We start from the raw sequence: 133,521 nt of genomic DNA, 5'->3' as shown, positions 1-133,521 counted from the left end.
CAGTGAGCCGCGATCACGCCACTGCACTCCAGCCTGAGCAACAGAGCAAGACTCCATCTCAAAAACAAAAAGCAAAAACAAAAGAAACCCCAAAGTGATTATTGATATACTTGGATTAATATTTAGCATATTTGTTACTACTTTCTATTTCTTGTCCATGTGCTTTGTTTTATTTTTGTCCCCCACTTTTTCCACCTTTTGTGTTTTTAACTGAGCATTTTTTTTGAGATGGAGTCTCACTCTGTTGCCCAGACTGGAGTGCAGTGGCGTGATCTCGGCTCACTGCAACCTCAGCCTCCTGGGTTCAAGTGACTTTCCTGTCTCAGCCTCTTGAATAGCTGGGATTACAGGCGCATGCCACCATGCCTGACTAATTTTTGTATTTTTAGTAGAGACGGGGTTTCACCACGTTGGTCAGGCTGGTCTCAAACTTCTGACCTCGTGATCTGCCCACCTTGGCTTCCCAAAGTGCTGGGATTACAGGCGTGAGCCACTGCACCCGGCCTTTAACTGATAATTTCTATTATTCCATTTTCTCTCCTTTCTAAGCTTATCAGTTGTATTTCTTCCTTTTTTTCTTTCTAAAATGAATAGAGATGGGGGTCTCACTATGTTGCCCAGGCTGGTCTCAAACTCCTGAGCTCAAGCGATCCTCCTTTCCAAAGTGCTAGGATTACAGGCATGAGCCACCACACCCAGCCAGTTGTACTTTTTTTAAATGAATTTTTCAATGAATTCTCATTTATTGCTATTGAGAATGCAAGATGATACAGCCACTTTGTAAGACAATTTGACAGTTTCTTACAAAACTAAACATACTCTTACCATAAAATCCAGCAATTGTTTCCCTTGGTATTTACCCAAATGAGTTAAATACTTTTGTCCACAAGAAAACCTGCACACAGATATTTATAGCAGCTTTATTCATAATTGCCAAAACTTGGAAGCAACCAAGATGTTCTTCAGTAGGGTAATGGATAAATAAACTGTCATACGTCCAGGCAATGCAGTATTATTCAATGCTAAAAAGAAATGAGCTGGGCTGGGCACAGTGGCTCATGCCTGTAATCCCAGGACTTTGGGAGGCTGAGGCGGGCGGACCAGCTGAGGTCAGGAGTTTGAGACCAGCCTGACCAACATAGAGAAACCCTGTCTCTACTAAAAATACAAAATTAGTTGGGTGTGATGGCGTATGCCTGTAATCCCAGCTGCTCAGGAGGCTGAGGCAGGAGAATCGCTTAAACCCAGGAGGCAGAGGTTGTGGTGAGCCAAGATCACGCCATTGTACTCCAGCCTGGGCAACAAGAGTGAAACTCCATCTCAAACAAACAAACAAACAAACAAAAAACGATGGCTCATGCCTGTATCATGCCTGTAATCCCAGCACTTTGGGAGGCCAAGGCGGGCGGATCACCTGAGGTCAGGAGTTCGAGACCAGCCTGACCAACATGGAGAAACCCCGTCTCTACTAAAAATGCAAAATTACCCGGGCATGGTGGCTCATGCCTGTAATCCCAGCTACTTGGGAGGCTGAGGCAGGAGAATCACTTGAACCCGGGAGGCAGAGGTTGCGGTGAACCACTGCACTCCAGCCTGCTGGGCGACAGAGCGAGACTCTGCCTCAAAAAAAAAAAAAAAAAAAAAAAAAAAAAAAAGAAATGAGCTATCCAGCCATAACACATGGAGGAACCTTAAACGCACATTACTAAATGAAAGAAGCCAGTCTGAAAAGGCTACATACTGTATGATTCCAACTATATGGCATACTGAAAAGGTAAAACTATATAGACTGTAAAAGGATTGATGATAGCCAGGGGTTAGGGGAGAGGGAGGGATGAACAGGCAGAGCACAGGGGACTCTCAGGGCCATGAAACGACTCTGTATGATGTTACAGTGGTGGATGCATGTCATTGTACATTTGTCCAAACCTATAGAATGTACAACACCAAGAGTGAACCCTAATGTAAAACTGTAGACTCTGGGAGATAATGATGTGTCAATGTAGCTTCATCAATTATAACAAATGTACCATCTGGTGGAGTTTGCTGTTAATGGGGGAGGATGTACATGTGTGTTTGCGGGGGAGGGGGTGTATGGGAACTCTCTGTATTTTCCTCTCAATTTTGCTGTGAACCTACAGCTGCCGTAAAAAAAAAAAAAGTCTTAATGGCCAAGAAACACATGAAAAAATGCTCAACATCACTCATCATCTGGGAAATGCAAATTAAAACCACAACGAGAGACCACCTTACCCCAGCCAGAATGGTCATTATTAAGAAGTCAAAAACAATAGGTGCTGGCATGGATGTGGGGAAAAGGGAATGCTAATACACTGCTGGTGGGAATGCAAATTAATACAACCTCTATGGAAATGAGTATGGAGAGTCCTTAAAGAACTAAAAGTAAGGCCAGGCATGGTGGCTCACGCCTGTAATCCCAGCACTTTGGGAGGCCTAGGCGGGCAGATCACCTGAAGTCTTGAGTTTCAGACCAGCCTGACCACCATGGAGAAACCCCATCTATACTAAAAATACAAAAAATTAGCCGGGTGTGGTGGTGCATGCCTATAATCCCAGCTACTCGGGAGGCTGAGGTAGGATAGTTACCTGAACATGGGAAGCGGAGGTTGCGGTGAGCCGAGATCATGCCATGGCACTCCAGCCTGGGCAACAAGAGCAAAACTCCGTCTCAAAAAAAAAAAAAAAAAAAAAAGAACTAAAAGTAGATCTACTATTCAATCCAGCAACCCCATTACTGGGTACCTACCCAAAGGAAAAGCAGTCATTATATCAAAAAGATACCTGGGGCTGGGCACGGTGGCTCATGTCTGTAATCCCAACACTTTGGGAGGCTGAGGTGGGCACATCATTTGAGGTCAAGAGTTCGAGACCAGCTTGGACAACATGGTGAAACCCATCTCTACTAAATATACAAAACTTAGCCAGCGTGGTGGCATGTGCCTGTAGTCCCAGCTACTCAGGAGGCTGAGGCAGGAGAATTACTTTAACCTGGGAGGAGGAGGTTGCAGTGAGCCAAAATCACACCACTACATTCCAGCCTAGGTGACAGAGCGAGACCCTATCTCCAAAAAATTAAAAAAAAAAAAAGATGCCTGCACAGGTATGTTTATCTCAGCGCAATTCACAATTGCAAAGATATGAAGCCAACCTAAGTGCTCATCGACCAATCAATGGAAAAAAGAAAATGTGGTATATATACACCATGGAATACTACTCAGCCATAAAAAAGAATGAAATAATGTCCTTTACAGCAACTTGAATGGAGCTGGAGGCCATTATTCTAAGTGAAGTAACTCCGGAATGGAAAACCAAATAACATGTGTTCTTGCTTATGAGTGGGAGCTAAGGTATAAGTGTCCAAAGGCATACGGAATGGTATAATGGCCTTTGGAGACTCAGAAGGTGGAATGGGGAGGAAGGTGAGGGATAAAAAAACTATGTATTGGGTACAATGTACACTAATGCGGTGACAGGTGCACTAAAATCCCAGACTCCACCACTATACAATCCATCCATGTAACCAAGCTATTGAAATACAAATAAATAAATAAATAATCTTTTTCTTTTCTTTTTTTTTTTTTTTTTGTTTTTTGAGATGGAGTTTCACTGTCATTGCCCAGTCTGGAGTGCAGTGGCGTGATCTTGGCTCACCGCAACCTTTACCTCCCAGGTTCAAGCGATTCTCCAGCCTCGGCCTCCTGAGTAGCTGGGATTACAGGCGCCTGCCACCATGCCCAGTTAATTTTTTGTATTTTTAGTAGAGATGGGGTTTCACCATGTTGGCCAGGCTGTTCTCAAACACCTGCCCTAAGGTGGTCCGCCTGCCTCGGCCTCCAAAAGTGCTGGGATTACAGGCATGAGCCACCACGCCCGGCCTTTTTTTCTTTTCAGAGACAGGGTCTCACTCTGTCACCCAGGCTGGAGTGTAGTGGCATGACTGTGGCTCACTGCAACCCCAAACTCCTGAGGTCAAATGATCCTCCTGCTTCAACCTCCCAAAGTGCTGGGATTCGATTACAGGTGTAATCCACCATGCCTGACCTTTTTTTTATTTTTTTATTTTTTTTTAAAGTAACTATAAGCTGGGCACAGTGGATCATGCCTGTAATCCCAACACTCTGGGAGGCCGAGGCAGGTGGGTTGCTTGAGCCCAGGAGTTTGAGACCAGCCTGGGCATGTGATGAAACCCTGTCTTTACAAAAAATGCAAAAATTCACCAGGCACGGTGGCATACACCTGTGGTCCCAGCACTTGGGAGGCTGAAGTGGGAGGATCCCTTGCACCTGGGAGGCAGAGGTTGCAGTGAGCCCAAATTACACTCCAGCCTGGGTGACAGAGCCAGGCCCTGTCTCAAGTAAATAGATAAATCAAGTAACTATAGTTCTTTAAGATCATCAAATAGCTCACTGGAGAATCACATTGTTCCAAATGGCATGTGTGTGTGTACATAATATATAGACATGTATATAATATGCAATACATATAGTTGAATTGGGATCCAGATAAGGCCCAGCACTGTAATTGATTGATATTTATATTTCTCATTTAGTCTATAGGCTCCTGGTTCCTTTCTCATTGATGCATTGCCATTTACTTGTTGAGGAAGCCAGCTGTTCTCCCTGGAGGGTCTCTGGCAGTCTGGATTTGTGCTGGTTGCACCTCTGTGGTGGTGTTTCATGTGCTCCTCTGTCTCCTGTATTTTCTGCAATTTGCTGATTGGGTCTAGTTCTTACTCAGATTCAGGTTCCATTAGCTTTGATGTGAATAGCTCAGAGGCAATACTGTGCTTGTCCACTGGGAGGCTTTTCTGTCTGTGATGTTAGTAGCTGGACACCTTAATTCAGTGTGGTCTCCATCTCTGCCTGCTCCTGGTTTGTTACAGGCAGACCTAGGCTGCTTGCCTGTGAGACGTTTCTGGACCTCTACAGGGTGGGGGTGGTGTGCAGGTTCTCAAAGGCTGTGCTTGTTCTCCCCAATGTTATGAGTTCCCAAGACTGATGAACGGGACCACAGGAGGGCTCTGCAGCCAGGACTCCATCACCCAGAAGTCAGAGATGGGGGCTTCTCTCCCAGCGCTCAAGAATGGGTGGTATGTTGACAGGTCAAGGTGAGAGACAGGGCACTCGGGGCAAGGGAAACAGTCCTCATTGGCTTTGCCTGTGGTCCTCAAGGGGACCCACTGGACTGCCTGGTGTGTATAGAACCTGTTCTCCTGCCCATTAACCCAGTGGCCTGTGCCACTTGGAGTCACGCTGACTGGTGGGTGGTTTATAGTAGTAGAGGGACCTGGCTTTGAGTCCCAGCTCTACCTTTTTTTTTTTTTTTTTTTGAGACGGAGTTTCACTCTTGTCGCCCAGACTGGAGTGCGATCTCAGCTCACTGCAACCTCAGCCTCTTGGGTTCAAGCAATTCTCCTGCCTCAGCCTCCTGAGTAGCTGGGATTACAGGCATGTGCCACCAAGCCTGGCTAATTTTTGTATTTTTAGTAGAGACGGGGTTTCACCATGTTGGCCAGGCTGGTCTCAAACTTCTGACCTCAGGTGATCCACCTGCCTTGGCCTCCCAAAGTGCTGGGATTACAGGAGTGAGCCACCGCGCCCGGCCAGCTCTACCTTTTACTGGTTTTGTGACCTTGGGCAAATGCATAGTTATCTGCAATTTTTCATTCCCTCATCTATAAAATGGGTATGATATTTGCACACATACATCCAGGGCTTATTTCGTGCCAGATCTGGTTTTGAGTACTTTACATATATGACTCATATTGAGTTTTCCCAGTGAGCCTATGAAGTAGCTACTACTATCTTACCCATTTTATAGATGAGGAAACTGAGGCCTAAACAGATTACACCTAGGGAATGACTAAACTGAGAAACAAACCCTATCTGACCAGAGCGCACATTCTGGATGCTACTCTAGGCATTACCCCTCTAAGCCTGTTTCACTCTCTGCAGAATGAGAGTGGTAACAGTACTTACCTCTTCTGGCTGACTTGAGGGACCCATAATACAATGCCTGCCAGGCACTCCATTCAGTACCTGCCACACGGTAGTCACTTGGCACATGTTGGCTACTATTATCCTGTTCCCAGGCCCCAGGCTCATCCTTTGTTGCCATGTTTGGCTAAACGTCATCTGCCCGGGGCACGTCCTTCTTCCTCTGGCTATTTTTAATTCCATTTCCTTGGAATTCTGGATTCTGTATGTGAGTATCAGTGGTTATTTTCAGATCATGTGGGAAGGCCAGGGGTTTAGGGAGATGTGGCAGCTTCTCAGATGAGAGTAACTAGGAATACTGTGTTTATTCTGCAGAACACACTGACCCTGTGCCTCTGCTGGGAGAGTGGCTCACTTTCCATCTCCTGGGGACAGAGTCCAGCTTCATCAGAGTGGCTGGGATGGTGTCTACTGGGAAAGGGCATGGGGACAAGGTGTGGTGGGTACCCCGAAGGCTTCCTGAGAAGCACCAGGACAGGGCAGCAGGCAAGGTGGGAGGGTGGGCAACAGACCCTTGGATCCTCTGCTGTTTTATCTTCACATACTCTCAGGTATGGGGAAAACCAGGTGTGGTAGCCTCGAGAAGACGGGCCTGGGCCCTCTTGGCCCTAGGAGAAAGGACTTTTGGCAGAAGCCCCAGATACAGGACTGGAAATCAAGGCAGACACTATTGGTTGCTTTCCTAATACCTATTCCCTTTGTGCTTAAAAAAAAAAAAAAGATTCATGTGGGGAAAAGCAAGAGAGATCAGATTGTTACTGTGTCTGTGTAGAAAGAAGTAGACATGGGAGACTCCATTTTGTTATGTACTAAGAAAAATTCTTCTGCCTTGAGATTCTGTGACCTTACCCCCAACCCCGTGCTCTCTGAAACATGTGCTGTGTCAAACTCAGGGTTAAATGGATTAAGGGCGGTGCAAGATGTGCTTTGTTAAACAAATGCTTGAAGGCAGCATGCTCCTTGAGAGTCATCACCACTCCCTAATCTCAAGTACCCAGGGACACAAACACTGTGGAAGGCCACAGGGACCTCTGCCTAGGAAAGCCAGGTATTGTCCAAGGTTTCTCCCCATGTGATAGTCTGAAATATGGCCTCGTGGGAAGAGAAAGACCTGACCGTCCCCCAGCCCGACACCCGTAAAGGGTCTGTGCTGAGGAGGATTAGTGTAAGAGGAAGGCATGCTGCCTCTTGCAGTTGAGACAAGAGGAAGGCATCTGTCTCCTGCCCGTCCCTGGGCAATGGAATGTCTCGGTATAAAACCCGATTGTATGCTCCATCTACTGAGATAGGGAAAAACCGCCTTAGGGCTGGAGGTGGGACATGAGGGCAGCAATACTGCTTTGTAAAGCATTGAGATGTTTATGTGTATGCATATCTAAAAGCACAGCACTTAATCCTTTACCTTGTCTATGATGCAAAGACCTTTGTTCACGTGTTTGTCTGCTGACCCTCTCCCCACTATTGTTTTGTGACCCTGACACATCCCCCTCTCGGAGAAACACCCACAAATGATCAATAAATACTAAGGGAACTCAGAGGCTGGCGGGATCCTCCACATGCTGAACACTGGTTCCCCGGGTCCCCTTATTTCTTTCTCTATACTTTGTCTCTGTGTCTTTTTCTTTCCTAAGTCTCTCGTTCCATCTTACGAGAAACACCCACAGGTGTGGACGGGCAACCCACCCCTACAGATTTATTTGTGAATCAGTGTTCTAAGCCAATCATGACTGTTTTAACTTCCTAGCCTCTTATACTAGACATTTGACCCAATTCAGGCCAATCACTCTTAAAGTGGAAGTCTGCTGGGGGTATTTCTGGAAAAGCTTTTGCTGCCCTGATGAAGAGACAGATACAGTTAGCATGGCCCTAGACATTTCTCTCACCTTTGCTTGCCTCGAGCCCCAGTGTGACGATTAGAGCTATGGCAGCCATCTTGTGCCTATGAGGCCGAAGCATCAGAATAAAAAGGTCAATATAGGGATGGCAAAGTCAAGTTCCCTCATGCTTGCAACTGCCTGCTTCGAGCTTGTGTTCCATGAAAAACAAAAAAAACAAAAAAACACACACACAACAAAACACCTATTTGTTTACGTCTCTGTTGATCGGATTTTCTGGGGGGGTTTTTTGTTATTTTTTGCAAGTGAATGTATTCGTAATCAACACAAACAAAGGAAGACAGGGCGTGGTGGCTCATGCCTGTAATTCCAGCACTTTGGGAGGTCAGATCACTTGAGCTCGGGAGTTCGAGACCAGCCTGGGCATCATAGCGAGACCCCCATCTCTATAAAAAAAAATAAGAATATTAGCTGGGCATGGTGGTGCATGCCTGTAGTCCCAGATGAGTTGGGAGAAGTGCTTGAGCCTAGGAGGTGGAGGCTATAGAGAGCTGTGACTGCACCACTGTATTCCAGCCTGGGCAACAGAGTGAGACCCGGGTCTCAAAAAAAAAAATAACCAAACCAAAAACCATAAAGGCAGAATGATCTGGCCAATCAGGGACATCACATGCTCAGAGATTTCCACAAATAGTTCCTCAAGATTGCTGCCTACCCAGCCCACTGCTGGGCCTTCGTGACATCCGCAAATCAGGCCCAGGCCTTCCCCTCAAGGGGCTCACAGTCCATCAAGAAAAAGAACACAAATTTTGTAACTGGTACAAACTATCACACAACTCTCAGGGTGGAAGAAATCCCTTTACTTTTAAGGATCAAATTAAGGCCTACTCAAGGCCCCACTTGCCAAGGTTGGCAAAAACTACAAGAGTCTAATGGAGAATGGGGTGGGCGAGGAGGGTGGAATAATTAAGGATCAGCCCTGGATCTTAGGAGTTAAACAGCCCTGAAAAACTGAAGGGGAATTTTGTCTTTCACCTTGGACGTTCCTGCTGACCCACCAGTATTAGTTAAATAAAATTAGTTGCTGTAACAAGTAAAGCTCGAAGGCCCACGGCTCTACACGATGAAGATCTATTTCACGTCTATTTCATGTCACAGTCCAACCAGACGGGATGGCAGGCCGGGGAGGCTGCATAGTCACTCAAGCACCCAGGCTCCTTCCGTCTGTGGCTCTGCTGCCCTGTAGGCCTTCAGCATCCTCTGGCTCAGCTAGGATACTACTGGGAAGGAGAGAGCCTGGGTGGTGCGAGAATTCCATGGCCAGGCCTGGAGTGGTGACATTACTTCCTATCACACTCCATTGGCTGGAAGCTGTCATGTGGCCACACCTACCTGCAAGGGGCCCTGGGAAATGGAGTCTCCACATGTGCCCAGGAAGAAGCCAAAACATGGATATCCTGGGCACCACTTGGCCCTTCAGAAGTGGAAGGCAGCGAGGTGCCCACTTACCCTCCTGGGAGGCACCACCATCTCCCAGCTTGGATTCAAGGGAGGGCAGGTCTCCTCCCCTTGAGGAGCCCACAGGCCCCATGATCCATCCAGGGATTCAGCCAGACCGAGGGCTCCCTTCTTCATCTCTGCAAGCACCTGCCTACAGCTCCTCCTCACAGCCCAGCTGGCCAATGTCCTCCATGCACCTGCACCTTCCCGGCATAAAAACCTGAGCATGGGCCATCTCCAGAGCCCACCTAGGCCCGGGAATGCCCTCTAATGCCGAAACACACACACACAACTATATTTCCACCTATAATTTGGACAGTTTCTCAGCCTTGGCACTGTTCTATTTTGGGTTGGATAATTGTTGGTTGTGAGGGCTGTCCTGCACATTGTAGAATTTTTCTTTTTTTTTTTTTTGAGATGGAGTCTTGCTCTGTCACCCAGGCTGGAGTACAGTGGTGTGATCTCAGCTCACTGCAGGCTCCACCCCCCAGGTTCATGTCATTCTCCTGCCTCAGCCTCCCGAGTAGCTGTGACTACAGGCGCCCACCACCTCACCCAGCTAATTTTTTGTATTTTCAGTAGAGACGGAGTTTCACTGTGTTAGCCAGGATGGTCTCGATCTCCTGACCTCGTGATCCACCCGCCTTGGCCACCCAAAGTGCTGGGATTACAGGCGTGAGCCACCGCGACTGGCCCCTGCACATTGTAGACTTTTAGCAGCTTCCTTGGCCTCTACCCACTAGATGTCCATAGCACCCCCACCCCCACCCAGCTGTGACAATCAAAAGTGTGTCCAGACTTTGACGAATGTCCCTAGGGGGTGTGTGTGTGTGTGTGCCAAAATCAGCCCCACGCAGTGGCTCACACCTGTAATCCCAGCACTTTGGGAGGCCGAGGCGGGCAGATCAGGGGGTCAGGAGTTCGACACCAGCCTGGTCAACATAGTGAAACCCCATCTCTACCACAGATACAAAAAATTAGCCGGGCGTGGTGGCGTGCACCTGTAACCCCAGCTACTTGGGAGGCTAAAGCAGGAGAATTGCTTAAACCCAGGAGGCGGAGGTTGCAGTGAGCCGAAATCGCGCCACTGCACTCCAGCCTGGGAGACAGGGCAAGACTCCATCTCAAAAGAAAAAAAAAAAAAAATCAGCCCTGCTTGAGAACCAGAGTTAGCACATGCCAGAAGTTTAGATGGGAAAAATTGCTTTCTCCTTGGTGGAGGTGGGAGGTGCAGGGAGTTGGGGGAGAGGCACTTGTGGTTCCCTGATGTGTCTGTACCATCAGAAAGTAAAACCAACACGGCATTTCATTTTCCATAAAGATCATCATAGTTAAAACAATAACTGAATGAGCCGGGTGTGGTGGCTCACACCTGTAATCCTAGCACTTTGGGAGGCCGAAGCAGATGGATTACTTGAGGTCAGGAGTTTGAGACCAGCCTGGCCATGGTGAAACCCCATCTCTACTAAAAATACAAAAATTAGCCAGGTGTGGTGGTGCATGCCTGTAATCCCAGCTATTTGGGAGGCTGAGGCAGGTGAATTGCTTGAACCCAGGAGACAGAGGTTGGAATGAGCCAAGATCACGCCATTGCACTCCAGCCTGAGTGACAGAGCAAGACTCTGTCTCAAACAAACAAAACCAAAAAAACAGTAACTGGATGAGATCAACATTGTAATGAGGTCTCTCCTAGGCTGTGGGGGCTCAAAGGCAGGACTGACAGAATCAACTCTGCATTGGGGGGAGGCTTTGCACAGGACAAGACAGTTCAACCAGGTTGTGAAGGCTTGAAGGAGTTTGCAAAAAGGGTGACAGGAGAAGAGTTTTCAGTGGGTTTGCAAAGTTCCCCAGACATGAAAGAGCATGGTGCATTCTGGGAACTGGAGATAATTTAAATGGCTGGAGTTGGGGTGGGTACAGGGTGACCACCTTCTCCTGGATTTGGTCCCCTCCTCTCTGTTTCCATTGTCCCCCACAGGCCCCTACTGTCCCACTGGTCACCTGCTTGGCTTGTCTCACACATGGTAGATGCTCAGTAGACGCTTGCCAGTCTCTCACACATAGTGTGATGCTCAGAAAATTGAATGAATGAGCGAATCAATAAATGAAAGAACTGATTCATGGAAGGGTCTCATACACCAGCCTGGGAAGATGGGATTTTGGTTTGGGCAGTAGGGAGTCATTGCAAGGTTTTGAGCAAGGGAGTCACCTGCTCCTGGGTGGAGGGTGCTTTGGAAAGGATGGAAGCTTGGGAAAGCCAGCTGTCTGGATTGTCCAGGTGCCAGCTGATGAAGCCTGAGCAGTGCTATTTCAGAGGAACAATTACGGGCTATTTCAGAGGAACAATTACGGGAGTCGATGACTGATTAGTTGTGACAGGGAGCAAGAGGGAGGGGTCTGAGTGGCGCCTGGATGTCTGGTTAGGGTGACTGGGACCTAGGATGGGGGAGGGCTGGGGTCAAGAAATAGGGAGTGGAGGGGAAGGAGTAGGAGGAGATGGGGTGAGGTGCCTGTAAGAGCTCCTCAGAGGAGTCCAGCGGGTGGATAGAGTTCAGAGTCTGAAGGAGAAGTCTGACTAGGAAGTGGAAAAGTAGAAGTCATTTATGTGTAGTGACTGGAAGAAAAAGCATGTAGTTCCATTTCCAAGGAACTGGCTTTAGCTATTCCCGCATACATACAAGGCAACAGCAGCAGCACAGATGTTTGGAGCAAGAGCAGATCTTTCCTAGAAAAACACTTTAAAGAGCCCTTGATTCCATAAAGGAAAGGCCTTGGGGTTGCCTGGAAGTGACTTCCTAGGGAGATGGAATGACGTTTTCCCTAGAGATGGAGTGGAGGGGGACTATAGGATGAAGGGCTGGAGGGACTCGCAGTGGGGTTGCCTCTGGGACGCGAAGACTGGGTCTCCCCCAGAGACAGAGACAACCTTGAGAAGCTGTGGTTTCCAGCATTCCATTTTAAACCCCTCCTGATGTGTAGTCCCACTTCATCTTGGAATTCAGTAATAAACAGGCAAATGACCCAATTAAAAATGGCAAAGGATCTGAGCAGACGTTTCTCCAAAGAAGATATACAGATGGCCAATAGCACGGGAAAAACTCTCAACATCATTAGCCATAAGGGAAATGCAAATCAAACCACAATAAGACTTCACATCTTTGAGGATGGCTATAATCAAAGAGCCAAAGCCAAAACCAAACAAACAAAAACAAGGGCAGGATGTGGGGCATTTGGAACCCTCGTGCATTGCTGGTGGGAATGTTAAGTGGTGTAGCCACTTTGGAAACAGTCTGAAAGTTCCTCAGAAGGTTAAGCACAGAGTAACCATGTGACTCAGCAATGTCACTCCTAGAGAATGCCCAAGAGAAATGAAAACACATGTCTATGAAAAGCTTGTACATGAAATGTTCACAGCAGCATTATTCACAATAGCACGAAAGTGGAAACAACTCACATGTCCATCAACTGATGAACGGATAAACAAAACGTGGTGTGTACCTACAGTGGAATGTTAGTGGACCTTAAAAAGGAATGAAGGACCAGGTGCAGTGGCTCACGCCTATAATCCCAGCACTTTGGGAAGCCAAGGTGGGTGGATCACCTGAGGTCAGGAGTTCATGACCAACATGGCGAAACCTGAGGTCAGGAGTTCATGTCCAACATGGCGAAACACAACTGTCCTCACACTGAAACACAGCCACACCCATTTACATACACACTGAAAAACAGACACGCATACTCACACAGATGCTGAAACACACTCATGCTGAAACAGACATACATGCTGCAATAGACACAGATCCATATGGCAACATACACAATAAAGCAGACAGACAGATATACACACAGACACTGAAAGACACACAGTTGCAAACACGCTCACACTCTCACACTCACACTAGGGGGTGGGCCCTGTTGCCGGGCTCCGGCTTGTTGCTAAAAGTGTTGGTTACGTAATAAATCCTGGGCTGAAGGAGGGTGAACCTGTCAGGAGAGGCAAGGCTGGCTTTGGGTTTCCTGTGGACTTTGAGTCACTTTGACCCATCCGGGACTCCCTGTGAGGCACTTGGCCATCTGCTGCCAAGCAGTCCATTCTAGATGCTTGTTGAGGTCGAGGGTGAGTGGGCCCTGGCAAGAGTGAGTCAGGGGCAGGGAGCACCTCTGGGACCAGGGCAAGGTGCTCTGGGGCCACCTCTGTGAAGGGCTGAGTCCTCTCCCATTCATTAACTCCAGACTGTCAGAATCCTTGAGAGTAGAGGTGACGGCTCCCTACTGGATCCCAAGGGGCACAGTTAACAATAATAGTAATAGTGGTGCTGATGGTAGCAATGAATAACTAACATTTACTAAATACTTTCTATATACCAGGTACTATACTAAAAGTGTGATCACCTTCAATCCTCATAACAGGCAGGTCAGTACTATTACTGTACCATTATACAGATGGGGAAACAAAGATCTACTGAGGCAAAACCACCTGCCCATGCTCTGGCGTTTAGTAAGTGGTCAAGCTGGTCCTGGGAGCCAGGACGGTTCTATCAGTCAGCTATTGCTGCAGTAATGCTGCATAACAAACCGTCACAAATGCAGTGGCTTATGGCAATAAATATGTAAGCTCATGCACATGAGTCTGCAGGTTGAGTGTGGATAGACTGATCTAACCCAGCTGGGCTGGGTTGGGCAGCTGCTTCAGTCCACAGTCCAGTGAGCCCAGGCAGGGCTTGGGTGTCCCCCATATGTGCTTGTTTTGGGCCCCAGGCTAAAGAGGCAGCAGTCACCCAGGGTATATGCTTCTCATGGTATGTCACTGGAGCAAAAGAAACCAAAGCAAATTGCACAAGCACATACATGTCCTGTCCATTCTCATTCTGTGAGCCGAGGCAAGCCACATGGTCCAACCTAATGTCAATGGCATAGGGCAGCATGCTTCACCCGTGGTGACAGGGGAGTGGGGGGCCATATTAACCTCTCACTCGGGCTTAACTCAGGAACCTGGGGTCACAACTCACATGTGGCATCACCTCCATGAGTGCACAGGTGAATGGGATGGGCCACAGAGTTGGGCTGACTGGGACCAGCGTCCTGGCTCCAACCCTACCTGGCTGCTGCTTAGCCTTTCTGGGCCTCACTTTTCTCATCTGTAATATGGATTGTTACAAAGTAGAAATGGGGTAATACTTGGCACAAGGCCAGCACACAAGATGTCTTCCATACACAGTAGCGGAGATTAGTAGTTATCACCTAGCTGTTCTCAGCTGGGGGCCACAACACCCTCCTTGGAGCCTTGTGGAAATGGTTGTGGGGTGTTTTGGGTTGGGGGTGAGGGCCAAGGATGCTTAACATCCTGCACTTTGCGAGACCACTTGCACACAAAGAACTGTCCCATTCAGATGCCACCTGCCCTCATCAAGACACTTGAACACCATCTAAGCCAGGCACTTCCTATTACAGATGAAGAGGCAGGGACTGGAGAGGTGTAGCTGGGAGCATATCTGCAGCAGCTCTGAGCTCCCCAGCCCTCCCCCAGAGGCTCCTTTTGGGTTATCCCCTTGGGTCTGACATGAATTCAGGGAGTCTGCTGCAGCTGGGCTGTTGACTCATTCATAGGTGATTTTAGACTTCAATCTCAGAGCACACAGAGCCTCTCTCCTGCCTGGCATCAGGAGGGAGGCAAGGATGTCAGCATTAACAAGGACGCATCGACCAAGCAGCCAGGGCTGGGATGACAGCTTGCCCCTCCGTCAGTCTCGGACACTTGCTGAGACCCAGCTGCATCTGAGCGGCCCTCCTGAGAGGGGCTTTAAATGCCTCACGAGTCTGACAAATCAATAAGAACATCACATCAGCAGTGGTCATTCAGAGCAAAGAAAATAGCAAAACCTCACATGCCTTTGCAGAGGAGACACCTGCTGTTCACCAGCAATCACAGCTCCCCGTGACATGGCACCACAGGCACCGGGGACAGAGCAGCACGCAGGTGACGTTCTTGCAGAGCCTGCAGTGAGTCAGGAGGTGGCCTTAGACAAACCCACCTGAGGGGCCGTCTACAAAATACCCTGCTCGTGCTCTCCAAAAATGTCAATGTCTCTCCTGAAGGACAAAGACAGACCAAGGAGTGTTCCAGATCACAGCCTGCTAAAGACAGCACATGATCCTGGATCTGAGGAGAAAATGCACGGTAAAGGATATTGTCAGATCAATCAGAGAAATTTGAATATGGACTGTACATTAGCTAACACCATTGTATCAATGGTATACTTCCTGATTTTGATCACAGTACTGTGGTTTCATAGGAGAATGTCTTTGTTCTTTGGAGATTTAGGGGCAAAGAGTCTGCAATTTACCCTCAAATAGTTCATTAAAAAAAAAAATCACTGTATAGAAACTGATAAAGCAAAGGCCAGAAAATGCTGAAAACAAATCTAGGTGACGCATATAGGATGTTTAATGTATAATTCTTGCAATTTTTTGTTGGGTTGGAAAATTTTCAAGGTAAAAACATTTTTCCCCCCTGAGATGGAGTCTTGCTCTGTGCCCCAAGCTGGAGGGCGGTAGTGTGATCTCAGCTCACTGCAATCTCTGCCTCCCGGGTTCAAGCAATTCTCCTGCCTCAGCATCCCAAGTAGCTGGGATTACAGGCACCCACTACCATACCTGGCTAATTTTTGTATTTTTATTTTTTTTAATTTTATTTATTTATTTATTTATTATTTTTGAGACAAACTCTCACTCTGTTGCCAGGCTGGAGTGCTGTGGCAGGATCTCAGTTCACTGCAACCTCCAACTCCCTGGTTCAAGCGATTCTCCTGTTTCAGCCTCCTGAGTAGCTGGGATTACAGGCATGCACCACCACGCCCAGCTAATTTTTGTATTTTTAGTAGAGACGGGGTTTCACTGTGTTGGCCAAGATGGTGTCAATCTCTTGACCTCATGATCCGCCTGCCTTGGCCTCCCAAAGTGCTGGGATTACAGGCGTGAGCCACCATGCCCAGCCCTAATTTTTGTATTTTTAGTACAGACAGGGTTTCACCATGTTGGCCAGGCTGGTCTCAAACTCCTGACCTCAGGTGATCCACCCGCCTCAGCCTCCCAAAGTGTTGGGATTACAGGCGTGAGCCACGGTGCGCGGCAAGGTAAAAACTTCTAAGTATCGCTTAAACATTACAACAGTCCAATTCATTTAAATTAATAAATTCAAGAGACTGCAAAGACTAAGATCCATGGGTGTTTTTGTTTTGTTTTGTTTGTTTGTTTTTTGAGATGGAGTCTCGCTCTGTCGCCCAGGCAAGAGTGCAGTGGCGTGATCTCAGCTCACTGCAAGCTCTGCCTCCTGGGTTCACACCATTCTCCTGCCTCAGCCTCCCAAGTAGCTGGGACTACATGTGCCTGCCATCACACCCGGCTAAGTTTTTGTATTTTTTAGTACAGATGGGGTTCCACCGTGTTAGCCAGGATGGTCTCGATCTTCTGACCTCGTGATCCGCATGCCTGGGCCTCCTAGAGTGCTGGGATTACAGGCGTGAGCCACCGAGCCCAGCCCTTAAGATCCATGGGTGTTTTTGAAAAAAAGGCGCAAAGAGAAGTTGTGTTGGTAAGTAGTGCAAATAAAGCACTATTCTAATTTAAATGAAAAGCACATGCGAAAACATCACTAATGATGTGGGAAAGAGGCAAATAACATTTTTCAACTAATTTTTCAACTTTGAAGTAACATAAACATTTTTGGACTAATACTCTGTGCTGGTGAGTATGCAGGGAAATGGGAACTGTACTATTCTGCAGGCACTGAGCTTTAGAAAGCAGCTTGGCTGTCCTTCTGTGCTTCCAGGGTCAACCCTGAGGGATTAATCCTAAACAAGACTTCAACATTAAGCAGATCCATGTGCCACTGGAGGGAAAGAGTTTTTGGTGAGGCCCTACCCCATCCTTAGCTCTAATCAGGGCTGCCTTCAAGTCTTTTTTTTTTTGGGACGGAGTTTCACTGCTGTTGCCCAGGCTGGAGTGCAATGGCACGATCTCTGCTCACCGCAACCTCTGCCTCCTGGGTTGTAGCAATTCTCCTGCCTCAGCCTCCCAGGCGTGTGCCATCACGCCTGGCTAATTTTGTATTTTTAGTAGAGACAGGGTTTCTCCATGTTGGTTAGGCTGGTCTCGAACTCCTGACTTCAGTGATCTGCCCGCCTTGGCCTCTCAAAGTGCTGGGATGACAGGCGTGAGCCACTGCACCCGGCCTCAGGTCTTTTTTGTTGTTTTGTTTTGTTTTTTGAGATGGAGTCTCACTCTGTCACCCAGCCTGGAGTGCAGTGGTATGATCTCGGCTGACTGCAACCTCCGCCTCCCGGGTTCAAGTGATTCTCCTGCCTTAGTCTCTCGAGTAGCTGGTGGGGGCCGCCACACCGGGCTAATTTTTGTATTTTTAGTTGAGCTGGGGTTTCACCATGTTGGCCATGTTGGTCTCGAACTCTGGACCTCAGGTGATCCGCCCGCCTCGGCCTCCCAAAGTGCTGGGATTACAGGCGTTGAGCCACCGTGCCCGGCCTATGCTCTTAAACATAGTGGGATTAAACTGGAAAACAAGATGATAACTTAAAAAAAAATCTTCCAATATTTGCAAACTAGACAATACTTTTTCTTTTTTTTGAGACAGGGTGTCTGTTGCCCAGGCTGGGGTGCAGTGGCACAATCATGGATCACCACAGCCTCGACCTCCCGAGTTCAATTGATCCTCCCACCTCAGCCTCCCAAGTAGCTGGGACTACAGGCACTTGCCACGATGCCTGGCTAAATTTTTTTGTATTTTTTGTGGAGATGGAGTTTTACCATGTTGTCCAGGCTGGTCTTGAACTCCTGGACTCAAGCAATCCATACTCCTCAGCCTCCCACAGTGTTGGGATTATAAGTGTGAGCCACCACGACGGGCCAGACAATACATTTTTTTCAACCCCAGAAACAAGGTCCAGCCTGGGTCAGGTGTCATCCATGGACCAGCAATGGGGGCCAGGGCTTGGGGTGCTATCACTGGCTCAGGGTGGGTCAGGTGACCAACTCTACTCAAGCAACAGTGGCCAGGGGAGGGGCAGGTGACCAGACTGTATGAGAAGATAGCATTTCCCATTTAATCTCACAGATAGAGGGCTGGGGTCAGGAGGAGGCATGAAGCATTGAGTGCCAACTTAGTGCTACTCGGACAGACAGAGTGCTGTGTGAATAAACAATAACAAGCAGTCCCTGCCGTGGCGGCTCAGAAGCGGCTAGGGCATAAGCAGGCCATTACCACAGAGTGGAAAACTGCTCCACAGGGGTGTGCACAGGAAGGGGGGAAAGAGCAGCATTCAAGACTTGAAGGCAGGCCGGGCGCGGTGGCTCATGCCCGTAATCCCTGCACTTTGGGAAGCTGAGGTCGGCCGATCACCTGAGGTCAGAAGATCGAGACCAACATGGCCAACATGGTGAAACCCCAGCTCACCTAAAAATACAAAAATTAGCCCGGTGTGGTGGCCCCCACCAGCTACTCGAGAGACTCTACTAAAAATACAAAATTAGCCAGGCGTGGTGGCGCATGCCTGTAGTCCCAGCAACTCCGGAGGCTGAGGCAGGAGAATGGCTTGAACCCAGGAGGCGGAGGTTGCTGTGAGCCGAGAATGCACTCCAGCCTGGGCAAAAAGAGCGAAACTCCATCTCAAAAAAAAAAAGAGCATAAACTATGATTTCAATCATTTGAAATCTGTTGAGATTGGCTTTATGCCCCAGCATAGGGTCTGTTTTGGCCAATGTTCAGTGTGAACTGGGGAAGAAGGTACATTCTACAGTTGCTAGGAGGAGAGTTCTATGAATGCCAATCATGTTCAAATCTATAGTCTTACCGATTTTTTTCTGCCTTTTCTCTCAATTACCAAGGTAAATATTTTAAACTCCACAAGATTATTTTATTTTTACAAGCACCTAATACTTATCTAGATTTACCTACACGTATGTGTCTTTTTCATTCCTTCCTGTGTTCCTGGGCTTCCAACTGGGATCATTTTCCTGCTGCCTGCAGAACCCGCCCATGGTATTTCTTTTCAGGTTGGGCCTGCTGGTGATCAATTCTCTCAGCCTTTGTTTGTCTGAAAATAGCTTTACTTTGCCTCTGCTTTTTTTTTTTTTTTTTTTTTGAGACAGAGTCTTGCTCTGCTACCCACGCTGTAGTGTAGTGGCACGATCTCGGCCTACTGCAATCTCTGCCTCCTGGGTTCAAGTGATTCTCCTGCCTCAGCCTCCCAAGTAGCTGGGATTACAGGCATGCACCATCATACCCCACTAATTTTTGTATTTTTAGTAGAGATGGGGTTTCTCCATGTTGGCCAGGCTAGTCTCGAACTCCTGACCTCAGGTGATCCGCCCGCCTCAGCCTCCCAAAGTGCTACGATTACAGGCATAAGCCACCATGCCCAGCCTTTTTGCCTCCTTTTTTTTTTTTTTTTTTTTGAGGCGGAGTCTTGATCTGTCACCAGGCTGGAGTGCAGTGGCGCAATCTCAGCTGCAACCTCTGCCTCCCAGGCTCAAGCGATTCTCCTGCCTCAGCCTCCCAAGTAGCTGGGACTACAGGTGCGTGCCACCACACCCAGCTAATTTTTTTGTATTTTTAGTAGAGATGGGGTTCATCATGTTGGCCAGGATGGTCTCGATCTCCTGACCTCGTGATTCGCCCACCTCAGCCTCCCAAAGTGCTGGGATTACAGGCGAGCCACTGCGCCCGGCCACCTTCATTTTTGAAGTATATTTTCATGGGACTTAAATTCAATTCTGACCTCCTTCATTCAGCAAATATTCACCCAGTGCCATCTGGGTGCCAGGTGTGTACTGGCTGCTGGCAGGGGATGTGGAGGTGGGCAGGGCAGACGATGAGGGGAGCATTCTTGATCTCCAAGAAGAGAAGGGAAGAGTGTGCCTGGCAGAGTGAATAGGAGGTGCAAAGGCCCTGTGGCTGGAAGGAACCTCAAAGAGGCCAGTGTGGCTGGAGTACAGAGGGCAAGAAGAGCTGGGAAGGTGGATTGGGCCCGGACCATCCAGGACCTCAGGGCCATTGTAAGGAAGAATGTTTTGCCTTCATCAGACCACAGGTTTCAACTCTGACACTCAGCTGTGTGACTGTGGGCCAGTACCTTCCACATGAGTCAATTACCTCATCTGGAAAGTCAGAATAACATTCCCTACCTCACAGGGCTCTTGTGAGGCTTAAAGAAAATGTGTTCTTCAAGTGCTGAGCTCAGGGCCTGCAGCCAGCAAGAGCTCAGACAGATTAGCTATTGTTTCCATGTTTAGGTTTTTTTTTTGTTTTTTTGTTTGTTTTGTTTTGTTTTGTTTTCCGAGACAGGGTCTCACTCTACTGCCCAGGCTGGAATGTAGTGAGCCATCATGGCTCACTGCTGCCTCAACTTCCCAGGCTCAAGTGATCCTCCCACCTCAGCCTCTTGAGTAGCTGGGACTACAGGTGCACGCCACCATGCCTGGCTAATTTTTTTTTTTTTTTCGTAGAGACAGGACTTCACCATGTTTCCCAGGCTGGTCTTGAACTACTAAGCTCAAGCAATCCACCCATCTTGGCCTCCCAAAATGTTGGGATTATAGGCGTGAGCCACCACACCCAGCCAGGAACTTTAATCTTTTTTTTTTTTTTTGAGACAGAGTTTCGCTTTTATTGCTCAGGCTGGAGTGCAATGGCATGGTCTCAGCTCACCGCAACCTTTGCCTCCCAGGTTCAAGTGATTCTCCCACCTCAGCCTCCCTTAGTAGCTGGGATTACAGGTGCCCCCCATCAAATCTGGCTAATTTTGTATTTTTAGTAGAGACGGAGTTTCACCATGTTGGCTAGGCTGGTCTCAAACTCCTGACCTTAGGTGATCCACCTGTCTTGGCCTCCCAAAGTGCTGGGATTACAGGCGTGAGCCACCACAACCGGCCGAACTTCAATCTTAATAGGTGGGTTTGGTCTCTTATTTAGGTAACAGACTTGGTCACCCTCCCCATTCCACAGACATGGTCACTGAGGCCCAGAAAAGTGGCTTTCCCAAGATCACCCAACTCAGAGTGGCAGAGCTACAGTATTCATTCACTCATTGTATATTCAATGCCTGCTTTGTGCCAGAGCTAGGTGCCCAGGACAGGGCTGTGTACAAACAGATAGAAATCCCTGCCCTCAGGACTGGGCATGGTGGCTCATGCCTGTAATCCCAGCACTTTGGGAGGCCAAGGCGGGCGGATCACCTGAGGTCAGGAGTTCGAGACCAGCCTGGCCAACATGGCAAAACCTCATTTCTACTAAAAGTACAAAAAAATTAGCAGGGCATGGTGGTGTGTACCTGTAATCCCAGCTACTTGGGAGGCTGAGGCAGGAGAATCACTTGAACCCGGGGTTGAGGGGAGGTTGCAGTGAGCTGAGATCATGCCACTGCACTCCAGCCTGGGTGACAGAGTGAGATTCCATCTCAAAAAAAAGACATCCCTGCCCTTAGCCGGGCATGGTGGCATGCACTTGTAGTCTCAGCTATTCCGGAGACTGAGTCAGGAGGATCGCTTGGGCCCAGGATTTTAAACCCAGGGGTCTCTTAAAAAAAAAAAAAAAAGCCAGGGGTGGTGGCTCATGCCTGTAATCCCAGCACTTTGGGAGGCTGAGGCAGGTGGATCACCTGAGGTCAGGAGTTCGAGACCAGCCTGGCCAATATAGCGAAACCCTGTCTCTACTAAAAAATAGAAAAATTAGCTGGGTGTGGTGGTGCACACCTGTAGTCCCAGCTACTCCAGAGGCTGAGGCAGGACAATTGCTGGAACCCGGGAGGCAGAGGTTGCAGTGAGCCGAGATCACGTCACTGCACTCTAGCCTGGGCGACAGAGCAAGACTCCGTCTCAAAAAACAAACAAACAAAAAATCTCTGCCCTGGTGAAGTTCCCCTTATAGGGGATAGGGGATGGACAGGGAATGACACTATACAAAATAAATAAGTGCACTAAATACATTTGTTAAATGATATGGCCAATGGAGAGAAATAAAGTTGGGAGAGGCCCATGGCGAGCATGGGGAAGTCAGCATGTTCAACAGGGTGGAGAGGTGGAACTTGAGCAGAACCCAGAGGAGGTGAGGAGGGTACTGGGAGGAAATGCGGGGAAGAGCAACCCAGGCGGAGGACATAGCACATGAAAATGCCCTGTGGTGGGTGTATACCTGGGGTGTTTAGGACCTCTGGAGGCCAGCAGGAAGGCAGGGGTTTGTGCTCTGTGGACACTGTGGACACTGAGGGGCAGTGAGGCCCTGCCAGCACCAACATCCTTGCTGGTGTTTCCCAGGCTGGCCTAGGCTGTGGACAACTGGGTTCAGGTAACTTCACTCCCGTGCCCTCTTCCCAGCAAGTAGTAGGTCCTTGGGGAAGGGGCTTCTTCCAAAGCTCAGGGCAGATGGGAGTGGGGAGGGAACTCGTGATCAGGGCACACATCTCCAGATGACCTCTCCCCTGCCCCAGTTCCCACCCTGGCTACCCTCTTGTTCCTGGAGCCACCAGGGGTAGAATGAGGGCAATCAGGCCTGAGTCTATGAAGTGGGTGCTGGGCATTGCGGCCACAGCCCCTCACCACCTTCCTGGTTTTAAAGCACTCCCAGTGACAATATGGTTTCTGATAACCTGCAGTACCTGCTGTCTGGGGAGCAGCTCTGGCCACCCATCCTGGCCCCTGCCCACCCATCTCCTCCCAGGAACTCTGGCAGGTCCCTGAGCTGTCAGCCAGCTCTCCTGGCCCCCAGTGGTGTCCTAAATCCCAGCAGCATGTCCATGAGTGTGACCTTAACCACCAGATCTCAACTATATAGAAATGAGAGAAACATTTTTTTCTTTCTTTTTTTTTTGGAGACAGGGTCTCACTCTCGTCACTTAGGCTGGAGTACAGTGGCACAATCACAGCTCCCTGAAGTCTCTCTCTTCTGGGCTCAAGTGATCCTGCCGCCTTAGTTTCCCGAGTAGCTGGGAGTACAGGCACGTGCACCACACCCGGCTAATTTTTTTTGGTATTTTTTTTTGTAGAGACGGGGTTTTGCCATGTTGCCCAGGCTTGTCTCGAATTCCTGGGCTCAAGCAATCTGCCTGCCTTGGCCTCCCAGAGTGCTGAGATTACAGGCATGAACCACTGCGCCTGGCCTGGACATTTTCTTAGAACCCACTGTATGCCAGGCACTTTTGTACGAGTTATTACCTTTAATCCTCACAACAGCCTCACTCAAGAGATATTATACTCAAGAGATATTCTATGATATAAATATTATTATGTTTTATGAACAGAAAATAGATTCAGAGTAGGGAAAGGTTTAGGTTTTACCCAAAGGCACCCAATAAACACATGTTAATTTTAGCACTAAAACCCCATTTTAATGATTGCTGGGAGTTTCTGCAGCCTGATTCAGAATTCAGGAGCCAGGGAGGTGGGGTTAGAGAAAAGAGAGGCCATCAGGAGGTTTGCCCTGGGAGCTGTTCCATGATAAATGGTTTCCTATATCTGAAGAGCTCAATCAAGGGGCAAAGAGAGATAACCCTGAAGGTAGAAAGGAACTTTTGTTTGTTAAAGCTTCAGGAAGGGTGACTTTGGGTTAATGGGTATCATGACTTTGGGTTAATGGACCCCTGTCCATCAGTGGAGCGGGCGACCTCAAGAGGTGGGGAACCTCTCATCACTGGGGGCACGGAAGCAGAACCAACTTTTCCATTTGCCCAAGATGCCACAGAAGGAATGTTTCAGTGAGGGAGGTTGGCCTGGATAATTTCTCTACAAGCTCTCAGACTTGGGAACTTTTGAAAGGCTCAGGCAAGTACTTGTGCCCCAAAATATCTTTGGCAGGGTTTTTTATTTTTATTTTTTTAGATGGAATCTCACTCTGTCGCCCAGGCTGGAGTGCAGTGGTGCAATCTCGGCTCACTGCAACCTCCACCTCCCAGGTTCAAGTGATTCTCCTGCCTCAGCCTCCTTAGTAGCTAGGATCACAGGTGTGCACCATCATGCCTGGCTAATTTTTGTATTTTTAGTAGAGACGGGGTTTCACCATGCTGGCCAGGCTGGTCTCGAACTCCTGACCTCGTGATCTGCCCGCCTTGGCCTCCCAAAGTGCTGGGATTCCAGGCGTGAGCCACCATGCCCAGCCTGGCCCAGGCTGGAGTGCAGTGGCGCGATCTCGGCTCACTGCAGCCTCCACCTCCTGGGTTCAAGCAATTCTCCTGACTCAGCCTCCTGAGTAGCTGGGATTACAAGTGCGCACCATCATGCCTGGCTAATTTTTGTATTTTTAGTGGAGACAGGGTTTCACTGTGTTGGTCAGGCTGGTCTTGAACTCCTGACCTCATGATCCGCCTGCCTCGGCCTCCCAAAGTGCTGGGATTCCAGGTGTGAGCCAGGCAGGAGGTTTTTATCTGACTTGTTTCAAGCTGCAAGTCTGTCTCCTGGGTGGGGTGTTTACTTTTCACAGAGGAAGGGTGGCCCAGGTTGGGTAGGCTGGAGTAGAGGATCGGACTGCATCAGTTCTGGTGTGACCTCTTACGGTTGCCTTACTTTGTTCTCAGATAAAGCAAACGCACAAAAATTTGTTTTCTGGGCTTAACAAAACAGGAGTGACCAGTTAGGTCAGAAGACTGGAACATCAGTGAAGTGGATGTGTGGTAGGCCGGGGGGAAAGACTTGCTAGAAGCCCTCCCGCTGCGGGGGGCTCCTTCAGAAATGGCTCTGCCTCTAGCAGCTCTGCCTGGACACTGAGCAGGAAAAGGGTCCCGACACTCATTAGTAACAGTGGTAAGTCAGAGAACCAGCCCTGACCCTGTGTCCCCAGCCCTGCCGGGGGCCAGTGCCTACTGAGCACTTCCCACAGGCCAGTTCCTGGGTGATGAGTTTTACCAACATGCATTTCCCTTTTACTTTTGAGGAAAATGAAGGTGGGCTCAGTCACAGAGCTAGTGCATGCTCCAAAGCCAGTGTCTTTCCTGTCTCCTCAGTTGGCCTGCCCCATCCTAGCGATGTTGTGAAGATTGGGACTACCTCTAAAGCAGCACATAGTGGCTGCTCAGTAAATGCTCAATACTGGTAGGTGCTGTGGGCCAAGGTGGAGAGAAACGGGCCATCTGGAGCAGGAAGCAGCTGACTGCAGAGGTCCTGTCTGGGCCCCCAGCAGTCTGGGTGACTGAGCAAATCTTGGAACCTCTCAGTCTATTTCCCCATATTACATAACACCTGGCTACAAAAGGGCTTTTTTCTTTTTTGAGAGGGAGTCTCGCTCTGTCGCCCAGGCTGGCATGCAATGGCACCATCTCCGCTCACTGCAACCTCCACCTCCTGGGTTCAAGCGATTCTCCTGCCTCAGCCTCCTGAGTAGCTGGGATTACAGGTGCGCGCACCACACCCGGCCATTTTTTGTATTTTTAATAGAGACGGGGTTTCACCGTGTTAGTCACGCTGGTCTCGAACTGCCGACCTCTGGTGATCCGCCCACCTCGGCCTCCCAAAATGCTGGGATTACAGGCATGAGCCACCACACCCGGCCTACAAAAGGGGTTCTTTTGGGACCCGATCGTCTAAACTCTTCTCCATTTGACCCCCTCCATCACTACTCCACAGCTCACCGGTCTTTTCTCTGTTCCTTAGGTGCCCGTCCTGTCTCCAGGCCTTTGTACATACCATTCGTCTTGCCTTGTTTGCCCTGCCCTCACACTTGGCACATCTGGCACCTCCCCTGCACATTCTAAGACAGCATCCTTCCGTACCATTTGACCCACCCCGTTTTTTCCACCACAGTACTCATCCATATTATAACCCTTTATTCACATTTTGTCTTTTATCTCAGTCAGGAGGAAGCGAGGGCGGGGGACTCTGTGTTGTTCCCTACCGTACCCTCAGCGCACAGTCTGGTTCAGAAAATACTCGAGAGTGAATGAGAGAATGAATGAAGGAAAAAATGAGTGGAGGAGGGGTCTTTGGCCGCGCTAAAGAGCCTGGGCGCCGCGGGGGCGGGAAGCTCTAGGCAGTGCTCGTCGCGCACCGCCCCCAGAGTAAAGCGAATTTCAGAAGAGGGCGTGGGGCCCTGGGCGTGTGTGACCCGGGCCAAGTCCAAGTCCGCAGGAGGCTGCGCGGGAAGCTGCTTATAGCTACGACCCGCGGCCCCCGGCCTCTAGCCCCACCGCCGCCAGGCAAGGGCAGGGACGCCAGGTCAGTTACAGGCTCGGGTGCGGCAGCCGGCGACCAAAGGCACTGGGCCGGAGGCCGGATCCAAGGGGATACTGCCACGTAGCTGCAGCGGAACCGGCAGGCTCTGCCGCGAAACACACTGGGACTTGTAGTTCTCGGCTCCTCTAGACGCTGTCGCGAGCCCCCAGATAAAGAGGCACTTCGCGGTGACGGGGAACTACATTTCCCAGAAGGCCGGAATATGTTGGGGGTCACCGGGAAAGCGCCCCGACTGGCGGCACTTACCCGGCGCTATAGGTCCGGTTCCGGGGGCGCGTGGCTGCAGCGGGGCCCGCGTGGTCCCTCCTGAGGCGGCCCCCGGATGAAGAGATCTGGGAACCCGGGAGCCGAGGCAACGAACAGCTCGGTGGCAGGGCCTGACTGCTGCGGAGGCCTCGGCAATATTGATTTTAGACAGGTACTGACCGCACCGGACCGCCGCGGAAACTGGGAGAGGGATCTGCAAGGCCCGAGGGGCGTGAAGGCTTGCGGCGCCTCAAACGCTGCGGGGCGGGGCCGCCACTTCCCAGGCAATGGGGGCGTGGCGTGGCGTGGCGGGGGTGGGGGAGCCGCGTGCGGGAGCGCCGGCTGGTGTCTGTGTGTGTGCGTGTGCGCGCGCGTGTAAACCTCAGATTGCGTGTGTCAGAGACGGGGGCGTTCCTGAGCTCGTCTGATTGTGTGCCTGTGTGTGGCCCTGAGATTGTGTGAGTCTCAGAGGTTGTGCGTGTTAGTCTTTGGGATTGTGTCTCACTGAAATTATGTGATGCTCTGAGAGTGTGCCGGAGAGTGAGTGTGAGTGTGTATGACCGAGGCTGTGTGTGACTGAGCGTGGGCGAGGGTGAAGGAGGCCGATTATATGTTTGGGAGTGTGTTGTGTGGCCCCTGCTCCCGTCCATCCCCCAGGGTCAGGAGGCCAGCTTTTGCCCAGAGGCAGGAGAGTGGTGGGGACCCTGCCTGTCTCCCAGCCGGCCCTGAGCAGGCTGCAGACCACCACCCAGCCGTTTCGGGGCCATAATGGGTGCGACCGGCCCCAGAAGCTGGGGGCCTGGCTTGCCTGCTGAGGCTGCCCTCTGCAGAGTCCTAGGCCAGAGAGTGCCTGTCCTGGCATCTCCCCAGGCTCCCAATTCCAATGGATTCCAATTTCCAACCTCTCTTGCATTCTCCCTTCTATCAAAGCTTCCTCTTAGATGCTCCATTTACCTTTTTCATCACCCACTCTTCATGAAGCCTGTAAGGCACATCTCTGCCCCAAACAGCTTCTAATCCAGTTCCTTCGCTCCCTTCATTCCCTACTCACATGTGCATTTATTCACCCACTGATCCAGCCAGTATTGATTCAGGGCCGGCCGAGGGCCTCGTGTCACTCAGAAGTTTAAGGGCACTTCTGTCACTGAGCTTTCATTCTAGGGAGGGAGATTGTAGGCCTGGAAAGCCAGAGAGTTCTCTGAAGGAGCTAACACCAGTTAGTGTTTTGAAGAGTAGCTGATGGGAAGGTGGGATTGAAATCCCAAGAGGGCCTGTTGCCCTATCTGCGAGGGAGGGACCTGGGATCTGAGAGCCGAAAGGTCAGTCAGTGGGGCAAGATTCCCCAGGGGAGGGAGGCAGTTGCGAAGCCCTCCAGGAGGCACAGGAGGAGATGGGCCGCTGGCCCTGAGGGAGCGCAGGACCGTTGGCCAGATGGGTGCTCAGCAGAGGACAGGAAGAAGACTATTACTTTAGTAAACTGTTCATTGAATTACAACATGCAGTCAGATGAGTGATGGGTCCTACCCCTACAGCTCCTGCATTTTCACCAGGTGAACCTGTATCTGTTAATCCTCAGATCAAGATGGGGGGTCATGATCACCTCCAGGGGCTGCCTTCAGAAGCCACCGTGTAGAAGGGTGGGTGGGGGAGCCGTGTAGAAGGGGGGGCAGAATGCAAGGGGGCAGTGTCCCTTTGCAGACCCAGCTAGGGGCCTGCCTCAGGGCCTGCCAGTGGGCAGGGGAGACTAACTGGGTGTGTGAGGGGTGGGCTTCTCTGCTCTTTCTCCTTTCTCCCCAGGGCTGTGCAGCTGGAGAGAGCTGGGGCTGGGGTTCGGGTCAGGGTGACCCTCGTTGACTAACATTCTGCTTTTCTTCTGCTGTCCTTGTTGGTGCAGTTAAGCTTCCTGTTGCCAAGGGATTTTTCTTAAAGAAAGAAAGAAAGAAACATACAACATTACATATTTACTTATGTGGTAGCTCTACTCCCTCCTCAATCAAAATCTCCGGTTTTAAAATATGTCAGTCCCTGGCCTGGGAGAGTTGCAAGGTTTTTGTTCACCCCATGGGCGTCTGAGCTGCAGGATCTCCGGTGCTAGCCCTGTGCTGCTGTGCTGTCCAGTAGAAACATCGTGTGCCACATGCATAATTTAAACCTTTCTAGTAGCCATGTTAAATTAGTGAGAAGAAATGGAAAATAGCAAAGAAATAGAAAAATAATTTTGACAATATATTTTATTGTTATCAAAATATATATCAGACATATTTTGTCCTGTGGCATTCCAAGCTTGTGGCACTGCCTGTGACCAGTGGCTGCCATGTCATACCAAACAGTGCTGCTCTGGGTACCATGCCCTCCACCAGCTCTTTTCTGGGCCTGCTTCAGCAGGTACAGAATCTTGCTTTTGTTTTTAAAAAAAAAAAAATCAGCTGTTGGGGCTGGGCACGGTGGCTCACGCCTGTAATCCCAGCACTTTGGGAGGCCAAAGCGGGTGGATCACCTGAGGTCGGGAGTTTGAGACCAGCCTGACCAACATGGAGAAATCCCGTCTCTACTAAAAATATAAAAAGTTAGCCAGGTGTGGCGGCACATGCCTGTAATCCCAGCTACTCGGGAGGCTGAGGCAGGAGAATCACTTGAATCCGGTAGGTGGAGGTTGCAGTGAGCCGATATCACGCCATTGCACTCCAGCCTGGGCTAGAAGAGTGAAACTCTGTCTCAAAACAAAAACAAACAACCCAAAAAATCAGCCATTGGGCTGAGGAGTTAGGGTGAGGAGTGTGCCCACTGCAGCCTCATTGACTGAGGCCCTTTTGCTCCTTGTTGCCCTCCCTGTTAGGATTCTGGAGCCTTGCTCCTCAGCTGGGCAGCTGCCTGAAGGCAGTGGGGTGGCAGATGAATGAGAGCAGGGTCTGCATCTTGCTGTCCACAGGCAGGGGCACCTCCAGGATTCAGAAGATGACTCCAGTAGGGCCTAGGGGTGTGGGCACCCAGGCTGGCCACAGCACACTGAGGTCCTCAGAGCAAGGGCACATGCCCAGGTCTCAGGTCCCTTTTCCATAGCGAATCACCTGCTCACCAGAGCGGATGAGTGATGATGTCTCCAGCTTGGTGTTGGTGTCAAGAAGAATGGGGACAGTGAGGGGGTTATGGTGAAGACCAGAATGAGATGAGGGGTGTAGAGAAGCTTTATGAAGTGTCGAGTGCAGCCCACCTGAGGGTGGTCTTCAAGAAGGCAAAGCCCTTGTATTCAGAAGGCTGAGAGACCTGGGGCAGGGGACACAGGTCCCTGTGTGTAATATGGGCACCCGAGTAAGACCCTGGAGGCAAAGCTCCGATGGCCGATGCGGGGTATCTTGACTGCCTTTCAGGGAAAAATGTTTGCCTTTATCCAAAATCGTTTCCAAAAATCTTTTGATTGTATTACTTTAGTTGAAATAAACATTAGGCCGTTATAGTAGATGAGTTACTCTGTGGTGTTTTCAAGGCCATACATTTTGTCTTCAGTAATTTTGGCATCAGCCAAGACAGAGCAGGGTTGAGGCTTTCCGTGGCTGCTCATCAAAACAATGACAGAAACTCTTGGAGCTTGTTTCCCCTGCCTCTGTTGAGATGACACTGTTTTTCCTCATTAAGCTGTAAATATGAATTCCATTGATGTTTTGAATGTTGAACTAGCTCTGGATTCCTGGGGTGATCTCTGGCTGGTCCTAACATATTATCCTTTGTATATATTGCTGGATTTGATTTGCTCTAATTTTTGGGGGGATCTTCTTTCTTTATCTGGTTTCATTTGATTTAATTAATTTATTTATTTTAAGACAGAGTCTCGCTCTGTCGCTCAGGCATGTACTCAGGAATGCAGTGGCGTGATATCAGCTCATTGCAACCTCCGCCTCCCGAGTTCAAGCAATTCCCCCACCTCAGCCTCCCGAGTAGCTGGGATTACAGGTGCACCTACCACCACACCCGGTTTTTGTTTTGTTTTGTTTTGTTTTTTGTATTTTTAGTAGCGACAGGGTTGTTGGCCAGGCTGGTCTCAAACTCCTGACCTTAAGTGATCCACCCACCTTGGCCTCCCAAAATGCTGGGATTACAGGCGGTGAGCCACTGCACCCGGCCTGGTTTTAGTGTTAGGGTAATACAGTGAATTGGGACGTATTGCCTCCCTCTTCCATATTCTGGAAGAGATTGTGTGGAATTGGAATTATTTTTTCCTTAAATGTTAGGCAGAATTCATCCAGGAAACCATCTGGGCTCAAGGCTTTCTTTTTTTAGGTTTTTAAGCCATAAATTCAAATCCTTTAAAAGATAAAGGATTATTTCTTGAATGAATTTTGACAGTTGTGTCTTGCAAGGATCGGTTCATTTCATCTAAGTTACTTAATTTGTGTTATTCATAGTATTCCCTTATTATTACTTTAATGTTTGTGAGGTCAGTAGAGAAGTCCCCCCTTTTATTTCCGATATTGATATTTTGTGTCTTTTCTCTTTTTTTCTTGGTCAGGCTGGCTGGAGGTTTCTCAATTTTATTGGGAAAATAAATTTTTCCCAAAGAACCAGCTTTGGGTGTAATTTTTTTTCTCTATTGTTTTCCTGTTTTCAATTTGATTGATTTTTGCTTATCTTTAATTTTTTGTCCTGCCTCCTTTGGGTTTAACTCATTCCTCTTTCTCTAATTTCTTTCTTTCTTTTTTTGAGACGGAGTCTTCCTCTGTTGCCCAGGCTGGAATGCAGTGGTGCAATCTCGGCTCACTGCAACCTCCGTCTCCCGGGTTCAAGCAATTCTCCTGCCTCAGCCTCCCAAGTAGCTAGGATTACAGGCGCCCTCCACCACGCCTGGTTAATTTTTGTATATTTAGTAGAGATGGGGTTTCACCATATTGGCCGGGCTGGTCTTGAACTCCTGACCTCAAGTAATCTGCCTGCTTCAGCCTCCCAAAGTACTGGGATTATAGGCATGAGCCACTGCGCCCAGCCACTCTTTCTCTAATTTCTTAAGGGCAAAGCTTATATTCCTGACCTGGGACTTTTCTTCCTTACTAATAGAAGCCCTGCCTTAGCCGCATCCCACAGGGTTTCATGTGTTCTATTCTCATTTTCATTCAGTTCAAAATGTTTCTAGATTTCCCAAGACTTCCGATTTGGCCCTCGCGTGCATTCTTTCCATGATCGCTTTCTGTGACTGATTTCGAGTTTAATTCTGTGGTGGTTTGGGAGCATACTGTGTATGCTTTCTATTCGTTTAAATTTAAGGTTTGTTTGGTGGCCCCAAGTGTGATCTGTTTTGGTGACACCAAAGAGACTGCAGGCTGTTCCCAAGGCTGCCGTGTGCTGTGGTCAGGTCCAGCCACTGGATGGCGCTGCTCAGGTCAGCTGCGTCCTCCCGATTTTCCACCTGCGTTTTTCTTTTCTTTTCTTTTCTTTTCTTTTCTTTTCTTTTTTCTTTTCTTTCTTTCTTTCTTTCTTCCTTTCTTTCTTTCTTTCTTTCTCTTTCTTTCTCTTTCTTTCTCATTAGATTTTTTTTTAATGGGTCTCAAAAATCTGTGACAATTTTTTTTTTTTTTTTGAGACGGAGTCTCGCTCTGTCGCCCAGGCTGAAGTGCAGTGGCGCCATCTCTGGTCACTGCAAGCTCCACCTCCCGGGTTCACGCCATTCTCCTGCTTCAGCCTCCCGAGTAGCTGGGACTACAGGCGCCTGCCACCACGCGCAGCTAATTTTTAAAATTTTTTAGTAGAGACGGGGTTTCACCGTGTTAGCCAGGATGATCTCGATCTCCTGACTTCGTGATATGCCCGCCTCAGCCTCTCAAAGTGCTGGGATTACAGGCATGACCCACCGCGCCCGGCCCGACAAATTTTTGGTCAAGTTGTTTCCATTCAAAAGTACTGATTTTAAAAACTAATAACTTAAAACTGCCACAGGCAAAAAAGAAAACCAAAGTGGTCCACAAAACATTTTCCTTTCCTTCTAAAGATTTTACGATGCATTGTTATCATTAACCAGTCTTTTACTACTAAATTTAAATGGTCAATTGAAACAAACAGTTCTGAGACGTTCTTCACCACTGACTAAGAGCGGGGTGGCAGGTATTAGGGATAATATTCATTTAGCCTTCTGAGCTTTCTGGGCAGACTTGGTGACCTTGCCAGCTCCAGCAGCCTTCTTGTCCACTGCTTTCTCTTAGTCACTGAGAGGACCATGGAAGGCCCTAACAAGAACTGTGGATTTGTCTTTTCCACCCTTTAGTTCTGTCAGCTTTTGCTTCATACCTCACCTCACTTCTTTTTGTTGTTGTTGTTTGTTTTTGAGATGGATTCTCGCTCTGTCGCCCAGGCTGGAGTGCAGTGGCATGACCTCAGCTCACTGCAACCTCCGCCTCCCAGGTTCATGCGATTCTCCTGCCTCAGCCTCCAGAGTAGCTGGGATTACAGGCGCCTGCCACCATGCCCGGCTAATTTTTGTATGTTTAGTGGAGACGGGGTTTCACCATATCGGCTAGGCTAGTCTTGAACTCCTGACCTCAGGTGATCCACCTGTCTTGGCCTCCCAAAGTGCTGGGATTACAGGCGTGAGCCACCGCGCCTGGCCACTCACCTCAGTTCTTAATCTGAAGAGTGGGCATGCCTCGCAGGGTTGTCACCAGGACTCGATGACACAGTTGTCACAGCCAGCGTCTGTCTAGCCATGCCCCCTGCCAGGCACTGCGCTGAGTGCTTTCCTTGCACTTTCTCATTTAATCCTCCTGGCATCCCATGGCACCTCTACCGTTCCCACCTCACAGGCTAGGAAGCGGTGCTCAGCGAGGGGAGATGGCTGCCCGCCGTGGCACGGGCGTCCTTGTCTCATCAGCACTCTGTTCTGCCTCCTGCAAGTCCCTTGCCAGAGCTTGGCAGCTGGTTCACTTCCGAGTGAAGGTTGGCTGGCTTATTGTTACTATTGTCTTCAAAATACAATGTGTATTTACACAGAGACACAGTAGCACCTAGCAGGTTCTGTCCTGGGCCCTGGAAGGTAAAGGTAAAGAAAAGGAAGATGGCTGGGCTTGGTGGCTCACAGTTGTAGTTTCAGTACTTTGGGAGGAGGCCGAGGTGGGAGAATCACTTGAGCCCAGGAGTTCCAGACCAAACTGGGCAATGTGGTGAGACTCCATGTCTACAAAATAAAAAAAAATTAGCCAGGTTTGGGCCGGGTGCGGTGGCTCATGCATGTAATCCCTCGGCACTTTGGGAGGCTGAGGCAGGCGGATCATGAGGTCAGGAGATCGAGACCATCCTGGCTAACACGGTGAAACCCTGTCTCTACTAAAAATACAAAAAAATAGCTGGGCATGGTGGCGGGCGCCTGTAGTCCCAGCTACTTAGGAGGCTGAGGCAGGAGAATGGCGTGAACCCGGGAGGTGGAGCTTGCAGTGAGCAGAGATTGCGCCACTGTACTCCAGCCTGGGTGACAGAGTGAGACTCCATCTCAAAAAAAAAAAAGGAAAGAAAAAAGAAAATGGGGTGAGGCTCACAACCAGCAGAGGAGTGAGAAGAGGCAGCCCAGCGTGGAGGCGAGCAGGGCCTTGAGAAGCACGGTCTTACCCGTGGGCCCCACACCCACCCCTGCTGGAGCACGTGAGCTGTCAGTGCCTTTTGAGTTTGGTGCAGGTCACACTTGTTAATTGAAGAATGAATGACATTTCACCCTCCTGAAAGGAGTTATGGATCTAGGGAACTGGAGCAGCTGCCGGCCATTTCGTTTTACTGTGGAATCTAGAGACCACAGTCGCATTGTGACATTCTAACTTCCACCCCTCCTGCCATGAGATGGTTTTTGCTGCCCAGGGCTTGCCTGACCTCAGATTCCAGCATCGGGGTCTTCCCAGGAGGGTCACTCCAGAGAGTGAATGGTGAGAGAGGGACCTGTATTAGTTGACATTAAGCAGACAGAGTAGAGGGGCCGCCAGCCTCGGCCCTGAGTGGGCCCTGTACTTTTACATCTGTTCTCGCTTCTGTGCAGAAGGTAACGTCAGGTGGCCTGTCTCATCACCCCCATTCCACTCAAGGGAAACCTGGGCTTAGATTGGTCATGGGAGGCTTGCCATGGTCCCTCACGGTGGGTGGTGAAGCTCCCAGCTCAGACAGTGGCTGCCAAAGGCCAGAGTCCTCTGAGCCAGGTGGCCTCTTATGTGGAAAAACAGGGTTAGGGGGCTGGCTTGATATGAAATGGCTTCTCCTCTTCTACCAGAGAATAAACTTTAAAAAAAAATTTTTATTTTATTTTATTTTTTGAGATGAATTTTCACTCTTGTTGCCCAGGCTGGAGTGCAGTGGCGTGATCTCGGCTCACTGCAATCTCCGCTTCCTGGGTTGAAGCGATTCTCCTGCTTCAGCCTCTCCAGTAGCTGGGATTACAGGTGCCTGCCACCACGTCCGGCTATTTTTGTATTTTTAGTAGAGACGGAGTGTCACCATGTTGTCCAGGCTGGTCTCGAACTCCTGACCATCAGGTGATCTGCCTGCTTTGGCCTCCCAAAATGCTGGGATTACAGGCGTGAGCCACTGGGCACGGCCAGAGAATAAACTTCTTCTTTTTTTTTTTTTTTTTGAGATGGAGTCTCGCTCTGTCATCCAGGCTGGAGTGCAGTGGCATGATCTCGGCTCACTGCAACCTCTGCCTCCCAGGTTCAAGTGATTCTTCTGCCTCAGCCTCCCCAGTTGCTGGGACTACAGTCGTGCACCACCATGTCCAGCTAATTTTTGTATTTTTAGTAGAAACGGGGTTTCACCATATTGGCCAGGCTGGTCTCTGACTCCTGGCCTTGTGATCCGCCTGCCTAGGCCTCCCAAGGTGCTGGGATTACGGGGGTGAGCCATCGCGCCCGGCCCAGAGAATAAACTTAGAGGAAAAAGACTCTGGCACACTCATCCTTATGTCTTTGTGCCAGGCACAGGGCTCTAACCCAAAGTTGCCCTAAACAAACGTTACCTGAGTCAGCTTATGGTGCCAGGGCATGAGGGTAGCTCTGGGGGCAGTAGGGGCTGCAGCGCTGCAGGCAGATTCTGCAGGGGTGATGGATCCCAGGAGGACCCGTCCCCTCTCCAGCAGCCCCCACCCATTCCCCTGCCCTTTGTTGTGTGTGGTGTGTGGCCTGGAATCGATGTGACTTTGCCTGTCCAGGCCTGCTGTTTGTCCATGTGTCACAATGTGACATGTTGACCCACTGCAGATCATTCCCTGACCACAGAGCACTGCTCCCGAGAACGCTGCACCCCTCAATGGAGTAAATTACCATAAAGCCTCTTCCTTACCCATGCTTTGGGGTGTTAACAGCTGAGGCTATTCGTCGGTGACCTGTGGGACTCGAGCTATTCCTGCAGCTCAGCAGACCTCCTGGCCGTGGTGGGTAGCTCCTTTCCTTTAGTCGGATTCCAAGGCCTCTGCAACCTGGAGCCTTGGAGGGGGGGTTCCATTAGAATTACTGGGTAGCAGAAAGCCGGGACCTCTGTTGTATGAAGGAGGTTGGGGCTGGGAGTGGATGGGAGACCGCCCTTTGGTCACAGGTGTGAAGGGGAGGCCATCAAGGGAGACTGACACCCGGAGGCAGAGCCTGGATGTGGGACCCAGGACTCTCCTACTCTGCTCACGTCTGACCTGGATTTTTGGTTCTTTTTTGCCAATCCAGTTTCAGGAGGGAGGTCCACCCTCCTGAGGGGAGTTTTGGAAGTGACAGCTATCAGAAAGGGACTATCATGTCTCTGAGTGGGGATCGGGGAGCTGGGAGGGGCTTCCCTCTGCTGCCTAGAATGCCACTCTGAACCATTAGTCATTCTTTCCAGCGAAGCAGGTGCTTCTCCGGGCAACATAAATCCTCCTCAAGGTGACTGAAGTGACCGGATGGACACCACCACCCTCCTGAGACAGGCTGACCTGAGGCCATTGGGACCTGGGCACAGGAGGGAGAGGGGGGAGGGGGTGGATACGTTCCAGCTTTGACCAGTTCAGCCCTAATTGGGAGACTCAGGTGGATGTCAGCTGCTGCTGGGTTCCCCCAGTGTTAGTTGCTTAATCTTTCAGTGCCTCAGTTTCCGTCCTTCATCTTGGCTCCCACAGAAGGTGAAAAAAGCATATTTCTTGCTCACTTTCCCAGTTTCCTTGGGTTTCAAGACCCAGAAGCACTCACTTTTATCCTTGTCCTATTTTTATGGGGCTTTCTGTCTGGTAGGGCTGGCCTTGCTCAGGCTGGCTCTGCTCCTCACTGCCTGGGGTCTGGAGGCTTTGCTCTTTTATCTGCAAAGTAGGCTAACAACAAGGCTTTACTTTTAGGGTGGTTGAGAGTATGGCCAGAGATAGGTCTGCGCTCACTGACAGGTCCTGTGTTTTCTTAGATCCCCTAGAGTGAGGGCCTCCTTAGTGGAGCTCAGCTAAGGTGACTAACATTGAGTTGAATTCCTTATGAGAGGCAGCATTTCCCCCAGGGCCCAGTGGGGATGTTGTAGAGAGATCATTTACACTCAGGAAGATGCACCTCTCTTAGCTGTAGAGTTGAAGAGGCGCCAGTGATATGGGAAGTGTTTTTCCTGGCCCTGGAAAATGCCCTCTGTCCCTTCCTGGCCCCAGGCTCAGTGTCCCTAGGCCTTTCCTGCTTTCCCCTTTCCCCTAGCTGAGCGGGGCTCTGCTCTGTGACTCACACTCTGCCCTTTCTCCTCTTTGGCCTGGCTAACAGCATGCTGGTCCATAGGTAAGGGTCCATGGGGAGGGCTCTGGGGGAAGTCCAAAGGCAGGAGGCCACTGAGGTCCTTTGCTGTGCCCTGGGGAGCAACCGGCAAAGCCAGGGTTGGAGGAGGGAGTGGATTAGGTGGTTGTGTAAGAGGCGGAATAACAGATGGGCCACGGGAGGATTGGTAATGGGAATGAGGCAAGGGAGGGGTAGGGTGAGGCCAGGTTTTGGCTGGGGGCTGAATGGGGAATGGGGAGTGGGAGGGATGGGTGAAAACTTGCCGCTGGCCCACTCATAGGGTCTGCTGTGCACATGCAGGGAGATAACTCACTCTTGGTGCACTTTGTAAGTGCCAGGCATGACCAAAGCCACGACTCTTCCCTGAGCCAGCTTTCCACCCTCCCCCCCACCAGGCTGTCAAGGGACAGGGCCTTGGAATTGGATGCGTGGTTTTTGTTTTTGTTTTTTTTTGAGACGGAGTCTTGTTCTGTCACCCAGGCTGGAGTGCAGTGGGACAATCTTGGCTCACTGCAACCTCCGCCTCCCAGGTTCAAGCCATTCTTCTGCCTCAGCCTCCCGAGTAGCTGGGCCTATAGGCGTGCGCCACCATGCCTGGCTAATTTTTGTATTTTTAGTGGAGATGGGGTTTCACCACGTTGGCCAGGCTGGTCTCAAACTCCTGACCCTGTGATCTGCCTGCCTAGCCTCCCAAAGTGCTGGGATTACAGGCCACCATGCCTAGACTGGAGGTGCTTAATAGATGTTATCATCAAGCTGAAGATAAGGCCAGGCCTCAGGTTAAGCCCCAGGTTCTAGAAGCTTTGGGGCTGCATCACAGGCCTTCCCTCCCCTCCCTTCCCCTCCCTTCAGGGCAGGACAGCCTGCTCTGAGCCTGGCCCAGTTGTCGTTCATGAGCGGCCAGTGCCTGCTGGGGAGTGTGGGCCTAGGCTCACAGCCCCAGGCGTTGGGAGGCACCTGCTGGAGCGCCAGGCCTTGTTGGCTGCAGGCGCTGGGCAGGCACTGCGCAGTTCCCAGAGGCTGTGGCCGCAGCTAGGCAAGTGGTGCTTCCCTGGGTTCCTTCTTCCCGCCATTTGCGGAGTGGCTTTTCTTAGTCATTTGTTTACTGATGCCCACACCTGCTGCCGTGGCCACTCTTTCACTCAGCGGTTCTGTCTACAGATTCCAGTAGCAGTGCACCTTTGGTCCTATGTCAGCTCATTCATCCCTCAGGAGGGGCCTGCATTGGAGCATTTTGTTTGTTTGTTTGTTTTGAGATAAAGTGTTGCTCTGTCACCCAGTGGAGTGCAGTGGCGCATCTTGGCTCACTGCAACTCCCACCTCCCGGGTTCAAGTAATTCTCCTGCCTCAGCCTCCTGAGTAGCTGGGATTATAGGCATGCACCACCACGCCCAGCTAATTTTTGTGTTTTTAGTAGAGACGGGGTTTCACTATGTTGGCCAGGCTGGTCTCAAACTCCTGACCTCAGGTGATCCGCCCACCTCGGCCTCTCAAAGTGCTGGGATTATAGGCATGAGCCACCACGCCCGGCCTAGAGCATTTAACATCTGCTTAGCTCTGCCCTTGGCCCTACAGTGAGATGATTGTTTGCACCTCAGGGATGCAGGCTGATCAGGTGGGGAGGCCACACGTGGGAAGGATGGCAGGCCATAGCAGAAGATGGCTTTATACTGATAGACGTCTGAGGGACATCCCATGGTCACACCCTGCAAGTGGCCTGGTAGCAGGCAGAGTTATGTCAGGAGACTGTCGTTTGGGGAAGCAAGGATTGGAGTGGAGGCTGCGCTTGCCCCCCAGGGCTGGCTGACCCTGGGCAGAAGCACCATCTCCTCCCCACCGCTTCCCCAAAATGTGGGAGATCAAAGCGCTCTTTGAAGGAATTTACTGTATTTCCAAATGCAATAGAACAAAACACACCATTATGGGAAAGATCACAGCTCTGATGGACTTTACACTTATTTTTTTTATTTTTTGTTTTTAATTTTTTAAAAAATTTTTTATTATTATACTTTAAGTTCTGGGGTACGTGTGCAGAACGTGGAGGTTTGTTACATAGGTATACATTTGCCATGGTGGTTTGCTGCATCCATCAACCCATCATCTACCTTAGGTATTCCTCCTAATGCTATCCTTCCCCTAGCCCCCCGCCCCCTGACAGGCCTCAGTGTGATGTTCCCCTCCTTGTGTCCAAAAATGTGGAACGCTTCATGAATTTGTGTGTGTCACCCTTGTGCAGGGGCCATACTAATCTTCTCTGTATTGTTCCAATTTTAGTATATGTGCTGCCGAAGCGAGCACAACTTTACACTTATTTTATAATTTAGTATTTTTAAAAATTTTTGAGTTGCATGTGGAGAGACACCATAATATTTTTCAGTGCATTTTAGAAACAGTTTTTTATTTTAATTTATTTTTAAATTAATTAATTGTTTATTTTTTGAGACAGGGTTGCCCAGGCTGGAGTGCAAGTGGCACGATCTCAGCTCACTGCAGCCTCGAACACCTGGGCTCAAGCGATCCTCTTGCCTTGGCCTCCCAAGTAACTGGAACTACGCCCAGCTAGTTTTTACATTTTTGTAGAGACAGGGTCTCACTATGTTGCCCAGACTGGTCTCAAACTCCTGGCCTCAAGTGATTCTCCCACCTTGGCCTCCCAAAGTGAGCCCAGGAGTTCAAGGTTGCAGTGAGCTATGAACACGCCACTGCATTCCAGCCTGGGTGGCAGAGGGAGACTCTGTCTCAAAAAAAAAAAAAAAAGTAAAATCTGAATATTTGATACTATATTTTATGTTGTTTTCTAGAAATTTCTGTCTAGGTGCTGAATCATGCAGCCTGTTCTTCTACTCAGCCGTGTGTTTCAGAACGTTTCACAGTGCTATGTGTAGACCTAGTGCTTTTTTTTTTTTTTTTTTGAGACAGAGTCTCGCTCTGTTGCCCAGGCTGGAGTGCAGTGGCGCGATCTCTGCTCACTGCAAGCTCTGCCTCCCAGGTTCATGCCATTCTCCTGCCTCAGTCTCCTGAGTAGCTGGGACTACAGGCGCCCGCCACCACGCCCGGCTAATTTTTTGTATTTTTAGTAGAGATGGGGTTTCACCGTGTTAGCCAGGATGGTCTTGATCTCCTGACCTCGTGATCCTCCCGCCTCGGCCTCCCAAAGTGCTGGGATTACAGGCATGAGCCACCGCGCCCGGCCGACCTAGTACTTTTAACTGCTGTAGTTTAGCTGCTGTAGGAATGGGCCATGGGTTTTGTTTTTTTTTTCTTCTTCATTTCTTTGGTTGCTGGACACCTAAGTTGTTTGTCATTGTTCCTGACGTTTTCATGCAAGATGATGGCGGGGCGGGGGCAGTGTCCACGTGCCCCCCGTATGCGGGTGGCGTGGCCGGGATGTGGGCACACACTTTTTCAGTTTACCCTGCCCCACTCACACCCTCGTGTGCACTCAAGATTGTCCCCTGTCGAGTGTGGGCGAGGAGAGGCACACCACTATTGTTTTAATTTGCTTTTACCTGATTCCTGGTAGGTTGAGCATCTCTTCACATTTATCTCAGCTGCTTGCGTTTCCTCTGGGGCCTCTGAGAACCCTCATCCAGGAGGGTCTCGGTCACACCAGGGTTGGTGTCACCTCCCTTCAGGGTGCCAGGCACCCCTCTTCAGAGGTGCTGATTTCCTCATCTGGCATCCAGGCACATTTCTGAGGCCGCCCTCCCAGGACATGACACAGCTCATTAGGTTTCAGCTTTTTATCTTCCCTTTTATGAGACTACACTGTAGTAACCTTTGCCGGACTTGGATGTTCCCAGGCCTCCCAGCGTGTTCCCAGAGGGTAACTTTTTCTCCGACTCCTGGGGGCTCACAGGCCCTGCTGTGTCTGGGTGGTGCTGATGATAGCTCTGTCCCTGCAGGCAGACTTCTGCGTTATGACCCGGCTGCTGGGCTACGTGGACCCCCTGGATCCCAGCTTTGTGGCTGCCGTTGTCACCATCACCTTCAATCCGCTCTACTGGAATGTGGTAAGTGATGTGCCTGACACTGTCCAGACGGGAGTATCCCACTGCTCGGTGAGCCCCACATGCAGGGGATTGCGGTGGTTGCTGCTGGCTGGCCAGACAGACAGACAGACAGCTCTGCTCTTCCCTCCCGTGTCTGTCGCTGGCTGGTGTGGAGTACTAGGTGCTTCCTGCCGTCTTGCCTTGGGGATCCAGCAGCCATTGGGCTGCCCAGGCTGGCGTCAGGATGGTCCAGGACTGTAGGGGTGGCCCTCCTACCCTCACAAGAACCTGCAGGAGAACGCTGCCATGGTGGGGCTGCCATTGGTCACATGTGCCTGGCAGTCTGGTGGCCTTCTCATGCATGAAGTGGGTTGCCCAGGAAGTAGGGGCTCTCTTCCCTCTCTGCCATGTCACACAGTAAAGCCACTTGCTTGTGAATCTCCCACCCCTCGTGTGTACCACAAACATGGTTATTTTTCCCACATGAGGCTTCCTGCAAAACGGCCTGCGCATTCCGGACCTAGGCGAGCTGGGTGGCAGGAGCAAGCTGGCATGAGTTGAAAGGAAGCCACCAGCGTGGCACCAGCTCGTGATGGGTGCCAGGGGATGTTTGGGTGCCCGGGCACCAGCACCGAGGGGTGGGTGGACTGCGTGGGAAGTGGGCTCTGGGCCCTTTGAGGAAAGTGTGGGAGGGGAGGGCCGTCGGTTCCTTCTGCAGCCTTTCTGAGATGCCCCCCACACCTCCCAGACTGTGGGGTGAAGCTCTTGGGGTTCCTGGCCCGCTCTCCCAAGGCTGTCTCTGGGGGGTGCTTCTGGGCTGCTTCCCGGGGATCCTGCTGGGGGAGTGGGTGGTCCTGGGGCTCAGTGGGGGTTGGGCTTACTGATGCAGAGCCCTGAGCATCCTGTGATCACCCCCGAGGCTAATCTGCAGAGTAAGGCCAAGATCAGCGTCAGCAGCACATTGTTCCAGACAGTTTTCATTTAAGGTGAACCCTTGATCCCAGGGCAGAACAGGACATGGTTTTCATTTAGTTTATGACTTGAGATTTTTCTCCATCTGGTGAGAGAAGTGGGTGGGGGCCAGCCTGCTCATGTCAAAGACAGTGCATTCCAAAGAATGCTCTGTTCCTGCTGTCCTGAACATGCTGGACACACTCCGAGGATGGATGCTCTGGCGGCCCACAAGGGAGGGGCTTCGAGGGGAGGTCCAGAGGTGGGAGTGAGACTGGCGAGCTTGGTGTAGCCAAACACAGGCCTCCCGGACACCCCTTTCTCCTGAGAAGCCTTGGCTGGGCTGGGGAGCACCTGTACTCTCAGCCACACCGTCCCCAGCTGGCCCCAACCTCCTGACATGGGCCTCTGGAGCCAGGGCTGCAGCCACAGTGCCTGGCCATCCTGGCGTTTCCTCCCACTGCCTGGCCTGCATGCTTCCCCTCTCCTTTCACCTTTGCACACACCCAGCATGCCAGAGATATGAGGTGGTGAAGGGTGAGGAGGGTGTTTGGAGGCTGAAAAATGGTCCTGCAAAGACGTCCACATCCTGTGAAGGTCTCTTATATGGCACACACACAAGGATCTTTGCAGACGTGATGAAGTCAAGGAGCTTGAGCTGGGGAGATGGCCCTGAGTTACCCAGGTGGGCCCTAAGTGCCATTGTGTGTGTCCTTTTAACAATGGAGTGGCACAGGGACATTGAAACACAGGAGTGTCTCTTGTCACCATGGAGGCAGAGGCTGGAGTGACCAAGCCACTAGCCAAGGAAGGCCAGGCCCACCAGAAGCTGGAAGAAGCAAAAAATGGAGTCTCCCCCAGAGCCTCTGGTGGAAGCACAGCCCAGTCGGCACCTTGATTTTGGCCCAGTGGTAACTGATTGGGGATTGCTGTTGTTTTCAGCCCCTAAGTTGGTGGTCATTTGTTACAGCAGCCACAGGAAGCGAGGCCAGGGTATTTAAAAAGCCAAAGACCCCTGCTGGAAGACGTTGTGGGCCTAACCCTTGGAGTGTTGGGTGTGCCACGCTCTTTGCTGTCCACAGTCCTTCTCTGAGGGAGATGTTGGGCTCTTACAGCCGGAGGAGGTCCCTGCCCTCTGGCTTCCTGCAGGCCTGACGTTGACCAGCAGTCATTGAGGTACATATGGGTCTCCCAGCACTGGGAGCTTGGCTGGCTGAATGCATAGCGGGTCCTGAGGACGCTTTTATTTATGCACAAGCCCCCTCAGGTCACTTCCCACTAGCCTAGCCAACAGTGTGTTTTTAAAGTGCAGTTCATTGTGAAGGTTCTCAGTGGCTCATGAATGGCAGAGTGGTTAAGATGCAGTAAGATTTGGCCGGGCGCGGTGGCCCACGCCTGTAATCCCAGCACTTTGGGAGGCTGAGCTGGGTGGATCACCTGAGGTCAGGAGTTCGAGACCAGCCTGGCCAACACAGTGAAACCTCATCTCTACTAAAAATACAAATATTTAGCCGGATGTGATGGTGTATGCCTGTAGTCCCAGCTACTCGGGAGGCTGGGGCAGGAGAATCTCTTGAACCCAGGAGGTGGAGGTTGCAGTGAGCCGAGATGGCACCACTGTACTCCAGCCTGGGTAACAGAGTGAGACTCTGTCTTAAAAAAAAAAAAAAAAAAAAAAAGATGCAGTAAGATTTGGAAGACAGCATATGTCTGTGTGTTTGGCATACGGTTTTTTTTTTTTTTTTTTTTGGTCATAAGCTTTTGATTAGTCTCATTTTGAGAAAGTTTTTCACTGGAACAGTTTGTGGTCATTAGTGGGAGAGGGAGTGAGCTCTTCAAAGTGGTTTCAAAAGGAGAAAAGTTAAGAAACATGTTGCAGTTCCGTGGGCTGCTGCCGGGGAGAGTATCCGGACAGCATCTGGAGTGGGATGACGAGGCCCAGCTCTGTGATGCCAGAAGCCCAGTGGATGGATCAGTTGAGCCAAGGAGTTGGAAACCATCCTGGGGAACATGGCAAAACCCTGCCACTAAAAAAATACAAAAATTAGTCGTGTGTGGTGGTGTGCACCTGTAGTCCCAGCTACTGGGTTGGCTGAGGTAGGAGAATCACTTGAACCCGGGAGGTCAAGGCTGCAGTGAGCTGTGATCACACTACTGCACTCCAGCCTGGGCGACAGAGCAAGACCCTGTCTTAAAAAACAAAAACAAAGACAGGCCAACAGGCGACAACCAGGGAAGCACTTAAATAACTTAATAGTTATCGATGCAGTTGTCCCTGGGTATCCATAGGAGATTGGTTCCAGTTCCCCGTGGATACCAAAATCGGCAGATGCTCAGGTCCCTGATGGGAAACAATGTTGTATTCGAGTATAACGTATGCCCACCCTCCCATATACTTTACATCATCTCTAGATTACTTATCATACCCAAGACAGTGTACATGCTGGGTAGTTACACTGTATTATTTTTTGTGTTATTACTTTTTGTTTTTATTTTTTTCCTGAATTTTCTTTTTTTTGAGACAGCATCTCACTCTGTTTCCCAGGCTGGAGTGCAGTGGCATGATCTTGGCTTACTGCAACCTCTGCCTCTCAGGTTCAAGCGATTCCCCTGCCTCAGCCTCCCAAGTAGCTGGGATTACGGGGGCCTGCCACCAAGCCCAGCTAATTTTTTTGTAGTTTTAGTAGAGATGGGGTTTCACCATCTTGGCCAGGCCTTGTGATCCACCTGACTCGGCCTCCCAAAGTGCTGGGATTATAGGCGTGAGCCACCGCGCCAGGCCTTTTTTTTTCTTTTTGAGACAGAGTCTTGCTCTGTTGCCCAGGCTGGAGTGCAGTGGCACGATCTCGACTCACTGCAACCTCCACCTCCCAGGTTCAAGTGGTTCTCCTGCCTCAGCCTCCTGAGTAGCTGGGATTACAGGCATGCACCACTGTGCCTGACTAATTTTTGTATTTTTAGTAGAGACAGGGTTTCACCATGTTGGCAAGGCTGGTGTCGAACTCCTGACCTCAGGTGATCTGCCCGCGTTGGCCTCCCAAAGTGCTGGGATTACAGGCATGAGCCACCGCGCCTGGCTCTTGAATATTTTTATCTGCAGTTGCTGCGGAGGGCTGGCTGGTGGTGGCGGGACTCATGCTCAGGTGTTGTGCCCAGTGCATGTCATGCAGTATTTCAATGAATCTTCACAGCAAATGCTGTTAATATCCCCTTTGGAGACTGAAGCTTGAAGAGGTTCATTCATACATTCTTCAAATGTTTATTGAGCATCTACTGTGTGCTGGGCACCATCCCGGCCCCTGGCCCTCACGCAGCAGCTTCAGTGGTGAATGAATGTATAGCACTGCCGGTGACACAGCAGGCAAGGGGAGGGACAGACGGGGGTGGTGGTCAGGGAAGGCCTCTCTGATGGGTGTCCTTTCACCAGAAACCTGATTCTCATGCAGGAGGGCCCTCAGGTGTCTGGGGAAGAGGATTCTGTCAGGAAAACACAAGCGCAAAAGTCCTGGGGCACTCTGAGTGTCCTTTGAGGTTTTAAGGGACAGCTGCCGCTGGAGCCAGGCAGAGGGAGAATGGAGGAGCAGGACGGAGAGGTGGCTGGGGACGGTGGTGCAGGCCTTGCGGGCCATGGGGAGAGACATTCCATGGACTCTGAGCTGGGAGCCATTGCAGAGGTGGCATGATCTGAGTCAGAGTTTCAAGGTCACTGCACCAAGGACAGAGGAGAAGAGGCAAAGGTGGAGCTGAGAGGCCAGCAGGCCCCAGATGGCAGCTTGACCACAGTGGGACTGGCGGAGGTGGGAGCAGTGGTCAGGGAGAGCTGAGAGAGGCGGCTTGGCCAGCCCATGGTTGGGCCTGAGTGACCCATGGGAGGCAAGGCCGTTGGCTGCCCTGGGGCAACCGTGGGAGGAGGGGCTTGTGGAGGAAGAGCTCGGTTTTGTCTGTGTCAGACACGGATGTCCTTGGGCTCCAGACAGTGTGAGAAGGCCAGGCATGGTGGCTCACGCCTGTAATCCCAAGCACTTTGGGAGGCCAAGGCAGGCGGATCGCTTGAGCCCAGGAGTTCGAAACCAGCCCGGGCAACGTGGTGAAATGTCATCTCTGTAAAAATACAAAATTTAGCCAGGTGTGGTGGTGAGCACCGGCTACTGGGAAGGCTGAGGTGGGTGGGTCACTTGAGCTCTGGGGGTCGAGGCTGCCATGAGTTGTGCTCAAGCCACTGAACTCCAGTTTGGGTGGCAGAGTGAGACCCTGTATCAGGAAAAAAAAAAAAAAAAACCCAAAACAAAACAGACTGTGTGTGAGTCTGGACTCCTGGGGAGCTGGGGGCACTGGAGAGGGGCCTTGGCCCCAGGCCCACTGTGTGCCTTTCTGGGCTGTGGCTCTAGGGAGTGTTTTCCCAGAATTGGGCTGGGGTGCTGCCCGCTTCTGCTCATCAGCACCCACTCCGTCCCTTCCCTCTTCCCTCCCAGGCTTCCTAGGTGAGCCACCTGCTCCCACCCCTCCCTCCACCTGGCCAGCAGGCATCTCCTCCACTCTGTTGGAACATTTCTTCCCAAGGCCTCCTCCTGCTCTTCCTTGTTCAGACCATGGGAGGCTTTCCCGGCCTTCTCTTTCTGGGTCTTTGGGGGAGTTCACACTGCGGACCCTCACTCTTCCTGGAGACCGGCCTTCCTGTGTGCCACGATGCTTTTCTGGCTCTCTTCCTGCTGTACTTGTGAATTCTGCTTCCTCCACCTGATGTTCATTTGCTCAGTGAATAGTCACCGAGAACCTGCCATGCACCAGGCACTGTGTGTGTCCTCAGAGAGTGAATGACCTCTGTCCTTCCAGAGCACAGATATGTTTGTAATGAACACTGTGATAAGGGCTCAGGAAACAAAGATCGAGGTGTCACAGAGGGACTGACAGGCTTTTCCCTCTGTCATCTGAGTCTCAGTCTGTGGCCTGGACTCCTCAGGGCTTCAGGACCTTGGGTCCAGGCACTGTGGCCCTACGTGGGAGTCTCCAGTCTCCAAAGGGAGCCCCTGCCAAGACCTCCCCAATGTTCTGTTCTTTCCCTATCGCTCCAGATGCCAGGGCAGTGGTCCAAGGACCAGCATGGACTCCCTCTTCTCACCTGCCCCCGGATCTGTACCCTCGCGGACTCCACCTGGCTTCATGCCATCACCCCCGCCAGATCACCAGCAGCAGCTGCTTGCAGCCAGTCTCCCCACTGCTCCTCTCTAGCCACCCTTGAGGGCCATGCTCAGAGGTCCCCAGGTCTTCCAGGAAGTGGAACTTTTCCCCTGTCCCGGGACACCCTTCTGGCGGGCGTCCTCCCACCTGTAACCTCAGTCATCCCAGGTCTTGGGCCTTCCTGGGTGATCTGGCTTCTCTTGTGCAAGGCTGCCCACAAACCTTTGTTACCGCAGCTTGGAGTGGTCCTTGTCAGGTGTCCCCTCCCTCATGCCTCCCCACCCTGCCCTCTCTGACTCAGGGTTGCTGACTTTTGGGGCCATCCCTGGCACTACAGGTGTCCAGCAATGTCCCCGGCCTCTGCCCACTAGATGTCAGTAGTACCCCAAGCCCAGGCCATCTGAGTGGTTTCCAGACATTGCCTGATGTCCCTTGAGGGGCATGGCTGCCTGGGCGTTCTGAGTACCTACCCCTCAGCACAGCCTGCCATACCTGCTGTCACTGTTTGTCTCTCACTGTCCTCTTCCCAGGAGCATCCTAAGAGAGTTGAAGCGGAGCCTGCTCTGCTTCTGTGTCCCCAATCCTGGCATGTGCAGTGCTCCGGGTGGCAGCTGCTGCCTGACCTTCTGTGTCAAGGAGGGTAGGGCACCTGTTGTAGCTCAGTGCCTATGCCCAGCACCATGCCTGGCAGAAATGGATGTCCAGGCAGTGTTTATTGGCTTTGTGAGCGTGGATTGCCCATTGACTGGTTTTCTGCAGTGGCACCTGGTGGACAAGGTGAGGCTCCATTGTGCCAGGTTCTATGCACACCCCGACTTTGTGAAATAAAGCACTGCATGGAGGTAAAGAGCAGCAGTCATTTGTAGCAGGCTCAGCGATTCCTGGCATCCCAGTGAAGATAAGATAGGCAGCCTGTGCCACTCCAGCTCCCGGAGCCCCCCTGCTTGCCCTGCCCTGCCATGCCCTGTGTTGTCCCGAGGGAGCCAGCATGGGAGGCACAGCAGCTGCCTTGAGCAGTTATTTACAAGAGCAAAGTGTGCACATGCTTTGGTATTTTAACTTTATTGAAGACCAGTTGCATGTAACCAACATCAAAGCTGCTGGAGACATAGCAAGTTGGAACCCTACTTCCAACCTAGAAGGATTTCTAGGCAGAGTTGCCTGTGTCTGACTTCCCTTCCTCACTGGGACCCCGTAAACCTGAAGGGGAGCTGTAAGGAATCCTGCCAAGACGGCAGATGCACACGGGGTCACGCCGGTTTCCTCCAGCCTTGGGAGGGTGCTTCCTGGTGCCTTTGTTTGTCCCCTTCCAAGCCCTGGGTGGCCACCCTGCTTTCTGCTCTCCCTGGGTGCCTGGCTCTCATGTGCAGGTCTTTGCTTGGGGACACCCAAGTCCATCCTCAAGGTCAGTGTGCAGCTCCTCCCCTCTGAGGCCCCTCTCTCCCACAGTGCACCCTGCCCAAGACCTCTCGCTCCATTGGGCCGGGGGCGGCTCCTGCACATGTGCTCCAGGGAGGAAAGGCATTTGACAGGTCAGCTGCAGACAGGCGTTCTGACACTCACTGTCAACCAGACCAAAGCCTCAGCCCTTGGCCCTGCAGAGGATACCTATAGAGGGGCAGCAGGCCTTATGTCTGTATCAGGACGCTGACCTGTCCCTCTGGCCGGGGACTTTCCTGCTTTTAGCCTGAGAGTCTCTTTCCCTGGAACCCAAGTCAGTCCTGGGCAGAACAGGACAGTTGGCCACTGTAGTCTGGAGAGTTGTTTGGGAAGAGGCAGCTTTTCCTTTCTGGGAAGTGAGAGTCCACTTGCTGCGCTGGGCCGCTGGCTGGGCCTGGGATTTCCTGGGCCTGGATATTTGACCTGCTGGCTGGTACTGGCAGCAGCTGCACCCCAGCGTGGCCAGACGGTAGGTGGCGCTGTGGGCAAGGTGAGGTGTGCTTCTCCTGGCTCCTGGGAGGAGGAAGAGGAGGAGGAGGAGAAGGAAGAAAAGGTGTGGGTGCTCCTGCCTCACCTCAGTCACCTCCTCACCTGCAGCTCCCTCACCTGCCTACCACCCTTAGTGTGAGTTTGCTGCTGCTGCCTCAGTTTCCATTTTCAGATCCCCAGCCAGTGGTCTATGGCTCGTTTCTGAGTGCCCCAAGGGATCCCTCCAGGTGCCGGGAAAGCCGACCTTGTAGGTGCTATGGGATCAGCCCAGGCCCTGTACCCTTGTCATTCACATCCCCTTCCTGGGCATCGGTTTCTCCATTTGTAAAGTGAGGACGCTCAGCTGGGGCCCCATCTAGCTCTGAAATGCTGCAATCCCCGCGCTTTACCAAGTCCTGGCTCTGGGGCAGCTCTGTGCCGGGACGGGACCCTGCCCTCCTGGGCTGGCACTGGATTAACAAGGTCAGATTGGACATTAGATGTTACATAGAAAAATCAGCATTTGGTTAATAAGAAAGCTCACAACTTATTAACCAAGGAGTTACGGAGAGAGCATAACCAGGTAATGCGTGGGGAGACAGGGTCGTGGGGGCTGGAGGAGGTGATGGTGGGCCATAGGCAGGGCAGCACTTGGCCCACGTGGGCTTTTTGGAGGAGTCGTAGGGGCAGGGTGGGCAGGAGTTGAGGCCAAGGAAAGGGATATGAGTGTAGACAGAAGGTGGACTACAGGTGGGCCTGGGGCTTGTGAGGGAGGACCCCAAGTGCATACCTGCAATCTGGACTGTCTGCTCAAGGATGGTGGCATGTGTGTGTGTGTGTATGTGTGTGAGTGTGTGCATGTGTGTGAGTGTGTGTGTGTGTCAGAAGTTAGGATGGGGGCATGAGCCAAACTGTCTGAGACCCTTGCTTCCATCTGGCTCAGAAATCTGGCTCCCAGGGCATGGCCGCATATCCAATGGGCTCCAAGCCAGTGTTTCTGGACCAGAAAGCGTCGTCCTCTGCCAGGGCCTCTTGCACTTGCGGGAAAGCTGAGCTGAGCTGGGCTTACTGGCGGAGCCTGTGGCACAAGAAGGGTTTTTCTTTGAGCAGAGCCAACTGGCTCATCAGGCCTGACTGAGACCTTGGCTCTAGGAGCACAGGGCTCTTGTCTCTTCAGACCAGTGTCACCTAAGATACTGTGGCCCTCCTAGCTCTCCCCCGCTCCTGTCTGGGCTGTGCTCACAGCTGGACTCCTGCAGAACGAATGGCAGGTCTAGCTTCAGCTCCATGGCTGGGGACAGTCAGTGCCTTGTCCCCAGTGCCCACGCTCACTCCCCTGGCCCCTTGATGTTGGGTCTCAAGTGCAAGCCGTTCCACGGCACATGAGTGTGGGATCTTTCAGAGCCAGGCAGTGGACGTGGGCTTTTAGCTGGCAACAGCCCTGCTGCCCCTGGGGCACTGCCTGCCTCTGAATGGCAGCTGAGCTGGGCAGCAGCATTGCTCTGTGTGCTGCTGGCACTGGCCTGGTGGGGAGCCTCTGCTCTCAGGCTAGGGCTAACTTTAGAATTGTGGTGTCCGAGCAACGTGGTGACAAAGTGTACAACAAGGTGTCTCGAACTGGGTCAGCTCACAGCCTGTGCCAGGATGGCTGGGAGTGACATGGACAGGAACAAAAGGGAGGGGAGAGGGAGCGCACTCCCACCTGGAGCCTGGCAGGCAGGATCCCCACTGAGCCGATCTCTTCCGCTGAACCGGCCCATCCCTCCCTGTAGGTTCCTCATACTCCAGAGATGGCTGGGTGGGACCCAAGCGTGTCTTCCCTGGATGATTTATTTTTGGTTCTGGCATTTACAGCATGATGAAGGCTATTGGACACCGCTAGTGTGAGCAGAATCACCCTAACCGAAAGGCAGCGTGCGGCCCTGGGCAGTAGGGTTTGGTGTAGACATCTCTCGGGATCCCTCCCACACTGAGGAAAGGAGGCTGGGGGACCCAGGCTGCCTTAGTTACTTTCCCTTTTCTTAGGCATTCCCAGTAGGTTGGGCCTCCTACTTCCACATTTCTGTGGACCCGGCCGGTGGCCTTCAGGCTAAGCATGGCTGGTGAGGTTCGTTCGCGACCTGCCCCCTGCGCCCAGTTGGGTGCATCTCCTGAAACTTATCTCCCAGAGCTTGGGCCACCTGAGCCACCACTGTTCTGCAGACACGTTCTTCTCCGTACTTCAGTGCCTTTGCACTTTCTGCTTCCTCCCCCTCGCCAGCTTTCCTGCCTTCACCTGGCTGCCTTGGCTCTTCCAGCCTGGCTTCCCTGAGCCCTGGCTCTGTGCAGACATGGCTGGGCCCTCCTCCCTGTGCCTTCCTGAACCCTGCGGCAGTGCTGAGCCCTAGCCCCGGGAACTGAGGTTGAAAGTGTGTGTTTTGCCTCCTGCCTAGACTGAGAGCTCTTGGAAACTAGGGGTGGGGTCTGAGGCACCTGTGGATGTCCCGGGCCTGGCCTGGTACTGTGAGGCATGGATGGTGAAGAGTGCCCTCTTTCCTGGAGGAGGAACCCTGAGGCGTCCCCAGGAAGCCATGCAACCAGGCACACTCACCCCCAACTCTACTGGGATCACGCACAACCCGCTTGGCTGTTCCCCACTTTCTCATGCCTTCTTTCTCTCCCTGTAAAACTCCCTGCCAGGCCCCAGGCCTGCACTGTCAGGAACTGAAGATGCAGCCCAGCGGGGCTGTGTTATTTGCTTTACCCCATTCCTGGGTCTTCTTTGGAGGCTGAATGAAATTCCATGGACAATTTCCAAGGCATGAGTTTTTGTGTCATTTCACTGCTAACCTACTTGGTGACCCAAAACAAAACCCTTCCCTTGAGTCTGGAGGAGCAGCCTCTGCCCCACTTTGCTCAGAAGTGCAACAAGGCCTTCAGGAGGGAATGGGTGTAAAAGGGTTTGGGCTCCAAGGAGAAGCGGGAGCTGCCTGGCTGCTCCATCTCCAGAAGAGCTCTTGCATGAGTGGAAACACCCAGGCCTGCCTCTTTCAGCCACTGCTCCCAGCTTTAGGCCAAGCACTTTCACTTAGCCCCAGAAACTCTTGCCTAGAAAATTCTCATGGCCTCTAGGGATACATCTTGGAGAGTACTTCTGTAGCTGGCGGCCCCTTTCTCTCCAGAAGTGCGGAGTCAGCCTGGGAGGGACAGCTTGAGACTCAGGAGCTGATGGATGTGCTCATTTGTGGCCAATGCCACAGGGCCACACAGTGGCAGCTGGTGTTGGGCTCTCCAGTGTCACGGATGCTGCTGCCAGGGTTCATCAGTTGCCCTAGAGGCAGCCCTGTTCCTGCCACCTGTCCTGACTCCCCGCCCTCCCCATTCCCTGCCAGGCGTGGCACAGTGAGACTTAGGTGGGCTCAGATAGGAGACGGTAAGTGCTAGGCTGCCCACTGGGCCTCCCGGTTCAGAAGATGCTGGGCTGAGAACACTGAGCTTCTGTTCCAGGGGAGTTTCCCTTGTTTGTGTTACTGCTGGACCTTGAGATGATTCCATCATTTTATTCAAAAAAGGGGACACTGGCCTGATGCAGAGGTGTGGTCTCTCTCCTTGCAGGTGTTGGTGGCTGGTGAGCCTGGGCTGGCTGTGGGGACCCTTCGCTTACAGGCAAGGTGTGCCCTGGGCAGTGGGCAGAGATCTCAAGAGAAGCTGAAATGGGGGCAGAGCAGCCTGACTCAAAGGTCCTGGGGGAAGGGGGATGGAGAATCTGGTTGCCTGATGGGAAGTAGCCAATTAGGAGGGTCCTGAGGATGGACGCAGAGGGTGGGAGGTGGAGCCTGCAAAGATTCCCCAGCCACAGTTTTCAAAACCAGCTGTTGTCTCGCAAGGCACTGGCAGGCAGGCGCAGGGCTCTGCAGGTGTGCAAGAGGTTCCAGGCAGCTGCTGGGCTCACCCTCCTGGGAAGACATTTGTCCCACCATCCCATGCTGAAAATGACCCAAGGCAGGGACCCCACCCGGTGTGTGCAGTGCAGGGGTGTGTGTTCCTGGAGGCCTTTCTCCCAAGGCCCTCCCTGGCCAGGGCACCCCTACCAGGCTGAGTCCCACCTGTCCAGCTGACGTCACAGCCTCTTGCTTGAATTGGCATGGGCAGTGGGTGTGAGCCCCTCTGGTGAGGACAGCGTTGGCAGCTGCTAGGCACTGTCCCCCTTGGGCAGCTGTGGGAGCAGAGGGAAGAGAGACTGGGGGTACCCGCCTTCCCAGATGGAGCGGGCTGCTCATGGGACTTAGCTGGAGTTTCCAAGGAGACTGAGGTTTGGGGGTTTCTGTGAGCTGGCCGGATGTTGCTGAAGTGCCTCTGCCCTCTCTGGCCTCTGTGCCCTTATCATGTGTAATTCTGTTCTGCACCGCCCTGCTGTGTAAACTTGGCAAGTTCTGGTCCCCTCTCCTGCTTGTAGTTTCCTGGGCTAAAATCAAAGGAGGTAAATTATCTCCCAAGGTCCTTTCCATTCTGAATCCTCTGTTAATCCAAGGGAGATGGGGAAGAGGGCTTGGAAACAGCTGGATTCGGGGATGAAGATTCCACTGGGGGCAGAGGGGAGGCAGCCCCCCACCCAAGCCCCATACTCCATCTCCATTCCTCACTCCCTGCCAGGAGTGGAATGTGGGCAGGTAAGAGTCCCGGAGGGGTAAGAGCCGTTGGTGGGAAGCAACTGTGGGACCAGTGCCGCCACCACTGCCCAAGGACCTGGTGTTCGATGCCGCATCCTCCGGGTGGCGTCTGTGGCTCTTCTCCTTCCCCCTGACCCACCCATGCCTCCACCCTGGGGCTGGTGGGATTGCTCTCAAAACCACCTTAGCCAAGAGGGCTCCTTCCCGAGACTCAGGAGGAAGAACATAGGGGACAGCCAGGCCTAAAGGGGCTGGGCAGGGGCTCTAGAGAATTAAAGCTGCCGAGGCCACAGCCCCGCCCTGTGAGGGCCTCACAAGCCCTGTGCAGGCCGAGTGCTAGAGACTCCCCGCTTCCAGGAGCCAGTGCCCTCCTGGGGAGGCGGGCAGACTGTGCCCCACTCCTGGGTGAGGTGGGTGGGGCTGTGCTGGAGCTGGCTGCCCTAGTGGCCTCAGACCTGGCCATGTGCATTCTTAGAAAGGCATTTGGTCTTTCCTCTAAGATGAGCATAGCGTCCCTTCCTCAGGGTTGGCTGAGGAGCTTGGTGTGGGCAGCCGGGCTCCAGGCACACAGCGGCCCCAGTACACCTGTCGCTTTGCCTGCCACCCGCTTACGGTAGCAGCATGGTTGTAATAAAGCAATAAAGCCAGCGTGGATGGGCAATGTTGCTATTGCTATTAATGATCTTTGCTCATGAAATTTTTAGTCACCTTTCTGGCCTTCCTCTATCTCAGGCCAAAACTGCCCCTTCTTCCTAAGGGGCACCCTGTGCTTCTTGCTGCAGAATCCTGGGGCTTCCCCCTTCGCATTTCCGTGGAACTCAGAGATGGCACCTCCCTGCGAGGTGGGGCCGAGAGGGGGCCCCTGCGGATGCGGTTATTGGAAGGGCTGAGGGGTCAGAGGCCAGGTTTGGCCCCACCAACGGCTGGCACCAATAACAACACCCATGTAGACCAGGTGTCTGCCCAGAAGCCCCATGTACCTGAGGTCAGGAAGCCTCCCTGGGAGGTGGAGGTGCTGTTAAGGAGCAGCTGGTGGGAACCCCCAACGTGCTTCTCTCCGAGGGCCTCAGGGGCTCTTAGTCTGCCGGCTCCTCAGGCTGGGGCTTCCTGCATCCCTAGCGCCCACCCTCCAACTCTCCCCTGCTGCTGAGACAGATCTTGGAGCCTCGGCCAGGCTGTCCTAGTTACAAGGTAAGTGTCCAAGGCAGGCGTCAGAGTCACCAGCAGCCACTTGAGGCCTCCTTCCCTTTGAATTGAGAGGCATGGAAAAGGGAGCGTCTGCGAGGAAAGGATGGCTGCATGCAGGTTCCTTGTCAGGTGGGTGGGGACGTGGGACATGCCTGACATCAGAGAAGCCACATGGGGCAGGGGGATGGGGAAACGGCCTCCTCTGGGCAGGGGTCTGGTGGGACCTGGGGGCATTTCTCTCTCTTTTTTTTCTTGAGACAGACTCTTGCTCTGTCACCCAGGCTGGAGTGCAGTGGTGCGATCTCCACTCACTGCAAGCTCTGCTTCCCAGGTTCAAGAAATTCTCCCACCTCAGCCTCCCAAGTAGCTGGGACTACCGGTGTGTGCCACCATGCCCGGCTAATTTTTGCAATTTTAGTAGAGACAAGGTTTCACCATGTTGGCCAGGCTGGTCTCAAACTCCTGATCTCAAGTGATCTGCCTGTCTCAGCCTCCCAAAGTGCTGGGATTACAGGTGAGCCACCGTGCCCGGCCAGGGGCAATTGTCTGCTCGAAGGCACATGTTCCCCAACAGCCTTTGAGCGTGGGATCAAGGGATTGCAGCTGTCTTGAGGGGCGGGACAGCCCGTGGCGAGGGACAGTACCCTCCCCATCAGGAGCTCAGTGCTAACCGTGCCTCCACTGTGACTGTCACGGTGGTCAGCCTCATAGTCATCATCAACACTCCTGCCACTGTTGTGGCTGCCGCTGCAGTGAGCTCAGTGCCTGAGACATAACACATGGATCCAGCGGATCCGATCTGCCTTAAGGGGCAGCACTGGTGTTACAGAAGCAGCAGCTGAAGGCCCGAGAAGTCACTTGACTTGTCAGGGCCTCGGCCGTGTGTGCAGAGCTGGTCCCGCCCTGTGCTTCATGCCCCCTATGTCTCTCACTGCCTGGTACACGGATGCATCATGGCAGGAAAGTGGAAAAACAGCCCCAAGCTGCAGCACGGCCGACTCCAATGGGCCGGAACGCCAGCCTCGCTGGCAGGAAGAGGCCCTCCAAGCGCCTCCCGTGGATCCGGCCCAGATCCGGTCCTGAGGCCCCTCCCACCGGAGCCTGGGGTGCCCTCACATGCCCTGCGCCAACTTCGCAACAGCCCAGCTTCCCGGCTGCTGTGTGCCCTGCCTGTGTCAATATTATGACTGGACTTCCTGTGGGTCAGGCCGCACGTGGGGCGTCCGCGTGAGGTAGCCACGTGGAAGTCGTACCCCCATGTCCTTGAGCCCACTGGAGTCTGTCCCCCTTGCCATCCTCGGGAGCCCAGTGCGGTTGTGCCCCCCTCATCTCTCTGGGCCTCTCAGCACACAGGTCTGTCCTGCCTTTGATAGCAAGACGGACCTGGGCAAGGTTCCTGGCTTCTCCGAGCCTTGGTATTCTCATCTGTGACCCAGGCACAGCTGCCTGGCTGACTGTTGCAAGGGCCGGGATGGTGCCTGGAGTGGGTGGTGCCTGGAGCCAGCTCAGCGTCAGTGACCCTCGTCTGTTCCCTCTTCCCACCTCCAGCCTTACCGTCCGCTTCCCCCTCGGGCAGCCACCCCAGGGCATCTGTTGTGGAACTGCTCTGTGGGTTTTGTCCTTGATACCTTTCCAGGCTTCTTCAGGTTGGGCTCAGGCAGGGACTCAGGGGGACTTAGCTTCCAGCTTGCAGCCTCACCGCTTGGGTTCCGGCTGTGGCTGGCCATTCACTGTGCTAAGCTTCGTGCCTTGGCGTTCTTAACCGTGAAAGAGGGTTACCTGTAGGTTCCACCTCCTGGGTCGTGTGAGGATGTGACACACTCCGTGTGCAGCACAGGGAGCCAGGCAGAGTTGAAGCCTGATAAATGTGAGCTGGGAGTGGCTGTTGTCCTCTGGGCCCTGCCCCACGGTGCCCAGTAAATGTTTGATGACTGTGGTGTGTGTGGGTCCTGCCCATCATGTGAGACTCCCTGGAACCTGAGGCAAATAGGATTTGAGTGTGGGGTCTGGAGGAAGGGAGGAGAGAGGGGAGAGGAAGGTGCGGCCGGGGTCCTTGCTATCTTCAGTCACACTACACACATTGCTGACTCCTAGACATGTGTCAGGCCAGGCCCAGGGTTCAGGGATCCCAGGGCCCAGGGGATGGTTGGTTAAAGGCAGTCTTGGGAGCGGGAAGGACAAGCGGAAGCTCAGGCAGCGTGTAGGTGAGGGTGGGGTGAGGTGGAGGTGGGGAGGAGTGTCGAGGGGAGGCTGGACACCCTGCCCCTGTGGCTAGGGCAGCAGGGAGCCTGTGTAGACATGCAGCTGGTGTGGACACGAAGGGTGGCTTGGTTGGGACCTGTCACCCGGTCACCATGCTGCTCCTTGGCTAGGCAGGGCTATTCCTCAAGGGCCAGTTTGGTTAAAAGGTGATGATGTCTGCACAGATGTGGCTCCAAATTCCACCATCCCCAGGGGCCCGCGCCCCCATTCCCAGTTCTCTAACCCCTCCCCGGGGCCGGTGTGGTGAAGACAGCACAGTTTCTGGGCCCCAGGCAGCCCCTGTTGCTCCTTAGCTATGTGGCTTTGGATAGGTTACCTGCCTACCCTTTTTTGGATAGGTACCTCTGTCTCCTTTTCCGATAACCTCTGCCACAGCCTCTGCTGTGGCATTTGGTGATGAAATGAGACCATGTGTGCCAAGAGCTGGTCCAGGACCTGGCCCCGGCTGGCGAGTGGTGAGGATGGGGCGGCCCCTTGGTGTCTGCTCCTGCCTCCCAGGCAGGCAGCTCGGCCTGGCCCAGGGCACATTTCTCCTGCACCCAGGCATGTTCTTGCCTCTGGTGTCCCCGAGGCTGGGGCCTACAGCCTTTCCGTCATACTTGGCACACTGGAGGCCTCCCTGTCTGCCTTCACCCAATGCCTGCCTTGACCATGTGATGGTCAAGGAGTGCACAGTGTACAGCACATGGGGTGCTGTGCAAAGGACATGCCCCAGCCAGGTCACCGGGGATCTTTCTGGCCAGGTCAGGCCGTGGCTTCGCTGTGACTGTCTTGGAGACTGGGTCTTGGCGGGCCTGGTGGAGGCCTTAGGTGGGGTAGAGTAGCCAGTAGGCCTCAGAGGCTTTGTCCACCTCTGACTTCCCAGCACTCAGGTGGGGTCCACTCAGGCCAGGAAGAGCACCGGGCCACTCGCAGCCATGCAGCGGGGCTCCAGCCCCAGTCACACCACTGATTGGCCTGGGGTTGCCGTTTCACTGCTCTGAACCATAGGTTCCCCACTCAGAAACTGGGAGGGGGTGGGGCTGCATGGTGGGCCTTTTCTGCCCCCACACTTCTGTTGCCATCCTGTTCTCGGTCTCCCCTCTGTGCCTAGGGTTTCCTGGGAATCCTGGCCCAGACTCACTGATAACCACAAATGCCCACCCAATCCAGAGGCCACAATTCCTCCACCCCTACTTGGACGTCCCTTACCAGCCAGAACTGGCCTTCATCTGGCCCCACCAGCCTTTGGCACCTCTGAGGATTCACAGGCCCGTTTCAAGGAGCTCAGTGCTGGACTGCCTCTGACCCCTGTCCCTCTCCACAGGTGCCCAGGCTCTGGCTGGCCCCCTTCACAGCGGGTTCCCTTCCCCGACAGGCCTCTGAGGGGCAGGCACCCGCTTTAAACAGGCTGCCTGGCTTCCAGTCCTGTTCTGCCTGCCTCGAGCAGGTCAGTTAGCCTCTGTGAGCCTCAGTTTCCTCTTCTGTGAAATGGGTACAGTGGTGTTGATCTCATTGGCAAGGCTTGCATGGGAAGTCCTAACGTAGTGTTCCTTCAGACCCCACTGCCTCCAGCCCTCCCCAGGGTCCCCTTTTCTGAAGTCCTATGTCTTGGAGCCAGGCATGGAGAAGGGGCTGGGACCAGCCTCGCCGGCATACTTGCTAGCTGTGCAGCCCCGGCGGGTCATACTGGGCCTCTGGGACTCAGTTTCCTTGTCTGTAAAAATGGGGAGCGTAAGAAGCTGCGACGGGGTGAAGTGAGCAGAGACGAGGTCTGATTTGGATTTTGTGAAGGTTTCTGCAACCATGGCAGGGATGCAGAGAGAACAGGGTTGGGATGGGATGCATTTTGGAAATGGTGAAGGACTTGCTGATGGAAACCTTTCCAATCAGACTTGCTAAGAATTCTTTCGTGCTTCTCTTAGGACCCTGGTTGGGTGGGCTGACCTTGGAGTGGTGCTTCCAGCTAGGTGGTGGGGGCAGGCTCTGGGAGGGGTGTCGGCTGGAAGGGACCTTGTTATAGTGTACATGGAGCACCTGAGGCCTAGAAGGGCTCAGAAATCACTACAAACCCATTTTCAAGCCAGGCTCCGGTCCACTCTGCTGCCCTTTCTTTTTGTTGTTTTTTTTTTTTCGTGAGACTGGTTCTCACTCTGCCTGGGCAGGAGTGCAGTAGCGCCATCTCTGCTCACTGCAACCTCTGCCTCCTGGGCTCAGGCGATCCTCCCATTTCAGCCCAAGTAGCTGGGAATACAGCCACACGTCACCATGCCTGGCTAATTTTTTTTGTTTTTTGTTTTTTTTTTGAGATAGAGTTTCACTCTTGTTGCCCAGGTTGGAGTACAATGGCACGATCTCAGCTCACTGCAACCCCTGCCTCCCAGGTTCAAGCAATTCTCCTGCCTCAGCCTCCCAAGTAGCTGGGATTACAGGCGTGTGCCACCACACCCAGCTAATTTTTTGTATTTGTAGTAGAGACAGTGTTTCACCATGTTGGCCAGGCTGGTTTCGAACTCTTGACCTCAGGTGTTCCACCTGCCTCAGCCTCCCAAAGCCCTGGGATTGCAGGCATGAGCCACCACGCCCAGCCCTAATTTTTTAATTTGTGCGTGTGTGTGTGTGTTTGTATGTGTGTGGAGACGGGAGTCTCGCCATGTTGCCCAGGCTGGTCTCAAACTCCTGGGCTCCAGCGATTCTGCCGCCTCACCCTCCCAAAGTGCTGGGACTATAAGCATGCGCTCCTGTGCTCAGCCTCCACTGCCCTTTCTTTCCGTGCCTCCAGCTGGCTCCTCTGACTGTCCTGCAGCAGGAAGCTACTGCAGGTGCCAAGCTCTTGGGGTTCTGGTGTTTAGCCCAGCCAGCCAAGCATGGTTCTGTCCCTAGCTAGTCCCTGGCCCTCCCTGGCCATTCGCTTAGAGATGCCATTTCCTCCTAGTAAACCCTGGGGAGGGTGAGGCTGGCTTGAAGCTCAGCTTGGCAGCCATGGGCTCCAGGAGCCAGTATTTTCCCTCGGGAACACCTGACAGTCCCGGACGCCTGGCTGTACATGGAACTGGGAGAGTGGCCTGTCATTGTCACCAGCCCCTGCAATGTCCCCCTCTACTCCTTGGTGCTGGCTTGGGCCCACCCCATTTCAGTCCTGCTGAGCTTTGCCTTGGTTCTTTATTCATTCAGCAAACATCTCCTGGGCATTTGCCCCAGTGGAAAGTACTGTTCTGGGCGCTGTGGGCTTTTGGCCATGAGCAGGAAGTTGACTCCGGAGGCTGCAGGGACCTGCTTAGGCATCCTCATTACCGCCTGGGTCCCAGAGCGAGCCAGGAGCCTCTGAGGCAGCAGGGGCTTCTCAACCACATACCTGGCTCTCCTCCTCCAAGACTTTCTGCGTGCACCAGCATCTTCCATTTTGTGTTTCCTGTCTGTTTACCATGTGTAATTTTGTCAGCATGTCACGTCCCTTTCATAATGAAGCAAGGGACAAAGAAACAAGGGCCAGTGGAGCCCAGTACAGGGTGGCCAGAGGTGTCGGCTCTATGTAGGTCTGCTGCTCTGGTGTGTCCCTGCGTGAGGGTCAGGCTGGGGAGGTGGCGGCAAGAATCAGCCAGGCAGGAAAGACTAACAGGCTGCCCAGAGGCCGGGAGCCGGTGCATGGGTGGTAGTGGTTGGGGGCATTGCTGAGTGCAGAGGCTCCGGGGGAAAAGCCAGGGGTTAAGGGATGCCAGGCGGGCATCTGACCTGGGACTGAATCCTCTGGCAGGAACCTAGAAGCAGCTCAGCAAGGTGAGGGAGATTTGAGGCATCAGAGGCAAGTTATGTCCTCTTAGAGCCCCTGCGGATCTGCCAAGACTGAGGGCTTCTCTGTCTCTTTTCTGCATCCTGTGCTTGGCTGAAGATGAGAACCTTGCTTTCCCACTGAGAGGCAGTGGGCCGCAGCACTGCGGGAGCCACGGCATCTGCAGACGCATTTGATTTCCCCATTAATAGCAAAGCTCCCACTCCAAGGATCTTCCAGCAGACAAAGGGCATTTTAACCTTCCTCTCAGTCCCAGTTGCTTGGAGTGGCTCATGTGGCCTCTCTGAAGGAGGGAGGAGGCTTCAGACAGCCCCATGCATGTTCAGAGGCAACAGAAATTTGCAGGAAGGGCCAGGCGCAGCGGCTCACACCTGTAATCCCAGCACTTTGGGAGGCTGAGGCAGGTGGATCATCTGAGGTCAGGAGTTTGAGACCAGCCTGGCCAACATGGTGAAACCCCCTCTCTACTAAAAATACAAAAAACAGCCAGGTGTGGTGGCACGTGCCTGTAATCCCAGCTACTCGGGAGGCTGAGGCAGGGGAACCTCTTGAACCCAGGAAGCGGGAGTTGCAGTGAGCCAAGATCATCCCATTGCATTCTGGCTTGGGCGACAGAGCGAGACTCCGTCTAAAAAAAAAAAAGTGAGAGAGAGAGAGCAGGAAGGAAGGCTCTCATGCAGAAGGCTCCGGCCTTGGCTGAGCATCCAGTTTGCTGGGTACCTGGGCCAGGCCCTTCTCTCTTGGGCAATGAGACTCCCAATGACGGCTGCCTCGCAGGGCTGCTCTGAGAGTCAGAAGACCTGTTCCTGAGTTTTAGGGATGCTCAGTTGAGCAGGACCTGGCCCTGTTCTCTGGAGCTCATGGTCTGGGGGATACCCCCTCACCTGCCTCTGGACTCTCTGGTGTCCATCCAGCCGCTTCAGTGCGACGTGTGACTGCTGCGTGTGCCCTTCCCCAGGAGTGGCTGTGTTCTGCTCATCATGGAGGCCTGGTGCCCAGCACAGTACGCAGCACTTCAAGGCCTCAGAGCATGTTTCCTTAAAGCCACATCATCTGTGAAAGGAGCGGAGCATTCAAGCCTGCTGGCTCTTCCCAGGCAGAAGGAGACCTGGAGGAGAAGCCCAGGGACCCACGCATCCCCCTCCTTCTATGGGAGCCACTCTGCCTGCCCCACCCAGATGCCATATTCAGAGGATGGGAGGCAGAAAAACACAGGTGGCTTCCGCCCCAGAGGGCGAGCATTTGCTTCTGTGTGATCGGAGGGCAGCACAGGGGCTGGCTGGGCCCTGGGATCATCGTGACAGGCTTTAGTGGTCTGGGTGGATGGGCCGTGGTCAGAGCCGATGTGACCAAATTGGCTTTCAGGGGAGCCCAGGCCACCTTCTGAGTGGAACCCAAGCACCAGCATAGGTCCTGGAGGGGCCAAAGGAAAGGGGAGGTTCAGACTCACTCAGGTGTGAATGCTGCCCCTGCCCAGGCAGGGACATGGCACCCCCACCCTCTTCTGTGATGCAGGCCTAGAGGTGGCAGTTCTGGAAAGTTCCTCCTCACCTTGCAGGGGAAACTGTTGAGGTGGAGGGCACTTGTCCAGGGCAGCACACTGTGACAGGTGGGAGCCGAGGCTCGGGAGGTGGGCCGGGCTGAGCCGTGACAGGTGCTGGTGAGCATCTCCTCCGCTTCCCCGTGCTCTGGCTGTAGCAGAAAGTGTCCCACTGCTGTCTCCAGGCAGCTCTGGCTCTTCCCTAATTCGGCCCCATCCCTCCGTGTCGCCCTTCTTCTTGGGGGTGGGTACAGTGCTCTGCAGAGCTCCATGGCTTCCCAGCTGGGTGACATGGACAAGCCACGTCCTCACTCTGGGCTCCAGTTTCCTCCTCTGTTAAATGGGCATAGTGGGAGTACCTGCTTGTAGGATCATCGTGAGAATCCAGTGAGTTGGTCCCTCTGCAGGGTTTAGAGCTGTGCCCATTAGTGCTCATGCATGTGTGTGTGGTCACTCTGGTGCCCATCCGCATCCCCAGTGGAGGCCGTGCATGGCCTTGAATGAGTAGCTATGTGCTCCCTTTCACTTCTGTGCTGTGGGACCTTTAAAAAAATCTGCTGGCCGGGCACGATGGCTCATGCCTGTAATCCTAGCACTTTGGGAGGCCGAGGTGGGTGGATCACCTGAAGTCAGGAGTTTGAGATCAGCCTGACCAACATGGTGAAACCCTGTCTCTACTAAAAATACAAAAATTAGCCAGGAGTGGTGGCGGGCACCTGTAATCCCAGCTACTCGGGAGGCTGAGGCAGGAGAACTGCTTGAAGCCGGGAGGCAGAGGTTGTAGTGAGCCAAGATCCTGTCACTACACTCCAGCCTGGGAGACAGAGCGAGACACTCTGTCTCAAAAAATTAAAAATAAAAATAATAAAAATTTTAAAAATCTGCTGAATTCACTCTGGCCGTCACTGATGAAACCTTGCAGGGAAGCGGCTCCGTTGCCTCAGCCTGTGCCGCTCGCAGCTCACGTTTGCTGGCTTAAAAGCAGCCAGAGTAGGGAGGCAAGCTGCCCACGCTGTTGGCCGCGCACTCTGCCTTCCGAACACGTTCCTGTACTGCTTGCCCTGCACGGAGGGCCACGTTCATGCCTTTGGGGCCACGACAGCTCTCTCTAGAGTAGGACATGGGAGGGGGGCTGTGAACATCTGGGGCAGCATCTTCTCTTCATGGATTGTCAGGAACTGCACCCTTGTTTACCGAGGGACAGAGGCCAGCCTCCCACAGCCTTGTGGCTGAGGGGAGGGGGCCGGGTCTCTAACGCTGTCTTCTTTGTACTGAAAACCAAACACCTTCTCTGCACAAGGTATGTCTGTGAGAGAAACAGACAAGAGGACAGAACGGAGCAGGTGCTGAAAGGGTTGCTGTTGGCTGCAGGATCCTGGCTACCAGGCCCCGAGCCTGGCCTCTGCTGGCCTTCACAGCCAGTTCCTGCTCACGGGCCAGGTCTCAGGTCCAGTGCCTCCTCCCACAGAAGCCTCCAGACCCTCCTGCCCAGAGGAGCCCCCACCCCACCCCTGGCTGGGTGTGCTCTGGGTGGGAGGGCTGTGACTGCCGGGCAGCGGGGAGGGAGGGCGAGTGGTTCCCCCAAGTGCGGCTCCTCTCCTGTCGTGGCAGGGACATGGCAGCTTTCAGGACAGGCAGAGGACATAGTAGGGAACTGAGGAGAGTTGTCCAGAGAAGTTTCTAGATTTGGCTCAGCTTTCCACGTAGGGTACAGAGCTGGAAGGGACCGTCTGGCCACATCTGACTGCCAAGTGCTGCCGGGGAGAACCTGCTGAAGGTGCTGGACGTGGCTCTCCTGTGAGGAGGCCACGCGTGGGAGCTGAACTGAGCAGGGGGTGCTGGGTCAGGTTAGTGCTGGCCATTGGGTGGACACGGGCCCATCGTGGGCTTGCGAGCCACTGTGGGCTTAAAAAGTGCAGAGTTGGGGGGATCCAGAGTGAGGGGCTGGAGCACAATTTCATGTGAGGGGTCATTCTGGGACAGTGGCACCACAAGCAGACCCGGGTGGCCACTGGTAAGGGCCTGTGTGTGTGGTTGCCTACGCTCTTTCCATCTCTTGTCGGCTTCTCACAGCCTCCACAGAAGACACGGATAGTTAGTTACAGGGAGGACACGGAAAGTCCGAAGTGTGCAGGCGCCCTGCATCCCCGCAGCCAAGTTCTGGGCGGACACTGCCCTGAGCCAGGACGGTGATGTGGGACACCTTCCCCACCCAGCTGCCAGATCACCCCTCCTGGAGGGTGGGATGGGGCCCTGACACCTTGTTCTTTGTCCCTGCCCCAAACTTTGGGGCCTGAATAGAGGAAGGCAGTGACATTAACTTCTTCCTGGCCATGGATACAGGTCCCTGAGGACACCGTGTGTGGGGACAGCAAAGCCTTCCTAATCCCCCAGCCGGCCAGGCACCTTCACACCTAAATGGAAACCTGCATGCTGGTTTCCATGAAGAAAAGGTTGTGATTGGGGTTTCTGGGAGGCCAGTGAGGGGTTGGGACTCTACAGAGGAGAGTGGACTCACGGGGCGCTGGGCCGCCCTCCAGCCAAGGCTCCTGGCCTGGGGGAAAGGGGGCAAGGGATGAGGGATGCAGGGAGCAGTGTGTTCAGAAAAGGTTGTTCCCTGAGCACAGATTTGACACCTCTTCACTGTCAGCGCTGAGACACGCCCCTGCCCTGGGGAGCTCAGAAAGTCAGGTGCGGGATCCAGTGGCCTAATTTTAGATCTTGGGTCTCCATGTCAAAACGACAGCAGAGTGATTAAAAAAGAAAATGACAGCATGGCCTTGCCCCCTTGTTAATTATGGATCAAGCACATTTCCATGAGAGGGGCATCTCCACGCAGGGCCACCGTGGCCGCATTTCTGCAGCCTGCGGGTCTCCGTGGCACCCACACCCCCCAACCGGGAATGGGGGTGGACTCCCCACCGCCCTGATGGGGCTTGGGTGCGCCGCGGGTGAGGAGCAGCGTCTCACCCACAGAGGTGTCTCCTCACGGGGATCAGTACCGGGTCAGGGATGGGAGGGACGGTGGTGGCCGTTTCAGGCAAGGCCCTTATTAGACATGAGAATCCCAAATGGCAGATGAAATACCCATTTACCCAGGACCCTCGGGAGGAACCCATTTTGCATCAGAGAATTCTCCAGTATTCAGTGAAACTTTTTTTTTTTTTGAGTCAGAGTCTCCCTCTGTCGCCCAGGCTGGAGTGCAGTGGTGAGATCTCGGCTCACTGCCACCTCCGCCTCCTGGGTTCAAGCAATTCTCCTGCCTCAGCCTCCCTAGTAGCTGGGATTACAGGTATGCGCTACCATGCCCGGCTAATTTTTGTATTTTTTGTAGAGACAACCTCCACCTCCCAGGTTCAAGTGATTCTCCTGCCTCAGCCTACCAAGTAGCTGGGATTACAGGCACGCACCACCGTGCCTGACTAATTTTTGTATTTTTAGTAGAGACGGGGTTTTGCCATGTTGGACAGGCTGGTCTCAAACCCCTGACCTAGGTGATCTGCCCGCCTTGGCCTCCCAAAGTGCTAGGATTACAGGCATGAGCCACTGCGCCCAGCCTTTAGTGGAACTTTAAATGCCTGAAGTTTTTTTGTATCGTCTTTTTAAAAAATTAACCGTCCGTCTCAGTCTCAGGTAGGTTCCCTGCCCTCCTCCATCCAACCGTGTCATGGTGACGAGGGGTCGCTGGCCAGCAGCTCACCAGAGCTGGGACACACGGCCCTCATGCCCTGCACTGGTGGCTGAGGGTGCTACACTTTTTCAGGACTCTCCTTGTTCAGTGTTTCTGGCCCCTCTTTCCAGTGTCACATTGCTGCTTATGGTGCCTGGTGCCTGTCCCGTGCCCCTCCTGTTTTGCTGCTGCTTATCTGCTGTTTGGGGCGTCCTGTGACAGGCCAGTTGGAATCCTACGTAGAGTGAAAGCATCTCAGCCCCAGACAGGCCCGACCACTCCCACGCCAGCTTGTCTTCTCATCGGGGACTGGGCTGGGCTGCTGTGGAGGCCTGCAAGCCCACGCCAGCTTCTCCACCCTGCTGGGCCTCAGAGGCGCCTGTCAGCTCCAGTTCACCACCGTGTGTGGCCCTCTGCCCCTTGCCTCTGGGACAGGTTTAGTCTGCAGTTATTATGTTCAAAATTTTAAAATTTTAAGCAGTTAACACTGATGCGTGATGAAAATTCCAACAGCACAAAAAGGCAGATAGTGACAATGTGCCCCTTGAATCCCTTTCCCCTGAACCCCTTTCCGGTGTCTTGGGTCCCTTCCTGAGATGTTCTCTGCAGCCTTCTGCATGGCGTTCAACATCATTTCCTTCATCAACAGTCGAGGATTACGGTCCCATAATAACAACAGTAATTAACGTTTATTAGCATTTCCCAGGTGCTGACCTTTGCACCCGTTCTCCCACTGATGGTCATTTGGTTTATTTCCAACTTTTCCTACTATGCACAGTGCTAAATTAAACCACCTGATACCACCAATCTGCACACGTGGGCAGGTACATGCAAGATCTGCAGCAGGGTCTGGAATAACGTCCTTTAGTTACAACGTTGATGATAAAAAGTTGATTCCCTTCTGCGGCCACTGTCTGCATGGAGTTTGTGTGCTCTCACGACTCCGTGGGCTTTCTCTGTACTCTGCTTTCTTTCACATCTCCGAGATGTGCACATTCAGTGAACTGGACATCTAAGTGGTCCCAGTCTGACCAGGTGTGGGTGCGAGTGTGTCCTGTGATGGAACGGCGTCCTGTCCAGGCTTTGTGCCCTGGGAGAGGCTCTAGCCACCTGCGACCTTGAACTAGAATAAGCGGGCTGGAAAATGAATGAATACAAGTAATTGTCAACTAAAAACTGTTGAAGTCTACAACAATCACACAAATGCACGACAATAAATGATGGGATCCGAATGCAGCCTGAGCCCGACACTTCTGTTCTTGTTTGGTTTTGAACTGTGTGGTGGTAGGAGGTGCTGTGGCATACCCTCGATAGCTGTGGGGAGTCGGGGGAAGGGGGGTCCTGAAGCAGACCGTTCAGGTGTGGCTTGTGCACACACCCCTTGACCCCCAAGTGCCACAGGGGACCCCAAATTCCATCCCAGCTGTGCATCTGCAAAGCTCAAATGGACTCTTGTTTCAAATTCGACCTGATCGGTGGCACAGAAAAGCTGTGAAGATCGTCCCCAGAGAAACCGAGCGGCAGCAGGCCCTGGAACAGGCAGAGATTGTGCTGTTCTGTCCTGTCCCTCCCTTTGGGTGACAGAGAACCACGAACATCTGTGTCCTCAGAGGGTCACGGGACACGTTCCAGAGGGGGGTGGTGGGGAGCACAGTGAGCACAGAACATGGTATTTTCAATCCAGGCTGTACCGGCGAGGAGAGAGAGTCCCTGTGCCCAGCCCTGCTGATCCCCCCCGCTGTCAGGGAGGAACTGTTTTCAGGGACAGTCTCACCACCCTGTGAAGAAGGATCCATTTCCGTCAGCACCCTGCCTTTCATGCTCCTCCCTGCTGTTGAGCAGCGTGTGCTCCCTCCCTGCGCCCACGCTGCCCACCCCCTGTTGGCATGGCCTCTGGAAGCTGCGGACTTGCAGGGCCTGAGTGTGTGTGCAGGTACAGAGTGGCCCAGACGAGGACGTGCCTCCCGTCTGCTGGGCTGAAAAGCTGTGGCAGCCCCAGACCCGCCTGAAAAGCACTGCTTTTGCCCAAGAGGATGGACAGATTGTCACAGCTATGGTTATCATAAGTGGCCTGTGGCTTTGTGAGGTATTAGCCTCAGGGAGCTGAGTGGAGACACACAGGCCTGCCCTGTGCTGTTTTTGCAACTTTCCTGAAAATCTAAAAGTGTTCTAAAATAAAAGGTAAAAAATGCCACGGTTGGCTGGGCACAGTGGCCCATGCCTGTAATCCCAGCATTTTGTGAGGCTGAGTGAGGCAGGTGGATTGCTTGGGCGCAGGAGTTTGGAAGCAGCCTGGGCAACATAGCAAGACCCCATCTCTACAAAAAAATATAAAAGTCACACCTGTGATCCCAGCACTTTGGGAGGCTGAGGCGGGTGGATCACGAGGTCAGGAGTTTGAGACCAGTCTGGCCAATATGGTGAAACCCCATCTCTACTAAAAATACAAAAATTAGCCAGGTGTGGTGGCATGTGCCTGTAGTCCCAGCTACTCAGGAGGCTGAGGCAGAAGAATCACTTGAACCCGGGAGGCGGAGGTTGCAGTGAGCCAAGATTGTGCCACTGCACTCCAGCCTGGGCGACAGAGTGAGACTCCGTCTCAAAAATAAATAAATAAATAAATAAAAATTTTGTTAAAAAGGGCATGGTGGCACTTGCCTGTAGTCCCAGCTATTTGGGAGTCTGAGGTGGGAGGATCATCTGAGCCCAGGGAGGTCAAGGCTGCAGTGAGCTGTGATTGTGCCACTGTACTCCAATCTGGGTGACCTTGTCTCAAAAAAAAAAAAAAAATTCCATGGCTGCTTGTCACTGCAGAGGGTTGGTCTCACAGCCTGGTCAGGGTCCTGCTGAGGAGATGTGGCCTGGTCACTGTGCCTTCTGGACACACACCACATAGTGTGGACACTTGCCACCCTCCACACACTGCCCAGACAGGCTCTACCTCCTGTCCTTCAAGACCTGTACTCGGCCGGACGCGGCGGCTCACGCCTGTAATCCCAGCACTTTGGGAGGCCGAGGCGGGCGGATCACCTGAGGTCAGGAGTTCAAGACCAGCCTCAACATGGAGAAACCCCATCTCTACTAAAAATACAAAATTAGCCAGGCGTGGTGGTGCATGCCTGTAATCCCAGCTACTCGGGAGGCTGAGGCAGGAGAATTGCTTGAACCTGGGAGGCAGAGGTTGCAGTGAGCCGAGATCGCGCCATTGCACTCCAGCCTGGGCAATAAGAGCAAAACTGTATCTCAAAAAAAAAAAAAAAAAAAAAAAAAAGACCTGCGCTCACCGTGAAGCCGTCACAGACTCTGGTATGAATTTAGCCACAGACTTGATGTTCTGACGCCTCGAGGAGCTTCTGGGTCCCTCAAGGGCCCAGGTGACATGATCTCCAGTGCAGCCTAGAGCTTTGGAATCCCTCTTCCTCCCCCAGACCCCTGGTCTCCAGAAGACCCCTAGGAGCCCAGGGACCATTCTACAATGGCATGTTGTATACACACTGTCCCTCCCCACTGGATGGTCAGCCCTCAGGGGCAGCACGGCTTGGCCCAGCCTACCCAGCCCAGGGCATTCAAGCTTTGGCCTCACCTAGAGCCAGGCTGGACGCCAGCAGGGCTGTGTGCAGCTTGGCCAGCTTTGGAGCTCCCATCTGTGGACTGCCGCCATGACAATAGCTACTCAAAGTGTTCTTGAGGACCAAAGGAAGTCATTCCTTCCCCTCGAGGGAGGCTGGAACCTAATGGGTATCCCGGGAAGTAGGGGGAGGTTCGGATAGAACATCCCGCTGCTGTGCGTGCAGGAGAGTGGCTGCCGTCAGATTTCTTTGGGGTGGCGTGCGCACTGGCTCTGATTTTATGACGTTCTCTGTGTTTTCCAATTTTCTTCTTGCTCTTTAGCTCCTTCCTTCTGGCTTCTCCATCTTCACATTTCCCACAGAATTCAGTTGTGATTTAGATTTTCCATGCCCCTCACTAGCGTGTTCTGGCTCCTGTCATGCAGACACCTTACACTTAAATACCAAGTCCGAGATAAACCTGCTTTCAGTTCACGGGCGCTTGGAGGTCCTGGGAGTTCTGTCCTTGAGCATGAGGAAGGAGATGCACAGGGTAGGGCCCTGTGGCTGTGCCCCAGACAGGAGGAGGAGGACAAGGAGGACGAGGAGGATGAGGAGGAGGAGGAGGAGGAGGAAGAGGAGGAGGAGGAGGAGGAGGAGGAAGAGGAGGGAGGCTTTCCAGACACACAGGCAGGGCTGGGGGAGCCATGCAGGAGATAAGCCAGGCTGAACTTGGGACTTTTGCACACAATGCTTCTCTGCCTGGAAGGCCCTTCTTTCTGTGTTCTGTGTGGTATCTGCTTTTCATCCTGCATGCCACAGTGTGAAGGTCACCTCCCTGACTGCCCTCGCTCCAGGTTATTCTCTCTCCCAGCACCCTGTTCTTTGGCGAGCGCATCTCTGGCATCATCAGACAGAGTCCATGCGGCACAGACAGGAGGCCCCCTTGGGCAGAGGCCCTGAACGCCTCGCCTGCTTGCCCTAGTGCCCCAGGGCCTGGCACTTGGCAGCCCTCCATAGCTACCTGAAGAACAGATCTGTGTGTGGAGAGGGGTCGGGAGCTCTGCACTTTGGGAGGACTATGGCTGGCATTTGCTTGCAGTTGGGGCTGGTTTGCAAATATTTCTCTCTGCCTCAGCAGGTGAGAAATAGTACCTCGGAGCTCCTTGCCTGTTCAATTATTTCCAATTGAATTAATTATCCTGCAGTAACAGCGGAGCTGCTAATAGGGAACATTGGGTGCCCCCCAGGAGGAGCATGTGGCTTGAGAGCACGCCTAGAGCTGGAGACCAGTGGGCAGCCCAGCTCTTCGGGGGCGCAGGCCCCCTGGAGCTCTTCTGCAGATGGGCAGCTTCATCCTGCAGTCACCAGTGCATGCAGAGGTCCAGCCACGGCCACCTCTTTCTTTTCTGTCCTTTAAATGGAGAGGGTCAGCACGTAGCAAATGAACCAACTTTGCTTTGACTGCAGCTGTGAAGATAATGAGGCAGCCTTGGTTGTCATCTAAACTCAGCAATGGTCGAGAGCTAATTGGGATTTCCTGGCCTGCTTCCAAATTGCAAGCCCTGTTGGGCTACTAATGCCCCATCTTGTCCCAGCCTCTCTTTGGCCATAGGCTAGGCCAGCCCCAGGGTGGACAGGGAGGCTCCCCAGGGTCGGACGAAGGCAGGCACCTGTGAGCAGAGGCCTGGGGGCTGGATGGGTGGCAGGTGGCCAGGCCACTCTTCCTAGCCCAGCTGATGCCATCCCGTTATCTTGTAATTTTCTTCCTGGGGCCTTATCAGCCTTATTAGCAAATGTCAGAAACAATGAGAGTCACTTAAACCTGATCATGCCCACTGCACCCCCCACCAGCCTGGCACCAGTTTGAACCAAGCCTGCTTCTGAAAATGTGGTGGAGAAAGCCCTGCTGCTCCTGGGAGGGGCTCAGGCCATTTGATTCTGCCTGGTGGGTTCAGGGCTGCCTGGCTAGCCACCAAGACACGGGAGAGCAAAGCCCGGCCAAACCCAGGGGCAGTGGTGTCCAGCAGGCATCGGGACACGCCGTGGCCCACACATGCCCTTCTCCACAGGTGCCATCATCTCCTTTCTTCTCCCGTTAGTGATGGCTTCATTGGCCTCAGGTGACACCGCCTTCTAGCCCAGGCCACTGGATCCAGCCAGAGCGTCTGTGCATCGCCCCAGGGAGGTGTGGGGAGGCTCGGCCCCACCTGGCAAGTTTATAGGCTGCTTGAGGACATAAGATGGGTACAGAAGAGGCTTCAGGGCTCAGCAGATGCTGTGCTGGGAGTGAGCCCAGGCAAGGTGGCCCAGGGACAGAAGATGGAAGGAGATCAGTCGTGGCCTCCTTCCAGAAGGAAAGAGATTTTAGCAGGAAGAGACAGGCAAGGAAAGGAATTGGTTTTTCAGGCAGAGGGGTTCTTTTTTAAATTGACAAATTTTAAGCATACAGAAAAGTAGAGAGGACGAACCTCCAAACATCAGCACTTAGATTCCAGTACATCCTGCCTTGGTAGCTGACGTCACGAACGCCGTGACCTGTCCCTCTGCACTCCATCATAGCATCTCTAAAACGGAGGACATTTCCTACCTCAGCACAACTTCATTATCACAAAAGAGAACATTTTGAGCAAAAGTTTGGAAGCAGGCAAAAGTAGGGTTTGTTCTGGAATGGAATGAATGAATGAGTCATGGGCTGGACCCGGCCCCGCAGAAAGAGCAGAGGAGGCCGTCTCTGGTGTAAGAGTTGAAGCCAAGACTCAGCATGCAGGACAAGGAGCCCAGCCTGGTGGCATGGGCTGTGGCTTCTCCAGTGGGCCCATGGGAATGGCCCTGGGGCTGGGACTTGTGGGGACGGCGGCCACAAGAGGAGGATCTTCAGCATGGCCTGACAGCACCTGTAATGTAGGCAGGCAATGGGCTCCTCCAGGTGGCAGGAACAGTGTGAGGAGCATGCAACATGCTGGAGACCACGGGGCATGTGCCCTCCGGGCGCACCCTGGACAGACCTGGGTGAGAGGTGGGCTGGGACGCCAGTACAGTGAGGGGCTTCAAGGTGTGTTTGTCCTTTGTCCTTATACAGGTGACCTGCATGGGTGGGTGAGGTCCATCAGAATGCTCTAGAACAGGACAACTGAGGTCCCGGCTGCCCCGTTCAACACGCCATGATTCCTAGACTGCCCTGAGAGGTCAGGTTTTAAATAGGGTGTGGCCCGGCAAGGACCCTGAGGGATGTGAGGCCAGACAGCTCCTTGGTGGCCGCCTGCACGGGAAGCTGAGTGGCCCTTTGGAACAGGAAGTGCCTTGTCCAAGTTAACCTGGGCCTGGGCCCACCTTGGACTCCCTCTGGAGAGAACGGCTGGCCTGTTCGCCTCCTTTCTCCTTCCTTCCAAAATAACATGTCCAGGTCCCTTGGTAAGAATGCTGCAGCTGGGGTCAGTCTCCAAACTGGAGTTTGGTGGCTAAAATGCCCGCCTTTCTGCCCCCAATTTCACACATGGATGATGGTCCTGGTTCAGCAGGGAAGATTCTCTTGGACCCGTGTCTGCTGGTTGGGAAGTGGAGAAAGCCGTCCTGTTCTGCCTCCATTTTGAAATGTCTTTTCTGTTCGGAGGACTAAAGGAAGCCAGAGCTGGTTCAGATGTTCATGAGCACCTGTGCCAGCCCCTGCCCGTCACACTTGAGGACACCAAGGCTGTGGTCTGTGCAGTGAATCGGGGCAGTGGGGGGACTTCATGGTTAGAAACACAAGCTGGAAGCCGGATGCGGTGGCTCACGCCTGTAATCCCTGCACTTTGGGATGCCTGAGGTCAGGAGTTCAAGACCAGCCTGGCCAACATGGTGAAACCCTGTCTCTACTACAAATACAAAAATTAGCTGGGCGTGGTGGTGGGCACCTGTAATCCCAGCAACTCGGGAGGCTGAGGCAGGAGAATCGCTTGAACCCGGGAGGTGGAGGTTGCAGTGAGCCGAGATCACACCATTGCACTACAGCCTGGGCGACAAGAGCAAAACTCCATCTAAAAAAAAAAAAAGAAAAGAAAAAGAAACACAAGCTGGGCTTCCTGCTTCCCAGCTGTGTGGCTTTGGGCCAGTTACTCACTGTCTGGGTGCCTCCATGTTCTTGTTTCCTTATATAAAATAAAGTTCTTTCCTCGTGGATTGTCAGGAGGATTCTGTAATAATCCACAGGACGTGTTCTGCATGCACTAGGTGCTCAACTTTCCTGACCCCCGTCCAGTGCCCCCCTCACCGACCACGTCTGCCCTCTAAGCTGCCAGTCCTATAGGAGGCATTAAGACGTCTAGCAAGGCTGTGTTCTCAGATGCCTCGAAATGGGACCTCAGCCTTGGAGTTCTCTCCTCCCACATGGAGGCAAGTCACTGACAGTCATCTAGCAAATTGTATGCATGGTCAAGCTCAGAGGTTCTATTTTGGGTCAAAAAAGGCATGAGCTGGCTGGGCGCCGTGGCTCACGCCCGTAATCCCAACACTTTGGGAGGCTGAGGCAAGCAGGTCACCTGAGGTCAGCAGTTCAAGACCAGCCTGGCCAACATGGTGAAACCCTGTCCCTGCTGAAAATACAAAAATTAGCTGGATGTGATGGTGCATGCCTATAATCCTAGCTACTCAGGAGGCTGAGGCAGGAGAATCACTTGAACCTGGGAGGCGAAGTTTGCAGTGAGCCGAGATCGTGCCCCTGCCCTCCACCTGGGGTAACAAGAGCAAAACTCCATCTTAAAAAAAAAAAAGCACAAGCTGGATTTTGCCCTTTGTCGTGAGAGCATTTCATGCCTTCATGAAAGTCACTGCAGCTGTGCTTCAGGCAGAGGGCCCGGGATCCAGGTGGCGTGTGCTGCCTTCCATGGCCCCTTCAAAGGGCAGCCACCTTCCCAGTGCCGCAGGAGCTCCTGGTCTGGGGCCACATGCTTGGAAGGGCCACTGAATGTGGTGAAGGGCTGGGTCCTGGTACTGAGACTGTTGAGACTTCTGCAGGATTCACTGCCGTATGCCTGAGGAAGGCGGACGAGGGAAAGGACAGTGTGGAGTGCTCAGCAGAGTCCCCATGGTCGCACTTGGGAAGAACGCCCTGGCAGTGGACGGTCAGTGATCACATGCACATGCGAGGCCCTCAGGACTCTGTAGGACACGACGTGGCTTCTCCACAGTCCTGGAGATCGGAAGCAGATGCAGAATGTGGCCGAGTGGCCCGGGCCAGGGCCTGAGTCTGCATTCTGACATGCTTCCCCGGTGGTGCTGCTGGTCTGGGAACCAACCACACTGGGTTTAAGTAACTGATGGGAGGAGGCCATGCTCTGGGGGAAGGCAGCTGGAGAGGAGAAGAATGATGTCCCCATGCCCCTTCCAGCCTCAGAGTCCTCTAGACCCGGCAGTGTGCAGGAACGGCAGCTTCACTGCCCATCCCCTGGGGTACTCCCTGCAGCCTTGGGCCCTGCTCCTGCAACGGTGGCCGAACGGTGCAAAGGAGGGGGCGGCCCGGTCCCTGCAGGCTGCCCTCAGCCTGGGTTTGCTCATCTGTGAGATGGGATCACATGTATAATCCTGGCTACTTCACAGAGCCCAGGCGAGGATTTCATGGACTTGTGCATGTGGAAAAGCCCTGAAACTGAAAGATTCTAGAAACACCAGGATTGTGGTCACTGTCATTACTGGAGGGCATAACCCATTCCCCTGTTTTTCCTCCATGAAAGACAATCCCACCAAAACACAAAGGCCCTGCCCTCAATCTGTTTGTGTCCTTGGCATGGTTCAGCCTGCTCTCCCCATGGCCTGAGAGGAAAGCGTTAGCCAGGAGGGTAGTTGGAGGTGGCGGGAGGTAATCCCGGGAGCCGGTGGTGAGCTGAGGATATGGAGAAGGCTCATCTGGGGTGACCTGAGCAAGCACCCTCTATCCCAAGCCAGTCCCCAGAGGCCACGTAAGCCCCTGTTTCTGGATTAACTGAGCGGGAGCTCAATCAGGCAAACCAGGTTGCTTGGCACGGTGTTTGCCTTAAAGAAGAACAAGGTGGGCCAGGCGTAGTGGCTCGCGCCTGTAATCCCAGCTCTTTGGGAGGCTGAGGCGGGTAGATCACCTGAGGTCAGGAGTTTGAGACCAGCCTGGCCAACATGGTGAAATCCCGTCTCTACTAAAAATACAAAAATTAGCTGGGTGTGGTGGCGAGCACCTGTAATCCCAGCTACTTGGGAGGCTGAGGCAGGAGAATTGCTTGAACCTGGTAGGTGGAGGTTTCAGTGAGCAGAGATCATGCTGCTGCACTCCAGCCTGAGCAACAGAGCAAGACTGCATCTCAAAAAAAGAAAAAGAAAAAAGAAAAAAGAGGAAGGTGGGCTGTGCCCTTCTGGCTCAGGCACTGATATTCAGGGGCCAGCACCAGGCAGATGAGCCCTGGGTGTTGGGCTCACATGTCTGTGGCCTGTCATTTTAGCCTTGGGGCCAGGGGTAGCAGCCGTTTCTCTCTGGGCAAGGGGCTCATGAGGAAACGTTTCTGCCTTGGTAGCCCAGGCCACAGCTGTGCTGGCTGCAGACACCCTGGGCAGGTCCCGGTCGCTGAGGAGCCTTCTTGGGCAGGTTGCTTCATCTCTGAAGCTCAGAATCCTTTCCTGGAGCACAGATATCAAAATATTTATCCCCAGAAGCCTCAACAAACCTGTGCTCACTGCTGCTTTAGGCCCTGCAGCAGTCCCAGGTCTGGGCAGATGTTTCAAGTTCAGTGTGTGGGCTCTGGCTCGCTGGAGCTGGGCCCAGGGAACTGGCGCCTTGGGATGAGGCCCGCCATGTCCGAGCCTGCCCACGCCCCGCTGCTGCTGCGGCCGGTGGTCTTGGGGCTGCCTGCCAGCCTTCTCTCCTGGGAGCTAAGTGGAGACAGGTGCTGCGGGCCACGGTCCACGATGCTCCCTGCTTCCTGTTTGGTGGGCAGCCTGGGTTTTAGGAATGTGTAGAGCTGGAGGAGCTGAAAGAGCTGGGGCTCGGGATCAGGTGGTTCAGCTGACTTGGGAAAATTTGAGGCGCCACCACACCTGCCCGTGCGTGAGGGAGACATCTTCCTTGCAGGGCTCTGGGAGGATGGGGTGCTTCTGTAATGCCCAGTCTTGGGCCTGGCGCCTACGTCATATGGGTGCTCTATATAGCAGCAGGCGGAGCACAATTCTGCTAACGTCAGCAACAATCCTGTCGGTTGGAATAAACATGCAGATGCATCTGTGACCCCAGAATCCCAGTGGTGGCTCTGTCCCCATCTCAGCCGAGCACTCAGCAGCCAGGGTGCCTGGACTCAGCACGGGGCTGGCACTGAAACTGGCAGTCACTGCTGTCAGTGCCCACAGAAAGCAAGATGAGAATAGACAAATACCAGGCAGTGGAGACACTCCCTGCCCACTGCAGATTTATAATCAGCGAACATTTACTGAGTACCTGTTGTATGCCTTGAGGTGCTCACAGGGGAGCACTCGGGAGCCCATTCACTCGCCGGTGATGAGTGGGCACTGTGCCAGGTGCTGTCCAAGGTGGGGGAGCGAGGGGGTCACTGCAGGAGAGGGTGAGAAGGAGGCTGCATGCTGCACGACCCTCTGAACCCTGAGCCTGCCTGGAGAAGTGGGCTGTGCTGCGGGGACCCTGTTGGAGAGGGGCAGCATGGGGAGGGGCGGAGCCTGCCTGGGGCCTCTCATCCTGCAGCTGCCTGGAAGTTGGGCTCCTTCTGACAGTGTCGTCAAGTAGACGCGGGTTCTGGGGGTCTGGCTGGTGGAGACCAGCTGGTGCTCCTGACTCACTGGCTCCTCTCCTTGCACAGTGGCTGCTGCCACCTGCCTAGGGAGTCTTCCTGGGGCTCAGTTCCCCTGACCCCCTGGGACATAATGCCAGAACTCATGCTGGCTGGCCACCCTCCCTCACGTGTGCTGTGCTCAGCCCGAAGTTGGTGCTTTCACCTGTGTGCTCTGGGCAAAGCAGGCGCAGAGGAGGCACTGGGATAGAGCGCAGAGTCCACCTGGGGCAGCCCCCTCCTCGTCCCGGCCATTGCCCCATGTTGGGGGTCTTCTGTCGGGGGAGGGAGGGTTGGAGCTGGGATTGGAAGGCTCCTCTGAGGCTCTTCTTCCTTCCTCCATGAGCCCTCCAGGCCCCACCCTCCATCCTGCGCCCCTGCCCCATCCCCACCCACGGCCAGGGCTGGCTGCTGCCCATTTTGGCCCCTTCCCTTGGGGCATTGCTTCCAGGTTCAACTCAGATTCTGTCTTTTCCAGAAGGTGTCTCTGTCCTTCCATGCCCCCAGCCTTTGTTCCTTGTCCTCCCCTGTCCCTGCACTCCTGGGGTGGGCCCTCCTGCTCCCGAGCCTCCTGCCTGGAGGCTGTGAGCTCCCTGCCACCTGCGTGGTCAGTCTTTCCTGCACCAGCCTCCCAGGACCCCTCCTGCCCACGCTCCTGAGAGATTCAGGCGCCAGTGCATGGGTGGGGCACAGGGGCTGCGGCAGACAGAGGGTGGTGATACAGGGGTGGAGTCCCACAGGCCGGATGCCTTGACATTTCTCAGCTGCAGGGCTGTGCCCAGGGCTCTGTGCCCCTGAATGAGGGCAATGGTTCCCCTGCACAGTGACCTTGTGAGCTGATTCAGGCCCCATGATCGTGATTAGCTGACAGCACATTGGCCCTCAGAGAAATGAAAATACACAGTTACACAGTAGCAAAATCCCACGAGCAGTCCCTCAGCTGGGGCAGGGACACACGGACTGTGGCATGTCCACACCAAAGAATCCTGCGTAGCCACAAAAAGGAGCAAGCTGGGGATACATGTGACACCCTGGGCGTGTCGCAGAGGCATCATACCAAGTGCAGGATGCCACAGCCTGCGCGATTCCATTTCTGTGACACTTGAGGAGGGAAACGGGATGGAACACAGGACAGGAGTGTCTGGGGTGGGACAGGGAAAGGCCCAGCTCTGGGTTGGAGCCTGGAGCTGGCTGGAAGTGCTGTGTCCTGATGTGGTGGTGGTATGCATTTGTCAAGACTCATAGACCTGGTTGGGGCACAGTGGCTTACAGCTGTAACCCCAACATTTTGGGAGGCCAAGGCAGGAGGATTGCTTAAGACCAACAGTTGGAGACCAGCCTGGGCAACATAGCGAGACCCCATCTTTACTAAAATCAAACAACAACAACAAAACTCATAGACCTGTGCGTTAAAAAGGGTACATTTTACTTTATGTGTTACCTTCATAAATCTGACCTAAAAATGATTTTTAAAGTCCCCCCTTCTAAAATATACTAATCTTTAAGAAACAAAAACAAAACAAAAAGCTGGCTGACAGTGGGTGCTACTACTAGCACATGGGCGTTGATGATGGTGATAATGTCTCTCGCCCATAAAAGGCCAGCTTGGAAACCTGAGCCCCAGCTGCTTATCGGCCTGTGTAGCCAGACAACCATTCTGCCACTCGCCAAATATTTTCAAATTTCCTTTCCGAGGTAGGCTGAAGTCCAGGTAAATATTGACCCAAGAAGGCGGATCACGCTTTGTGCTATATTTGGTTAATAGTTGGAGTCACTCCTAAGCTACTTTTTCAGTTGCTTTGTACAGGTGGGTTTGTTTTATGTAAAAAGAAAAGACACTTTAAAAAGCTGTGCATAAATCAGACATCATAAATGCAGTAGAAAGCCTCCCTATTTAAATGACTCAGCGAATCTTCTGATGAAACAACTGCCTCTTCCCCTTTAATGTATTTGTTAATTTTTTTTTTCTTTTTTTCGAGACAGAGTCTTGTTCTGCCACCCAGGCTGGAATGCAATGGTGTAATCCAAGCTCACTGCAGCCTCAAATTCCTGGGCTCAAGTGATCCTCCTGCCTCAGCCTCTCAAGTAGCTGGGACTACAGGCATGTGCCACCATGCCCAGAGAATTTTTCAATTGTTTGTAGAGATAGGGTCTCAATTTGTTGCCCAGCCTGAGGTAAATTTTTAAATATATATTTTATTTAAGTGAGAGCTGTGACAGCAATGACACAATACTGCCTCTGTCCTGGCCTGAGGCTCTCTTTGCCACTGGTGGCCATCGTCTTTGGAGAAGCCGCTCAGCGTGTATTGATGGAGTGACCTCCCTGCCTCCCTGTCCAGCTGGGCTCAGGTACCCAGCTCTTTAGCACCCTCCCTCTACCATCGTGGGGCCTGCAGGTCACTGAGGGCTGGGAGGGCTGGGACCCAGGCCCCTGACTGGCCCCCTGTTGCAGCGTTGGAGAGACCACCTCAGACAGCAAGGACGGGCGTGCCATGGGTCCCAGCAGCAGCTGTCCCTTCCTGAGGAGGGCGTTTGCCAGCTGACCACTCCCTGGTGATTTCTGCCCTGATCTTCCCTGGAGGTGGCAGGTTGGACGTGAGGATGAGGTCCCACCCAAGTCACAACTGTGTGACTGTCTTCCAAGTCAACAAACATCCTCCTGGAAGGCTGAGTGGCGGGAAGGAAAGACACCTGCCTTCTACGCCATGCTGGGCCCTGCAGCAGGCACTGTCCATGTCTCAAATCTCCCTCCCCGGGATATCCAGGCACAGGTCATACTGCTGGAAGGCTTGTCTGTCTCTCCCAGTCTCAGGGCCAGAGCTTCCAGGAGCAAAGAGTGGTCCGGGCCTTTCCTTCTCTTTCTCCCACTCTATCTTATCTCTCCTCCTGCTTTCTCCCAGAAGACAAGTATCAGGGATGGAAGAGGTGGCCACGTGCAGAGCATGACTAATCGGCAGCTGAGTGGCACACACACAGGGGATCTCACCTGAGGCCTGGGCCAGCGTGGGGAAGGCCCCTGCAGGCTGCTGGGCACGGGGATGGCTCAGGGTCCTGGGCTGGGCTGGGCTAGGCTTGGGGGAGCCCGGTGTGTTGGGCTGGAGCTGGCCTCTGCTGTCGCTGGACCACAGTCACCCATGGAGGGCAGGGGTTGGGAACCTGCAGGGACAGCATCTGCCCTCTGGCCGGTGGGGGGTTCTTAGTAGCAGGGCAAGGGGAAGGCAAAGGGGCCCAGGCCCAGGAGCAGGTGGGGCCTCCTCACAGGAGCAGGGCAGGATTCGAGGAGCTCTGGGCTCCCACCTCCGAGCTGGACTCTGAGCATGCTGGCTCCCTCCTTCTTTCCAGGGCAGCAGCAGCCCCACATTCAGGACAGAGCCATCTGTGTAAGCAGGGCTCAGAGACCCTCAGACAGACAGGGAAAAGGAGCAAAATGTATTGTCATCGTCCAGACTGAAATCTCCACTGGGACCCGTCAGTGGAGCACGTAGCAGACACCCTGTCCCTCCTGTGCCCCCTGGCCTGTAAGGGCAGCTGAGGCCGTCTTACCTGCTGAGGGAGACCCCGCACTCCCTGACTTCCCGGGCTGGGTGCTGGCACTGGTGAAGGGTTTCGGGCTGTGAGCCTCTTGCCTTCCACTCAGACTGGGCCAGACCCAACAGCACCATGAACCAGAGCTGCCCTGAGTAGGGGCTGACACTGCCAGGCAAGCCTCGTCCTGCTCCCGGCCATACCAGGTCCCACGGGGCCAATGGACCATTTCAGTGGATGCAGGGAGCACAGAGCATGAGTCGCACCTGGTGGACGGGCAGGTGTAGCAGGCCCTCATGAGAGGAACACCATTGACTTTCCCACTGGGTGAGGAAGGGACAGCTCTGTACCATTTCCCTCTGCTCAAACCCACAGGAGCCAGCCAGGGCATGGACACTCCCATGAGGTCACCTTTGCTGGTCTGTTCCTTGCGGGGCTGCTGAGTTCTTGATAGAGGTAACAAGCAACCCTGGGGCTCCCGTGTGCAGGAGGAAGGTTGGGGACTGCCTGGTTGTGCTTCGGACCCGGAGGCAGACAGAGGAGGCCTTTGAACTTGGCCTGAGCTTGTTGGGTGAAGCCAAGGACAGAGGCTGGGGTCTGAGTGAGGGGAGATGGTCCCGTGAAGTCAGATTGGCACAGATTCCCCCATCAGAGTTGGGAGGCCCCAGAATGTTCAGGAACAGCATGTGGCAGGGGTCATAACTGAAGCCAGACCTGAGTTACAATCCATTTACTCACTGTGTGTCCTTGGCAAGTCCTGCAAGGGAGGCACACTATCGGACATCCCCCGTGGGGCTGGCATGCAGATTGAATAGGATACATGGCTGCACTCACCCCAGCGCCTGGTGTGCAGCAAGCCCTGTGCCAGTGTCGGCTGACGTCACTGTGCTGTGGGTGTCATCAGAGCCTGCATGCCACAGTCAGTGCAGTGGCACAGGGCCTGCATGCCACAGTTAAGGAGATTGTAGGCCCTTGGGGAGACAGTGGCAGAATAAGGGAGTCGTTGCCAGACACTGGACCAAGGCCCTCACAGAACCCAAGGGAGGGCAGGGGCATCCCCTGCTCACCGATGGGGACTCTCACCCTTAGGGAAGTTGGGGACCTGCCTGAGCTCACACAGCTGGGAAACAGTGAAGCCTGGATTTGCCTTCTAACTTTTTATTTTCAAAAATATGCAACATACACTAAACTAGAACCGTTTAATGACCCCTGCACCACCGTACCCAATGCCCAGCTTCAAGAATTCTCTCACAATATGTCATTCTTGTTCCATCTGTCTTCTGCCCCCTCTCCGCCTCTTCCCCTTCACTCCTGTCTGCTTCCTTTCACTAGAGTGTTTTAAAGCAAATCCAGACATCAAATTTCATCAGTAAATATCTCACATACATATGAAATGCAGAATGTATCTCTAACAAGTAAGGATTTTTTTTTTTTTCTTGAGACAGAATCTCAGTCTGTCGCCCAGGCTGGAGTGCAGTGGCGCGATCTCAGCTCACTGTAACCTCGTCTCCTGGGTTCAAGCCATTCTCCTGCCTCAGCCTCCTGAGTAGCTAGGATTACAGGCACATGCCACCATGCTTGGCCAATTTTTGTATTTTTAGTAGAGACGGGGTTTCGCCACGTTGGCCAGGATGGTCTTGATCTCCCAACCTTGTGATCCACCCGCCTCGGCCTCCCAAAGTGCTGGAATTACAGATGTGAGCCACTATGCCTGGCCATAAGTAAGGACTTTTAATAATATAATACATTAAACATTCAGCAAAATTAATAATTTCATTTTAAAATAGCCTTACAGGCCAGACGTGGTGGTTCAGCCTGTAATCCCAGCACTTTGAGAAGCCAAGGCTAGTGAATCACCTGAGGTCAGAAGTTTGAGACCAGCCTGGCCAACATGGTGAAACCCCTCTCTACTAAAAATACAAAAATTAGCCAGGCATAGGGGCGCACACCTGTAATCGCAGCTACTCTGGAGGCTGAGGCAGGAGAATTGCTTGAATCCGGGAGGCAGAGGTTGTAGTGAGCTGAGACTGTGCCATACACTCCAGCCTGGGTGACAGAGCGAGACTCCATCTCAAAAAATAAAATAAAATAAAATAAAATAGCCTTATAGAGGAATAACCAACTTACAACAAAGTGCACCTATATGAAGCATACAATTTGAGTTGTCTTTTTTAGAGATGGGGTCTTGCTCTGTCGCCCAGGCTGGAGTGCATTCGTGCTGCAGCGTTGAACTCCTGGGCTCAAGTGATCCTCCCACCTCAGCTTCCAGAGTAGCTGGGACTACAGGCATGTGCCACTGCACTGGCTAATGTTTTTATTTTTGTAGAGATGGGGGTCTCACCATCTGGCCCAATCTTGTCTCAAACTCCTGGGTTCAAGTAATCCTCCTGCCTTGGCCTCCCAAAGTCCCAGAGTGCTGGGATTACAGGCGAGAGCTGCTGTGCCCTGCCTACAATTTGAGTTTTGATGTGTTTCTACAGCCAGGAGGCACGTACTCAGGTTAAGACTGTGAACATATCCATTCCCACCTTTGAGATCCCCCCAGCCCCTCTTGCCCTTTCTAACCCAGGCTGCTGCTGATCTGCTTTCTGTCACTGGACATTAGTTTGCATTTTCAGGAATTTTATGAAAATGGAATCATACAGTATACCCTATGTTTGTCTGGCTTCTTTCACTCAGCATAGTTATTTTGTGGGTGATGGATGCTCTTGCATGGACTGGTAGTTCCTTTTTAGTGCTGAGTAGTATTCCATTGTATCCATTCACTGTAGTTTGTTTACTTATTCACTGGTTGATGGACATTTGGATTGTCTCCAGGTTTTGACTATTACAAGTAAAGCTACTGTAAACATCCATGTTCAAGTCTGCCTGGATAGCTGCTTTCATCTTTCTTAAGTAAATACTAGGAGTGGAATGGCTGGGTCATGTGGTGGTAGGTGTGTGCATAACACTTCAAGAGACTGCCAAACTGGGCTGGATGCAGTGGCTCATGTCTGTAATCCCTTGCGAGGCCGAGGTGAGTGGATCACCTGAGGTCAGGAGTTCAAGACCAGCCTAGCCAACATGTTGAAACCCCTATCTCTACTAAAAATACAAAAATTAGCCGGGTGTCGTGGCATGCACCTGTAATCCCAGCTACTTGGGAGGCTGAGGCAGGAGAATTGCTAGAACTTGGGAGACGGAGGTTGCAGTGAGCCGAGATCGCACCACTGCACTCCAGCCTGGGCAACAGAGCAAGACTCTGTCTCAAAAAAAAAAAAAGAGAGACACTGCCGAACTGCCTTCAGAAGTGATTGTGCCATTCTGCATTCTAGCAAGGAGTGAGCATTCTAATTGCTCTGCTTCTCTCCAACCCTCTTTACTTTTAGCCATTTTGTAAGAATTCTTTATGTATTCTAGATTCAATCCTTTATCAGATAAATAATTTACAAATATGTTCACCCATTCTGTGGGTTGTCTTTGTATTTTCATGATAGAATCATTTGAAGTATAAAAGTCTAAATATTTGATAAAGCCAGTTTATTTTTCTTTCATTGCTTGTGCTTTTGGTGTTGCATCTGAGAAACCATTGCTAAATCCAGGGTCATGAAGATTTATACCTATGTTTTCTTCTAAGAGTTTTATAGTTTTAGCTCTTACATTTAGGTCTTTGATCCCTTTCGAGTTAGTTTTTGTATATGATGTGAGGCTGAGAGTCCACCTTCATTCTTTTGCATGTGAATATCCTGTTGTCCTTGTGCTATTTGTTGAAAAGGCTATTCTTTCCACATTCATTTGTTTTGGCAGCCTTGTTGGAAATCACTTGCCATGTATGTGGAAGTTTATTTCTGGGCTCTGTATGCTATTCCATTGGTCTATGTCTATCCCTATGTCAGTGCCACACTGTCTTGATTACTGTTGCATTGTGGTAAGTTTGAAATCAGGAAGTGAGTCCTCCAACTTTGGTTTTTTGTTTTTTTGTGTTTTTTTGAGACAGAGCCTCACTCTGTCACCCAGGCTGGAGTGCGATAGCACGATCTCGGCTCACTGCAACCTCTGCCTCCCGAGTTCAAGCGATTCTCCTGCCTCAGCCTTACGAGTAGCTGGGATTACGTATGCCCACCACCACTCCCAGCTAATTTTCGTATTTTCAGTAGAGACAGGTTTTGCCATGTTGGCCAGGCTGGTCTTGAACTCCTGATCTCAGGTGATATGCCCGCCTTGGCCTCCCAAAGTGCTGGGATTATAGGCATGAGCCACTGAGCCTGGCCTTTTTGTTTTTTGTTTTTTGTCTTTTTTTTAAAAAAAGATTGTTTTGGATATTTTGTGACCCTTAAATATCCATATGGATGTTAGAATCAGCTTGTCAGTTTTACAAAGAAGCCAGCTGAGATTCTGATTGTGACTGCATTGAATCTCTAGATCAGTTTGGAGAGTATTGCCATCTTATCCAGTCTGTAATCCATGAACATGGGATGTCTGTCCATTTATTTAGATCTTTTGTTTCTTTGAACATGTTTCATTTTCAGAGAGTAAGTTTTGTACTTTTGTTATATTTATTCTTAAGTATTTTACTCCTTTAATTGCTATAGTAAATGGAATTGTTTTTTTGATTCCTGCTTTCAGACTTTTTATTGCAAATGTGTAGAAATACAATCGTATCTTGTGGCCTTGCTAAACTCATTTATTAGCTTGAATTTTTTTTAGTGGATTCCTTAGGATTTTTAATGTATGAGATTATGTCATCTGTGGATAGAGTTAGTTTTACATATTTCTTTTCAATCTGAATGCCTTTATTTCATTTTCTTGTCCAATTGCCCTGGCTAAAACCTCTAGTACAAAGTTGAATTGCAGTGGTAAGAGTGAACGTCCTTTCATTGTCTTGTTGCTGAGTTTAGGGGGAAGGCATCCAGTCTTTCACCATTAAGTATGATGTTAGCTTTGGGTTTTTCTGCCCATTGAAAAAAATTGAGTTTTTTGTTTTCTTATTATCAAGTTCTAAGAGTTCTGTATATATTTTTGATATAAGTCCCTCAAGAAGTATGTGCTTTGCCAATATTTTCTGCCAGTCTATGGCTGATCCTTTCATTCTATCAAGAATGTCTTTTGAAGAGTAGAAGCTTTAAAAGTTTGGTGAATTTCAAGTTATCACGTTTTCTTTTATGAATCATGCTTTTCATATTGTGCCTAAGAAATCATCATATAATCCAAGATCATAAAGATTCTCTCTAGTCTATTTTCTTCTAAAAGTTTTAGAAGGCTTTATATATTTAGATTGATATATTTATATATAGATTTAGGTTTATATTTCTATTTATAGTGCATCTTGAATTCATTTTTATATTTTTTCTGAGTTATGGATTGAAGTTCTTTTTTTTTTTTTTTTTTTTTTGCATATGATAGCCAATTGTTCAGTGGCATCTGTGGAAAGGCTGTCCTTTCTCCACTGAATTGCCTTAGCACTTTGTCAGACATCTCAAAATCTGGTTGTGTTAGTTCCACTTTGTCCTTTTATTTCAGAGTTGTCTTGAGTATTCTAAGTTTTTTGTATTTTCATATCCATCTATTTGTGGTTTCCATCTGATTTTTGACATAGATGATTATTGTTGTCTGTGAATAAAGACAAATCCTACTGAGACAGACTGAGACCATGTCTCATTAAAAAGAAAAAAAAACCATTTCAGAATAATGCATTAGTGTCCTAGCAACCTCAGCATGTCCGCCTTTAGCCAGCTGGGGACCCTTCAAGTGTTTCTTAGTGTTCTTCTGGCGTTTCTACCTCGTCTTTCATAGCTTTCAGTCTCAGGTTCAACATCTTCTGTTCCCAGAGTGGACTGGAATCGGCCTTTTAACCAAGGAGCTCTGGTTATTTTTAGTGGAAAATGATATTTGGAGACCACAGTTTGAATGCTAGGGTGCTCACTGTTCCAGGCCTCTCTAGGAAAAATGATTTTTTTTTTTTTTTTTTTTTTTAAGACGGAGTCTCACTCTGTCGCCCAGGCTGGAATGCAGTGGCACCATCTCGGCTCACTGCAACCTCCGCCTCCTAGGTTCAAGCAATTCTCCTGCCTCAGCCTCCCGAGTAGCTGGGATTGCAGTCACCTGCCGTTACGCCCGGCCAATTTTTTGTAATGGAAAAACGAATTTTTTAGAAATAGAAATAAATCATGAATTCATACCAATATTTCTACTTCAGAAGTTTTTGTTCAACCTTTCAATTTCATTTTTGTACCACTTTTCTCTTATAGGAAGCTTGGATCCTAAATACAGTAACATAATTAATGTGTATATAGTCAAAATAATAATAATATCTGTATTATTAAATATTTTATCACCAACAATAGATTTACTCGATGCAGTCTAGAATCTTTCTGGTTCTTTTGTCCTCAGGCTGTGCGGCAGGAGGGAGGATTAGTCAAAATACTGTATTTCAAAATCACTTCAAACTTCTTATCTGTGTTTTTACCAGGTTTATTGATTGAGTTTTTGGATTTCTAGTAGTTCCTTTGTTCTCTCTTTTTTTTCTTTTTTTTTTTTTTTGGAGACGGAGTCTCTCTGTCACCCAGGCTGGAGTGCAATGGTGCCATCTCAGCTCACTGCAACCTCCACCTCTGGGGTTCAAGGGATTCTCCCACCTCAGCTTCCCAAGTAGCTGGGATTAAAGGCACCCGCCATCATGCCCGGCTAATTTTTGTATTTTCGTAGAGATGGGGTTTCACCATGTTGGTCAAGCTGGTCTTGAACTCCTGACCTCAGGTGATCCGCCCGCCTCGGCCACCTAAAGTGCTGGGATTACAGGTGTGAGCCACTGTGCCTGCCCTGTTCTTACTCTTAATTATGCAAAACATTTACATGGTTCCATAGTCAACAAAGGACATTTGTAAATGTCTGGCATGTCTCCTCCCTCACCTGTAGGTAATAATTTTGATCAGTTTTGGGTTTGTCCTTCCCCTGTTTCTTTTTGAAAATGTAAGCAAGTCTGTGTGTGTATCTTCCCCCAGCCCCTCTTCATGTCCTTATACAACAGGATGGGTGCACCTTCTGCACTTGCTTTTTTACTTAATGAATATATCCTGGAGCTTACACCATAGCAATAGATAGAAATCTTCCTCCTTTCTACAAGGAGCCCTTCTCCAGGGTGGGGCTGTAGCGCAGTTCATTCAGCCCCTCCCCCTGCCAGTGGACACTGGGGTGGGTTCCATCTTTATACGATGCTATAGGTAGTGCTGGAGCTAGAATTTGAACTCAGAGCCCATGTTCCTATTGCTCTTTCTCCTGTGCTCTGCGGGCCGTCATAATGGAGGAGGCGGGGAGCAAAGCGGAGTGAAGAGGTTGAGCATGAGCACTGAGGCTGGGGGAGGCGAGTGTCCCCCGCTGTGCCATGGCCCCTCGGGTGTGAAGCTGGGTCATGTTGCTTTGCTGGGGCCTTGGATGCAGGTTGTCTGGAAGTGGGCAGCTGGTGCTGGGACCTGCTCTCTGGCACTAGTGTGCTCACTGCAGGGCGAGAGCTTGGGTGCACCTTGGACAGGGATTGATTCACTGGACTAGCTGGTGGAGTGGGCAGGTCTGTTGATCTGTTGGAGACAATGACTGTTGGAGCCCTCGAGCAGGCTGTGTCACGTGGAAGGGCAGTTGAGCCATGTGCTGTGGGACGCTTTGGATGCTGCCCTGAGCTGCCACTGGTCCTATGTCCTGGAGAGGCCCTGGCCCAGGTTCAGCAGCACTGGCCAGATTGGGGCAGATCTGAAAGGAGCCAGGGCTGTGCACACCTGGCAGGACAGGTGGAACTGGGTGTTGGGAAGGGCAGGTGTGATCCAGGTCACTGGGCCGGCTGGGCCTAGCGTGTGCAGAGCAGAGGGGGCTGACACGGTGCGACCTCAGAGAGCTGCCTGTTCATATATGCACTTGCTTGCTGGCCCAGGGCCTGCCTAGCTGGCAGTGACTGGGTCCTGTGCTGGGCTCTGCTGAGCTCCCACAAACACACCCCATCCACTATGAGCCCTGGTGAGAAGGGAGAGGGGTCCAGGCCCCGCTGGGATGCGCGGTGTGGACAGCACTTGGCGTGCACATGAGGCCTATGTGACGGTATCACAGTGACCTTGATCTGGGGCTGGGGAGGAAACGCCTCGATGGGCTGTCCTCATGCTGCTGGGCCTGGGCCATCGGGGCCAGCCTAGGGGATGCCCAGTAGCCTTGGCAGCCTCAGCCATCCTTGTCAACTCCAGTGGGACTGGGGGATCCTGAATCCCGCCTCCTGATGCCAGTGGAGCCCTGAGTTTCTGTTCAGAAGGCCAATGGAGGGCTGGGCTCCACCGCCTCTGAGGTCCCTGACCTCTCATAGGTTCTGGGGGGCCAGGGTGGGATGAGGGAGAGACAGGAGTCATGGGCAGACTCCCTGCTGCCCCAGGGACGTCTCACTCAGACATTTGTATGTCACCTACAGGTACCCTGGGGGCCTTAGGGCCCCTCCTCTCTTCATGGAGCCCAGCTAGTGGCCCCCTCCCTTCCTGGCTCCCTGCAAGGCGAGGGAAAGAGGAGAGGAGAGAAGGCCTCGGAGCACTGATGTATCCATCATTCCACACAGACCTGTGCTTGTTGAGTGCCTCCTCGGGTGGTAGCCCCACGTGGGATTCAGCATAGTGCAGGCAGAGGTGGACACAGTGTGAACTGTTAGGCCACAGCCACATCTTGCCGGAGCCGCAAGGCAGGAGTTCAGGAGTGAGAAGGCACTGGCTGCGGCTCCTGGGGCTGGAAAGGGGGCCAGTCAGGCAGGCAGAGGGGTGGGTCCAGCTGTAGAAGCGAGATGGGGGCGGTTCGGGAGGCAAAAGCAGGAAAGCAGAGGAAGCTTGGAGCTCATGAGCCCCTCTGTGCTGGCGCACGGCCCACGTCCTCTAAACAAAAGGGATGGGCTCCTTCAGTGGTTCCGTGGGCCCTTGGCAAAGCTCGTGGAAACACCAGCTCCTCCCCAGCATTCATTACCAATGGGAAGCACTAGCCCTTTGCTTGGGGCATTCTAGACCCCCAGGTGCCTAGGCTGGGAGCCCTGGGCCAGGTGGTGGGGGGGTCCTGGCTGTGGAATCCAGATGGGACCTACCACTGCAGCTGGGTATTAGGCAGATTTAGCCAGGGAAGGACAAGGTGAGAGAGGAGGAGCTTCTGAGAGTCCATCAAGGGCTGGCCGCAGAGGGGAGAGGCCTGGCAGCCGGCGAGCCCAGTGTGGCATAGGTCTGTCTGCCTGTCCTCTCCCTGGGGACACTGCTTCACAACAGACTTTCTTCATCAGCTTTGCCGGGGCCTGTCAGGCCAATAGCTTGGACTTAGCCTCTTGACTCTCACCCTTTTGCCCATTCCAAAACAAAACAAACAGCAGCACCGCCATGCGCCCATGTGCCTGGTGTAGACATCGCTCCAGGCATTTCATGGGCAGGAATTCGCTTAATCCGCACAGCAGCTCTGTGACGCAGTCGAGAGTATTATTAGCTCCATTTTACAGATCAGGAAACAAGCAGAGAGAAAGGAAATAACCTGCCCAAGCTCCAAGCTGCAAGTAGAGGAGCCAGTGTTTGAGCCCAGAACCTGGCGCTGGGAGCCACGAGCTGCCCTGCTGGGCACTGGGGTGGACACTTGCCCATCAGTCCTTCAGTGAGTGTGAAGGAGCCGTGTCTCACTTCAAAGAGGGATTTAAAAACTCTACCCTCGCCGGGCACAGTGGCTCACTCCTGTAATCCCAGCACTTTGAGAGGCCGAGGCGGGCGGATCACCTGAGGTCGGGAGTTTGAGACCAGCCTAACCAACATGGAGAAATCCCGTCTCTACTAAAAATACAAAATTAGCCGGGCATGGTGGCGCATGCGTGTAATCCCAGCTACTCGGGAGGCTGAGGCAGGAGAATCGCCTGAACCCAGGAGGCGGAGGTTGTGGTGAGCCGAGATTGCGCCATTGCACTCCAGGCTGGGCAACAAGAGCGAAACTCCGTCTAAAAACAAAAATAAAAAACTCGACTTTCTGCGGCCTCACTTCAAGGACGCGTAGGAAATTTGAGAGACCAATAGGAAGTCTCTAGGAAAGGGTCTTGTTCCCAGAAGGGTGTCGTGCTTCTTGGGCCCTTACTGCATAGCTGGGCTGGTGTAGGCCTTGTGGGGTGGGAGGCTGTGTTCATTGCCAAGATTTGAGAAGCCTTGGCTTTTATGTGAAAAACACTGAGTGTTTAATTGTTGATCCAAATATTTTAAACATGCTATGAGTTTGACCAGAACACATCTTGGGCTGCCAGTTACAACCTCTGAGTCCAAGGACACCAAGAATAGCACCCTGGAAAGGGCAGGGAAGAAGCATGGGTCCTGGCGTGGAGACAGAGGCCGGAGCTGCCACCTCAGGCCAGACGGGCACCACGGGCATGTGCATGGGCAGAGGCTGTTCCCATCTGAGTGGGACCCAGAAGGAAATCAGACACAGTCCCTGCTCTGAGCCACGGATAGGGGGAGAGACGGGCGCTCTCACATGTCCTGGGTCACATGCCAGGGCTGGGAGCCTTTCATCCCTCACCTGCTCTACCCCTCCTACCATGCTGGCTCGGGGATCGGGGTGGGGGGTACTGTCCGTCCTGTTTTTCGTACTTTGCAGCTGACTCAGATTAGGTAGCGGGCAGCTGAGTGATTTGCCTATGAAGTGCTGTCGGCTTTTGGCGAATGTCAAGGCCAGGATGGTGTCCCTGGGTCTCGACCCCATTCCTGTTTTCCTCCCACTCCACTTGCCTTGGGCCTGTCTCTTCTGCCCTAGGGTAGAGGCTGTGGGTGAGATTTGCAAAAAAAGAAAAGGAGCCGGCATTTGGGGAGGAGACCTGTGTGTTCCAGAGCTCAGCTGGGGACTCCTTGCCAGGGTGTGGGAGAGGCTGGGCTACTGAATGGAGCAAACACACACCCAGGGCCTGGTTGCATTAGGGTTCCAGGTCAACAGCACAGACTGTTTTAGGATTAAAAGCAGTCCCATGGGACAGCTTGCACCAAAACATTGTTTGTTTGTTGTTTGATACAGAGTTTCGCTCTGTCACCCAGGCTGGAGTGCAGTGGCACGATCTCAGCTCACTGCAACCTCTGCCTCCCGGGTTCAAGCGGTTCCCCTGCCTCAGCCTCCTGAGTAGCTGGGACTACAGGTGCACACCACTGTGCCCAGCTAAATTTTTGTATTTTTAATAGAGATGAGGTTTCACCATGTTGGCCTGGCTGGTCTCGAACTCCTGACCTCATGATCCTCCCACCTCGGCCTCCCAAAGTGCTGGGATTACAGACGTGAGCCACTGTGCCTGGCCAGGTTGTTGTTTATCTGAAGCTTACATTTACCTGGAGGGTCCTGGCAGTGCTGGGGAGAGGAAATTTGAGCCAGGGTCACGGAGTGTTGGGCAAATGAATCCCCACTCTAGGATTCTGGAAATCTAGAAGACAGGCAAAAACCAGGAGCAGTGAGAGCAGAGTGCTGGGCCACGCCGCTGCCCACTAAGGGCTCACATGCATGGCCCTGGGAGGCGACTGCGTCCGGCACCCGCTCATTGTTGGATGAAACGAGCAGCTGGGCTCCCAGTGAGGACATGGTGGTGCTGCCAGGCAGGGAAGGAAGTTCTGGGAGTCCTGCTGGCTGCTGGTTTATCGATTGCCTCGGAATAACAGCCCCATCGAATACCAGTTTGCTGGGAGGCAAGGCGTGGTTTCCTCTTTTTCTTTCCCACATGGGTTAGTCTTGCTTGATGCTTTTCTGTTGTCGTTAGATTGTTCTGAAAGCTCATTTAGCATCAGCCCTTTCCGAGGCTAAGGGACAGATGTGGCCTGGGTCTGTTGGGGTAGGGGGGCTGTATGGGAGGCTGAGGATGGCAGAGAGAGCCCTTGAAGGAAAGGTTTTTGTTGTTTTTGTTTTTGTTTTTTGAGATGGACTCTTGCTCTGTTGCCAGGCTGGAGTGCAGTGGCGCGATCTCGGCTCACTGCAACCTCCGCCTCCTAGGTTCAAGCAATTCTTCTGCCTCGGCCTCCCGAGTAGCTGAACTACAGATGCACACCACCACTCCCGGCTAATTTTTGTATTTTTAATAGAGACAGGGTTTCACCGTGTTAGCCAGGATGGTCTGGATCTCTTGACCTCATGATCCACCTGCCTCGGCCTCCCAAAGTGCTGGGATTACAGGCGTGAGCCACCACGCCCAGCTGGAAAGGTATTTCTTTATCATTAGGGAAATGCAGACCAAAGCCACCTGACACTAGGATGTAGCCACCCCACTAGGATGGCTACAGAATTTTTTTTCTTTTCTTTTCTTTGTTTTTGAGACAGGGTCTTGCTCTGTCTTCAGGCTGGGGTACAGTGGTGTGCCATCTTGGCTCACTGCATCCTCAACCTTCTAGGCTCAGGCAATCTTCTGGCTAATTTAATTTTTTTTATTTTTATTTTTTTGGAGAGACAGGGTCTCACTATGTCTCCCAGGCTGGTCTTGAGCTCCTGAGCTCAAGCAATTCTCCCACCTCAGCCTCCCGAAGTGCTGGGATTAGAGGTGTAAGCCACCACGCCCAGTGCACCCCACCCCTGAAGGCTATAATTTTTGAAAAGGGAAAATAACTGGTGTTGGGGAGGATGTGGAGAAACTAGAATCTTCATGCATTGCTGGTGGGGCTGGAAAATGGGGCAGCCACTGTGGCAAACAGTTTCACAGCTCTTCAATAAATAGATTTACCATGTGACCCAGCAATTCCACTCCTAGGTGTATACCTGAGAGCACTGAAAACACACATCCACAAAACACTTGGGCACGATTGTTCCTAGCAAGCGCCCGAATGTTGCTTGGCTTTGGCCTTGGTCACCGTGGACAGTGCTGCTAACGCAACCGAAGTGTCCATCAGCTGCTGAACCGGTGGACAAAATCTTTATACACTGGAGTCGTATTCAGCTGTAAGAGGGAATGAAGTGCATTTACGCACTGTGGCACAGACGAACCTTGAGAACGTTACATAAAGTCAAAGCAGCCAGACACAAAAGACCATGTAGTGTGTGATTCAGTTTATATGAAACGTCCAGAATAGGTGAATCCATAGCAACAGAAAGCGATGAGTGGTTGCCAGGGGCCGGCAGATGGGGGATGGGGAGGACGGGGTTTCTACTTGGGGTGAAGAAATGTTCTGGACTTAGACCGTGGTGATGGTTGCATAGCTAAAAACTACTTTGAATTTTATCTCAGAATTGGAACAAAACAAAACAAAGCAGGCTGTGGTCCTGGGCCCCCGCGGTGCTCTCTGCAGGCTGCTTCTCTTCTGCCCCCACCCCACCCCACACATTCCCATCCAGGTCACCGCAGCCCCCTCCTCACCCCTGCAGTGCTTATTCCTTCCGCCTTTTGAGCTTCCCACAGAGTCAGCAGCGGCCACCTGCTGAGACCTGGACTAGGGCCTGCTTACCTTCTGGGAGAATTGGCTGCAGTGCCAACAGCTGGTTGAGGGGAAGGCCCGGGAGCTACCTCCTTCACCTCTCCTTCCTGTAAACTTTGGTGTGCCCCGCCCCCCCCCATCTGCTGCCCCCTAGCCTGCCACTGCCAAGGAGCTCTGAGGACAGGGGCCAGAGGACTCACTAGGGAGCTACCTTCTGGGAGTCAGTGGCCTTGAGGAAATCATTGCTAATCACTCTCCTGCCGCAACTGCTGGGAAAGGCAGGTCCAGTTGGGAAGTGGAGCAGGCAGCAGTCATCGCTGGGGCTGGGGTGGAGGTAGGTGGCTGGGAGCAGGCCTCTGAGGCTCTTCCTGTGCACACACAGGCGCGTACTCTGGGCCCACAGGCAACTTGCTCACGTACCTAGAGCCCAGCCCCTGACCCCAGGCTGCATGCTTGTCTTTTTGCATCCTCCTTGCACCCTCCCCTCCTCTCCGTTCCTTCCTCAGTGTGCTGGGCCAGGCCCGGGCGATAACCAGCTCAGGACTGTGGAAACAGCAGGCAGGCAGGAAGAGCTCCCTTCTCTCCACCATTGGTGGCCAGATGTTGAGATTCCAGATGTGATTAGTTTGAAAAAAAACAAAGTAAAAGGATTCTGAGGCTAAAAGTCACTGTTTGAAAGTCTGTGCCTTGAGAAGAGCACTTGGGCAGAGGGAGGAGGGTGAGGGGTTTTCTTTGCTTTGCCTTGCGCCTGTGATGGACACTTTGTGAGGCCCCCAGCGGAAATTTGGGCCTGTGCTCTGAAGGCCGCGTGCTCCTGCAGCCATGGGCTCCTCTGGCAGTTCTGCTGGGGCCCTTTTAGAGTCTGTGGGATGCACTCAGCAGCTCTCAGGTAGGGCCTGAGGTCAGACCCCATGTGTCTCCCCAGGGACAGATCTTCTCCGCCAGACGTCTCTTTCTGCCTCTTGGTGGGTTCATGGCTGTGTCTGGTTGAAGAGTTGTTTCCAGAAGGACCTTGTTGTCCGTCCAGATGAACTGAGCAAGTGTGAAAATCCCTGTGGAACTTGCTCTAGGGCAGATAATGTGCAGCTGGGGTGCATGTGGTTGTTGCTCCCGTGTAATTCTTCTTCTTTGGAAATGGGGGCTTTGGAGCCTGAGAAGCAGAGAGAGGCATGCGCTCCCCACCCCCACCCTGGAGTCTCCCCAGGAAACATCTCGTTCTTGTTCTCTGCCCACGGTTTAGGTTGCACGATGGGAACACAAGACCCGCAAGCTGAGCAGGGCCTTCGGATCCCCCTACCTGGCCTGCTACTCCCTAAGCGTCACCATCCTGCTCCTGAACTTCCTGCGCTCGCACTGGTAAGCACAGCTCTCTCACTGGGGAGCCACAACCCCTGGGCTAGCGGGAGGGCCGCTACTGGTGGTACCTCATCCCTCACCACGCGGGAGCCTTGTGTCTGAGCACTCAGGGGTTAGCTCTCAGAGCCACCTGCCACAGCAAGCCACCCTACCCCTCCCAGCCGTTTAGACTCTGGCCAGCAGAGGAGCCCCAGTGACCTCAGGAATGGGGGTATGTGAATGGGGGACAAGGGACAATGCCTGGGTGGTCCCAAGGTCACATCCCAGCCTCTGCCACGTAGCCAAGGCTGTTTCAGGAGTCTCCTCCAGGAAGCGTCCAGTCAGAAGGTGGATGCTGGCTCGGGAGCCCTCAGGGGTCAGGCCTGACCATCTCTCCAGGTTAGGTTTGAATCAGCGTCAGAAAGCTTCTTTGAGGCCGGGCATGGTGGCTCACACCTGTAATCCTAGCACTTTGGGAGGCCGAGGCGGGTGGATCACCTGAGGTTAGGAGTTCGAGACCACCCTGGCCAACATGATGAAACTCCGTCTCTACTAAAAATACAAAAATTAGCCGGGCATGGTGGTGCGTGTGCCTGTAATCCCAGCTACTTGGGAGGCTGAGGCAGGAGAATTGCTTGAACCCAGGAGGCGGAGGTTGCAGTGAGCCGAGATTGCACCAGTGCACTCCAGCCTGGGGCAACAGAGCGAGACTCCGTCTCACATTTTTTTTTTTTAAAAAGAAAGCTTCTTTGCCCATCTCTGGACTTGGGACAGGCACCTTCCTGCTATCAAATGATAAGGTCAGAGAAGAAGAACTGGAACTAGATGATGAGGCACAGCCCACTGCACTTGGGAGCGAATTTCTCTGCCCAGACACCAGGCTAGACAAGGGCCACCTGCGTGGAATGTGATGGCTGCAGGCGACCTGGGGATGCAGGCTGTGCAGGGCAGCTGCCCCATCTCTGGGCCCCGGTCTCACCTCCCACAGTACCCTGAGAATCATTGCGCACGGCAGCTCATGGACTAAACATGGACCACGTGGTTCTCCAAAAAATGAGAAACTAGCTGCACCAGAGAATCCCCATTTTTGACTTGTCGAGACAGACCAGAAGCTCTGTGTGTGCTTGGCCACACCCCACGTGGAGCGCTCACTGGGGCCAAGGCACAGCTGCCTCCTTTGGATGGGGTGCATGTAGCCTGGCTCTCCCCATTGCCCGTGGCCCCATCTCCGTCGGACCAGCCTGGCCTGCAGGCACTGGGTGCACACAGGAAGGGGCCTGTGAATGCTCCATGCCAGCACGTGTGGAGCCGAGGCAGGCCTTGCTGGTGGTCAGGCCCCTCACACACTCACCGAGGGTGGCCTAGGCCTTCCCCCTCCGTGGCCAGGCACCCTTGCTGCCTTCCCGTCATTGTCATGGCCTTGGCCACAGGAATGTGGGTGAGCAGCGTGGTCAGGGTCCTACTGAGGTCAGCCTTCTGCACTGGACCCCTGGCTCCTGGCCTTTGCTTCTTGGCCCTTTGGGCCAGGGCTGCCTGCTTTCTCTAGGCCTGGGTGGCTATCCCACGGTCTTGGTCCTCAGAGGGGTGGGTCCCCTGGCACCTGCCCTGGGTTGAATGATGTGAAGAGGCTTCCCCAGAGAGGGCTTTTCACCCCTCAGAGGGCAAGGGGTTTGGCCCATGGCACCGCCTCGGGGCCTGTGCGTCTGTACAACCTGCATGCTCACAATCTTCTAGGCTCTCTGGCCCCAGGGAGCATTTTCACATTTATAGTCTCTGGGTAGAGAAGAGTCTGACTGTGCAGATGGAGGAAGTGAGGCTTGGAAAGAAGCAATGGTTGCCCAAGGTTTTACAGCTCATGAAGCGCTGACCAGCATTGGAGAACAGGCAGCTTCCAGCTCAGCAGTGGCTTAGGGAGAAAAGATTCCATCCATTTAGGCCAGAGGAACCTGGCAGGCACCGGCACCACCCAGGCTGGGTTATGGGAGCATCAGGGGACGGGAGATGGGCCTCTTTCCTACCCATGCTGCCTCTTGGGCCACCGGCAGAGTGTCCCTCCTTACCCAGGATGGGGCCCTGGCTGCATTGGCAGGACAGTCAGGGGTCTGTGCCCTTCAGCCCCCAGGCATCCACACTCCCCAGCGGCCAGGAGGGAGGGGGCTGGTGCTGGCCAACTGAACGCTCAGAGCTTGGAGTCCCCCCACAGGAACAGCGAGGCTGAAGACAGGTGGAGGGCTGCAGAGGGTTGAGACTCAGCCCAGGGCTGGCACGCTGAGCTGTTCCACCACTCCTGCTCGCTAGAGCATGCTGGGACCACCATCAGGGCTGGCACAAAGCAGGAGAAGTGAGCTGCAGCCCACAGCACACACAGATCCAGGGGCAGCTAGACCAGGCCAGGTGACTGCCCGGAAACACCGGCCAGCACCACAAGGCAGCTGCCTTGATGGAGCCCCTCCTGCCAGCCCTGCCCCGGGAGCTGCTCTGAGTCTCTGCTGAGTTCTGATTTCCTGCGCAATCTCATCTTGCACTAGAAACCCCGGAGGCTTCCTTGAGTCCTCCCCATCACCTCCCTGCTGGTCCAGCAGCACAGCCTGTGATCTGCCTGACCCTGGAGGTCCGCCCCCGTCATCCACCCCTTTTCAAGGCAGAGAGTAGAGGGCCCTGGAAGGGGTCATCCTTCCTCCTCCAGGCCCCAGCCTAGTGCTGTGTGTACCTAGGAGACCAGGGGGACAGGCCCACCCACAGCCCAGCTCCAGCCGTAGACAGCAGCAAAGCACTGTCTGGTTTGTTCTTGGATCCCGGGGCCTGGGAGTCCTCCTGGGGTAGCTGGAGGAAGTCAGCTTCTTACAGATGGTGGCTCCCAGCTTTCCCTCCTCTCATATCAGTGTTGGCCTCACCTGGCATCTGCCCAGCCAGCAGGGCCATGACTTTTGGTTGAACTGGCCACCCCTGGATTTTGGGGAGGAGAGAAAGGATGTCCTGGGCTGCTTTTCTCCTCTCACCTTTTGCGTTCAAAGGCAGAGGTGTGCCCTGGTCCTCACTCTCTCCCCCACTGTTCTTCCCCTCCAGGCCCCTGCCTGCACCCTGTCCTGCCATGTCCCTGGTGACCCATCCTTCCCGCCCACACCTGCCAGTGTGAGGCACACAGGTGGCAGGTGCTGGAGCTGGACCGGGCTCTTGGGCCAGGCTCTGACAGGACCCTCAGGACCAGCTCCTGCACCCCCCCCACCCCCACACCCTTTCCCATGCGTGCATCGCTTCAATGGCTGTCTAGAGGTGGGTATTCTTTTTTGTGCAGTAAAATAGACATAACATAAAATGTTATGAACCATTTTAAGCTTTACAATTCAGTGACATTTCGCAGCTTCCCGATGTTGTGCAGCCCTTCCTCCTGACTAGTTTCGGAGCTTTTTCCTCACCCTATACGCCTGGAGCAGTCATCTCCCGCCCCCCAGTCCCTGGCAGCACTCGTCTGCTTTCTGTCCCCATGAGTGTGCCTGTTCTGGACCTTTGGGGTGTGACATCGTTCTCCATGGGAGATGGCAAGCTTTGTGGGGTCCAGGCTGTGCTCAAAAGCCTCTGCGCCCAGCAGGAGTCGGTTGGTGGGCAGAGAACACAGGCACGTGCTTGAGCCAAGCCTGGGTCATGGATGGGATGTCCGAGAGGCCACCAGCAGCTGACCTGCCAGCGGGTCCCAGGGGAGAGTAGGTCACCGTGTTAGCAGGTCTGCACCAGCAGTGCATCCAGAGGTGGTCAGGGGAGGCCCGGGGCAGGATGAGACACTGTTATCTGGAAGCAGATGTGCTCCATCCAGTCCCGAAGGGGCCATTAGCACAGACCTGTTTGCTCTGGCTGTGGAGTGTGAATGGGGAGGAAGGCTGATGGGCTCCGGGGCACTTGTTGAAGTCCCTTGCCTGAGCTGCCCCCTGCACAGCTGAACTTGGCCAGCTTTGGCTGGACCGCTACCCTCTGATGAGCCACAAGGCTGGTCTCGAGAAAGCCCATGGGGGCAGGCGAGGTGTGGATGGCCAGGCAGGGCTCGAATGGGCTTCACAGGACTGGGCTGCAGCCCTTCCTCCCTCCTGGCTGTGGGAGGAGACAGCCGAGTTTGTTAGGGCATCAGCGAGCTCCTGGTGTCATTCACCAGTCACGGGATGGAACTGTGTTCCAGCGCACAGCGGAATTGCCTGGAGTCTCCCAGGGCTCCCTCTGGGTCTTCTGAGGGGAGAGGCTCCTGTGTGCTCTGGTGTGGCGGGCACAGCCAGGCTGAGAAGCTGCATCCTGGCCTCGGAGTGTGGCTGTCGATCAGGAATCTTCCTCGACCTGGAGGTGCTCCCAGGCTGGGCTAGGAGGCACCTGGAGGGGCAGGGTGGTCTCTGGAAGGTGGTCTGGGTGGGTGGGGTGCAGGCGGAGCCCTGGCTGAAGAAGCGTTATGACCAAGGCCTGGAGGAGTGAGCCGGCTCTTCAGATGGCTGGGCAGGGCCCATGAGTCCCAGGAGAGGGCGGCCCCCACTCACAGGCTGGGCAGCAGGGGCAGGGCAGGTGGGGACGCACCTCAGCGCTCTGTATACTAGAGGCCATGGGGCAGGTGCAAGCCTGTGGGACACCAGACTCACCCCAGAGCCCCTCTCCCCTAGGGAAGTCTGTTTTCAAAAACTCCCTGATGATTCTGAGGCCAGGCCTTTGGGGACTATGGCCCTGGAGGAGGCTGGCACAGGTGGCCCTCTGTCCTGGTGACTACATGTCCTGGTCACTGCTGCATCCCACCCAGTGCCTGGCCGGACCTGCTCAAGGATGTGGTCAGGACAGGCCGGGGGTTGAGCGGCTGCATGAAGGAGGGAGGGCATGGAGCCGATGGGACAGTTTGCTTCCGATGGAGCAATGGAGGGCTGGGCGTGTGCAGCGTTCCATGGCAGAAAAAAGCGACTCCTGCTGTCTTGGCAGAACAGGCCAGAATTTTTAAAGAGCCTGTGGACTGGGAAGCCAAGTGTATTAGTTTCCTTCTGCTGTGTAACAAATTCCCACACACTTAGGGCTTAAACCACACAAACTTACTATGTGACAGTTTCTGTGTCCAGGAGGCTGGATGCGGGGGCGGGGTCTTTGCTCAGGGACTCCCCAGGCTGGAATCAAGGTGCCTGCTGGGTGTGAGCTCACCCGAGGCGTGGTCCTCCACTCTTTCGGGTTGCTGGCAGGACGCGGGTCCTTGAGGCCCAGCTCCTGGTGGCCTCCCCGCAGCACAGCAGGCAGCTCTGTGGCTTTGGCTTTTGGTCTCTCTGGCTTCTAGACCCTTTTGGGAAGGCCTACCCAGGGTCACCTCCCTTTTGATTAACTCAAGGCCAGCTGATTAGGACCTGAATTCTATTTGTGAAATCCCTTCACCAGAGTGATTCCCTCGCGGCAGGTGCCTGGGGTAGCCATTGGGCGCGGTCCATGAGGGCAGCTGGAGAGTAAGGGGTGGGGGGGCACTTAGGACAGGGAACCTGGCATAGGCTTTCCTGGGCACAAGGGCCCCCAGCTGCTGGGAAGGAAGGAGGGAGAGGGGCTGCAGTTCAGCAAGAGTGGGTCCAGGCCCTGGTAGACCAGGCTGGTCTGGCACCTGAGGGGCTGTGGCTGGGAAGGAGGGAAGAGGCACCCTCCCCATCCCCAAAGCACACACCGCCAGGAAGTCTGGAAGGAGAGTGGGTGTCAGCCTGGGATTCCCAGGTGCTAGGGGTGCTGGGATACTGCTGCCTGTTGTCCTTGGCCTGCCCGTGAGGCTTGAGCCTATCCCACTGTTTACAGGTCGTGAGGAGGCAGGAGAGCCATCCTGCCCCTCCTGCTTTCTACCATCTGCTTCCCTGTTTGTAAAACAAGACAGACTCTCTCTCAGCTATTGATGGGTTTTGGAAACACTTTGGAAAGGTGACGTGTTATTCAAATGCTCACAATTAGTGCAGCGTCAAAGCCCGAAATTCAAGCCCTTTGATGGTTTCGGGGGTTGCATAGATGAACATTTTTTGTTTTAGTAGTTACATGCTTATTTTAATATGTCTTGGAAAAGAAATGAGCCCATCAGACGACTCATTTCATGGCTAGCGTCGTGTAGCTGAGATGGAGTGGAAAGAGCGAGTCACTCCAAGCCTGGGGTGAAGGATGTGGAGTACATGGCACTCAGGCCACACATGGATGTGGACGACGTTGCGGAGACACCCCAGGATGATCAAAGTCAGGGAAGTGTTTCTGGTCGGCTGCAGATAGAAACGGGACAGGCCTGTCCCAGGTGGGGCCGTGTGCCTGTGGCCTGGTGTGTGGCCCAGAACTGCTGGCTGGGGACAGGGTGGGGACACTGAGGGCAGTGATGCCCCCTCCCCACCTCCACCCCAGGGTTTCCGGGATTTTATGGGAGCAGAGTGCAGACAGCCTCAAATCACATTAATGACTGAAGGTTCAATCCAGGTCTTAAAAATAGAACCCAAGGCAAATGAATGAGTCTCCGTTCCCCACCCCTAGTGCGGAATACTTCCAAGGGAAATTGCGTCCTATATTACCTCATTCTGTTAGGGAGCTTGTGGTCACAGAGCTACTCATCCATCCACTAATTTTCCCTGTGGAATGGACGGACTGTGCTTTCCTGGCTTAATGGAGGAGCTAGAACACTGTCGATTGCCTAATTCGGGCCATGAGATTCCAGTAAACCTGGAATCTAGAATCAGAGTGTATTTGACTGGGTAAGGGGCCACTTGGTGAGAACGCCAGGGAGGAGCTCAGCCCAGTTCCTCTGCCGACTCTGAGCAAATGACCCACAGAGCATTGTGCCAGGAGCCAGCCCAGGCTGTCATCTCAGAGAAAGGAAAGGAAAGGCCCCAGGACTGGGGCCGTAGGCGGAGGAGCAGCTGGGGGACTGAGGGTCAGGTCTGGGGCAAATCTGGGGCCTCTCCCACCCGCTCCCTGGCCCCGGATCTGCCCTTCATCTGGAATCTGCTTCCAAGCAGATCTGATTTGCCTACTGAGCCATGCCCCCAGGGAAGCTGGGCCCTGAACGAGCTGGGCTTTTGGGCCACACCAGAGGGAGGAAGTTCCCTTTCATCTGCTGCCTGCTTGTGTGATGCAGATGAATTCTGGCAGAGGAACCCTGAGCATGGGGTATGGACCCAGGCCCTGGCTCGGGTCTCCGCAGGAGGGGGTAAGAGCGACAGAGTCTCCCTCCAGAGTGACCCTCCAGCGTCCTCGGGCCTGGCCTCTGCGCCCACCCCCTATTGCAGCACCTGGATGGGTCTCCCTGGTTCTGCATTTTCCACAGCAGGCAGAGTGCATTCCAAACCCTGCCGGGCCGAGGCCTGCACCTTCCCTGCTCCATGCCCTGCCCCAGACTCTAAGGCACACCTCCCTGCTATTTCCTCTTTCTGGAATGCTCTCCCCTGTTCGCCCCTCCCAACCCCTGTCTGTTTTCTGGTCCCCACTGCAGTGGCAGCCAAGGAGCCAGATGCTTGCAGGGGAGCCATGCTCCTGAGCAGGGCCGGCACCCTTCCTTTCCCTCCCACTCCACCATCTGCAGGCAGGAGAGTGGAGGGTGCCAGGCAGGGGAGAAGGTGTGCCTGGATCGTGGCACCACACTGGGTGTGCATGTGGCCACCTGATTCCATGGCAGCCCGTGACCCTGAGCCAATCCCAGAGGCTTGGCCTGGAGCTGCGGGGTGACCCTGAGCCCGGGCAGCAGCAGAATCAGGGCAGGGCACTGGTGGGTGGAGAGCTGGGGGTATGGGCAGCATGACCGGCAGTGGGTTTGCCCTGACACCCGAATGCCGCTGTTTAACAGGTCGGTGTGCCCGCCTCTGCCACCGGGTCCTGGTGGCTTTGTCCACAGGCCCTTCTCCCTTTCTCCCTGGCTCCTTCTCTGCTCTTGGGGATGGGAGGAGAAGGAAGGAGCGGCTACTGCTTCTCTCCAGTCGATGAATATGCACTAAACATCCGTTCTGTGGCCTGGGCCAAGTGCTGGGGGGATACGCAGGGAAGGAGGAGCAACTTCTGTTCCCCAAGAGCTCCCAGTCAAGCTGGAGGAAGGAGTTCCAGGGAGGCATAAAGACATGTCTGTATGTCCTTAGCTCAGCATAAGGAGTTTCACAACAATCTGAATTCACCAATGAATGGAACGAGCGGATGAAGATGGGGGCTTCAATCTGCTTGAAAGAGCCTAGCAAACAAAGATACTTCATGGTGGATGGATGGATGGTTGTGTGGGCAGATAGAGGATACATTGATGGATGGAAGGATGGATAGCTGGACAGATGGATGGATGTGTGGGTGCATAGAGGATAGATGGATGGAGGAAGGATGGGTGGTGGGGTGGATGGTAAGCTGGCCCTGCTGGGAGATGCCGTCTACAGACTGGGTGTGAAAGGCGCTGCCCTGCGTGAGGTAGCAGATCTCCATGTCTCTTCTGTGTTGTGATTATTGTGAGCATGGGAAGTGCACATTTGGTCACACATGTCCGTGCTCCCACACACAGCCTTTCCTGTGAGTGTGCCTCTCATCTAGCACCCAGGGCCCCCTTCCCACCAGCGCCTGCTCCCCTGTGATGAGGCCTGGGTACATCAGCACATGCCTAGCCCCTGTGCCCTCCCTGCACCAGCCCCTCAGTTCTCCGGAGCCAACTGGAGAACCTGAGCCTCTAGACCCACTGCTATCATAGTCACCCCCTTTTGGTCACGCCACTGCCTTTTTTTTTTTTTCTTTTTTCTTTTGATACTAAGTCTCGCTCTATTGCCCAGGCTGGAGTGCAGTGGTGTGCAAACTCCGCCTCCTGGGTTCAAGCGATTCTTGTGCCCCAGCCTCTCAAGTAGCTGGGATTCCAGGTGCCCACCACCACACCCAGCTAATTTTTGTATTTTGGGTAGAGACAGGGTTTCACCATGTTGGCCAGGCTGGTCTTGAACTCCTGACCTCAGGTGACCTGCCCACCTCGGCCTCCCAAAGTGCTGGGATTGCAGGCGTGAGCCACCACGCCTGGACCCCACTACCTTTTTACAAGGCCTTCAGTGGTTTGGCCCCAAAGGGAGCCTAGTGGGGGAATTCAGGTGTGGAGGAGGACATTAAGGGCCCCCAAAGTGCCTTTAGATGCAAGTCAAGCCACCCAGGATGTGGCCAGACCCACAGGGGCTGTGGAAGCGCGATCCCTAGCACAGAGCACGCCCCAGGCCTCGGGGCACTGAGTCTGTTGGGGAATGGGACACCTGGGCCTGCCCTGCAACCTGGCACCTGCGTCTTTCCTGAGCCTCACTTTCCTCCATAGTATGAGTTGCTCATTGGACAGGATGAGAGTTTGCAAGCTGGTGGCCTTCGGGCTGAATCCAGCCTGCTCACATGCAGGGTCTAAAGTGGTTTTCATGAATTGTCTATTTCTAAAAATTAGGATATTTCACATACGAGTCAGGATTTCTGGCTTCTCTTGAAAAAATTTAAAAATCTGACAGTCCTGGGCCCCTCCCTGCTACTGTCACCCACCTCCCAGGTGGACCGGACCCCACCTGCTGCCTGCCTGGCCTGGCAGCCCTGGGCTGGCTACTCTCTAAGGGTCCCTGGGGAGAGGGCGAGAAGATGAGGTCGGCCTCCTCCCGGGCTGTGACATCCTCCCTGGCCATGACGTCCTCCCTCTCCATCCCCTGCCCACAGCTTCACGCAGGCCATGCTGAGCCAGCCCAGGATGGAGAGCCTGGACACCCCCGCGGCCTACAGCCTGGGCCTCACGCTCCTGGGACTGGGCGTCGTGCTCGTGCTCTCCAGCTTTTTTGCACTGGGGTTCACTGGAACTTTCCTAGGTAAGACCCTGAGGGCTGGGGTGACCCTGAGCAGGCCCGCTGGAGCCCCAGGGAGGTGCAGGGCCAGGTGGCTGCTGCCCTGCTATCCGTGACATCGGTGGGAGTGCTAGGGGCCCCCTCCATCGGGGCGTCTTCGCTCCTCCAGGCCTGGCTTGTCTGTGGTTAGAACAGGAGGCTGGGCTCCAACAGCTCCTCTTACCCCAGCGTGCTGAGCGGCAGCCTCCTGGGGAGTGAAGGCAGCTCCTGCTGCTTCTCTCCACCTAATGAAGATGCACTCAATGCCCGTTCTGCGGCCCGGGCTGGGTGCAGGACTCCTTGAGTCCAGCTCCAGCACCAGCTCCCCCTTGCAGAAGACTCTCAGGCCTTGTTGCACAGAAGCCTGAGGTGGTGGTGAGTCAGCCACCTCTCTGGCAGCTCCCGGCACGCGTGGCTCTCAGGCCAGGCAGGATTGTGGTTTGTGCCGTGTTTGGCCGCAGGCAGGGCTGGTGTAGGTCTGGGGAGGGGTGAGGGGTGGAGGCACCTTATCCCTTCTCCATTTCCCTCTGCCTGTGGCTGAGGTGCTTTCAGGCTGTGAGCCCAGTGCTGGCCTGGCTAGACGCCCACCAATGACCCTGATGATGGCAGCAACTTCCAGCTCCTTGGAATCTGGGAAAGAAAAGCAGCCATGGGAAAGGCAGTAGGGGTCGGGGTGGGAGGGGAGATGGGGGCAGGGGTGGGGGACAAGAGGGGGCCTTCAGAACCTGGAAGGAGAGAAGGAGGCAGTCCCTGTCCAAGGGGAGCCCCTCCCAGTGAGCAGGGAGTTGGTCCAGCTGGCCGCATTGCCCGCTCTCCGTCATGGGTGGGAAGGCCCACGTCTTCCTCCCCATCAGCCCTGGCCAGTGCAGGAGCTTGGAAGTCACTCGGCTTCAGTGGCCTCAGTAGCCTCCTGGGACCAACGGTGTCCTGAGGAGCTCCCGGGCCTGCCTGCCATCCCCATCCTCAGATGCCGGCTACAGCTCCTTGGGCCCAGCCCCCAGGGCACCGTGGGCTGTCACAGGGCACTCCAAGTTCTCAAGGAGCTTGTGCCTGCCAGTAGGGTTCCCCCCGAGGGAGGAAGTGGCATCTGTGGGTGCAGCATTCTGGATCGCCCATGGCCAGGCCTCTCTGGGACTGTGGGGGGCACCCACAGGCAGTTCAGTGCTTCCTGCTCAGGCAGACGCTGTAGGGAGTTTGGTCCAGGAAGGGGGACGGCAGCCAGGAGCGTCTGGATCTGCCAGGTGGGGGCAGGTGCGGGCAGGTAGGAAAGAGAAAAAAGCCTTGGTGCAAGGAGAGGGATGTTGAGGGCAGAGTAGCGGGCAGCTGGAGGTGGGGGGCAGCTGGACTGGCCGCACAGGTGCTGTCGGTTGGGACAGGGCAGGAGGATGAGCCGAGGCCTTGAAGGCCATCCAAGGGGCTGAGGCTCCATCCCCAGAGAGGTGGGAGCCATAGAGGGGGTCCCAGCAAGGAAGAGGTTGGACCGATGGAGCCAGGATCAGAGGTGGGGCTCAGGAGGAGCTGTGGAGGGGCCCTTCCAGGATGTGAGGGCGGCGAGGGCCACATGGGAAGGGGGACTCCGGGCTGTGCAATCAGGTCCTGTGGGAGACCAGCGGCGGGGGCCCTCCAGTGGCCAGTGCTCAGGTGGATCTGGACAGGGAGGGCTGCAGAGGCAGCGTAAGGAGAGCCAGGATGGTGGGTGGAGCCCCTCAGCAGTGGAAGAACAAGCTGGGGGTCCTGGACAGTCAGAGGGAGGGAAGGAGCCTGCAAACACCAGTGGCCACAGCCTCCTGGCGGCCCTGCCAGCAGACATGGCCTAGAAACACCGAGGACCAGCAGCGCGGTATGTAGGCAAAGGTGGTCACTTCCTGCTGTGACTCAGCTCGAATTGGGTTTCTGTGCCATCTACGCACACCCTGCTGCCCCACTTCCTGCTTCCTGGGAAGAAAGAACTTTCCAGTGGTCCTGGGCCCTGCCCCGTGTCCCCAGATGGTGATGAAGCTCCTGGACCCATGCTGCCCATTGTCGGGCAGCTGCCCTACTTTCCACCTTGGATGAAGCTCCATTGTCCTCTGGGAGGAGAGACAAATGAGGGGTTTCTGGGGACAGAAGGCTGGGAGGAACGAAGCCACACCCTTTATGGAGCGGTTACTCTGTGTCCAGTGGGACTGTCCTCTGTGGGCCTGGGACAGACACTGTGACTGTGACCCCGGCCACTCCCTTATGGCTCAGAGCAGCTCTGCCGGGGGACGCCTTGTGGCTGTGCGGCTGACGGGTGCATGGCTGGCCTGTCTGGAACAGGCTGTTCAATAGTCACCCTCTCTCCACTGGGTCTAGCTCCTCTGGGCAGCTAAGTGAGAAAACAATACCAGGGCTGACCTCCCAGAGCAACGGGAGGTGCCAGAGCCACACAGCCTGGGGTGTGGAGCAGAGCAGCCCTTAGCAACCAGCTGAGGCCCCTAGAGGGAGAGGAACTCACCAGAGCGAGGAAGAGTGGGAGGTAGGACAGGAAGAGGAAGGGTCTGCATAAAGAGGCGCCATGAGCAGAGGGCGAAGGGCCTGAGGAGGAAAGGCGCTCTCTGTACAGAGAGCAGGGAAAGGCATCGCAGGGGAGGGAACAGCGTGTGCAGAGCCGGGAAGAAGAGGAAGGCCAGCGTGGCTGGGTCAGAGTGCTCGAGAAGAGGAGCAGTGAGGCAGGGGCGGTGCTCAGCACCTCAGTCCTTAGGCCCCACGCCCTCTGCTGTCTGCGCGCCTGTTGGGTCCCTCTGACTCTGCCCATTGTTGAACTCTCTGAAGTCTCCTGGAGGGCGGGGCCCTGTCTCACCTGCAGGTCTCGCCACAGCCCGCTCTGGGGCCTCCCTCAGTGATGGTGTGGCCGGGGCTGATGAATAGCCGAGGGACCCTGCCTTGCCTCATCCACAGGTGATTACTTCGGGATCCTCAAGGAGGCGAGAGTGACCGTGTTCCCCTTCAACATCCTGGACAACCCCATGTACTGGGGAAGCACAGCCAACTACCTGGGCTGGGCCATCATGTGAGTACCAGGCTTGCCACCCCTCTGCCCTGCTGGCCACCTCCCGGAGAGGAGCTGGTGCAGCTCAGGACGCGGGGGCCAGGGCCCCTGGAGAGAGAGAAAGGAAGAACGTGTCATTTGTGAGGGCCTAGGCACCCTGGTTCTCCCCTTCTCAGAAGCGTCTTATCTATGGTAACAGAAACAACATCCCAGAACAGGGTGGTCAGCTTCTCCAAGAGGGCTGGAGTGTGGAGGCTCAAAGGCTGCAGGCAGCTCACAGCTGCTCAGCCCTGGTCCTGCCACACAAAACAGCTGCAGACGCAGGAAAATGGATGCGCGTCTTTGGCGCCAGCACAGCTCCACTTACAGACACTGAAGCCTAAATTTCAGATCCTTTTCACGTGTCATGAAACATTCTTTTGATCCTTTTGCTTTTAACCGTTTAAAAATGTAACAGGCGTTCTTGGCCCCTAGGCCGTAGTTTGCGGACCCTTGTGCGGAGACATCAGGGCTGGGACCACCCGAGCCATCTTCCCCGCAGGAGGGGTTGGCCAGAGCCGCCAGGGCCCAGCTCACCCGCAGCTGACAGAACTCCCTGTGCCCCAATAGCCTCTGCCCATGTGGCAGATACCCCTTCCCACAGAGGGGGCCCCGTGCCATAAGGGAAGCCTAGAACTGCTGTCGGCCTCAGCCAGGTACGGGTACTGACAAGGTATGGAGATGTGCTCCCCCGGGGGGTCAGAGGACCTGCGGTCAAGGATGGCACAGCGGGAGCTGCCCTCGGCTTCATACCCAGCCCCCACCCCAGCAGTTCTAGTTTAGCCATTTTCTTCCATAGAAGGTTTTTTGGCAGACAGTGTTCCACTGCTTTTGTTTAACACTTGAAAACCACTGGCCTAGAATTTACAGGTTCTCCACAAGACCTGAGGATCCCAAAGGAGTGAATCGTAAACAGTGAATGTCAAGCGCAAGATGTTGCCTCCTGGCTCCCACCTTCAGCAGCTGGGACCGTAGCAGCTGGGGTTGGAGACAGCAGAAGCTAGAAGGGGGGCTGTGGGTCTGGCTGGGACCCACCCTACCCCCACCCCACGTCCAGGCCAGGCAGTCCCCAGGGACACGTCCTACCTGCCTTCTAGCCTGGTCCCTCTGCCTGCTAAGGCCCAGACTATGTGCCCCCAGGCTCACCGGCCATGGAGCACCCCCACTGGGGCCACAGGATGAGCCCAAACTCAAAACAATCCCCCCCACCCAGGTCGTCCCTGCAGGCTTAGGGTTCCCAACACACCTGGCCCCCCCCCTCCTCTGTGTGCACAAACACATGCACGTATGCACTCACACACTGTTCCCTCGCCTAGAACTCTCCCACTTATGCCCCTTGTCAGTCCTTCCAAACCCAACGTGAAGTGTTCCCTCCTGCACGAATCCCTCCCTAACCCCCCAACCTTCGGTGCCTCCCCAGTGGCTTAGTGTCCCCAGCAGTGTCTTGTGCCCTGGAGTGAGAGTCACCCTTGGGCTCGGGGCAGCCAGGCCAGGGCTCTGGGGGACGCATAAGCCGCCTCCAGAGGACATCAGCCATGCAGTGTGCTGAGAGATGGCATCAATGGTCCAGGAGCTCATTAGAGATGAGCCATTACCTGGCCAGACGCTGACACAGCAGGGACCCCCACAGGCCTCCCACGGCCCATCTGTCTCTCACCTGCCAGGGCCCCGGAGATGGGCCTTCCAGGTGTCTGAGCTCCCCGGCATGTAGGACCCCAGCAGGCCGTGTGGCAGTGAGCCCGATGCCAGGGGACAGATGGCAGAGGTGGTGGCCTGGCTGTGAGGGACAGGTGGGCCTCCTGCTTCGTGTTGTGCAATCAGGGGCTCCTGTCCCCCTCGGCGCCCACAGTGGGGTCGCTGCTGGTTGCCAGCCCTGGGGTTGGAGCCTGGGCTTGGATCTTTGCTGTCCTTACGTCTGCCCTGCCTTCTGCAGCTCCCAGACAGGCAGACCAGTGTGAGGTCCAGGGGTGGAAGGCAGTGGGCAGGGCAGAGGGTCCCCACAGGGGCCACAGGTGTCCTCCAGCCCTCACCTTGATCCAGCCCTGCCTGGGGTTCTTGTGATGGTTTGGCTGGGGAGGGGGCAGCTTGGCACAGGGGCAGCCAAGGAGGGCACAGCCCCTGGCCCAGGCCTGCCCATGAGCCCTCTGTGCCCGCCAGGCAGCTCCTTTCCTCTCTCTCCTTCCTCTCTTCCTCCCTCCCTCCCTCCTCCCCGGCAGCAGCCCAGCGCCTGCGGGAGCTGTGGGATCAGAGGTAACTATAGAAATAGATTGGGGGACAGCTTGACGGCAGCTATTTCTGGAAACCCAAAGCAGCTGCGCCCGGGCTCCTTGGTGCCGTCACTGACGAGCTGCCGCTGCTTACTGGTGTGGCGGGGTCAGGAGCTGGTCACCAGCAGAGAGCCCCTGGCGATGCTCCATCCAGCCTTGGGCCTGCTGCATGCTCTGCCTGGGGCCTCCCGTCCTCTGGGCTGGGGTGACCAGGGGGCTCCTGGGCGTGGGGCCGCTGTCCCACCACCTGGGAGAGCCCAAGCTGGGCTGGGTGTTGAGGGCTGGGCGGGGCGGCAGCTCCTAAGCCCCCTTCCCCACAGCCAGATCCTCCCAGGGCGTGGCCATGGGGCTGCACCTGTGGCCGGGGGCTGGGGACTCAGGGTGGACCAAACTGGCTTTGGGGGACCCTGGACCCATTTCTAGAAAACAGCCTTTGTTCCTCAGAGCATGGTTTCTGGGAGACAGGGGAGCACTTTGCCCCAGAATCTCCTCCTGTGCGGGAATGAACAGCCCTAGCCACTGGGACTTTTCTGCCTGGGGCTGCGTTCCCAGCTCTGGGCTGGCGGCTGGAGACCCAGAAAGAGTGAGCAGGCCCCACCCTGAGGGAACCCAGCCAGGCCGGACAGGCAGACAATGATGATAAATGGATCAGGACCGAGAACATGGGGACCCTGGTCCTGGCACAAAAGCCAGACTCAGAAAGGGGCAGTGCTGCCTGGGCTCGGTCGGCCCAAGTGGCCCAGCGTCGGCCGGAGGGCCTGGGTCACGGCAGGAAGGGCCAGCCTGGGCAGGTGGGCCGTGGCCCTGAGAGACCCTGGCTCCAGCCAGGCCTGACCTGCCTCTGTCCTTTCAGGCACGCCAGCCCCACGGGCCTGCTCCTGACGGTGCTGGTGGCCCTCACCTACATAGTGGCCCTCCTATACGAAGAGTGAGTAGGGGCTGCGGCGGGTGGGGGCGTGGCTGCCCGACTGGCCCTGTCTCTCCCTCTAGAACCTTTCCTTGTGGCCAGGGCAGGCTCAGGACAGGCTGCCGTCAGCCAGGCCCACTCCAGGGCTCCCAGGTCAGAGCGGCCATGGTAGCTTACAGTGCGGCCTGCAGGACCCAGCAGGCAGCCGGCCCCTCTCCTCTCCCCCCTCCCGCCTGCGCTCTGAAGGCTCCAAGTCAGTGTTGCCCCAGCGGCTCTGGGGGATGAAGGGGATCCCGGTCCCATCTGGACACCCTCAAGCTGATGGACGCAGAGCTCTGGTGCGGGCAGTGGGTCACCCCCAGGACCTGCTGACCGAAGCCTCTCCCCGCTGCCCGGCAGGCCCTTCACCGCTGAGATCTACCGGCAGAAAGCCTCCGGGTCCCACAAGAGGAGCTGATTGAGCTGCAACAGCTTTGCTGAAGGCCTGGCCAGCCTCCTGGCCTGCCCCAAGTGGCAGGCCCTGCGCAGGGCGAGAATGGTGCCTGCTGCTCAGGGCTCGCCCCCGGCGTGGGCTGCTCCAGTGCCTTGGAACCTGCTGCCTTGGGGACCCTGGACGTGCCGACATATGGCCATTGAGCTCCAACCCACACATTCCCATTCACCAATAAAGGCACCCTGACCCCAACATCTGCTCCAGCCTGTCTGTCTGTGTGGGGACGGAGCCTCTGTCTGTCTGTGTGGGGACGGAGCCTCTGTCTGTCTGTGTGGGGACGGAGCAGGCCTGGGGCACGAATATCAGGTCCAGTAGCTCCCAGGCAAGGCTGGCTCCAGCCTTTCTGTCTTGAAATCTCAGAGCTGAGGGGTGGGCACCTCTCTCCAGGCCTCCCAGTAAGGTACTTAGGAGGCGTCAGGGGCTCACCTGGCCATGGCCATGGTTTCATCTCCAGGAGACTTGGTGTCTTGTGTCACCTGCTCCCACCCCTGCCCCAGCACACCCAAGACAGCCCCTCTGCTGCCTCTTCCCTTGGAGGATCCAGCCCCGTGTCCATCAGCATGAGGGTGGAGAGGTGTGGGCATGTTGTCCTTGGCCACCCCAGTCTAGCTGGGCAGATGACACTGTCATTCCTAAATGAATGGCCTTGTGCTGACCAGCAGCTGGACACACGCTGGGCACCCTATGTGTCTGTATGGGGGTGAGGGGTGGGCCCTGCAAGGGTAAGCCTCATCTGGGGGAGGCAGGGCACAGTAACCAGGAGTGTAGGCTCAGCCATTGCCACTGGGACTCCCAAGGTGGACAGAGGGGACACCCTCCCCCTCTCCTCCTGGCATCCATGCCGCCACTTCCTGTTTTCATCCCAGTTCTGCTGCTGGTGGCAGGGTCACCCCTCAGCCCCCAGGACTCCAGGCCCCCTGACTGGGGCAGGTCGAGGACTTCTATGCGTGGTGGGCTTTGGGGTGATTCTCCCGGGGGTGCTAGAGGCCCTCAGCCCTTCAGCTTTGGTCAACATTATCCCTCAGGGTCTCTCTGTGAGCCCCGAAGGCCAGTCAGGGGCTCCCGGAGGCCGTGTGGGGATCAGGGTTCTGCGGGGAGAGGCCTCCACCTGTTCCAGCCCCTCTCTTCCACCTGTGACCTCAGGCAGATCACCGCCCTCCTCCAGCTCCAGGGGTCCTCAGTCAAGCTCAGAGACAGTGGCCGAGGGCCGGCTTTCCCTTGACCTCCCGTTACTTTCGCTCAGGGCTGCAAAGCCACGGCCTGAATGGACATTTACAAAGTGCCCTCAATCCAGGATCTTCGTGCTCACACCGCCAAGATGGGCTCCCGGGCCGCATTCCTGAGCCTTCCAGGCAAGCCTGGCCCTCTCCTTGGAGGGCTGGAGGCGGGTGCAAGGAGACTCACCCCCCAGCACAGGAGTCCCCAGGCCAGAGCTGTCAGAAGCCACAGGGCTTCCGAGGAGTGAACCTGACCCTTTCATCACACGGCCTCTTGTCCCACTTCCTTGGCCCCCAGGGCACACGGTGGAGGCAGGGCTGCCAGCCCTGAACTCCTCTTGCCCCAGCCCCAGCCCCAGCCCCCTCGCCCCTGGCCCTGGGCAGGTTCCCCAACTTCCCACTCTGCATATGGAGGTAGAGTGGATGATGGTGCCAGGGTTGCTGGGCAAGGCTGACCCTCACCTGTGTCTTCACTATCCCAGGTGCCCAGTTGACCGGGCCCCGCAGCCCAGGCAGGTGGCCTTCAGGGTCTGGGCCACAGAGCCCCTCCATCCCTCAGCTGTGCTGGCTCCTTCTCTCTCTGGGCCTCCTTCCCTGTCTCCCCAGCCAGGATGCTCGGCCTGGGATCCGGGCCATGGGTGGGAGGTGCCAGAAAGTCTCAGCCTGAGCACTGCTCATGTTCCTGGGCAGTTCTCTGCTCCCCACCTCCACTCCCCATCAGTCCCAGCCCCCACTGGGGGGCTTTATTTTTAGGTACCACTTACTCAGCACCCAGCTGTGTGTGCAGCCGGAGGAAGCCTGGTTCCCTGGCAACCAGCCTGGCTCAGTCCAGTGGGCCCCTCCCCTCAGGGCTCCCACCTCCTGCCCACTCCCCACTCACCCCTGCGCTTCACCCTCACACCCCCCCCCCCTGCCAAATGCAAATGGGGTCAGGACACCCCCTCAACCCCCTGTTGTCCTCAGAAGGAAGTCTTGGACCATTAACCCTGGGGCCCAGGACTTATTCTCTCCCCAGAGCCTGTCCCACCGCGGCCTCCTTCCCTCCATCTGGGCTCCTGCGATGTCTTCAGGTCTCAGGTCACCTCCGCTTATTCCTGCGTCTACTCTCGCCATTCCCTCCACCTGGACACCCCATCCATCTATCCGTCCATCCATCTGTCCGTCCATCCGTCCATCCATCCATCCAACAATACTGAGTTAGTCCTTCTATGACACGGGCAGGGGACTCACTCAGCTATGAGCATGGTTTTCATGCCCTGCCCTCAGGGGCACGCCACCCCTTGGGACAAGCCACTGCAGGATGGGGACAGGGCGGGATGTTTTCATCTCATCGCTGCCATGATCGATCTGCGTCCTCAGGCTCTGCGGAATCATTCTTGCTGGTGAGGTGAGTTTTGAAGTCAGATCTGGGTGTGAGCAGGTGTCAGGAGGTGAGGCAGTGGGGTGGGTGAGGAGCCTTCCCGCCCAAGGGAACAGCATGTGCCACGGCTGTGGTGGGCCGACCCAGGAGAGGGTCCAGGGCTCCCGAGTGTCCCTTGCAACAGGCAGGCCTGGTGAGGGACTCAGGTTCCAAGAAACAAATGAAGCATGGGAGGAAAGTGACAGGTTCCCCTTGGCTGCAGGGTGGAAACAGGGTCTCCTACTGTGAGGAGGCCCCCAGGGTGGGGAGGCCCCTACAGAGTTGTTCTGGGCAGTGGTGATGGTGCTAGGCCCTGGACAGAGGCATGAGGTGGGAAGAGGGAACGTGAGAGATGTGTAAGGGGGAGAATGTCCAGGATTTGGGGATGAATGGGGAACAAAAGGGTAGCCCCCATGGTGGGCGGGTCCAGGGGAGCTGGAGAGATCCTGAGTCCCTCTGCAACAGGCAGGTGGCTGCCGGGTGCCGTGAGAGGGCTGGGCTGGAACCAGTACCTGTTCATCAGGGGGCGAGATCCACGCTTCTCAACCTGGAGCACACAGTCCTGCCACCTGGCCCATTTTATGGTTTCATTTCTATTATAATTTTAACATCTTTACTGAGATATAATTCACAAGCCATACATACAATTCACAAGCCATACACACAATTCTGTGAGTTTTTGTTTATCCACAGAGTTGTGCAAGCATCACCACAATCATGAAAACATTTTCGTCACTCCCCAGAGAGACCCCTGTACCCCGGAGCTGTCACCCCCGACTCCTCTCCAGCATTAATTGCCACGAAGCCGCTCTCTGTCTCTATGGATTTGCCTCTCCCGGACACTTCCTATAAATGGAATCATGGTATTTGTCCATTGGTGTCCGGCTTCTCTCACTCGGCACTGTGTTTTTGAGGTTCAGCTGCGTAGTGCCATGCCTCAGCACTCTTCATTTTTACTGCTGAACAGTGTTCCACTGTGTGGATGGAGACGCTGTGTTTATCCATCAGGCAATGGACACTTGGGTTGCTCTCACCTTCGGGCTGTTGTGAAGAATGCTGCTGTAAACACTTGTGGACAGTTTTTGTATAGACACGTTTTCATTGCTTTTGGGCAAATACCTAGGTGTGGAATTGTTAGGTCATATGGTAACTCACACGTTGGACCCACTGAGGAACTTCTAGCCTGTTTTTCACAGCACGTGCATCTTCTTACATGCCCACCTTGATGATAATTTTTTTTTTATTTTTATTTATTTATATTTGAGACGGAGTTTTGCTCTTGTTGCCCAGGCTGGAGTGCAGTGGCACAATCTCAGCTCACTGCAACCTCCACCTCCCAGCTTCAAGTGATTCTCTTGCCTCAGGCTCCTGAGTAGCTGGGATTACAGGTGTCTGCCACCACGCCTGGCTAATATTTTGTATTTTTAGTAGAGATGGGATTTCACCATGTTAGCCAGGCTGCTCTCGAACTCCTGACCTCAGGTGATCTGACCGCCTCGGCCTCCCAAAGTGCTGGGATTATAGGCGTGAGCCACCGCGCCCAGCCCCGATCATTTTTTTAATTGTCAGTGTACTCTGGACCCCCTGGATGGCCACCTCTCATGCAGTCCTGACATTTGGGATTGGCTGGACTGTTTCCTCGGGGAGAAATGGTGCATTTCCATAGGTGGGGGGCCACTTATGATGCAGCAGTTCCACCCTGGGTCTCCCCACAGACACAAGTGCCTGGGAGCACCAACTAACACCCATCCCCACTGCATCCTGTCTCCTGAAACCCCCAGCACTCGCCAGCGGGACAGTGGACACACACGTCGTGGCTTAGTCACGCAATGGTCTCCCCTGCAGCAAGGAAAGGAATGAGTGGCCGGTACCTGTGGAAGGATGTCGTGGACCTACGATGCATTGAAACCAGACACAAAAGGCAAAACGGATCTACGGTGGTAGAAGCCAGTGTAGTCGGCAGGGGCTTAGCCAGGTGAGGGCGCGAGGGAGCTTTTCAGAACTGGAGGTGTCCTGTGCTTGGATGTGGTGCTGCCACAGGTGTGCACAGAGGGGAACCTTCAAGCTGTAAACTTTCCATCTGTGCACCCTACTATAGCCAAGTCATATCAAGTTGGACCATATAAAGTTGCCAATACTGCATGTGACCATTTCTAACTTAGAAAAGCAGTATTATTCAGCCGGGCGCGGTGGTTCAGGCCTGTAATCTCAGTACTTTGGGAGGCCGAGGCGGGCAGACCACGAGGTCAAGAGATCGAGACCATCCTGGTCAACATGTGAAACCCCATCTCTACTAAAAATACAAAAAACTAGCCGGGTGCGGTGGTGGGCGCCTGTAGTCCCAGCTACTCAGGAGGCTGAGGCAGGAGAATCGCTTGAACCCGGGAGGCAGAGGTTGCAGTGAGCCGAGGTCATGCCACTGCACTCCAGTCTGGCGACAGAGCGAGACTCCATCTCAACAAAAAAAAAAAAAAAAGAAAAAAGAAAAAAAGAAAAGCAGTATTGTTCTGTGATTCAAACTAGTATCCTAAAAACTTAAGAGAAAATGGAGCAGTGTGAATAGTATGAACCAGAAAATGATCAGTGACAACCATCACACAGGAAATTTTGAAAGGGCCACATGGCAGTGTGACCTGTTTTCGCTAGGGTGGTCAAGTGGGCCTCTCTGAGGAGGTGGCATTTGAGCCAAGACCCAACTTCAAGAAGAAGCAGGAGGGAGGAAGAGCCTCCGGGCATCGGGAGTGGCAATGCAAAGGTCCTGAGGTAAAATATAAAAATTAGCCAGGCATGGTGGCATGCACCAGCACTCCCGGCTACTCTGGAGGCTGAGGCAGGAGAATCGCTTGAACCCAGGAGGCGGAGGTTGCTTGAACCCAGGAGGCGGAGGTTGTAGTGAGCCAAGATCACACCACTGCACTCCAGCCTGGGTGACAGAGCGAGACCGAGGAAAGGCATGGTGTGGCGCTGGGCCAGATGGACACTGCACACACCGACCCTGCGGCCCCTCATGTGTAAAATGGCCATCATAGTCATGACTGCCTTGTGTATAAAGCAGGTGCTCAGGCAGTGCCTCCCTCATCACCCATGGAGCTCCTCAAGGTTTTCTCTTTGCTTTCTAGAATCCAGAATCTGTCTCAGGGCTTGAGGGGCATGAGAGGCGTCCGGTCTGACCATATCCAGTGCCTCCGTCCTGCTCCTGCTTGCACAGGTGCTCACTCCCTCCGCCAGCACCTCTGCACACACGGCCTTTGAGGACATACTGCTGATGGATGGGCTGAGCCGGGCAGCAAAGCTCCGTGCATCCTGACCCTTGGTTCCTGGGGCAGAGCCGGGAGCCTTGGGCTGAACTGGCTTCTGCTGGAAGGGTCTGCTCTGTCGGGTACAGAGCTCATCACTGATGAGGAATCTACCAGAGTTAAAATCTCAGCTTGATGAGGGGAGCCTGTCAGAGGGAACGCAAAGACAGCTCTATTTGCCCCTTTCCTCCTCTTCAGGAGGTGGCGTACCAGGGCCACACAGGATAGAAGCGTGCCTCAGGGCCTCCTCTGCACAAGGCGCTGGTAGAGATGGGCTCTGGCCGCACGGGCCAGCACGGCAATGCCCAGGCCCGAGGGTGCTCTGGGTTCCTGTCACCTGAAGTGGCCACTTCTGGCCTTTGTGTGGACTCTGTCTCAGGACACCACAACAGGCAAAGCTCTGATGGGGTGCCCAGCATTCTCCTCTGGCCCAGCTCTCAAGAACCTTCTAATTGCTCTTTGCCCTCAGATGAGGCTGTGTGGCTGGCATTTCCTGCCTGGGGCTGGTGGGGGTGGGTGGGTCCACCTGCCCACCCCCAGATCACCCCCGACATTGTCAAATATTTTAAACAGTTCCCCTCCCCTCTAAGCAGGAAAATTGCTGCACTGCAGGTAAATACTATTTACAGACAGGCTCATAGCCTCATATACGCTGTTTGTTGTCTCATGCCCCAAACACACAGAAAACAGAATTATTTATTGCATACAGCATGGGACTGTGATCAACCTGGACATCAAATGCCGCGATGGCTGACAGGGCCCAGGCGGCGGGAGTGCTGGGAAGCCCAGTACACATGCTCCCTCTCTGTGGGACTCCGGGATCCACGGGGCGGATGGTTCTGTGAGTTGCGAGTTGTTCCTGTTTGTCTTCCAGCCCCCAGTCCTCCCCGGCCACTCTGATTAGCCAGCCTAGGGTAGGGCCTGGTATAAAGTCACACAGGCAAACCCCAGAAGAAGGAAAAAGGGCACCTGCATGAACAAAGAGCTGGGTGGCAGAGGCTGCACCGGGGTAAGACTTCCTTCATGCAGTTGGGAGTCCGGCCATGTGGGGACATCAGGAGATGCCACCCCACAGAATTGGTGTCTAGGCTGTCCTGGGTGTGGCCGAGAGAGGCCCTGATCCCAGTGCTTCTTTCATTCTGGTCCTTTCTGAAATGGTTTGGATTTTTAAAAAACCATGAGCATTTATTACTTTTGTAATAAAAGGAAAGAGATGCCCTTTTAAAAGAAAAGACAAGGGCGGAAACAAGGAAGTTGGCTTGCTGCTTGAGGAGTAAAGTCCCAGGGGCCACCTCCTTGACAGGAGGCGCTCTGGGGCATTCAGAATGGGAATGGCAGGTGGGCCTGGGTCTTTACAACCCAGCATCCGTAGGGCAGACGGCCATGCACAGATGGTACCAGGAATCACTGTGGCTGAGGACACAGGCTAGATCAGTGCCTGCCAGTGTCATGTTCCTGATTTAAGGGGCCAGCCTGGACACTGACCTGGGGAGAGCTGGGCTGTGATCCTTGACCCTCGGGCCCTCCACTCATATCAAATGGACCCTCTTGGGACTAGAGCCCCAGGAGGCAATGGCTGTTTGGGGTCCACCTTCACTATAGCCCTGGCCATCAGTCATCCCAAGTTAGAGCCCGGCTGCCCATGCAGTGCTGCTGTGGGAGGCACAGGAAGGCGGTGCTCAGTCTGAAGGTGGTTCAGGTCCGTACCTTAACTGGGCCCCCCCATGTACCCTCAACTGGCTCCTTTATGCAGCGAACACCCTGCACCACTGCAGCCCTATATCCAGGGCTGGGGCTCAGTTCCTTCTCCCCTTCTCCCAGACTCTGGCAGACATACCTCAGATGGGGGCAGGAACCAAGAATGGCAGGGCTCCAGCCCCAGCTAGCCTGTCGGATAACTGCTGCATAAGTGACACCAGGAATCAGAGCCAGGCCAGGGCCACTGATGAGCCCTTGGATGCTCACCGTGTGATGCGTGCATTTGAAATATCTGACAGTAAGAGTGAGGCCTGGGAGAGATGCAGGGACTCTGAGGATGGGGGCCAAGCTGGGCTGAGAAACAAGTTAGTGGTGTCCTGCAGCAGCCCCTACAGCAAGTGCCAGCGTGGGAGGGAGGTGGGTAGGCATGGGGTGGGTGGTATGGCACTCACAGCACTGCCTGCAGACCACCACCACCTGACAGCTGGGCCGGTGGTGCCAGCTAATGGCTCCCTAGTTTTCTCGTAAGTCAGACGTGGCCAAAGCAAAACACTGAGCACACAGGTTGCCTTGAGGAGCAGTGACTGCTTCAAGAGCTCAGGGCTGAGGAGCTGGCTCCAGATAGCCTGTTGCCAATGTTCAGCAACATCACCCCACTCCTGGTTACTGATCGACCTGGTGTGCTCTTGAGAGTACCCCCACCAGGCCCCATGGGTCAATACTACTGTTATTGTTGCTATTGTTATTACCAGGCCCCGCCCTCCTAAAGCATTTGCATATTTTCATCCTTAATCACAGAACCAGAATCAGTATCTTCCAGAAGAGAAAACTGAGGCCCAGGAGAAAGCAAGAGGCTGTGCTGTGCTCCCAGGGCCTTCCTGGGCTCGCTGTGGCTTTCAAGCTCCAGGTCTCTCAGCTAGACAATGAGAACGTCGGCCCACGCGCGGCACAGTAAAAGCCCAAAATGCTATGATGGACGGGGTGGGCCGCTGGCTGCAGAGCTCTCCATGCCACAGAGCGTCTCTGGCTGGGAGAAAGGAGCAGGCTGAGGCCTGCAGCAGAGCGCGGGGTTGGGGACCGCTCCTGTTGGGCCCCAGCCCGGCGCCCTGAGACCCCTGCTCCATCCCTGTCTCTCCCCACCCGCCTGCTCCTAGCCTCTGTTCTAGCTCTGCCCGCGGCGGCCACAGCCTCCCCGAGCCGCCGGCCGGGCCCTCTGCTGCCCTCTGGCGGCCCGAGCGCGCGGTGCCGAGCTCCGCGCCTGAGGCCCTGAAACCCCGCGTCCGCCCGGCGGTCGCCTCCCGGGAACAAGAGCCCGGCTGGGGACCGGAGCGGAAGGGGGCTGGGGCTGGGGCTGTGCTCTGAGGACTGCAATATACGGTCCGCGCAAGCACCCAGCAAACGCTGCTGCGCTTACTGGGTTACTTACTAGATTCCTATTCTCTGGGGAAACTGAGAACCAAAGAAAATAAGTGTACGCGCGCGGGAGGTGCAGGAATGGGGGTCCTTGCCCGAAGTCGCAGAGGGACAGGGGCACCGCCGGGACCAGAACCCCGACGCCCCTGCGGCCGCCGAGCCCGCGGCAGTGGAAAAGCGGAGTCCGAGCGCCTCCAGCCTCAGCCCGACCCTGGACTGCTCCCCCCAGCCCCCGCGCCCAGAGAGCAGGAGCCCGGCAGCGGGTGACGATGTCGCCGGGACTGGGAGCCGGTGCGGGGGAGGCGGGCCCCGCGGGGCGTGACGCACCGAGCTGGGAGGGCCCGGGCGGGGCAGCCGAGCAGGCTGCATATAAGGGCGGCGGCCGGGCGCCAAAGCCAGAGCAAGCGGCCTGTGCCCAGATCCTGGGAGAACCCCAGCCGAGCCCAGCCTAGCCCGAGCCCAGCCCGAGCGGAGCCGGAGCCCCAAGCCCGAGCCGCGCCCAGCCCGAGCAGAGCCCTCCAGCCGCTCACCCCGCGTGCCACCCCAGCGCCCCTCAGCCGCTCTCTGCCCTTCTCTCGGCCCCGCGCCCGCCCTCGCGGCCCCTCTGCCCAATGAAACTGGCCGCGATGATCAAGAAGATGTGCCCGAGCGACTCGGAGCTGAGTATCCCGGCCAAGAACTGCTATCGCATGGTCATCCTCGGCTCGTCCAAGGTGGGCAAGACGGCCATCGTGTCGCGCTTCCTCACCGGCCGCTTCGAGGACGCCTACACGCCTACCATCGAGGACTTCCACCGCAAGTTCTACTCCATCCGCGGCGAGGTCTACCAGCTCGACATCCTCGACACGTCCGGCAACCACCCGTTCCCCGCCATGCGGCGCCTCTCCATCCTCACAGGTGAGCCGGGGGCCGGGCAGGTGCGGGAGGGAAGGGCGGGGAACCCTCGGCCAGGGCGCCCCGCGAGCGCCGGTCCGGCTGCCGCGCGCCGAGTAGTGCGCTTTGCGCTTAGAGAGGCTAGCGCGCCCCGCGCGGCCTCAAAGTCAGCCCGACTTGTCCCCTGGGCGGCCACCCTCACCTTCTCCTTTTCTGCTCTCTGTGCCCCCTCTAGGAGACGTTTTCATCCTGGTGTTCAGTCTGGACAACCGCGACTCCTTCGAGGAGGTGCAGCGGCTCAGGCAGCAGATCCTCGACACCAAGTCTTGCCTCAAGAACAAAACCAAGGAGAACGTGGACGTGCCCCTGGTCATCTGCGGCAACAAGGGTGACCGCGACTTCTACCGCGAGGTGGACCAGCGCGAGATCGAGCAGCTGGTGGGCGACGACCCCCAGCGCTGCGCCTACTTCGAGATCTCGGCCAAGAAGAACAGCAGCCTGGACCAGATGTTCCGCGCGCTCTTCGCCATGGCCAAGCTGCCCAGCGAGATGAGCCCAGACCTGCACCGCAAGGTCTCGGTGCAGTACTGCGACGTGCTGCACAAGAAGGCGCTGCGGAACAAGAAGCTGCTGCGGGCCGGCAGCGGCGGCGGCGGCGGCGACCCGGGCGACGCCTTTGGCATCGTGGCACCCTTCGCGCGCCGGCCCAGCGTACACAGCGACCTCATGTACATCCGCGAGAAGGCCAGCGCCGGCAGCCAGGCCAAGGACAAGGAGCGCTGCGTCATCAGCTAGGAGCCCCGCCGCGCTGCCGACACAACCTAAGGAGGACCTTTTTGTTTAAAAGTCAAATCCAACGGCCCGGTGCGCCCCGGGCCGTGAGCGCGCGGACTGGCGTCTCCCCTCCCGGCGATCCGCCCCCAGCACTGGGGAGGCGCCACTGAACCGAGAAGGGACGGTCATCTGCTCCGGAAGGAAAGAGAACGGGCCAAGACTGGGACTATTCCCCACCCCCGGTCCCCCATTGAGGCCCGCTACCCCCATAACTTTGGGAGCGAGGGCCCAGCCGAGGGTGGATTTATCTTCTCAAAGACCTAAGAGTGAGCGCGGGGTGGGGGAGGGATGTGAAGTTATCCAGCCTCTGCTAGGCTTCAAGAAACCGTCCTGCCCGCTTGAGGGTCAGGACCCACGGGGCATTATCTTGTCTGTGATTCCGGGTTGCTGTGACAGCCGGTAGAGCCTCTGCCCTCCCGAAACTAAGCGGGGGGGCGTGGGTCAAATCATAGCCAAGTGACTTGTTTACATGTGAGTGAAACTGCACAAAGGAACACAAAACTTGCACTTTAACGGTAGTTCCGGTGTCAACATGGACACGAACAAAACCTTACCCAGGTGTTTATACTGTGTGTGTGTGAGGTCTTTAAAGTTATTGCTTTATTTGGTTTTTTAATATACAATAAAATAATTTAAAATGGAAAACCGGTTTGTTTTTTTTTTTTTTTTGCTTTTAGAGATGGCTGGAGTGGGGAAGGGTGGGGAGAAGGAAAGGGCTGGGCTTTGACTTAGGTGGAACTAGAACTTAACCTTCCCCAGAACTGGAAAATAACTCTGGCCTTCTGAAGGCAGCTTCAGCTGCCAGAAAAGCCCCAGATGCCTGGGGCATCTATGCAGGGGATGGTTCCCTAGAAAACCGGGAAGAATATAAAGGATTTCAGGGTCCCCCCCGGAGATGAACTCTTTCTAGCCATCCACCCGCTTAATTTTCTTTGGGTTAGATGACAAAAGGCCTCATTTTCTGAGAGAATGTTCTGAATTCTTCAGCGTAAAAACCACTGGAACTGTGCCTAACCATTTTGTCACCAGACTCAGTGTGGGCCCAGGCAAACTTTCGGACTGTTGGAGGCATCAGTCAGGCCCTGGGGAAAGAGCCTGAGACCCCATCTGGAAACAGGACCATCCTGGCGCCCCCCCACCACCCGCTCACTCCAGGGTGCCACCCTGTCTGGAAACAGCTAACTCCTCAGCCTCTGCTCCCCTCTAGCTCCAGGAAGTGCTCCTGGCCAGGTGTAGAGCCCCATCCCCCCTCAGCCTTGCTGTCTCCGTCTCATGGCTAAGGCACCCCGGAACACCAATCTCTCTGCCACTAGTACTGCAAACCTGTTGGTGGGTGACACCTGCCAAGCCTCTAATTCTTCACCCCAGGAAGAGAGAACACCCTCGGCATGGGCTCGCTGTGGGGATTAAGTGTGATGTTTGAAAAGTACTTAGCATAAATGCCGGCCACCCAGTAATCCAAGTAATTGGTGGCTTTCAGAGGACGCTCAGCCCTGTGAGAGACACTCAAAATTGTCCTAGAAGGATTTCAACCCTGCTCTGGTGAGGGCGGCTCCCCACAGGACTGAACCTCCTCGAGTCACCAAAAGGCACCCCCCACCTCCCCCCTCCAAAAATAAACGGCAACTAAGGACAGCCCAAGGACAGCCCAGGGGCCCCTGACAGGCAGGGGCAGGGATGACCCGCCAGGCAAACTGCCCTTGAGGCCAGCCGGGAGAGGAGTTCCTGTTCCACACTGGTTCAGCGGGTGTGTGTGCTGGGGCTGTGTGTGCTGGGGCGGGTGTGTGTGCTGGGGTGGAGGGAGTGAGGAGCAGAGGTGTGGTTGTGTCTGAAGAGACTGAGAGAAACATTTTCCTCTCAACTGAGAGCCATCCCACTATGAATTTCTCAGTACAAAACGCATGATGTCCTGAGACAGCAGAGCATAAGTCCTTTTAATTATGTGTTTGAAAAATGTCACAAGTCAAAAAAGGAACACAAGGCAGGCTCCGGCTCCCTCCACCCCCGTGAGGAGCCCTTGTCCATTTCAGCCTTGCACTCAGAAAGACCCCCGGGGGCTTGTAGTTCCACGTGCTTCATGTTTCGTGGTATCTGTCAGAGCCTTGAAACAGGCCCACCCACTACTGTGAAATTTCAAGGAAATAACTGATTCAGTTAAGTAACAGTCCCAAGGTAGACCTGGTCTCACAGGTGACCGCCCGCTTAAATCCAGAGCCTTCTTTTCCGTCCAAAGCCACTGAAATTTGATCTCCTCCTTCACACATTCCCAGGTCCCCAGTATGCCACCCACCTTCTGACAGGTGGCTACAGGTCTACACTAATGGAAGCTCTGCTAAAAACATCTCCACCCAACCCTCCTGCCAACGAGGTCAGCTGGCAGGCATCTGCTAAGCCCCTAAACTGGTCAGCGCAGGTTATGCGCCCATTCCGAGACCCAAACAATACTCCAGGACTTCGCACCTCCTCCTCGAGAGGCAACGGAGAGAACTGCTCTTACTTCAATCTGACAGTCAAGGGAGAGCACACAAATAAAACGTCCCATCTGGAAGAAATCAGGGAAGCTGGGGAAATGAGGGCTGTTCATCAACTTTTAAGAGCTCAAACTTGGCTGTGTAACTTTCAGACCTAGCTCATGGTTGGGGACCACCTGAACTGGCCCCCAGGGTTGCCTCTCTCTCAACACAAGGTGCATACTGAACCCTTCTGCAGTGTAGTACACGTTGCTGCCGCAAGTGCGAAGGCCACGAGGGAAAGACCTTTTAACCAGAGCAATGGGAATCTGAAATGCCAGAAGGGGGAAGGTCGGTTCGCCTGAAGACCTCTTCTAGCCTGCGTGGAAAGGACGGCCCCTTGTCAACCCTGGGGAAGCACTGCAGATGTGAAGCGGTTTGGCCACTCTTGGGCACTGACTGAGGGTGACGAACGAGGAAGGGAGCAAGAGCTGAAGGCGAGGAGAGCGCTAGGAGGCAGGGAACCTGGAGCCAGGGGCTGCCTGGCAGGGCTCTAGGCTGAAGCCCCCAAAGCGTAGTTCCCTTCACTGGCTCAAACATAAAAGGAACCAAACTGTTTGGGGAAAAAGGCCACCCTCTGGCCTTTCAAAACATTCTCTCACAATTCTATGCCATATGAGTGCAGGCTTAATTCGTCCAGTGAATTCTATGCAAATGTTTCAAGAAGCTGCTGTTAACAGGAACAATGTGTACCTGGTACACACTGATCCTATGGGGGTGGGAGGAGAGAGAGGGAAGGAAGCAAAGAGGAGCCGCCTCCCTTCCTACTGTGCTCTTCAGATCTGTCAGTGGGGCCGGGCGCAGCAGATGGCCCCCTCCCCAGAGGCAGGGGAGAGTCCTCCACCCCCTCTGCAGCCTCCAGGAGCATTCTGACTTCCACCAGCAGGCACTCCAGTTATTATGCATCTAGACATATGGATCTACACGAGGAAGCCCCGGCGCAGCCAAGCTCTGCGCTGGCTCCCGCACAGGCGAAGCGCGCGCAGCAGCACAGGGGCCCCGCCCCTGCAGCTTGACGTGCTGAGCTGGGGTCCACAGGAACCACGCCCCAAGGAGCGTTTGGGGATGGTAGTGGGGAGACAGGCCACTGGCTTCCCCCTCTTTCTAAGGAAGTCAGCCTCACTCTACTCCTTGGGGATTTCGAACATGCAGAGGCTCTTGTACTTTTGCAGAAGCTCATTCTTGGTCCTGACTTGCTCCCGGAGGCTCTGCAGCTGCTGCTGCTGCTGTTCGGGGCTCAGGTGGATGCCGGGCATGGTGCTGATGAGCTTGCGCATCTCCTGGAACTTGCTTTTGAGGGCATTCAGGTCCTGGTGGACCTCCGGGCTATCCTTGTCCATGCTGTGGGGGAAGAAGAACAGCTGTTAGCATTCACAGCTTGATACACGTCTTGGCGTTCCTGCCCTGCACCCCCTAGAGCTGGCTGTCATTCCTGCCATAGCTTTTAGAACACTTCGTTTTATGTGTCTATCCCCTGACTAGGCTGTCCACCCCCAGAGGGCAGGGACGGGTTCTTTTTTAGGCAACTGGCACACAGCTCCCAGGCCTAGCACACTTGCAGATCACACACAGACACTCTTGATCTTCTGTCAAGTCAACTGTCACTCTGAGGTCAAAGACCATGTCTGCCTGGTCACAGGTGTCTCCCTACCCCCGGCCCAGTGTGTAGGTCACTACAGGCACTCAAGAAATGTCCGTGGAAAGAATGAATGCTTGGCAAATAAGCTCATGAACATGTTGGTTCAATGAACAAACCAATACCAATATCAGGTGACAAATGCCAAACAAAACTTGTTGAAATACGACATTTTGTCTAACTGGAGCCATTTCTAGGCCAATCAGGAGGCTTTATCAGTTAGCAAGAGCTAATTTTAGCTGAGGTTTTGATGCTGGCTTGAACCTGTTAACATAAAGACTAATTTCCACAGAGCTGTTCATAAATGTTAGATTAGTTAAAATGGAACGGATTTAAATGTCTCAGCAGACACAGGCTCTCTTCTACCATGGTCATGGACAGTCCTTGTCTTTGAGTCAAGTTCACTTTCAAGGCAGACCGTTCGCTCCATCTCACAGCTATTAGCTGCACAGAGGTCCTACTCAATGAAAAACGAGGCAAGAACAATCTCACTTAAGATCAAAAAAACAGCCTGGCAGTTGCTCCTGTACATTTTTTGTTTGTTTGAGACAGGGTCTGACTCTGTCGCCCAGACTGGACGGCAGTGGTGCGATCTCGGCTCACTGCAACCTCCACCTCCCGGGTCCCGGTTCAAGCAATTCTCCTGCCTCAGCCTCCTGAGTAGCTGGGATTACAGGCGCATGCCAACATGCCCGGATAATTTTTGTATTTTTAGTAGAGACAGGGTTTCACCATGTTGGCCAGGCTGGTCTTGAACTCCTGACCTCAGGTGATCTACCTGCCTCGGCCTCCCAAAGTGCTGGGATTACAGGCATGAGCCACCACACCCAGCTTCCTATACATTTTTTAAAAGTTAGTAAGTGGATGAGCTTTTGAAAACAAGTGGTTGAGACCAAAACTAAAAGGCAATTCAGTAAGCTGTTCTGAAAGTAAGCCACTGAGGCATAAGAGGGAAAAACTGTCAATGATCGTTAATTTTTTCAAATAAATGTTCATCCGTAGTGGGAAATTTCAACCCAGATGGTGCTAATTCATGTTTACTATTCATCATTTCTCTGCTTACGCAGGCAGAATATCCATCTTTCCTGGCGATCCATCAGTTACGTCTCACACCTTGCAAATCAGATGGCCACCATGGCCAGCTCAGTATTTACCAACAGCTCTAAACTCAGAGGGAGGGTATGGAGAATCAATCACTTCTTCCAGGAAATGAGAGGCTAGCAAATGATGCCCTCAACTGAGAGACACCATTAACAGTATACCTTATCACAGATTCTAGAGAGGATGAACTGGTATTCACGAGAACTAAAAATCCTTTGGAAGGAAGCAAATAGGGAACGTCTTTTATTTTAATTCTTTGAAGTCTCAGCTCTGATCCACAAATGTGGACAGAAACCATCTGCACTTCTGAAATCCTTCTACTCGGATGGCATGCGTGTTAACATACTGTTACAAATTTAAGTCCCAAGGAAGTTTTAAAATTAAAATATAGTTTTTAAAAAAACCGACTCACATCACATGAGTCTCAAAGGACATGGTAAAACAAACAAAAAAGTACTTAAAATAGAAATGTGGATGACAGATAATCCCATTCTTGAAGCAAACATAACCTGGCCCAAAAGAAAATTTAGTTCTGAAAGTTGAAAGTGGGTCATGTTTAAGATACTCATCTCTGAAAACCCCCAAATAGCAAGGGTTGCCTGTTCTTTGGTGAACTTTCAGGAAAGGAGACAGTCTTCAGATAATAAAAAAGGAGCTGTAAGACAAGCCGCCTGGAGGGCAGCTGAGCCAAAAGGGGCCATGCAGCCCACAGGGAGGCCCCTCTGCAAGCCCAACTGCCCTACTTGGTGGAGGTAAATAGCACGAACTCCTGGAGTGAAGAGAACATGCTATTCAGAAGTGGGCACCTGCTAAGCCAGGATGACTGTGAAATATTCAAGCCAAAATTAAAGGGACAGGACCAAATACCGAGTGAATAAAAGCAGAAAGCTCTAAGTGGGCCTGCCTTTGTGTTCAAGGTTAGTCATCGGCCAACTATAGAAGGAATGAAAAAAGCCACTAGGTCAAGGAGGATGAACATCGTACAAACAAGGCAAGGTCAGAGCACTTTGGTCCCAACTACTGTGGTACTGTGGTTTCTTTTTTTCTTTTTTTTTTTTTGAGACAGAGTTTTACTCTTGTTGCCCAGGCTGGAGTGCAATGGTGCGATCTTGGCTCACTGCAACCTCCGCCTCCCGGGTTCAAGTGATTCTCCTGCCTCGGCCTCCTGAGTAGCTGGGATTACAGGCATGCGCTACCACGCCCGGCTAATTTTGTATTTTTAGTAGAGATGGTGTTTCTCCATGTTGGCCAGGCTGGTCTCGAACTCCCGACCTCAGGTGATCCGCCCACCTCAACCTCCCGAAGTGCTGGGATTACAGGCGTAAGCCACTGCACCCAGCCCCCTACTATGGTTTTTTTAAAGAGTGGACAAAAATACTACCGCCAGGGGTGATCCTCTGAGCATCCTTCCCACGTCTGACAGACAGTTGTATCCGTGTCACCAGACTCAAAGGCAAACATCACAGGGTTTTAGGCAGGTGTCTGAGAATCATGCCCTGATTTTCTTTGTTCTTCTTTTTAGCATGGATGCTTTAGTACAGATGCAAACTGGCCAATAACTCTGCTAGAACCACTGACACAGACTTCCTCCCAAATCTGACAGTCATTTCTTTTGACCTTTTGGTGGCATCTGACTCAGTTTCCCATTTCTTCTTCCTCACAACTTCCATGCACTGTGCCTCACACTCCACTCTGTCCCAGCTGCCTTGCCCTCAGACCAGCCCTTACCAGTCCACTCCTCTGCCCACAGGCTCTCTTCGCACCGTACTAACTCCAGTGGCTTTCATTTTTCTAAGATCACTTTTTAAAAAAATGACAGTAATAGGTACTTGAGGGAAAAAATTCAAAAATTAGACAACCAAGGCTTAGAAAAGGGAAATCTCATTAACCCCTTGTTCCAGAGATAACCTCTGCTAACATGTGGTGTCCACTGTTTCAGATGGCTTTGAAATGTACAACAGCATACAAAACACACAAACTTTTCTTATTTGTTCTGACAGAAATGTGACCATCCATAGTTCTCATTCTTGCTTTTTCTACTTAACAAGGCACCTCAGATGTCCTTCCATGTTAACACATATACAATTAGACAGCGAAATTACCCTGGCTATTCATGGGTGGTTGTACTGTACTAGAATGACAGTGAACATCTTGTACTTATACCCTTATGTACTTGTGTGTCCGGAATTGGTGGGTTCTTGGTCTCACTGACTTCAAGAATGAAGCCGCGGACCCTCGCAGTGAGTGTTACAGCTCTTAAGGTGGCGCGTCTGACGTCTGTCCCTTCTGATGTTCAGATGTGTTCGGAGTTTCTTCCTTCTGGTGGGTTCGTGGTCTCGCTGGCTCAGGAGGGAAGCTGCAGATCTTCGCGGTGAGTGTTACAGCTCATAAAAGCAGCGTGGACCCAAAGAGTGAGCAGTGGCAAGATTTATTGCAAAGAGTGAAAGAACAAAGCTTCCACAGCGTGGAAGGGGACCCAAGCAGGTTGCCACTGCTGGCTCCGGCAGCCTGCTTTTATTCTCTTATCTGGCCCCACCCACATCCTGCTGATTGGTAGAGCCGAGTGGCCTGTTTTGTCAGGGCGCTGATTGGTGCATTTGCAATCCCTGAGCTAGATACAAAAGTTCTCCATGTCCCCATCAGATTAGTTAGATACAGAGTTTGGACACACAGGTTCTCCAAGGCCCCACCAGCGCGGCTAGATACAGAGTGTCGATTGGTGCATTCACAAACCTTGAGCTAAACACAGGGTGCTGATTGGTGTGTTTACAAAACTTGAGCTAGATACAGAGTGCCGATTGGTGTATTTACAATCCCTGAGCTAGACATAAAGGTTCTCCACGTCCCCACCAGAGCAGCTAGATACAGAGTGTAGATTGGTGTACTCACAAACCTTGAGCTAAACACAGGGTGCTGACTGGTGTATTTACAATCCCTGAGCTAGACATAAAGACTCTCCACGTCCCCACCAGACTCAGGAGCCCCGCTGGCTTCACCTAGTGGATCCCGCACCGGGGCTGCAGGTGGAGCTGCCTGCCAGTCCTGCGCGTACGCTCGCTTTCCTCAGCCCTTGGGTGGTTGATGGGACTGGGCGCCCTGGAGCAGGGGGTGGTGCTCGTCAGGGAGGCTGGGGCCGCACAGGAGCCCATGGAGTGGGTGGGAGGCTCAGGCATGGCAGGCTGCAGGTCCCGAGCCCTGCCGCGCGGGAAGGCAGCTAAGGCCCGGCGAGAAATCGAGCATAGCGCCGGTGGGCTGGCACTGCTGGGGGACCCAGTACACTCTCCGCAGCTGCTGGCCCGGGTGCTAAGTCCCTCATTGCCCGGGGCCAGCAGAGCTGGCCGGCTGCTCCGAGTGCGGGGCTCGCCAAGCCCACGCCCAGCCGGAACTCCAGGTGGCCTGCAAGCGCCGCACGCAGTCCTGGTTCCCGCTCGCGCCTCTCCCTCCACACCTCCCTGCAAGCTGAGAGAGTGGGCTCCAGCCTTGGCCAGCCCAGAAAGGGGCTCCCACAGTGCAGTGGTGGGCTGAAGGGCTCCTCAAGTGCTGCCAAAGTGGGAGCCCAGGCAGAGGAGGTGCCGAGAGCAAGTGAGGGCTCTGAGGACTGCCAGCACGCTGTCATCTCTCACTTGTGCAAGTATTTTGGTAAGATCATTTTCTAAAAGTAGGGATTCTGGGTCAAAGGTTATATATATTTAAATTTTTGACAGATATTACCAAAATGCCCTCCAAAAAAAAACTGTACTGATGTAGATTATCTGTAGCCACGGAGGACACACTTCTCCCTCCCGCCCTGGATGATACTGGCTACTACTTACCTATCAACTGTGTTTCTCTGCTCCAGTTCTGCCAAGACCTATGAGGCCTTCCGGAGAGGGAGGCCTTGAACTCACACCCTTGCTTTCATCTGCTAACAGCATTACATGTAAAAAATATTCTTTTTAGCAAAGAGTGACAAAAGGTGCTGCTGCTAAACAGAGTATGAAAATCACTGCACTACAAAATGCCCAGAACGTGTTCATCCACTCCCGAACCCTCGACACGGGGACCATCTCCCCAGTCAGCCTTCCTTCCTGTACTTGAGTTTCCTCCCTCCACAGTTACCAAGTCGTTCCTGCCTGGAGTCTGGCAGATGGCAAATATCCAGCATAGACTTGCTGTCAGCAGGGGACGGGGGGAGGGTGCAGTCCCACCTACACACTCTACTGGCCGCGCTAGGACCCCCAGGCTTGCACCTGTGTGCCCCCTTCTCCCAGCCACCATCCTGCCAGCTCCATCTCCTCTAGACCAGCCACCTCCCATTGCCACTGCCTTCCTGTGGACCCAGGTCCTCCCCTCTTCTGAAACACTTCTGCCCCACCTACCTTTAGAAACCCAAGTCTGAGCAGGTCACTATGCTGCTTAAAAATCCCAGATGGCGGCTGGTGGCTCACGCCTGTAATCCCAGCACTTTGGGAGGCTGAAGTGAGCAGATCACTTGAGGCCAGCCCCGTCTCTACTAAAAATACAAAAAAAAAAAAATTTTTTTTGTATTTTTACAAAGGCGTGGTGGCGTGTGCCTGTAGACAGAGACGAAACCCTGTCTCTACTAAAAATACAATTTTTTTTTTGTTTTGTTTTTTACAAAGGCATGGTGGCGTGTGCCTGTAGTCCCAGCTACTTGGGAGGCTGAGGCACGGAAATCAAGTGATTCAAGTGAACCTGGGAGCCAGAGGTTGCAGTGAGCCAAGACACGCCACTGTACTCCAGCCTGGGCGACAGAGTGAGACTCCATTTCAAAAATAAAAAATAAAATAAAATAATTCCAGATG

At 53.9% G+C, this 133,521-nt stretch overlaps 3 protein-coding genes and 1 non-coding gene across 6 annotated transcripts in view; 2 read left to right on the top strand and 2 right to left on the bottom strand.

Moving 5' to 3' along the window:
* The first annotated feature begins 22,234 nt into the window (after positions 1-22,234).
* PEMT (phosphatidylethanolamine N-methyltransferase) lies at positions 22,235-112,931 on the top strand. 2 transcript variants are annotated; one of them, XM_034942315.3, is made up of 8 exons: positions 22,235-26,996; positions 41,448-41,555; positions 96,120-96,235; positions 105,863-106,008; positions 108,943-109,054; positions 111,289-111,322; positions 112,193-112,267; positions 112,646-112,931. In XM_034942315.3, exons 1-8 carry the CDS (start codon positions 26,901-26,903, stop codon positions 112,658-112,660), a joined length of 702 nt encoding a protein of 233 aa, XP_034798206.1. In that variant the 5' UTR covers positions 22,235-26,900; the 3' UTR covers positions 112,661-112,931. The 2 variants fall into 2 exon arrangements, with proteins under 2 accessions (XP_034798206.1, XP_003808822.1); XM_003808774.6 differs by lacking the exon at positions 111,289-111,322 and having other exon boundaries at positions 23,234-26,996.
* LOC112437712 (U6 spliceosomal RNA) lies at positions 39,732-39,840 on the bottom strand. The gene has a single exon (XR_003026256.1). It is a non-coding gene; the product is annotated as a U6 spliceosomal RNA (small nuclear RNA).
* An 8,741-nt stretch (positions 112,932-121,672) lies between the features above and the next one.
* Positions 121,673-124,114, top strand: RASD1 (ras related dexamethasone induced 1). Of its 2 annotated transcripts, none has more exons than XM_034942317.2 (2): positions 121,673-122,659; positions 122,945-123,027. In XM_034942317.2, exons 1-2 carry the CDS (start codon positions 122,374-122,376, stop codon positions 123,025-123,027), a joined length of 369 nt encoding a protein of 122 aa, XP_034798208.1. In that variant the 5' UTR covers positions 121,673-122,373. The 2 variants fall into 2 exon arrangements, with proteins under 2 accessions (XP_034798208.1, XP_003808821.5); XM_003808773.6 differs by having other exon boundaries at positions 121,716-122,659; positions 122,871-124,114.
* A 1,262-nt stretch (positions 124,115-125,376) lies between these two features.
* Positions 125,377-133,521, bottom strand: part of MED9 (mediator complex subunit 9) — a 16,205-nt gene continuing 8,060 nt past the window's right edge. The window contains exon 2 of the mRNA XM_003808772.5: positions 125,377-127,320. Within this exon, the coding sequence (XP_003808820.1) occupies positions 127,104-127,320 (217 nt within the window). The 3' untranslated portion in view covers positions 125,377-127,103. The remainder of the gene's footprint in view (positions 127,321-133,521) is intronic.

This window comes from Pan paniscus, chromosome 19 (genome assembly GCF_029289425.2).
Source record: "Pan paniscus chromosome 19, NHGRI_mPanPan1-v2.0_pri, whole genome shotgun sequence".
NCBI lineage: Eukaryota > Metazoa > Chordata > Mammalia > Primates > Hominidae > Pan > Pan paniscus.
Note: the sequence above shows the minus strand (reverse complement) of the source record. Positions and strands in the feature narration are given on the sequence as shown.

Coding starts and splice junctions, on each gene's coding strand:
- PEMT (XM_003808774.6), top strand. CDS start 26,901: ATGAAGAGATCTGGGAACCCGGGAGCCGAGGCAACGAACAGCTCGGTG. Junction 41,556..96,119: donor ATCCGCTCTACTGGAATGTG/GTAAGTGATGTG, acceptor CCCACGGTTTAG/GTTGCACGATGGGAACACAA. Junction 112,268..112,645: donor GTGGCCCTCCTATACGAAGA/GTGAGTAGGGGC, acceptor GCTGCCCGGCAG/GCCCTTCACCGCTGAGATCT.
- RASD1 (XM_003808773.6), top strand. CDS start 122,374: ATGAAACTGGCCGCGATGATCAAGAAGATGTGCCCGAGCGACTCGGAG. Junction 122,660..122,870: donor GCGCCTCTCCATCCTCACAG/GTGAGCCGGGGG, acceptor TGCCCCCTCTAG/GAGACGTTTTCATCCTGGTG.